At 41.3% G+C, this 143,361-nt stretch overlaps 12 protein-coding genes and 2 long non-coding RNA genes across 31 annotated transcripts in view; 6 read left to right on the top strand and 8 right to left on the bottom strand.

Moving 5' to 3' along the window:
• The window catches only part of LOC125771634 (uncharacterized), an 11,811-nt gene extending 8,484 nt beyond the window's left edge, over positions 1-3,327 (bottom strand). The window contains exons 1-2 of the long non-coding RNA XR_007419346.1: positions 3,115-3,327; positions 1-266 (exon numbers count right to left, since the gene is read on the bottom strand). The exon at positions 1-266 is cut by the window's left edge and continues 444 nt beyond it. This is a non-coding gene — a long non-coding RNA (uncharacterized LOC125771634). The remainder of the gene's footprint in view (positions 267-3,114) is intronic.
• A 10,957-nt stretch (positions 3,328-14,284) lies between these two features.
• Positions 14,285-19,869, top strand: LOC125768538 (uncharacterized). Its single transcript, XM_049436335.1, has 2 exons — positions 14,285-16,570; positions 18,523-19,869. The coding sequence occupies exons 1-2, from the start codon at positions 16,568-16,570 to the stop codon at positions 19,390-19,392; spliced, it is 873 nt and encodes a 290-aa protein (XP_049292292.1). The 5' UTR covers positions 14,285-16,567; the 3' UTR covers positions 19,393-19,869.
• Positions 19,870-21,799: 1,930 nt separating this feature from the next.
• LOC125766867 (uncharacterized) lies at positions 21,800-22,693 on the top strand. Its single transcript, XM_049432926.1, has one exon. The coding sequence runs from the start codon at positions 21,800-21,802 to the stop codon at positions 22,691-22,693; it is 894 nt and encodes a 297-aa protein (XP_049288883.1).
• A 652-nt stretch (positions 22,694-23,345) lies between these two features.
• LOC125768527 (uncharacterized) lies at positions 23,346-50,633 on the bottom strand. 2 transcript variants are annotated; one of them, XM_049436305.1, is made up of 5 exons: positions 50,409-50,633; positions 48,591-48,793; positions 29,892-30,303; positions 26,711-29,819; positions 23,346-26,643 (listed from the first exon to the last, which is right to left on the bottom strand). In XM_049436305.1, the coding sequence occupies exons 2-5, from the start codon at positions 48,606-48,608 to the stop codon at positions 26,304-26,306; spliced, it is 3,879 nt and encodes a 1,292-aa protein (XP_049292262.1). In that variant the 5' UTR covers positions 48,609-48,793; positions 50,409-50,633; the 3' UTR covers positions 23,346-26,303. The 2 variants fall into 2 exon arrangements, with proteins under 2 accessions (XP_049292262.1, XP_049292264.1); XM_049436307.1 differs by lacking the exon at positions 50,409-50,633 and having other exon boundaries at positions 48,591-49,039.
• A 41,582-nt stretch (positions 50,634-92,215) lies between these two features.
• Positions 92,216-93,256, top strand: LOC125768541 (uncharacterized). Its single transcript, XM_049436339.1, has one exon. It carries the CDS (start codon positions 92,344-92,346, stop codon positions 93,001-93,003), a length of 660 nt encoding a protein of 219 aa, XP_049292296.1. The 5' UTR covers positions 92,216-92,343; the 3' UTR covers positions 93,004-93,256.
• A 2,102-nt stretch (positions 93,257-95,358) lies between these two features.
• LOC125768537 (cell growth-regulating nucleolar protein) lies at positions 95,359-98,157 on the top strand. Its single transcript, XM_049436334.1, has one exon. It carries the CDS (start codon positions 95,481-95,483, stop codon positions 96,576-96,578), a length of 1,098 nt encoding a protein of 365 aa, XP_049292291.1. The 5' UTR covers positions 95,359-95,480; the 3' UTR covers positions 96,579-98,157.
• LOC125768542 (FAD-linked sulfhydryl oxidase ALR) lies at positions 98,120-99,002 on the bottom strand. The gene is made up of 2 exons (XM_049436340.1): positions 98,456-99,002; positions 98,120-98,394 (listed from the first exon to the last, which is right to left on the bottom strand). The coding sequence occupies exons 1-2, from the start codon at positions 98,848-98,850 to the stop codon at positions 98,232-98,234; spliced, it is 558 nt and encodes a 185-aa protein (XP_049292297.1). The 5' UTR covers positions 98,851-99,002; the 3' UTR covers positions 98,120-98,231.
• A 1,794-nt stretch (positions 99,003-100,796) lies between these two features.
• On the bottom strand, positions 100,797-105,031 carry LOC125768543 (cytochrome c oxidase subunit 6B1). Its single transcript, XM_049436341.1, has 2 exons — positions 104,885-105,031; positions 100,797-101,305 (listed from the first exon to the last, which is right to left on the bottom strand). Exon 2 carries the CDS (start codon positions 101,261-101,263, stop codon positions 101,033-101,035), a length of 231 nt encoding a protein of 76 aa, XP_049292298.1. The 5' UTR covers positions 101,264-101,305; positions 104,885-105,031; the 3' UTR covers positions 100,797-101,032.
• LOC125768536 (uncharacterized protein DDB_G0284459) lies at positions 101,312-104,878 on the bottom strand. Its single transcript, XM_049436333.1, has 3 exons — positions 103,807-104,878; positions 103,512-103,740; positions 101,312-103,133 (listed from the first exon to the last, which is right to left on the bottom strand). The coding sequence occupies exon 3, from the start codon at positions 103,113-103,115 to the stop codon at positions 101,805-101,807; it is 1,311 nt and encodes a 436-aa protein (XP_049292290.1). The 5' UTR covers positions 103,116-103,133; positions 103,512-103,740; positions 103,807-104,878; the 3' UTR covers positions 101,312-101,804.
• Positions 105,032-106,082: 1,051 nt separating the features above from the next.
• LOC125768531 (coronin-1C-A) lies at positions 106,083-120,817 on the top strand. Of its 16 annotated transcripts, none has more exons than XM_049436317.1 (7): positions 106,083-106,221; positions 106,403-106,427; positions 112,794-113,149; positions 117,573-117,695; positions 117,970-118,821; positions 119,442-119,705; positions 119,765-120,817. In XM_049436317.1, exons 3-7 carry the CDS (start codon positions 112,952-112,954, stop codon positions 120,071-120,073), a joined length of 1,746 nt encoding a protein of 581 aa, XP_049292274.1. In that variant the 5' UTR covers positions 106,083-106,221; positions 106,403-106,427; positions 112,794-112,951; the 3' UTR covers positions 120,074-120,817. The 16 variants fall into 16 exon arrangements, with proteins under 16 accessions (XP_049292274.1, XP_049292282.1, XP_049292280.1 ...); XM_049436325.1 differs by having other exon boundaries at positions 106,403-106,435; positions 112,840-113,149; XM_049436323.1 differs by having other exon boundaries at positions 106,403-106,435; positions 112,823-113,149.
• Positions 108,072-108,568, bottom strand: LOC125768545 (uncharacterized). Its single transcript, XR_007418918.1, has 2 exons — positions 108,257-108,568; positions 108,072-108,188 (listed from the first exon to the last, which is right to left on the bottom strand). It is a non-coding gene; the product is annotated as an uncharacterized LOC125768545 (long non-coding RNA).
• Positions 120,818-121,580: 763 nt separating the features above from the next.
• LOC125768529 (transportin-1) lies at positions 121,581-133,737 on the bottom strand. 2 transcript variants are annotated; one of them, XM_049436309.1, is made up of 7 exons: positions 133,051-133,737; positions 130,986-132,974; positions 130,740-130,911; positions 130,329-130,424; positions 129,661-129,736; positions 129,095-129,269; positions 121,581-129,030 (listed from the first exon to the last, which is right to left on the bottom strand). In XM_049436309.1, the coding sequence occupies exons 1-7, from the start codon at positions 133,147-133,149 to the stop codon at positions 128,923-128,925; spliced, it is 2,715 nt and encodes a 904-aa protein (XP_049292266.1). In that variant the 5' UTR covers positions 133,150-133,737; the 3' UTR covers positions 121,581-128,922. The 2 variants fall into 2 exon arrangements, 1 of the variants encoding a protein (XP_049292266.1); XR_007418916.1 differs by lacking the exon at positions 129,661-129,736.
• Positions 133,738-133,983: 246 nt separating this feature from the next.
• Positions 133,984-135,290, top strand: LOC125768540 (vesicle transport protein USE1). Its single transcript, XM_049436337.1, has 5 exons — positions 133,984-134,266; positions 134,332-134,656; positions 134,737-134,799; positions 134,873-135,014; positions 135,076-135,290. The coding sequence occupies exons 1-5, from the start codon at positions 134,124-134,126 to the stop codon at positions 135,117-135,119; spliced, it is 717 nt and encodes a 238-aa protein (XP_049292294.1). The 5' UTR covers positions 133,984-134,123; the 3' UTR covers positions 135,120-135,290.
• Positions 135,291-135,435: 145 nt separating this feature from the next.
• LOC125768530 (electron transfer flavoprotein-ubiquinone oxidoreductase, mitochondrial) lies at positions 135,436-138,243 on the bottom strand. The gene is made up of 4 exons (XM_049436310.1): positions 137,686-138,243; positions 137,376-137,495; positions 136,174-137,308; positions 135,436-136,113 (listed from the first exon to the last, which is right to left on the bottom strand). Exons 1-4 carry the CDS (start codon positions 137,714-137,716, stop codon positions 135,576-135,578), a joined length of 1,824 nt encoding a protein of 607 aa, XP_049292267.1. The 5' UTR covers positions 137,717-138,243; the 3' UTR covers positions 135,436-135,575.
• Positions 138,244-143,361: the final 5,118 nt, after the last annotated feature.

Raw genomic sequence — 143,361 nt, 5'->3', positions numbered from 1 at the left:
TCAAAAAAATTTTCCACTCGAAAATTTCATAAGGCTTACCCCTTACGATTTTTTTGGGAAATTTTGCAAAAAAATTAAATTGTTTTATTTTAATGCCAATGGGTTGCAATGAGTTTCTTTTCACTCTAATAATGCTTGAAATAAAAAAAAGAGTGAAAAATAATAAAAAAATCAAAAAATTAAAAAAAAAACGAAAATTTTCCTCATTTTTGCACCAAATTTTGCCTATAATTCGGTCGGTATCCAACGGATCGCCAAACTTTAACCTGTGGTCGATAGATGGCACCAATGACTACATTTTCTTCTTGGACAGCAATGCCCTTAGATGTCTGTGCCAGAAGTTATTCGAGGAACCAAGTTCCTTACCCTGTTTGAAAAAATGTAAAATTTTCCTCATTTTTGCACCAAGTTTTGCCTATAACTCGGTCGGTATCCAACCGATCGCCAAACTTTAACCTGTGGTCGATAGATGGCACCAATGGCTACATTTTCTTCTTGCACAGCAATGCCCTTAGATGTCTGTGCCAGAAGTTATTCGAGGAACCAAGTTCCTTACCCTGTTTGAGAAAATGTAAAATTTTCCTCATTTTTGAGCAATGTAGCAAAAATTTTAAATGTGATATATTTTGATGGGAATTTGTTGCAATAAGTTTCTTTTCACGTAAATAGTGCTTTAAATTAAAAAAAGAATAAAAAATCAGAAAAAAATTTCAAAATAATTTTCCACTCGAAAATTTCATAAGGCTTACCCCTTACGATTTTTTTGGGAAATTTTGCAAAAAAAATGAAATTGTTTTATTTTAATGCCAATGGGTTGCAATGAGTTTCTTTTCACTCTAATAATGCTTGAAATAAAAAAAAGAGTGAAAAATAATAAAAAAATTAAAAAATTTAAAAAAAAATGTGAATTTTCCTCATTTTTGCACCAAATTTTGCCTATAACTCGGTCGGTATCCAACGGATCGCCAAACTTTAACCTGTGGTCGATAGATGGCACCAATGGCTACATTTTCTTCTTGGACTGCCATGACCTTAGATGTCTGTGCCAGAAGTTATTCGAGGAACCAAGTTCCATACCCTGTTTGAGAAAACGTAAAATTTTCCTCATTTTTGCACCAAGTTTTGCCTATAACTCGGTTGGTATCCAACGGATCGCCAAACTTTAACCTGTGGTCGATAGATGGCACCAATGACTACATTTTCTTCTTGGACAGCAATGCCCTTAGATGTCTGTGCCAGAAGTTATTCGAGGAACCAAGCTCCATACCCTGTTTGAGAAAATGTAAAATTTTCCTCATTTTTGTACCAAGTTTTGCCTATAACTCGGTCGGTATCCAACCGATCGCCAAACTTTAACCTGTGGTCGATAGATGGCACCAATGGCTACATTTTCTTCTTGGACAGCCATGCCCTTAGATGTCTGTGCCAGAAGTTATTCGAGGAACCAAGTTCCTTACCCTGTTTGAGAAAATGTAAAATTTTCCTCATTTTTGAGCAATGTAGCAAAAATTTTAAATGTGATATATTTTGATGGGAATTTGTTGCAATAAGTTTCTTTTCACTTAAATAGTGCTTTAAATTAAAAAAAGAATAAAAAATCAGAAAAAAATTTCAAAAAAATTTTCCACTCGAAAATTTCATAAGGCTTACCCCTTACGATTTTTTTGGGAAATTTTGCAAAAAAATTAAATTGTTTTATTTTAATGCCAATGGGTTGCAATGAGTTTCTTTTCACTCTAATAATGCTTGAAATAAAAAAAAGAGTGAAAAATAATAAAAAAATCAAAAAATTCAAAAGAAATGAAAATTTTCCTCATTTTTGAAGAAAATTTTGCCTATAACTCGGTCGGTATCCAACGAATCGCCAAACTTTAACCTGTGGTCGATAGATGGCACCAATGGCTACATTTTCTTCTTGGACAGCCATGCCCTTAGATGTCTGTGCCAGAAGTTATTCGAGGAACCAAGTTCCTTACCCTGTTTGAGAAAATGTAAAATTTTCCTCATTTTTGAGCAATGTAGCAAAAATTTTAAATGTGATATATTTTGATGGGAATTTGTTGCAATAAGTTTCTTTTCACTTAAATAGTGCTTTAAATTAAAAAAAGAATAAAAAATTAGAAAAAAATTTCAAAAAAATTTTCCACTCGAAAATTTCATAAGGCTTACCCCTTACGATTTTTTTGGGAAATTTTGCAAAAAAATTAAATTGTTTTATTTTAATGCCAATGGGTTGCAATGAGTTTCTTTTCACTCTAATAATGCTTGAAATAAAAAAAGAGTGAAAAATAATAAAAAAATCAAAAAATTAAAAAAAAAACGAAAATTTTCCTCATTTTTGCACCAAATTTTGCCTATAATTCGGTCGGTATCCAACGGATCGCCAAACTTTAACCTGTGGTCGATAGATGGCACCAATGACTACATTTTCTTCTTGGACAGCAATGCCCTTAGATGTCTGTGCCAGAAGTTATTCGAGGAACCAAGTTCCTTACCCTGTTTGAAAAAATGTAAAATTTTCCTCATTTTTGCACCAAGTTTTGCATATAACTCGGTCGGTATCCAACCGATCGCCAAACTTTAACCTGTGGTCGATAGATGGCACCAATGGCTACATTTTCTTCTTGGACAGCCATGCCCTTAGATGTCTGTGCCAGAAGTTATTCGAGGAACCAAGTTCCTTACCCTGTTTGAGAAAATGTAAAATTTTCCTCATTTTTGAGCAATGTAGCAAAAATTTTAAATGTGATATATTTTGATGGGAATTTGTTGCAATAAGTTTCTTTTCACTTAAATAGTGCTTTAAATTAAAAAAAGAATAAAAAATTAGAAAAAAATTTCAAAAAAATTTTCCACTCGAAAATTTCATAAGGCTTTTCGATTACCCCCTTACGATTTTTTTGGGAAATTTTGCAAAAAAATTAAATTGTTTTATTTTAATGCCAATGGGTTGCAATGAGTTTCTTTTCACTCTAATAATGCTTGAAATAAAAAAAAAGAGTGAAAAATAATAAAAAAATCAAAAAATTTAAAAAAAAATGTGAATTTTCCTCATTTTTGCACCAAATTTTGCCTATAACTCGGTCGGTATCCAACGGATCGCCAAACTTTAACCTGTGGTCGATAGATGGCACCAATGGCTACATTTTCTTCTTGGACAGCCATGCCCTCAGATGTCTGTGCCAGAAGTTATTCGAGGAACCAAGTTCCATACCCTGTTTGAGAAAACGTAAAATTTTCCTCATTTTTGCACCAAGTTTTGCCTATAACTCGGTTGGTATCCAACGGATCGCCAAACTTTAACCTGTGGTCGATAGATGGCACCAATGACTACATTTTCTTCTTGGACAGCAATGCCCTTAGATGTCTGTGCCAGAAGTTATTCGAGGAACCAAGCTCCATACCCTGTTTGAGAAAATGAAAAATTTTCCTCATTTTTGTACCAAGTTTTGCCTATAACTCGGTCGGTATCCAACCGATCGCCAAACTTTAACCTGTGGTCGATAGATGGCACCAATGGCTACATTTTCTTCTTGGACAGCCATGCCCTTAGATGTCTGTGCCAGAAGTTATTCGAGGAACCAAGTTCCTTACCCTGTTTGAGAAAATGTAAAATTTTCCTCATTTTTGAGCAATGTAGCAAAAATTTTAAATGTGATATATTTTGATGGGAATTTGTTGCAATAAGTTTCTTTTCACTTAAATAGTGCTTTAAATTAAAAAAAGAATATAAAATCAGAAAAAAATTTCAAAAAAATTTTCCACTCGAAAATTTCATAAGGCTTACCCCTTACGATTTTTTTGGGAAATTTTGCAAAAAAATTAAATTGTTTTATTTTAATGCCAATGGGTTGCAATGAGTTTCTTTTCACTCTAATAATGCTTGAAATAAAAAAAAGAGTGAAAACTAATAAAAAAATCAAAAAATTCAAAAGAAATGAAAATTTTCCTCATTTTTGCAGAAAATTTTGCCTATAACTCGGTCGGTATCCAACGAATCGCCAAACTTTAACCTGTGGTCGATAGATGGCACCAATGGCTACATTTTCTTCTTGGACAGCCATGCCCTTAGATGTCTGTGCCAGAAGTTATTCGAGGAACCAAGTTCCTTACCCTGTTTGAGAAAATGTAAAATTTTCCTCATTTTTGAGCAATGTAGCAAAAATTTTAAATGTGATATATTTTGATGGGAATTTGTTGCAATAAGTTTCTTTTCACTTAAATAGTGCTTTAAATTAAAAAAAAGAATAAAAAATTAGAAAAAAAATTCAAAAAAATTTTCCACTCGAAAATTTCATAAGGCTTACCCCTTACGATTTTTTGGGAAATTTTGCAAAAAAAATTAAATTGTTTTATTTTAATGCCAATGGGTTGCAATGAGTTTCTTTTCGCTCTAATAATGCTTGAAATAAAAAAAAGAGTGAAAAATAATAAAAAAATCAAAAAATTAAAAAAAAAATGAAAATTTTCCTCATTTTTGCACCAAATTTTGCCTATAATTCGGTCGGTATCCAACGGATCGCCAAACTTTAACCTGTGGTCGATAGATGGCACCAATGACTACATTTTCTTCTTGGACAGCAATGCCCTTAGATGTCTGTGCCAGAAGTTATTCGAGGAACCAAGTTCCTTACCCTGTTTGAGAAAATGTAAAATTTTCCTCATTTTTGCACCAAGTTTTGCCTATAACTCGGTCGGTATCCAACCGATCGCCAAACTTTAACCTGTGGTCGATAGATGGCATTGGAATTGAAATTATCATTTTATTTCAAACCAGAAAAAACGGTTATTACACAAAGATAATGTACTGAGAGCTTTTCGTTTTTATTTAAATTATTACTTTCGAAACATAACATACAAGCTAAGATTTATTTTAAACATTAATACTATTCCTTCGGCCGACTCGTTCGACAAATTTCAACCGTACCGGTTGCATGTCCAACAGCTTGGACAGTGTATTCGCATACACCAACTGTGATGCGATCATTTGTTTGTGGGTTGTATTCGCTGTGCTCAGCTCATTCGTTTCCTGCTGCATCAAAAGCTCCGCCATCTTCATCTTCGATCTGCTGACTCGTGCTGCTTCCGTATTCCGTCGACGCATTTCCATTTGTTCCGGGGTGCGTTCTATGGTTGGGAATTGTCGTGCCATGCTCTTGTGATAAACAAACGGAATTTTGGCATCTGTCATCGATATTAGTGCGTTGTATCGTTTGAGCGGATGAGATCGAAGTGAATTGCTGAAGAACATCATTGATTGGGCGTCGTTGCTCGTTGAGTTGGTGCCGCTCCAAGCGATCTGCAGGCGTCCACTGTCGCAACTGTCGTCACTTTCTAAATAGCTCGAGTTGTCCGACAACGTAGAAGTCTTCCGGTTTGTTGTCATACTGCTTAACCCATCGATGTCTCTATTCTGGCTGGGTTTGGACTGCTTCAGTTGTAAAATGTTTTCGATGCTGAAACTCGGAGTTGTATCCTCTGTTTCATGGAGCTTCGCTGACTTTCTTGATGTACCGTCGTTATGAGAAGCCATGTTGACTTGAGTCTCGATGTTTTGAACAGGATCCAGTAACTGATGAATAGAAGCTAGTTTTATGCACACACGTTACCGTGACGAATATCTTTTAGCGACTGATGTCGTTCCATCCAACTGTGTCCCCTTTTTATATGTTGAAGAAGGTTGACAAATTTACCTCTGCGCAAAATGTGCTTAACTACCCTACAGTTGCCGTTGAAGGATTGTTTACCTTAGACGAAAACATGACCCTCGGGATAAATATTACTGCTGATCGTACCTGAGTTTGTTTGGAAGTATTCGAACATTATGTACCCAGAAAGACTTGGTGTTTTCATGAAGATTTATAATGTAGCATATGTATAACTGTCGTGAGTGTTCCATCTGTTGGACTACCTAGTCTAACTACCTCTTTGAACTCCGTGCAAAGACCACAAACGGTAGTTTTTCAATGTCGGACAGAAGTTCACCTGTATGTATCTTAGAACGATTATATTTATAATGATCGCCACGCTATGTGGCTCTTTTTTAATATGGGAGAACTGGAACTGCCTATAGAGGTTCCATATAATTCCAGCTACGATCGTCGCGATTGGGGTGTTTCGAATGGAGAAGCGCTTATCTCAACATCAATGTTGCTGTCGGCGCTGACCTTTTGCCAAAGATAGATGAAGTTTTGTACGTTATCCCTGCATCACTGCAGGATTATCACCGGGAAATACATTCCCATTTCTATTTCTCCAAAACTAAAAAATGGCGAGTAATAGCAGAAATTAAGTCATGGTTACTTGAAATATAAACATTTCATGTGTTCTTTTCTGAATGGTAGTACACTCATATCCCGAGTTCCTGCCTTTTCCCACCGCTCTGGTAGATCATGCAATCACTGCGGTAGGGGCGCTCCATAACTCCATAACTCCGGAAGTGCTACTATACCGAAGCCGTGGACCCTCACCTCGTCCTAAAGAATGCGGGTACTTCTGGGTGCTGTGAGGGATCTGAAGTTCCATTTCCCGAGTTTCCAATCGTTGTCCTTGTTTCGGTGCGTGGGTCTGTATCTGTTAATCCGATTCGAAGTATTTTGGTTACTTTCCGTTGCTTTGGTATTGGGGGTGGCTTACAAGGCTTTTCCCCCAACCCCCTGTCTCGTCGGAGGGCCTACGCATCATAGCTGTTTAAAGTCCCGTAGGGTGGCAGGACAGAAGGAACATCCAGTCTCCCTTAACATGGAGAACAGATGCTGGCTGTCCCCTCCGCTAAATTTAGCCAAATTATCCATCTTCCCAAGGGGTTGGGTTTCCCCGTATATCGAAGCTCAGGTATTTGGAGAGATATGTTACCATTCTGTACGACGGGGACGTATTGAGGCGGAGTAGGGTATGGAGTGCCTATATAGCCTTCGGAAGGACAGGCTTCGGATCCATACCCATATCAGTGCGGTATTGCTACATACACTGACCACAGAACCATTATTATATTTTGCGAACAGAAAAAGATTCTATTTTGAAATTCAAAAATTCAAAAATTAGCAATATTATTTGCAATGTTTTGCAAGCGCACTGCAGTTTCTTCTTCTTAGCCTGTTCAAGGCCAAGACACGGTGCGAAGACATGGCCAACTCTCCAATTAGCTTCCAGGAAACTCGGTCTAGGGCTACATTCCGCGGCTGCATCCGATCTCCGAAGCGCACAGTCTATTTGAATATTTATAGTTCATATAAAAAACATTTTGCTCCCCTTATGACATCGTTTATCTTTTCTCACTTACCACATCCGTGTCAAATAATTTAAATACCCTTAACATTAATTATATGAATGAAACCATCCATCCTTTTTTTAACCATTAATCGCATTCCGTCGCCGACTAAACCATTTATTATTTGCTAACATTTTATTAATTTATTTCCGTATTTTGTATAGTGTAATGGTTTAATGGCTGCATGGCTCTCTACTTGCTGTGGCTAGCTTTATGGTGCCATACTAAATTATGGGTGCTAAAATTGACGAAATAAAAATAACCATTTATCCGGCCGGATAGATATCAATCTTAACGCTAAAATGTCAACACGGTTTTGGGCAATAGTTTAAAGTGTCTAGAGGGCACACCCTTTGTTGAAATATTGACTTCATCCGCATCTGTAGCACGAAATACGATGGTTCAAGGTCGACACAGATGCAAACGCGCTTCCTTAGAATGATTAGAGCGATTTCTAAATTTAATCCAAACTGCTTAAGTAACTGTTTTAGGCCGTGATTGACAGGAGAGTTGCATTATGTGTTTTTTTTTTTCCTTTTTTTATTTTAAATCAATATCAACAGGTGAGGAAGTCTTGCTATTTTCTAGCCCTTGTTGACCTTTGTTGCCTGGCTCAGCTGAACATGGTGGCATTGTCGATGACACTCCACCCCAAGCAATTGTCGGTGATGTGCACGGCCTTCACAAAAACGATCCAACACCCGGTTCCAGAAAATTAAACCTTCACCCTTGACGGTGTAGGACGGATCGTTACCTTTCGTTCGGTGCATCCCACCCCGATCGGACATTGATTTATGATCACTTTCAACACGCAGATCGCCGAGGTGCTTCTTCCCTCACGGACAACGAGCAGATCCGTTCTACTGGGTACCGGATTCATAATCGGCATAAAAAAGCATACTACATTACATTATAATCGCTTCTGATCGCCATTTGGGGACGAATGCGTATTGTGCGTATTGTGTCATGTGTTTTTTTTTGTTTGGTTGTTTGGGACTAGTGTCGATTCTTCATGGGATTTTATCGAATTTCCGGATCTGATTATTGCAGGGATGTTCAATCGTTCACCGAATTTATAGACGTACGAAAAACAAATGATTTTTTAATTTTTTTTTATACAACTAAATTTTAGTACTTAAGTAAAAACTAGGTTGACAATTCCGTCTTATTCAATTCAACAAATTTGTAATGATTTTGTTATTTTTTCTACAAAAAAATGTTTGATACGCTGAATATGTTACTAAGGAAGTCGGCTCTATAACTTCCAACGATATTGCGCGATCTTTGCGCATATCCCCGATCCGCTTATAATAGTGTAAATACATCGGGCACTATCTGTAATCCTATTTTGTATAAGTTGCCTATATGGCCTAAGTTGCCGGTCTCGAAAAACGTTGAGGCTTTGGAGCGCAATACGGTGGAGTAATAGGGGAATGCCCAGGAAGCTGGATTCCTCTATAGTACCACCCAAGCGCGTTTCAGAGAGAAGAAGAAGGCCCATCACATGGACAGACACCTATGGTAATAAAAACCCATTGGCAATATAAAAAAATACATGGACTAAAAGCTACATACAAACAGCTCCAGATTGAGAAGAAGTTATAGCTTTGAAATGTCCGTGAAGTGATAACTGCAGCAAGTCAAGACCGTGCAGCAACAGCCGAAAAAGTAAGTAAGTTATTTGAAATTGCTTTTTGGCTGAGACTCTTAAACATTCGCACTATTGATAATCTAGCCCATGATCAATCCTCGGTTGAGAAGATGTTATATACGATTCGTCCGGAGGTTCGAACGGAGGTTCGTCCACGCTATCTCCTTCACATTCGGTATAATAAATATTTTTAATATTAAAATCTTTTTTACTTTACTTATCCTCCAAATATACTTACTACATCCCAAAACAGGTAATCCCTAGCGCTTGAAGATTGATGATCCCTGCTTTCCCGGAGTTTGTCCCTTTTTGCAAGCCTGTCCGTTTCGGTTCATTGTTCCTCCCTTCCATCAACTCTCGCTCGCAATTGTATTGTACCATTAATTGTAAAGCCTTAATCGCAGGAACACATTAAAATTGTCTTATCGACCTCTCCCGATGGCCGTGAGTTGTTTGCCACTTTTAAATCACACTTCACATTCGATCACTTCAGCTCGTTGCATCTTCACTGCTTAATTTTCGTTTTTTTTCTGAACAGACCTGTAGCTGTCACGCGGCTAAGGTGGCGTTCGAGACACGTTTTGGTTCCGTGTGCAAAGCCGATTGATATTTCCTGCATTCATAAAGATGGACATTCTACCAGCAGCGTCCGATTTAGGGGACGAGGAAAAAAGAATCCAAACGAAAGGAAAGACAAAATTAATTGTCAGTTGATTGTTCATCGCCGGAGGTTTTGATCGTACCGTACCGAATTCAATGGCAGCTTTATGCACAAAAAAAGGTGCACCAAAGGCCAAAAATGGAACCACGGATTATGGGCACGTCGGGTGAATCGGGTAGCAGGTGGAAGAATAAGAAACAACGTCAAGAATTGTCACCAAGAAGTGAACCCGTTAAAACGGGATGCCAACATTTTTGCGTACGACGTGAGTCATCTCGGTGGTGATATTGCCTTCCGGAGACTGAAACCGATGCTCGTTCATTTGCATCTTTAGTGACATGTTATATCATTTGGGTTTGAAGAAGGCGAGAGTTTCAACAAACCGGAATCGTTTTATCGCCTTTGGGAAGAATTTTGCCGTTCCAAAGCGAACTGAAGGAAACAAAAAAAAAAGATGAAGGAGACGGGATGGGAAGTAGAACGACGAAATTAGTTGAGATCGCTTAATGTTGCGATATTGGCGCAAAAATTATTGAACAAGGATATTCAATTGTGGCAAACTTGTGGCGATTTGTAGAGATAACATTTCGATTGTGGCATTGTTTATTTATTTGACTACATTCGAAATAAAGAGCCAAATATCATACAATTTCAAATGGAACGAATTTTTGGTAGTAGGGTAAAATAAGTAAAATAAATCTTGATACGGCCAGGCCGTTCTAACCGAATAAAAAAAAAAGTAAATATTTTAGCATTTTTGATCAATAGTTTTCAAACATTTCTTCCAAAAATAATATTTAAAATATTAAATATATTTAAACAATGATAGAACAGAACATTCAAATAATCAAGCATTCAAACACATATTGTTCAAGACATAACAAATCTCACGACAAAACAAACATATTCATTCTCCGTTTGATCAATACATAAAAATATGTGTTACTTGGCTATTGCCGAAAAAACAGCAGTGGGTTGCAGAGTACACGTTTAAAAAAAAAATCAATACCACATTTTCTCATGGTTTTTTTAAAGATTGATTTGCAGCAGGTTTTAAACCCTTTTTTGTGATTTTTCTGAAAATTTCCAGATTTGTTTAGTATGTTTTTTTCTTTGATAATTTGTAACGATTTTTCATTAAATTTTGTATATTAAGATGATTAAGATGGCGTTTGATTCGAGTAATCATTAATTTGAAGGGATTTTACACAATACTCTGAAGGTCCTTCTATCATTTTTGTCATTTTGATTCAACTAGACGTGTAATGTGTGATTTAAAAAAAACATCAAAACCGAAAGTCCTTGATCAAATCAGATAGGAAATAAAATAAAAACGAAATAAATTTGCTATGTGAGTTTTTATAAAGAATCAATAAAGGAATAATCGGATTACACTTTTAAGTAACGCATTTTTTTTATTTTTGACCCTCTCTCTAGCTATCGTAACAAAGCGTAACGCTGGTATTTTCGCTAATTTACGTAATTTTACGTAAAAAATTATTTTAACGCATAGGAACAGGTAAAATGGAACTTGTTTAGGTATTCTAATGGACCTACTCATTCCTTTTGATTTGCCTTCATGTGAAACGATCGTATCACAATATTCCTGAACAATTTCGCAGATAATTTTGCTTCATATTTATGTATCTGAAATAATAACTTTTGAAATAGAAATTTATAAAAAAGTTGTTAGAATGGAATATTGACAATATGGTCGTTTCGTGGTTACATCTGGTAGAAAAATACGTTGCTTCAACATTCTTTGCTTTGATAAGCGGCCAGTTTCATCGTTCGAAATAACAAGAGAGCATCCCATAAAGAGCTAATATTCAATATACAATTGTCATAATTAAAGCGCCAGGAAGACTCTAACCTCCTGGTGGAATGCTGAGATCATTCTAACTTTTTGTTGTACTTTACCGGTACCTCGACTGTCGAAAGACCAGAACTAGACTTCATTTAGTCGCTCTAATAAATAAAATATTGTATTGATAGAGAAGCAATAAATGACGGACACAAAGTGCATAATACAATTGTCCTCGCTCTGATGTAGTATTGATTATTCAAACAAACCTTAGAAGAGCATTTTTCATTCAAGCATTATAAATAAAAAATATTTGAAGCATTTTATGTTTTGTAACACAACCCCCTTATCCCTCTCCCTTATCAGGGTTACGTAATAGTTGGATGATCCCTGAAACATAGAATTTAATCAATGTACCTTTCGATGGCTCAGTGAGAAGCTATTCAAATTCATCCATAACAGGTAACGCGTTAAATTAGGTTATTAAAATGACCCTTAACGGTCTTTTACAACGTTACAAACACAACATTTGTTACAACATCTACTATTTACAGCTTAATCAAGTTGATCAAAAAGTTTTTGTTTGCTTGTAAATTACTCGCTTAGTAAAACTTCCATTATTAGGTAGCCAAAAGTGTAGCGAAACACTTTAACACCTTTTGAAATTCGCTGTTTAACATATTTCAGATGCGAATATAAAAAAAACGATGCATCAACTTCAAACAGTCGGGAAATGGACAAGGAAAAGCAAGGTGGCCCAAAAAGTTTCCCTTCGCTGTATCAAAGCAGAAGCAACGGGCTCCGGCGATCAACAAGAATCAACCTGCAAACAAAACCCAACGCCACTAACCATGAACCACTCGAACCAACTCGGTGGAATGGAGATAACGAGTGACTGGGAGTGAAGTTGGTGCAATTGGCAAGAATATTTTAGAAAGGTGATCTCCCACCATCCTACAAAGATGTGTGCCAGTGTCCACACGGTGTCGCCACGGACCGAAATCCGGCATCGGTTTGATGCCGAATGGAGGAGATGCTACTACTGATGGGAGTTTTCCCAGGGAGTTTGCTGCGGGTGGAGTTCTCTCTTTCAAGCGATCGTCCTTCCACCGCACCGCATCCCCCCTTCGGATCATAGGGAAGCCTAATGCAATCTTCAACACTCGATAGGTGCGAAAGAGTGTGTGAAGGTGACTTTGAATATAATTTCCACCAGCACACCCGGGAACTGCATTGCTACTGGATGGATGAATGGTGCAATCCGTGGATGGATTTAAGTTGACGTAAACACACTCGAGCTCGCACACACACACACAAAAACCGAGCGGCTGCGATCATCCGATAGAACTGATTCCAACATGAATAGTCACGCAAAGGCTAAAGCTTCGCTTGAACGAAATAATGTGTTAATTAAATGCGCCGTCCGCTTTTGCATAGCCGTGTACGGTATGGTTTTATGTGCCTTCACCAGTGAGAGAAGGATGTGAACGCACTGGATGATTGAGTTCCGCCTGTTTTATAGTCACCATCGTGGGTGTTTCTTTTTGTTTCCTCCCTAACAGTACTGAGCATTTCATTCTCAGTAATTGCTGCGGATAATCCGCCCGTAAAGATCAACCTCCAAATGATCGTTTACGATCGGGTTACGAATTTTCCTAACTATGAATGAGCACTGCTTTGGGAACCGGGTAGTGAAACACGTTGGGTGAGCGGTAAGATCACCAAACGCCTAAACTTCACAGACCTTAAGTTATGACCACTCGTGATGGCACGGTATTGTTTCACCTTTGCAACTGCAACGGTGGCCCCGTTTATCTGTTTTCGGGTTTTATTTAGCCGACGTAGATAATTGTTACCCGCCCGGTCGCAGTTAAATTAGCTGACGGTCAAATTAAATTTCCACCCCGATTGGACTCCCAGACGGATTGGGTGGGAAAACCAAACAGTAGTAAAGGTGCAAGGGCGTTAGTGAAGAATTGCACCAACGTTTGATTTAACATATTTGATTAACGTCGGCAGGTTGGTAAAGATGCCACCAACAGCGGAAGGGGGTTCGTCGCTTACTTCCATCCCACAGTTGGTTTAAGTCTTTTAAGCAAAACAGTACGCGGGAAAGACAAAAATTAATTCAGTAATCTAACACTCCAACAAACAGTTAGTACTTATTCGATTCTGGTTAATCTTAGCGAACTGAAAATCGCTAAAATTTATACAAAATTTGCAAAAATAAACTATGAAATAGGCTTTGAAAAAAATATCAATATTTATGTGCCTTATCACATTATCATTCTCTTTGCTAAGCTAAAACCCTTCTGCAATAACAATGAATAAAATCTCTCATCTAATTAATAATTAATAACACCTTCGAATAATATTATAAACCGTCTCGATCGACATTATACTTACCGTCTTCCTACTTTTCTGTCGATCGTTATCACGCTCGAACGTCAAGTTTTAATCATTATGCGCTAGCTACTGCCTTCTCTTTCCTTTACTTTGAGCTCGGATGTTGATTGTATCGTCTAGTGGAAGATTTGTGCTTGGAAACGGTTGAGGATTGGCAAAGCACTCCAAAATGGTCCAGCAGTGGTCTAACAACAAGAAACCCAAAAATTAAATACACACAATAAAGAGTGCAAACTGTAGCTCTAGTATATTTCAAGCATAATTTTGTAAAGACGTGGAAAATCTCCATCCCCTGGAAAAAAAGGGGAGGACACACAGGTTTCTAAAGCTGCCATTTTCTCACCTTCTAACGAAACTGAACCAACCCAACCGACATCGACCGTCAGCATATATTTGGCAAACATTTGCGTTGATTTATGGAGTAGGCCGTTTCAGGTCAACGATGGGTACTCGGTGACCGTGTCGAGGAAGAAACCAATTCCATCTCAACAGTGGGACAATTTAAATGTAGAACAAAATATGTGCAGCGCTGCGACTTTTTTTTGGACATTAGAAAGAAGGTTCGTCGCTTATGATTGAGTATAAGTCTTTCTTTATCAGAAAATGCTATTCTTCGTACACACAACTTGTTTTGCAGCACATTTCCAAAAAATCATGAATTGGAGGTGTACAAAAGTGCAAAACCTGGGTACTGGTACTACTATTAACGATACATGTCCTCTTCACCATTTGATTGATGCTTTGTTCAGCAGGAAGTGAAAAATTCACCGGCAAGCAATCAAGCAAGCAAAAAAAAGAAGCTGTTTCGCAGCTTATTATTTCAACATGGACACATGAATATGAATAAGCCTTGTTTGTAGTGCGCAGTTTAAGTGCCATCCCTCTATTGCAACGATAAACAACCAACCCATCCCGGAGATTTGCAACGGAGGCGGTTTTGTAAAATTAGTATTTTTATTGAGCATAAAACTGAAAATGGTGCATCTCTTCCCACCAAAAAAAAACGCCCCACAGGAGGATAAGCTTTCCCGGTGTAATAAAATAATCACTTTAATGTGCGGAAAAGAACACCAACCGACGTTAAAATGTGTGCTCCTCCTTGGTGCCGATGGTCAGCAAAAAAAAAACCAAACCCATGTTGAACTGATGACACCTTGTACCTGCGGCGGTTGAAGATCGGGAAGGAACATTCAATCCATTTTGTTCTTATTGAAATAAAACGTAAAAAACGCCCCATGATTAATGTACCGCATCCGTTCTGGGTGTTTGGATTCGGTTCGACGACGTCCAGTGCACGACATCGTCATCGCAAGGAAGCAACCAAACATCACCCGGCAGACGAGTAAATGCCGGACAGGGCGGTCAAATTGATTCCATTAGCGTCCAAGGTCAGTGGGCCATGCAGGAATTACATCCCACGATAATTATTATCCCACAAATCTGTCCGATGAAGTATATTAATTCCTCTTCGTTTTTACAGATCTTTACTCTTTCGAGTGGTCCTATGTACTTGACCGCACTTTCATGATGGGTGAGACTGTGAAAGGAAATCTTATCGGTGAATTTAAATCACCGTGAGCGGGAAACTCTTTCAAGTTGCAAATGTGTTGACAGAAAACCGAAAGACATTTTCACAACCATTTAACGAGGGTTGGGTGTTGTAGAAATAGTTTTTCCTCAAGCTTGAACTTGCTACATTTAACCTATTTTGACTTTATCGCGACATTTGTTACAACTCCACTTCTATGTTTGAAGCGTTCTAAGAGTGTTTAATAAACGCAAAATTATCCCAAGTCGTTGGCGTTGAATCATCGTATTAAGCTGTCAGACGGCAACACCAACTTCAATCGCAATTATGACCAATAAATCACACGATAATTGAACTAAAAGTACTTCCAAGAGGTGGGCGAATAAAACAACTATTTGGATTTGAGTAAGATGAACTAAGCATGGATGACTTGGTTTTTGTTTTTTGCTTTAAAACAACTTTAAGCGTTTGTGTAGATAACAAATTTAATAATCTATTTGTTCATATTTGAAACCCCTTCCCTTCTTTATCTAATCCAACAAAAAAGTCACCCACAAGACCATAGCCCATGGTAGAAGAGGCACTACTTGTTGGCTTTTGGAAGAAGAAGCAAAAAAACAATAGGTAATAAAATCGAAATATTAGAAGTCTTGTGTAGGGTTGGTGGAAATTTTGCTGCACCACACGATGAACCCACCATACGGTCGGGGGCAAAGCTTTTCCTTCTCCCCCAATTCACCCTAGGGAGTGAACGAGAGTGGTCAGAAGATTTCACGCCCGACTGCCAATGGCCAGCTTGCCCCTTCACCCGGACTGCACACCCGGTACTCGTACCACTGAGGGTACAAAAACAAAACAGAAAAAGACAGACTGAACTGATTCGCACATATTTTGTGGCATTGCACCAAAAGGTACCACTCTATCAAACCAGCGAACTGGCCGACTGGCTGGCTGGTTGTTTGATGGTGGTCAACGCGCAATGATTAAAACCAACCGGGGCACACGTTGGCCAGCTCAGTTGGTAGACAACCGGACAACCCGGTCGATGCTCTCGGTTCTTGATATTCGTGTTCAAGACGTTTAAAAGTTTGCAAGCATCAAACACGTTGTTATTGTGTTACTGGTACCGTGCTGAGATTTCGTCTGTGAAGCTCTGTAATAGTGGCAAACAGAGTAGTGTACAGGACATTTGTTTGCCTTTCGAGTGATAAGTTAAAGGGTGCAGTTTTGCTTCAAACAATACGAAAATGGTAAATAAAATTGTGGCATTAGTTAGTGGAAAATCGTTTAGAAATGTTAGCAATACCGTTTGATAGTAGTATTCTTGTTCTATTTGTAATAAAGTGCTTAAGAACGAAACAAACAATTTAAGGTCTTCCCTAGTTCTAAGTGATGCATATGGAATTGAAAGTGATAAAGAAACATTTGGAAAGAAAAAAGGAAAGCGATGTTAGTCTGTTGGTTGGATAAAGCTGTAGAGGCGAATCCCACAATCTTTGTACTATTCCAGAGATGTCAAACACAATCCGATCATTTTGTGATAGTTTTTCGGTTTTCAGTTTTTTTTTGTGTGACGACTTAGTGCTCGCAATACATTGTCTTACTAGGGGGCATATAACCGTAGCCTACGTGCAGGAGGAGTTCGATCCAGAATCAGAAGGCTAGTGTATACAGCTGTAGTGTATTAAACCGAACACTTTTTATCATCCAACAAAACGTTCCCAGATTGACTTAGATTGATTTTAGTAAATTAATTATTGACCTCATATGTGTGTCTCCAACTCGTTACAAATTCGGGATAAAAATTCTATATAATTGATAAAAAAGAGCAAAGTTTGAAAAGATACCTATGAATTCATTAAAAAATGAAGACCATAAAAAATAACAAATAAATTACTCTTGTGTGTTCAAAATTTCTTACGCTAGGCTATTACTGTATACTTTAAAATGGAAGACATTTTCCTCGAGGTACATTCTAGCATACATTACTAACTTCTGTTCAAATTAAGGAAAATCATCTGTTGAAATCTTTCTCTATCTACAGATGATAGAGACATATTTCATTGGACTAATCACAACTAATGTGATGACAGAGACAAATAAGCTCGAATTGGTAGACGAAGATATAAGGCGATAAATTACATTGAAATTAAGTTTTACGTACAGCTGGTTAAAGTTAGAAATAGAGTTTAAAAAGCGATTAAGAAAGTTGGATCAATGTTTTGTAACTTAAAATTAATTCTTGAGACTTTTGAGATTCTGACATTAAGTATCTAAGAGCAATATTGAACCAGAGTATACACAAAAGTCATACTATTTCATGAAAAAAGCTTCATTTCGTGCCATTCAGTTCACCAAATTAAAACATTCTCAAATCGAACGATTTTAAAGCCCCCCATCTGTTTGACTTCTCTGGCACACATGGTAAACCACTCGCTGAAACGATTGACGGATCGTTCCTCACCGAAACTGACGACACTAACGGTCATCGTGATGGATGATGATCGTTCTACGTTTGCTAACCTTAACGGTGGAAAGATTAATGAGTGATGCGTATGTGTTTGCGTACCTGTACATTTTGCTAAAGAAATGTGGCAAGTGTTTTACGAAATGCAAAAGCCCGTCTTCCGCGATGGTGCGTTGTATTCTTGACGCATTACGTTCCGGTTGGGTTTGTTTCAAAGATGCCGCAAAGTCATAAAATTTCATCAAACCCAAGATGCTTTCATCAATCGAACGCTTTTTTCGGAAAGCTTTCATGGTAATGGTAATGGACAGGTTTCTTAAGCGTTTGGAAAATCTCACAAATTATGCTTTCGCACTTGTGTGTAAAATTCTTCTACAGATACGGTTGCCCTCCGTCTTTACAGACATTTTGAATTGCAAATTACATTCCATCTCCCTAAAACTGGTTGCGATACTCCGGGAGAGTATCGGTTCGCTAAGGGACTGATTGTAGATAGACGGATGATGCTGCTGTTTAGGGATAGCTTAAAAGGTATCTTTTCTTTATGGGATCGTTTTTATTTCCACATTAGCATAGCCTGGTGATACTGTTCCCGTAGATGTAATTTGTTATCGTTTCACTTTTCACTAGCATGAAGGGACAGTTTAAATGTCACGTAGTTTTATCTAGAACTGTTTAAAATTCCAACGATTTCTTTTTCAAGGACACAACTGAAAGCATCTTTATTCCTTCCAGACTATAACACTGCTCATCCTGGTTGCCATTAGCACAGCAGTTTCGGCCGCAGGACAATCGGGAGGGTATAATGGCTATAACTATCCAAAACCGACTACACCAGCTCCATTCACCGGATACGACTACCCAAAACCTTCGAAAACTTTTAATGAAGGCTACACCTACACAACTCCCCAGTGTCCACTGGTGCTTCCGAGTACCAGTACCCTCACCGATTATCAAACGATCGTGTCCACTTCGTTTATTACGCAAACCGAAACACTTCCACCCCTTACAAGCACTCGTTTCGAGACGTCCTACGTGACATTGCCACCGGTAGTGCAGACACAAACGGACACTTCCACCCTGTACGTTACCCTCACCTCGACGGACTTCATTTTGTCGACGACGACCGAAATTCAACCGACAACCGTCACGTCCCTGCTTACTACGACATACTGTCAACCGAACACCTACCTGCCACCACCGACTCCACCACCAAATACGTACCTGCCGGTGGATCCACCTGCCAAGGAGTATCTGCCACAGCGTCCTGTGGCAACACCCCAGACAAACGGGGCGGGCGTATCAACCATAGTGCGACAGTCGGAATCAACTGGCGATCAGGGTGCGTTCATATCCACCTTCGTTCAGCAGCAGTCGGGACCGATCAAGCGTGCCACCGTGGGCAATCCATCGCGTCTGGAAGCACTGTCCAGTGAGAGGATCGAATCGAACGAAGTGATCTCGGGTGAGGAACCATCCAAACCGGCCATCAACATCATCTACATCGATCGAAATGGCGTATCGGAGGGAAAACCACCGGCTGCGTTGATGAACTGGTTGCTCTGCAAGTTTAATCTTTCGAGCGGTTCCTGCTCAAACAACTGACGGAGGAATTGTCCTCCGAGGCGGGAAAGCTATCGAAATAAAGATTGTTGTGATAATGGCATATAAGGGGAAGAAAGGTGGTAAGGTATAATGCTACATAGGAATAAATGATTTTCATCATCTGTTTTCTTTTTGTGTGGGATGGAAACCCCACGAAAACAGTGCATGAAGAATGAGTCCAAACAATGTTACCCTTTTCGTAAATACACTAATACTATTTATATTATACAAAATGTGTTTCTGTTTGGTGGGCAATAAAAATGAGCAACAAAAACCAGTAAGCTAAAAATATGCGCTCCACTAGGCACGTTGTTTGCTTCATCTAAATTCAGATTTAAATGTGGCCAAGCCCAGATTTGTGTCAGAACGAGAACATACAGCACAAGGTGTAAGCTTAAATAACTTATGATGCGATGATGGTAGCTTCAGAAGCGAGAACGCTTTACCTTTTAGTGACGAATCGCGCAGAAAAAGTTCTTTTTTTGCGCCTTATCTTCCTTACAAATGCAATTTAACGTTGCATTTGAGCTACCACTCAATGGGTAACTCTTTTTCCCCGGAATTCGTACCCCTGTTCAAGCTGTGGCTCATTTGAACAATTCGATACCACATTTAATGATCCGTTGCGAAGCCTCTTAATATCCCAATGGCAATTAGGAGTGGATTTGGGAAGTTTTTTTTTGTTTATGTGGAGTGAAGTCCGAAATGCCATCTGGCCATGAAACTGGTCTGGAATCAGCAGACTGCTAACGATACATCCCAAAACGCGCAAGAAGCTCGATAGAAGAATAATTTGTTAAAAAAAAGAGAAAAAATCAAAAGCGCACGAAAATATCCCCCCTTTGGGAAACGTCAATGACCGTTGGGAACGAATCAGAACAGATTTCGCACCACCGTTCTGCCCACAGCACAGTACGATAACATCTTGCGCACACCAACGCCCAACGGAAGAATTTGCATTTGTTTCACTTCCCGGTTTCAGCACGTCCTCACGCTGTTTGAATGATCTGACTCCAACGCCAAGTTTTTGAAGGGAAAAAGCTGCCAAAAATAAAACATCTTCCAAGATCGAGCTTGAAGATGCTGATACGTCCCGGTGTATCTCAGATGTTCCACTGATACAGAAGAGTGATTCTGGTGGTTTGGGGAAAAAAAGCGACACTTTCGTTGGGTCTACCTCTCACACGTTTATTCCGAAGTCTGGATGGAAATTCCAAAAACCGGATCCTGGAACAGGCTGACAGGAGCGTAAGGCTAAAAGAAAACAGCCGAAACAATCAGATTGTAAATTTAGATAATCTGCGAGGGAGGGATATCCCGCTGCTCCCATCCAGATCTTCACCAAATTGCAGATTAGTTTTGATATATTCTTCATCGTTTTAAAACCTTGGGGAAGAAGTTTAGAACGTTCTTAGTCTAGAAACAATGTTGCTCTCCTAGAACTCGCTCCACACCAGAATTAGTATGTAAGTTGACACCGCTTAGCAAAAACAAAACCCACGCTGATCATGCGATCATCTTCTCTGAAGATCATCTGTAACCTATCAAATAGCTGCCTAACATTGTTTCTATGGTGTTCGGTTAAATCACAGCCTGCCGTTCCACTCCATGCCATCAGATTCACTTTCTGAGAGATCAAGTTTTCATCGATATCGTATGCATTTTACGGGGAGTAGGAAGGCGATGCCGAACAAATTGCGAGGTTGCGTTTGTTTGATCGACAGAAGAAGATCATGTTGATCCGTTACGCTTTCCTGCGCCAACCTAACCCCAGGTACGTCCCGCGACTTCAGTGGGTGGGACTAAGCCCAAGATAAAACCTTTCCTTCAACGGCTACAGACAGAATGACGCTCATTAGGACGCTAACGCTAATAATCCATAACGTCAAGGCTTTTCAGATCATGCCTTCGCACTGCTAAACTAGTTCAGCTTCAAAACCCCAAAAACCTCTCCTCTAGGGTGATACGATCTCTCGTGTGCCCGCGCATCCGAGCAGCATCCGAATATCCGATGGCGCGCGGAATCATTCGTCGGAACGCGCATTCGGGTGAGATTCGGTTTTATATAACACACACGCCCCGACGGCACGAATCGTGGACGTAACCACAAAAGGAAAGGATGTTCTCCCATCCGGCAACGGTAGGACAGGTTCTCGTGTCATCCGGCAGCCTCGTATAAAACTGAACGTTCTGATGCGAAACGGTGACAGTACGGTTGCGAGTAGTGACAAAGTGCGATGAGTAGTTCCGCCCAGTGAGCCGGAGTGTTGAGCGAAATTTGAAGCAACAAGAACTTTGGTTGTAGAATACGGATTCGAAGATCTAGTCGATTTCACCTAAAGTACCTTACCAGTTCTGGACTAAACGGGTGTCTTCTATTGTTTAAGTGTGTTTAATTTGTGCAATAATGCGATTGTTAGTGTTGGCAGTGAGTTTGGTGGTGTTGCTTCATGCGGAAGTTGAAGCTAATCCACGTTTTGACGGATATACCTACACTACACCTGCTGATGATGGGTATCGTTATCCGAAACCGTCCTGTGGTTTGCCGGAACCTTGCTTCCCAAAGACGAGTACAGTTACCGTTCCAACCATCATCACCAAGACGGATTTCCGTACGTCTACTGAGTACCGGACGCAGATAGTCCCTACGACGACTGTAGTCACTAGTCGTAGTACCGCTTTCTCCACGAAGGTAGTTACGGACGTTGTCACGGAAACGTTGCCACCGGTCACTTCGACTAGAACGGCTACCCGTACCAACACCGTTACCTCGCGCCTAACGGAAACGGCTTTCTTTACCGAAACGGAGCGAGAAACGGAAACGCGAACCAACACGATCACACAAACCAAAACGGCCACCTCGACGAAGATCGTACCAACAACGACGGTGCGTACGGTGACCACAACACAGCCACCGGTCGTGGTGACAGATACCGTGACCGAAAGGATTACATCGACCCGTACCAACACGCTGACCCGCACGAACACCGTTACCTCGACCGTGGTTGAACCAACGCCCGTTTATGAGTACTTCACCGAAACGCAAACACTCACCGTTACCAAGACGACGGCCACACCGGTGCTGACTACTGTTACCCGTACGCAAACCGTACCCGTGGTTACGACCATTACGGAACCTTGCACACCCGATCGAGCTTATCTGCCGGCACAGGCAACTTGTCCCCCAACGAACGAGTACCTGCCACCGCGACCAGTGACACCACCGATAGATTATCTGCCACCACCGAAGAAGGACGTTTCGTATTTGCTGTCAAGAAAGAATTTGTTCCAGCTAATCTAGAATAATTCTCTCAAATGCAAATACCGGTGGCACAAAACAATAAAGACTACTACAGGATGACCATGGAATTGTTGAATTGTTTTAGTATTAAGTTACTTGGGACGCTAGTATTTGCACGCTTGATGACACACTCACACACAGATTTCGATTCTGACAGCTGGTAGAGATGGCAACCGAAGATGCATCGCAACTTGAGAATGGGGTAACTTGATCGAGTAGTCGAACAAGTGGCAAAAAATAAGCAACCTTACCATTAACCTTTAACCACCACACACACCACAAGGACAGCCGGTGAAATATGAACTTCGGCCAAGGTTTCTTATGAGCAGAAGCTGTCATTTCCAGTGGCCGATGCTGGGAAACTGAGCGATGGAAATGTTATGCAGCACGATAAGGACTTTTTAAAACGTTATGGACCACCTCCACCAAACAGCGTCATGTGTTTATAATGATGTTTTGATGTCTGGTTCGGGCAGCCGTCACTAATCGAAGGATATTGATAACAGGAGACGAATCTTATTATTAGTACATACCAAGCATATTTTAACTGTTCGCTTGTAGCATTAGCATTTATGGCGCATTACGCTTTTTTCTTTCATTTCGCAACTATCAGTGGGAACGGCATTCCAACGTGTGGGCATTCTAATAAAGATAACCAAAAAACAAAAAAAAAAACACGGTAGCAAGGTGACAATCGGATCAAGTTGGTGGAAGCGAAACTACAACCAAACGATCGGAACATGTATCTCGTTATGCAAAATCTATCTCATCGGCTTCTTATTACACATACGATCTAATCCTTCACCATTTTATCGATCAACGGTAACATGAAAGAAAAAAAAAATCGAGAATCCCATAACCAATTAGCGATCGCTTTGTAGTGGTTTTTCGTTTGTAAACTGGAATCGGTTGAATTTTCGACTTTATATTCGTAAAGCACCAATAAAGACGGCCGAAGTGAATGAGTTCACTGATGTTCGGCGCCATGCGATTTGCTGCCAAGATCAAGGTTAAATTTAGACGAAGCAGATTGAAATGTGGCAGTAAAATTCGGAAAACGAACTGATTTGAATTTAAATCCGTACCATTGCTAGCTCTCTTTGAACCGAGGCCTTTTTGATGATGTTTCTAGGATTGATTGATAATGATGTCGATGATCGATCGAAAGTAAAAGAAAGATGGCGAGAAGCGTTGTCTTCTTAGCTTTGTTTATGTTTAGTGCGTGTATAAAGTTTTACAATCCATATTAATATGTTGGTCCAATTCCTACCAAAGTCATTTTTAAACGGCCCACTGCATTGTGCACATACGTAAAGCTTTTTTATTGTTGAAGGTCTACGTAAAGGGCGCTAGTAACTAATGATGGACATAAATTTGATCCTTAGTATGTATTTCAGTAATATACGTTTATATACGTGAACTTTTTTGACCTACAAAAACGCATCAGAAGACATTTTCATATCCTGCACAGGTGGAAATTACAGTTTTTAAAAAATGGTAGGTGATTAAAAGGTTTTTCCTATTTCCAAACATAAATGTGGTTCTTGTGTTCATCCGGCTATAAATCAGAGGTTTAAACCGTGGTAATAATTTAAATGCCATTCCATTTTACCTGCTAATTAATGTCACAAGCTATTAATTCAATTGTTAAAAAATAAATATTAGTTTTTGAGTATTAATTGTTGGGGACTATTTGTTTTTAACGAACCTCTGTTGAACTATAAACTCTTATGTTTCTCTAAATCGCTAACGGATATAGGATTTTTTACTACACCATGAGAGTGTTTTGCAATTCTTTTTTATATTGTCGTAGTTGTGTGCATTTTTAAGTTTGTTTAAATTTGGTGACTAGATTAAATTTTCATTTGGTTGATCGTGGTGCGACAACCCCTGTTTTAAAGCACGTGTAGCACGGACGCATTCAAAATTTCTCTTTAGCAAAGCGCCTAAATGTAGGCAATTCCGTGCACTACCTCCAACAACATATGTGATACTAGCGAACACGTGGATCATTATTTAAACTTGGCACATTCACATTTCAACAGATGTTTGTTGCATAATGTAAGCAATATAACAATCAAACGATTGTCTTTGGGGATGGCCTGGTGGTGTATGTGATCTAATCCGGACTGTCCACCGCGTAGCAAGGTCTGCACGTTCGGCTAAATAATCAAAATAAGTCTAGTAAGCCAGATATGGCCGGCATGGTCTTAGAGGTCATTGAGCCAAGACGCGAGAGAGAGAGAGAGAGAGAGAGAGAGAAAAATCAAACACAATTTAAATTAAATGAAATTAATTGGTCTTCTACTTTTCTTTAGCGTTTAAATAAATCAAATTTCATCCATATCACAAAACTTTTTTAGACAATTACAGACAATCAACCAAACAAACAAACAAACAAACAAAAACATAACATACACCATTAACTAAACAAATCTTTCGGGACGGAACACAAGACATGTACAAACATTCGATACTATTAACATTTATTGAAAAAATAGTTTCCATTGTCGTGGATTACAGAGAGAGAGAGAGAGTATTACAGGTAAAAGTTTTTTAGTTCCATAATTTACAACAAGTAGAATAGAAGGAAGATAGCGCTCCTTCTGCAGTAGCAGGAAAATAGACAACAAGAATAAGAAGTAATGTTAAAATTTAACATTGTGCAACTAGTAAAACGTATCGTGAATCATACCGCAGTACTGCGAAGACTACTAACAGATAGTGGAAATCTAATAATTTACATAACGCCCGCTTGTTTCGATCGACACAGTTAAGACCAGGATTTGTTGCTTTTCGATACCGTTTCGAACACTTCAATCGCAATGCTTTATGAAAAATAAATTTTAAAATTTCGATCTTCTGCTGCGGAGCGTCAATCAAACAGCAACAACATACATAATATTAGTTCTCCCTTCATTTAACCGCTCTATATATATATAGATATAGCTAGGCTAGTACGACATTATTCTCGCAAAAGTTCTTCGATTGCAATCGGATCGATCGGTGTACATGTCCGTCGGAGAAGAAGCTCATTGAGCATGAGTCTTCTTACTACGGTGTTACACGATCGTATCGATCGCGATCGAACGAATTCTGGCAACTTGGAAAATCTGGTTTGTTTCAATTAGGTTTGTTTTTTTTTAAGTACATCAATTGTCCTACCTAAGGTCGTGAAATTACCGGAACGGTACCTCAAGATATGGTACCGACCATCACTCCACGGTGCACACTATTTACAGGGTTGTGAGCGAAAGCGCCTTGTCACATTTCCTAGACGCCCTCGATACTCTCATTTACTAATTTGCAACTGTCAAACGCTACTGCCAAAGAAATCCATCGATTGAGCCGAACGAAACACGTACACAATTCGTACACAAATGGACGCACACTGGCACAGGTCGAGAGACAAAACAGACAACAAACATGCATTGTAAACATCGCTCACCTAGCGTTCCGGGGGGTCCGTGTCCTTCGTGACTCTTGTTACTCTTGTACTGGCAGCAGCAGTTTTTTTTTTGTTCATCTCGGACATCCTCGGTAATGCATCATTTTCTAGCACATTGTTTGAACTTTCTAACTTTCCAGCTAAACAGGAAACTCTTCCACCTTACTTCTTAATGTTACTGTAGCCCGAGTTTACCTCCAACCCTCGGTAGTTTTCCGGGTAGACGTAGATTGCTTTCCGCTCGGACGCTTGCGCCTGATCGTCTAACTCTTCCGAGGACGTCAAAGCATAAGAACCATAGTCTGGGTTGGTTTCGGATGATGACTTCGTTTCCATTTGCTCTACGATGCCACTGTCTACGATCGGCACCTCGTCGAAGTTTTGCGTTTTGGCGTTCTCTTCGGCGACCTGTACGAAGGCTGCCGATAGTTCACCGCTCAGATGCGTCACACCTTTGGTGGCAATGTCGTACATGAAAATTTCCTGCTCATCGTCATCATTTCTGGAACAAAAAAATATGTATATTACATCCTTACACTTCAAACAGATAAAGCTAAAGATGGTCCTACCTCGTTACCAAAAGTACCACGCTCTGCAAATCAACGTCGGTTTTGCCCTCACGATCCAACCACCGGCGGAAGTTTTCTCTCGAAGGTTTCTTAATCAGCTGCTTCAATGCTTCGCCAGCAATGAACTTGATCTTCTTAGAATCCAGCAGCACATCGCGCTCGAATCGTGACTGTTGCCGATCCTGCTGCTCGTCCGTCGCATCATCTTCGGCATTGATTAGAAAATCGCTCGACGTACTCTCTTCACTGGCGCTATCACTCTGCCGCCCTGCCGTTGCTCCAGTATCTACAGGAGCAAGTACAACGACACTCGCAATCTTACGGCCACGCAATTCTACCACATCCGGGATCGGGAACTGAGCCCCGTTGATCTTCAGTGGCAGGTAACGGTTAAACACCTGATCCGTCGCACCAGACTCATCCTCACCGGTCACATCGACCGAGGGCAAAATGGTCGAGTCTTGCTTGATGTAGCGATCGGTCACGTTGCGCTGATTGTTCGAATCGAAGCGTACCACCTTCAAGTCCACATTTTGTCGCTCCGGCATCGTTACGATCGTCGGTTGATCTTCCTCCGCTAGCTGTACCGTTTCACTGCCACCCTGGCTCGGTTGTGCAATCTCGTACCGATCACGCTCATTGCGCTTATCCTTAACGTCGTAGTTCTTGGTAATGAACTTCTCCGCCAGCTTATCTCCGTTCGGTTTCACCACCGACAGCACATTGTTCGAGCCGGCCAGCTGGGAGGCACCACCGGCATTGAAGAAGTTTGCCAAATGCTCTGGCGGCAGGTTCTCCAGTGCCGTCTCACCGAGTTTGTCATAGTCCAACACACTAATGTCGGCATTCTCGAGAATTCCAGACGACAGCAGCTGCTCCCTTAGGTCGTCCGGTACCTCATCGGGCAGATCGAACAGTGCTTTCAGTTTCTTCTCATTTGCTTCTGCTTCTTCGGCGGCCGATCGTGGTGCCGGTGTAGTTGTTGGTGCCGTTGGCGGATTGGTGGTTCGGTACGGTGTCGTCGTCGGCGATGGTGGAGCCGTGTAGCGAGCTACGGTTGTGCGTGGCGTTGTGGAGAATGTGGGTGAGTATGTGGTGCGTGTAGTACCAACAGTGGAAGGTGTACTGCTTGGGGTCTCTGCCGTTGGTGCACTAGCTTCAAAGTTGACATTAAAGCGAGGATCCACGCGATAGTTGATTGGTTCCGAGTTCGGGATGATCTGTGCTGCCTGTTGACTGACGTACTTCTGGGGCGTTGGAAGCGGTCCAATGTTCGACGCAAGCGGACCAATGTTTTTGTTCTGTACCGTTTCAATCGTCGGTTCGATCGAATGGCTAATCAATTCCTGTGATGGTTGAATGTTATAGAACGGTGGTCGGTTCACTACATCGTTTCCTCCCAGCGATAGGCGCTGCCCAGTGGTTGGTGCATTCACTGTTTCCGTGATGTGTTTTTCGTACTTCGACACCGACGGCACCAATTCGCCACCAGCCGGTAACACGTGCTTCAGATTAGCGAGATGGTCATTATCGGACAGGCTCGAATGTGAAAGACCACGTAGGTCTGGTGCACGAGTTGGTCCTAGGTTCGGTGCTGCCTGTTGTACTAAACCACCCTGTACCGGACGTGGCACATCAAAGAATGTCTGAGCAGGTTGGGGCGGTGGCTGAGGACGAGCTGACAGGAACGGGGGTTGCTGAAGGTTCGATGGTTGCGGTGGTGTTGGTTTGCGGAACTGTTGCTGCTGTACCTGCTGCTGGGGTACAGATTGTGGCTGCTGTTTGTAGAAGTTGTTGAACGGTTGATTAAACTGTTGCTGAGGCTTCGGTGGTTGTGGAGATGGCTGCTGTTGTGGCTGTGCCTGCAGTTGCTGAGTAGAATACTGCTGTCTTAGTGGTGGCTGTTGGTTAATATTGTGAAGAGGAATTGGAATCGGTTTCGGTTGCTGGAACTCTTGCCGTTGGAATTGTGGTTGCTGTTGTGGCTGCTGTTGCTGCTGTGGTTGTGGTTGGTAATAATTCTGCTGTTGCTGCTGCTGCTGTTGTTGTGGTGGTTGCTGAGCAGGGAATCGAACCTGCTGCGGACGCGGCTGAGGAACTGGCGCCTGTTGGGTGAAATATTGTGGCTGTGGCTGTTGCTGCGGTGCATTGAACTGTCCACGGAACTGGTATTGCTGTTGGGCATGCTGTTGGGCGTGCTGTTGGGCGTGCTGTGGTTGCGGCTGTGCCTGCTGGTACACTACACGCGGTGGCTGAGGCTGCGGTTGGGGTTGCGGTTGTGGTTGGTAGTGCTGCTGGTAGTGTTGCTGAAGCTGCTGGAACTGTGGCTGGGGCTGTGGTGGTGGCGGCGGAGGTGGTGGAGGTTGAGCACGGTACTGGTGTTGCTGAACAAGTGGCTGAGCTTGTGGCGGTGGTTGATGATGGTACTGATGTTGCTGCACCGGAACACTGTACTGATGATGGTACTGTTGCGGTGGTGGCTGTTGCGGTTGGGGCTGAGGCTGGTGCTGATAGTGCTGTCTCACCGAGCGATCGTGATGCTGCTGTACGAACTGCTGATGCTGCTGGTAGAACACATCGGACTTGGAACGTTGATCAACAACATGCTGCGGTAGAGCGACAACCGGTTGTGCTACCGACTCACTTTCCGTCTCCGAGAGCTGATGGCCAGTTTGATGCTTATCTTCCACACCGAACGAAATCCGAATACCGCTGTTACTGTGATATTTCTCCGAATCTGGATTAATAACAGCACGCAGCGTGGTTGTCTTCAACGGTGGACTAGGCGTCACCACGATCGGTTCCTGTGACAAATCTTCCTCCTCCTCACTCTCGTCCGGAATCGGCTTAATTGCTGGCAGTGGATCATCTAGTACGAGCTGTCCATTCTTTTCATCCTTGTGGTACTTCACGTAGAATACCTGCACCTCTTCCTTCTTCTTTTTCTGTTTCGGCAAGATGGTTTGCGCATCGAGTGGTAGCGAATCGTTGCTTTCCTTAATGATGATCTCAATGATCGGCTCCGGTGGTTCGATGTAGTGTTGGTGGTGCACTACAGGTGGAAGTGATTGGAAGCTACCAATACTGTTGGTGCTATCGCCTTCAAAACCTGCAGCAAAAAATAAGTTGTATCATTAAATAACTCAAGCCACTGTAAAGCTCCAGAGAACTCTCTAATTACCTTGAAAAGAACCTACAGCGCCGGAACCAGCCGAACCACTGTGTTGGTGCTGGAAGGAGTACTGCGGTTGAATGTAGTTGCTCTGGTAGTGATTATACTGTCCAGGATCTTGGTACGCGTGCGACACACGACGTTGGACTGTGTGCGCCGGTACACTCTGGTAGTAGTTGTAGTTGCCAAAGTTATCAAACTCGAGCGTTCGTTTACCGCGCGCCTCCCGATCACTGCCGGGTTGCTTCTTCTCCGTCGACTCCGAGGGCTTCTTCGTGGATACCGTGGTCGATGTTGATGCCAATTTCGTTGTCGTTTCCTTCGCCTTTGTTGTCGTAGTCGTTTTTGACGATGTGTCGGAGGGGCTCGTTACATTCTTTGACTCCACGTACCCATGGAGGACCACCAGGGCGGCGATCGCCTGTAGAGAAACGAAAAGAAAGCGATTAGCACGAGTTTTGCTCAGTAATTGGGGATTTAATTGAAATCGTTTGTCGAATTCTTGTCTTCTTGTGCAAGTGTACTACAATTAAGCGAACAATTAAACTAGCAAAGACATTACAACATAATAAAAAGCCTCTTTTTGAATAGACCTTTAGTTTGATTAACGGGGTAGTTTTCTAAACCTCCGAATAGCCTACAAACTTCGGTATGCAAAGACATTCCTTTAGTACAGAGAATTCTTTTTCAATACAGTATTAAACGTCAAGGTTAAACGTCAATAATAACGCTTCGTAATGCTACCGGCCAGTGATTAGAAGATAAGTAAAATTATTTTCTCACACGTTAATGCACATAACCCTTGCAACACCGCCCTGTTATCGGATGACTTTCACTTTCCCATCTGTTGGTTTTGATCCAGAACGGGTAAAATGCAGAACAGAACATGCCCCGATGGCGGTCGGGGAGTATAATTTTTTACGCGATCCCCACCATCTCGGATCCAATAACCGTTCGTTTAACGATGAAGCATAATGCTGTCTCTCCGTATCAGAACGATCGCTCTTCTGCAAGGCTTCGGTTGAAGATGCGCCAGATGGACGAACACCTGAAATCCCAGGTGTGTTCTTCTGTTCACTTTCCATTTCACGCCCCTTCCGTAACCATTAATCATCCTGGTTGGTTTAAAAAAAAAACCTTCCCATCCCAAAACATGGGCGCCACTCGAAAGTACCACCCGGCCTTGTTTCTTTCGCCCAGTCTTCTCTTCTTCTCCTTCTTTTGTACGCTAAACAACAAATGACGACAATAATGTCCAATTAAAAATGAGTTAAACTTTTTAAACGATCCAATGATGAGTCAAGGAGTTGGCAAGAAACTATGGCATAGGGCCAATATAAGAGCGGCACGTCGACGGTGCTTTACAATGCGACACCTTACACGCCAAAGGGGGAAGCGCTAACAAAAGAACCCCCATTCCACCATTGTCCGATAGGAATCTTTCTCTTGTTTGGTGTTTTATATTTGTAACACAAAAAAGACAACGTGCAACAAAATCACAATTGACGGGGTGCTTGGTGCCCGGGAATGGTACATGTTATGTGGATCTCGGTATCTCGATAAGCACATCTAGCTGGCCAACGTGAGCGGAATCGTGTGCGCAACAACTTAAAGCGATCACTTGCGCACTGCGCCATGCGTGATGGTGGTACACATACCGTGCTAAAGGATAAGAGCTGGTCGGTAATGGATAATTATATACAAACCTTTCGGGGCTTTTATAACCCCTTCAACGCGCAATTGTTTGAAAGTGAGTGTCGGCTGGAGATGTCTACCAATTTGCCCAACGTACATACTTTGTAGAGTTTTGAAGATTTACTGACTCAAAATTGTAGTTTACTCATCAGTTTACTCATCAACTAATGTTGTACACCTTTCATTTCTAGTTCCGGTGTGGTAGTGTTGTTTATCCCAATAACTTTTTTTCACAATTTTCCCACACGCATCTATTGGAATTTAGCATTCCTAACGATGAACACAGATGAACATGATCGTACTGATCGTGAAACCGTGTCCGTAGATACACGCGATCAACCGAAGATGGTACTGATCTTTCACCTTCTCGCGAAAGGAAGTGGTATTCCGGCTACCAACCACAACAAATGGTCACGAAATGAAGTTCATCACTTCACCACCGAACTGGGTGATCTTTCGGCTGGTTATGATTTTTTAAACGAGCTTCACCCACTAGCGCCTCACATGAATATGGAACGTAGCGTGTTGGTTTTAGTCACGCTTTATATAGTCAACATTGTGACGTGCATTAATTGATCACCGGACCCGGCGGGTGTGTTGTGTTGAGTATAAACCATTGACATGGTTTGATCGTTTGATGGTGTTTTCGCTGATGAAGACGAAAGCTGTGCTACAAGCTGAATTAATGGATTAAAATTTAGTTGTAGGGAAATTATATCATATTCTACCGATGACCCTTTTTAACTCACAAAACGAGCATTTGACTTTTAGGAATTCTTTCCATTTTTGTTGCTCGGAGGCGAAGGTGAAATATTGAAGAATTTTGCACAAATCAGTGCCACTAGACGATCAACTGTCAATTAAATTTTCATAAGAATGTTGTGGGAAAGATACACCCGCATAACCACTAATACACTGGAAAGGATTAAACTCGTTATAAGACGGTGGACGCATTTTATAAAAGAGACATCAACAATTTTAACTCTAATCTGCAGAATTCCATTATATCACCTTTACATAACTCACTGTACCGTGTGACTACAAACAAAACGAATCAATGATCGTTAATCAAACATGGCTCTATTTTCTTTCCCCAAAATAGTGAAAGATTAAAGAGAAGACATCCATTGATGAGACAAAGTAATGACACAGCGCTCACCGAAAATAACTTTTTTTACGGGAGTTGTTCAGTCAACCCTTTGGTGGTTGTGTCGCAACAGGGCCCCTTTCCATCACCTTCTTCTACCTTCTGCAACGCAACGCATTTCACAGCTGGAGATCATAAAATGCTGGACAGAATCTTTACTGCTTCGCACGCTCTTGGACCACCATCGACCATCGATTGGACTTGGTCACCTAATCCAGCGAGTTACGATTTCCACCGAGAGGAATCGATTTATTTCTTCGCCGTGCTATAAGCAAACAGTTTAGAAACAACATTCTGGACAACGATTTACATCATATGTACAATAAATCATACAGGGTTTGCATCCTGCAGGTTGCGTACCGTCGAGCAGGCTCAACTTCTGGTAGCTCATAGCTATGGATAATCATTCCACCATCACGTCGAAGGTTTAACAGCATTGGAACACAGGCAGAAGAAGCATTTCGATCGTTCGAACGTTCGAATCTTCAACATCCCAGCAGCGGAACGAACCGGGTGTCGAAAGAGAAAGTCGTCGTCTTCATTTGAAGGTGTTTGTTGATGCTGCTTTATTATTGCTTCTCGTTGTTTGGTTGCCCTTGCCTTGCCCTTTGCCGAAACCTGCAGAAGCCACGATCGAGTTGCTTCATTCCAAGCTCTAGGTGCCACGTGACTCTGGATGACTTGTCCAATCGAATCGAACAAGAAGTAGTCACCGTATCAGCCATGTCCATGGTAACTTTTCTGTTCCTTCCTTCTTCACACGCGGACTGTAATCTGTAAATTTACGCTGTTACAAAATCTCACGGCAAGATGAAAATTTTCCATCCCGCACAACAACGGCCAGATTAGCGGCTTTGATTCCGTGTGATGTTGATTTAATTACAGAACTGCAGGGACTGAGTAGGCTCGTTTACAACCAGAGCCATCTACCGCTAGGATGCAATAGGCACACACAATACAGTTCTTTTGGGCTGTGGATGAAGCATCCCGGAATCGGGTATGATCCCGTTTGGTTTTATGCTTACCATTAAATACCTCCCATCCAGCGTGTTATAAATCCCACGGGAGAACAAAATCATAAAATTGATAGAATTTTAATGAACCGAGAACATCGGCTAAATCTCATCAAATGAAGAAGGATTTTCTCTCAAACACAGACACACCGAGAATGTGTCAATTGTGATGCCACTTTTAGACACGGTAGGATCAGTGTTTCGTGTTGAGTAGATAGTTATTATGTCTTATTTGTTTGTTCCTCCTCAAGGGTGAGTTGTTAAAGGCACGACGGCGCAGTTTAATAAGCTCTCTTCATTTTAACGGAATAGCAATAGAAGGGAAGAATATTAAACACTTCGTACGCGTCACGCTAAAACGCTTTGATCGGTGTAATCGTATAAAAAAAAAGAATAAGTCGTCAACCGTTTAGTCAATAAAATGTTCCACCAATATATTGAACCCATTGGTGTGTTATAAAGTGGGTCATAAATCGAAATGTACCTCAAGGAAGGGCTGTATTGCCAATTAAAATGTTATATTAACAGCACAATTTGTTACCTCTTTATAGAAGCATTGAATGACGCAATCGAACGGCCAATGGCGCTGACTTAAAATTTGCCAAACAAATCTTCATCTTTTTATAGTTTTTAGTAAACTCGTCAGTTGCCTCTTTCGAACAATTTCCCTATTTGATTCTGCTTATCTATTTAACAAAACGAACAAAATCCACATCAAACAGCGCGACCATGCTGCTCGGTTCATCAAACGTAATGGCAGACAAATGAAATAATCATTACGCAAAAAAACGATGCCACTGATGGTTGAATTCACTTGTAGGAAAAGATAAACAAAAACAGCAAATCATCATTCGGCATTAAACGAAGCACAACGGACCGATAAGACCGTACACTGTCAAGATTATCTCTGGCAGAGGATCACTTTGTGCCGTTGGTGATGGGGTGAGGGTTGTAAAACAGAAAAGGAAAAACCACTGTCGGAAGCACGCTTTTGGCACTGTTGCACACAATCCCAACAGGTGTGCGGTGCTTCGGTTAATCGCAATTGCCAAAGTCTTGCGGCTTACGTTTTCCCGCACATGCATCCATCAATATTTGTGTCGGAACGGTCGGCTCGTTCCACCACCGTAAGCCGTGCCGAAGGGGGAAGATCAAACCAAATGGAAAGTGATGTTAAGTAATGCTCCACAGGCTAAAAGTGTATGATCGGTGGGTCCGTACAACCGTACATTACTGACCCACTAGCCTTACTAGCCGGGATAGTGTCCGTAAGGATGGTGATGGGTTTCCATCCATCAATTTAAGCGATTCGCAAATCATTACGTACTGCTCCTATCGTACTAAACTGGAAGGCATTGGGTTAGTTGTTTTTTGTTCTCCCTTGCAACCCTTCACAACGATAAAAGCTCCACACTGTAACAACATAATTAACACCGGGATGGTTTGATAGAGCCCCCTCAGAAGGGGTTAGTTCATCCAGGAAACACGCACGGCAAATGGTTATTTTTTTTCGGTTGGAAGATTATTGTTTTAGATTTCTTCCTTTCTCAACCTAATGTCTGGTTGGTTGTTAGCCCTTGCTTCGTTGCTTGTCCCATTATAAGGTCTCCCCTATTTTACGTGGCGTCCTTTTCCCGCTTCTTTCCGCATCGGTTGTAATGTGTCACTTTATCACCAATCAATCGACACGTGTTTTTTTTATTCCCTCTAGTGACATGGTCTGAACTGTCAATTCGGAAAGGAAAGAAACAAAGATCACGTGGGAACATGGGATGGATTAGTAGCGTCGAATCGAAACGACAGCAACGGCTGTAAAGACGGCGAAACCCAGTCAATCATCGTTCGATTCGAATTCGTAAATCGTAAACTGATCGTTAGCAACCGTTCTCAGGCACTCAGGCTGCAAAGGTGGAAAAGAAATTCCACGTCCCCGGGGACCGTATACTTCAAAATTTCAATGTGACTGTGTCACCCACCGGTGTTCCTTTTTTGGATCTTCCTCGGTAATGGAAGCAAGCAGCAAACAAAGCAAAAGGAAAGAAACAGTCGGTACCTCCAAAAAACTTTCACTTATTTATCCGCTGCCGGATTTTCCTGAAAGGCGCAAGGGAATCACGGTCAGCAGGGGCGTGTGTGTCACCGGCGCAAAAGAAGTAACAAAAAAAAATGGAAGCAAAGAACAGATAAACACAAAAATGTCGTCCCGTCTATTTCCGTGTCCTCGGCAAATAAGTAACCCGAACCAGTAACGGGGGAACGTATGGTTCATAAAGTTAGTTCATCTGATTTGAATTTTACTATCTCCCCTTTTGTGGAGCATGTGTGTATGTGTGACAGAGAGAGAAGAGGGAGAAGGTAAGGAAGCGTGTATCCATATGCGCTAGCAGGGAAGGAAAACCTAATCAGCGCTGGTCGCATTCCGGTGCTGCGTTCCGGATTTTGTTTGCGGTTTTTCCCCCCGCCCGTAGACGCTTGTGCTACCTATACTATGCGTCGTTGTATGTGGCCTTTCGATGGGAAGTGTTATCGTGCTGTCCGCAAAATAAAAGGGAAAGTTCCAAACCGAGTGAAGGAGCGTTAAGAAGCGTTAAGGTTGGGGTAGTCTGAACCGAGCTTAGAGGATCGGATAGGACCTTATCTAAGTATTTCATCAAGCCGCCACTTGCCACCCAGCTAGTGGTTCACGTTTGGGACGGAATTCCTTGGAATTGGGAAGCTGAAAAGTGCATAATAAAATTAGCATCGGAACGTTTGCCTGATGATCATTTCTTTTCTTTTTTTTTGAGTCTTTCCCTATTTGCTTCTAAACAAGGGAATAAACAGGAAAGTGGAATTTATAACTCTTGTTTTTAATTTCTCGATGGTTTGCTTAGGACAACTTCATTAGTATGAAGGTGTCTTTTTTATGTATTCCACTGATTAAAAACACACTTTCAGTTTTCATTCTTCCCAAGGGCATGGAATGTAGTTTTGAAAGAAAAACAAATGAAAGGGATTTTACTTAACAAATCCGGCTTCAAATACGACACTATTAAATCATCCCGAAGCGATTCGATATTACGTACTGCAAACCAGCTAATTGATGATTCACCAACTGTTCCTTTTAGTTGTTTTTTTTTAAATTGTTGCAAAAAAAACCACCTCAATCCACACGTAGCTCTACATTGCCGCTTCTTGAGGACGTTCCCGCTGGGTTGTTACTTGTTACGGTGTGCCTGTTTTTTTTTTATTATTATCAGCCCCATGTCTTTATGATGGGCAAATGTTCATCACCGAACACGAGCACGAAGTGAAAGGCTACCGAGCGCCTGAGAAGGGTTGCACGTGAGCCTTGTACTGATGTGTGCGCGCGCTTGTTCCGTTTAAACGATCGATACTCCCCAATCGCACCTTGTCGGTCGGCCACAGTGCAAACACACCACCGTTACGCAAAATAGTTTTGTGAAGAGTAATTTTCTGTGCGTGTGTGTGTGTGTGTGAATAAATAATCGTATTAACGATCGAAAGGACTCAAACAGTCGGATGTGGTAACATGCCGAAAAACAGTGGAAGTGTTCAATTAAAATGCACATCAGCTGTGTGTCAGCGTACTTTTTTTGTTGTGGATTTTTGCTCGTATTATGCCCGCTAGCTTAGACGAACATCGGACATGCATGCTTTTAACCTTTGATTGCAGCACAAGCAAACAAGCGCGCAATCAGTAAACCGGTATACGCTTGCAGACGCACCAAGTAGCAGAAAAAAAGGAGAAGAAATAAAATGCAAACCAAAGGGTGAATAAAACTAAAGAAAGGCACACACACACACACACATGCATGTACGTACATTATCATGCCTGAGGCAATACTTTCCTTTGGCGTATCATATGACTCCCGTGCGCCTTTGGGCACACAGTCCCGCCAGGAACACGAACCGGACTAGAGTCGGTGAGTCCGGTTTGGTTGAAATCGAAAGACTGCAAGCGACGAACCTTCCTTCGGTGAATGAAGGTTAGGCGAATCATTTGATAGGTGGTTGGGATTGAGTATCGGAGTGTGCTGGAACATGGTCCGGAACTTCTCTTACTAATCCCTCTTCCCCCCCTAACCCTTTCCCCTCTTCACCTTATTGCCTCGCTCCTATCTACACATTTTATCATCCTTCCAAAGAAAGTGCTGATGCTTCCGAACAGCACACGCCTAGGTGCAATCATACCAGAGTTTCATCACAAGTGGGAGAGGTGTAAATAAAAAAAAAAAACAGGAAACATACAGCATAAAGATAGATCGGAAATCGGAATCGGATCAAAAAAACGAGATAAGACCTGCCGGATCGAAGATTCATTCCGATTCTGTACTCTTGGAGGTCGTGAAGGCAGTAGCCGTAAAAACACACAAGAAGACCAGCTAGGCATTGGCCGGGCTTTGATAAAAGTGGGCAAACCCGTCGAACCCGTTTGACGATGGAACGGAACGGTCTACGAGCATGAAAGTCTGAAAGTCTCGTCCGGTGACGGCGCGGTGAAAGACACTTACACTTTCATTCGTAACCGCTCACGCCAACATCTTTCCACCGGAATGTTTGTCCTTTCTGCAGAAAGAAAGATTAAAACCGATCGTGTCTCGCAAAACCCTTGAAGGGTAAAAAAAACGATGAGCCAATAAAGAAGGAAGAGATTCCTTCTAGGTAGGTAGGGCAGGACAGAGATATTGTACATGAATAAAAAAGAACGAGACAAGACAAAAACTACATTCAACAAAACCTGATCTACACGAAAGGGGCAGGAAACCTTTCTCCTTGTGCTCAAGGATGCAACGGACAGGAATGTTGCAGCATGCAGCATGAAAGAAATTGCATTACACGCTTGCGTAACACATCCATCACGCCAGCGTACGGCCCTTCCGAGAAAGTACCGGCCCTGCCTGCAAGGAAGATGACTACGTGAAATATGTCCCAAAGCACGTCTTTCGGACGTCCGCGCCTTTTGTCGTGCGGTAAAGGTTCAACCACAAACGTCGGCCTATTAGCATGCAAATGAAAGGAAATTTCATTCCCTTGTGTTCTGCTCGCTTTCCCTGCGGCAGCTTGACCACACATTCCCGAGATTGTAATCGAGGCCTCTGTTTGGTCCAATACTTAAGAAGAACAGATAAAATGGATGACCTCCTGTAGATCTCATCCAAATTGGCAAAGGGGAAGGAACTGTTCACCGACCGTGGGTAAGAAAAAAAAGGAACCGTGGGTCTAGGAAAGATAAACGATCGGTTTTATTTTTCACCACCATCTTCGTGCTTTCAAAGGTGTGTGTTTAAAGTCAAGAGCATCAGACTAGTTTCGGAAGAAAGTAAAAACAGACGTACGGGACGGTTTTTTTGTTTTTTGCTTCCACATCGCACCGTACATTAGTGGTGCCGTATTTTAATTCGTTACCCCAAATAAAGACACCCACCGGGGGGTTTCATCTGCCTTCGTGTAGATGTATATTCTCCAGTTGGACCGCTTAATTTATTAATATCGTACTTTGTAGTCATTATCGTTTCCATCGCCCATCCGAGAGTGGTCCGATCGTTCCCCTTGCTAGAGGACAGGTGACAATCGACCCGTTGTGTTTAATGTCCGTATGAACGTACGGAACAACGGTCGAAGACCCGAAAGACGCCACATCCTCAACGTTATCTAGTTTTAAATTCATTCTCTTCTTTACTGTTCCCAACATGCGCTGGCACCATCTAATGACTTTAATGCTGCTTTATGAGGGCACTAGCATGAATTGTTTGAGCTGCAAGACACAGGCCAAAGTGTTGTCATGTTAGGTGGTCACTCAACCGCAGGAACTGAGATTTGTCTGATGTGCGATTGTGCGCTTTATTTGAATCTTGGCTTTCATGTTAGCTAATAGAATAACCCACATTAATGATGATTTCGCTTTTAGTGTCGTTTTAAGGAAATGGAAATTTTCATTGATAAAAGCAGTTTAAGCACCATAGAAAACTAAAACTGCACTAGTATCATTTTATGATATTCTATCTGAATTATAAACGCATCTCAAGTGCATTTAAGCAAAGGAAAGATAAACATTCTTAGTTCAAATATGTAATGGAAAGTAGAACAAGCTCAATATACAAAATTTAAACACTTCAAACAGATGCATATTGAGATGTATTGATCGAAACATATTTTTATATATCAATATCAGTAGAAAATTCATACAAATAAAAAAAAGAAATAAAGTTTAATAAAAAAATATACAACAATAAAGCTAAAGTACAATAATTAAACAAGAAACTTCGAAATGTCCAAAGAGTGGCATTGAATACATTACTTCACTTCAGATGGTTTTCAATTACTTCACAACCACAACCTTGTAAGCAAACTTAAAACCCCCTGTATAATCATGGAAACAAATGAAGAAATGCCGAGTTGTACATTTGTAAAGCCGAAAGCTAAATTTGTAGAAGATATTTAAATACACTCATTTCGTTGCTCATATTGTGGATGAAGTAATCGCTCCGACGGAGAAATATCTTCTCTTACCATCTTCCACCACGTGCAACAACTATTACCAACCGGCAGATCTACAAAATGAGAGCATCGACCTTCCGCTAGCTCAAATGCGCCGTATGACCGGCATCTTGTGCTGCGGCTGGTGAGAGTGTTTGTAGCGGCACACATCACGATCGTTCGGTCGGAAGCGGCAAACGTATGGAACCTCCCGTATGTCACGACCTCCAAATGTCACCTCATCAACGAGCCAGCCCCCCTCGAAAACACACCTTCACACGTCGTATCTGTCATCGTGCCCGTCACTTGATCCTGATGGATGAAAGCAATCGACAAAACAATGCGCTTTCCGTCACCGGGCGGTGATCGTGCGGTTGATTATGATGTGTTTGCGTTTTCCCGCGCAAGATGATACGGCTGCTAGATTCGGGAAAGGGCACAGAGCAAGATGCAAAGTGATAAGGTGAAATGATTTTGCAATTGCACTTGCACGGTGACAGCTGGTGCAACGATCCTTAACGGTTCCGGTACGGAAAAGACCGACAGATAACCAACATTGCACGATTCTCACACCGGCAAACGAGACGTTCAAGCACCAGATTACATCTATATGATTATTCTTTTCCTTTCTTGTACCAACACGCGCTGTAATGAACATGAAAGTGAAACTAAAAAGAAGGTGAAAAACGTTTTCACAAAAAAAAAACATCTCCACACCAACGGCGAGAATTGCGTTGAGTAAGATATTACTTGACGTTGAGGAAAAGAGTTTCATTCATTTCATCAAACTGCAACCGTATAATAAGCTGATCGCAGCTTCGCATTATTCCTCCAAAAGGGGTTCGGAAAAGAACGGATTCGTTGCACACTGTGGCACACAGCTTTTAATCTCATTAGGATTTGTGATGGTTTGGTGAAGAAAAAAAAATCAACACACAAAAAAAGTATTATTTCATGTTTCGTACTGTTCATCTTCGTCTACGCTAACCACTTTTCTCTTGTTTTCTCTTATACCCTCACCGAAAACCGATTAGAAGCTAACTCATGTCCACATGTGGTCCGCATGCGTCTATAAAGTAATAAATCTTGCTGCTGCATCCGTCCAGGTTGTGCTTCTTGCGCTTACTGGAACCTCAAATTCCTCGATTTAAGTCGGGAATACGCTGTTTAGAGAGAAGCATGTCAAGCGTTACCATCGCATCGTTCTAGCCGTATCCAACCACACGATGCCAATGACCTGTTTTGTCCGGTTTCGCTACGGCTTTAATGAGAGCAACGATCATTCCATTGACCTCCGTGAGCAACGGTTACTTCCGTCCCGCCGGTAGAAGCGATAAACCAACCCCGGAAAGGTCATTGAAGGAAGTCGAACGAATAAAATGAGATGAAAATGCGATCTTCATCGAGAAAAAAAACAAAAAAAAATTAAAGCAATGGGCGGTCGTGGGTTCGTCACTTGCTCGCCTGTTGTGTTCTTCCGTGCAGCAAGTCACCCGTTCAGCCGTGTTCCGGTGTCCGGGTTGTATGTTCGGTTGAATCAAGGGTTTTAAGTGGTGATTTGCATTTGCTTTCCTATTCACAACCTCGGTCCGTGATTTACTTTACTGCATTGTGTGCTCTTCCTCTACTACTGGTGACAATCTAATTAGCAGCTAGCGTGAAGTGAAAGTGCTGCCACCTTATCGAAGTTTAATGACTCCGTCGTCGATTCCGAGGATCAGAAATTTTACTCAAGCATTTCATTTAAACATTGTTTGATTGAAAAGGCGGGCAGGCGAGAAACACAATTTCTACCCAACCGACAAACAACAGCAGGTTGTTGATTTTGTGAAAAGAAAATTAGCACCATTTTGTGCTAGTTGCTATTGTGCCAAAAATAAACATCATAACAGTCAGTAAAACTAACTCTCGACAGCCAAATTTTCGAACATGAACGCACTTGTGATAGCTACATTTGCCGGCAGCGATCACCGATTAGCGGGCAAAATTGTTCCAATTAAGGTAGCGAAGGTAAAACCGATCGGTCGGTCAATCATCAAACCAATCAACAGCCGAAAATAGCACCCATTTCTATTGGCCCCGATCGACGAATCGGTTGCAAAGCACGGGCACAGCGCGTGCCGAACTACTACCGTCGCAAGCAGCTCTCGATCACTTGTCGCAGACATCCGTTATAATTTCATCATAAATGTGTGGAACAAAAAGGCGAGGAATGGCCGACGTGACGTGCCGCACAATGTTAGCATGGTTCCAGCAGAAGTGTTGTCGAAGATAGGGAAAGAAAATGAAAGTGTTTTCCGCAGCAGGGATGATAAAGGCGGATGGTCAAGTGGTGGCTCTTTGTTTCCCTCTTCGTGATCGATACTTTAGACTGCGATCGATTCCAATCGGATGCGGTAAATTATCCCTTCTCGGAGCGACCAACAGTGGTAAAGGGTTTTTGGCCTGGTAGGGACCGTCGTGTGCAGATTACATGAGCATGGCGCATTAATCACCTGATGGGACGGGAAAATACAGCAAAACAGGCATTTAGCGATAAACTGTTTACCGTACGCAAAGAAACATTAGCGTGTGTAAGAGCATTTGAGGAAAATTCATCAAAGAATTAACTGTAAAGTATTGTACGAAAAATGTCTGCTTAAAATGACGGTAAATGTTTCAAAGATGTCAATAAGTGCGATCAATTATGTCTTTATTGAGGACTTTTTTTCTTGTAAAAAGGAAAAGGGATGCATTATTGAAAACATGAATCAAGAGTTTGAAAGTTTACTGAAAAATCCCTTTCATAATAAAACACTCTAAAAACACATATTTCCCGAGACTCCCTCTAGCTTGAAAAAGTATGCTGCGGTGATCAAGCAAATTGATTGTACATTACACGAACGGTTGATATCCGATCCGGTCATTCCAAAGCCAATCGTTCCCGGTTTTTTCCCCCGCAAAGGTGTGCAAATAATATTCCTTCGCTTGCTGCACCCTTACGGGAACATTCATCTTCGATTCGTTGCACTGTTGGTGCTTCTCCACCCAAACTGTTGGCCACGAATTTGCGATTTTATGCGATTAATTTTCTCTCCACAGGGTGGTTTGGCTCTTGTTTGTTCTGTTGTGAAGCGGTGGTTCAGACCATACCGCCGCAGCTTCCCATCTTCGCTATTGACCGGCCCAATTAGCGGATCCAATCATCAAGTCGTCCACGCTCACTTTGCGCGAGATTCGATTTTCCCCGATTCCGTTCGGTAAACGATCGACCAGAGAATGGCAACACAGTTTGGGCCGTTCCTTACTTTGTATAGGGCTTTTCATCTACTACATTGGTCACGACGGTGAAAACGAAACCTCGGGGGTCTATTCCAACGCCCCAATCGATATGGTCAAAGGTCAGAAACGGGTGTACATGTCCATAGATCTATTTTCGATCGTACCAGGTTCCATTCTCGCACACAACGTTCATAAGCACTTTCATTTGTGAAGTTGCCTGCCCACAGTACTGCCCTTTGCTAGTGATCGAAACAAAGATGCCCAGCTGGCTAGGGAATGACGAAGCCAGGACGGACCATTTACTACTCTAATGCGCTCGTTGTTGCGCTCGGGCTTATCTTGCAGTTTTTTCGCTTCCCCGATGAGATGATTCTTCACGGGCTATTGCGCAACGGTGATTTGGCTAATTGAATTTATTGCGAAGGAGACCGGAGCCTTAGAGTGGCTGAGAGCCGTGGAAACTTTATTTCCGCTACACTTTACGATCAAGCGCGAAGCTAGCCGGTACGAATCGATTTTGGCAAAAAAATGCGATACGGTCGATAACAGTGATCCGGTAAAGAGGATGTGAAACTAAAGAGCAATGCGGAAATTGTTGCTTTAAACACTTTCGAAAGGAATTTTCTTGCCACCCACGTGATCTTATGGCAGTAAAAATTGCATTATGAATTTGAAATTAAATGACTTATGAATAGTTCATACAAAACGTTACATCGGAATGTTCTTAGCCGGGGTTAAACAAAAAAAACCCCCAACATCACTCTTCATTCGTGCAACGTACAACACTACTCCACAAACACTACTACAATCTCACCCTTTCATTATTTTGAGCGCCCACAAACAAACACTCAACCACTCCCAAGCACTATCAATGGCATAACACAGAAAATAACACACTGATAACGGCCATTCGGTACCGGTGCGGTAAAAGAAAAGCGGAAGCAGCTCCCAAACACATCTGCACTTGTTGAATGAATGGCAATCTGCAAATGGTACGAACAGAAACCATCATGGAAGTTTTCCATGGGAAGCAAAACATGAATCATCCCAAAAGCGGGCAAAACGTGCGGAAAATGGAAATTATGTAAATCAACACCAACGCTTTCCATCTTTTTCTTACAGGTTTCAAGCATGGAGCGATGCATTTTTTTACTACTTAGGCTACACACAGTAGCAAAAAAAAATCCCTCTCTGATAGCAAGTTGGGAAAGCAGACAGCTTGCTACAAATAAACGTTTATTTGGTTAGTTTCCTCACAACATTGGTGTCGCCTTCAGCTGGGTATAAGTGTGATGTATATAAAAAAGTATAAGATTTTCTTTTCATTTTGTTAATTAAATTTACTAAAAATCTTTTACGATCAATTTTTTGTACTCAAAATATAAATGTTTTTGTGCTCTTAGTAGTTTTGACAGCTATCATTGGACAAGAATGACAACTGGAAAACTCCATCTGTCATTCTTGTCAAATGAGTATGTCAAATAGAGTAAAGGCACGAAAACATTCGTATTTTGAATACAGAATATGACCGTTACAATACTATCGAAGCAGCAACTCTCTACTAGTGCATTAGTACCGGGTGACGCGTGAATGACTTATACAACCAAAGCTGAAGAAGAGTGGTTTTTGAACACTCACTTGAATACGTGATCTTTGATTTAAGTCTTTAAACACTACTCATTACATTAAGAAGCATAATGGATGCACACAAAACCATGCTCTAATTCCGTTCGACATCTTACCTAAACAATCCCCCGTTTGTTTCCCCCAGCTGTAATAGGTCTTACGTTACCGGCATTTTCCTTCAGTAATTGGCTGCAAAACCGGTACGTACGACGGATGTTTGCCATCTCCTGCTGTTGCTTTATCTAAACGCACACACACGCCGGAGGAAATGCATGCAATCCACTGCAAATGGAATCACGCAGTGCAGATTAGGTTGTACGGTTGTTTTACTCTCGCTACATGAAGCATACATCCTTCATCTCGCTGTCAGTTTCAGCACTTATCGCAGAGAGATTGTTTTTTTTTTTATTTCATTTTCCCGCGCAATCTTTGTTTGGGTATTGTTTTGCTTTTTGTGGAACTCGTTTTGAGAATGCAATCTACCCCGGAAGTTACACTGGCAATGCCAAGGTAAAAGTGGAATGGTGCAAAACACTAATGGAAAGCTAAAGATTCCCTGTGCTTCGTTTCTTGCAACCGCACATGCCAGCATTAATCGACTGGATTTTTGGCGATGACAAATTGGTGAAACGGTGTCTCAGCAAAGCAAACTGAACCATCTTCCCGTGGTTTGGTGTAAGAAAAAGTGAAACTCAACGTCTCAATAGGTTTCGAAAAGAAATCAATACTTCGTCTCATCTTCTCGCGTTTCATATCGATAAGCCGGCGGGTGAAACGGCCAACATTGGCGCGTGGTGTAGGTAAATATTGATCCAACCGCTTTGTCTCCTGCTCCGTTAGTGGCTGAGTATTCCGAACCGTGTGGAAGCGGTGTTAATTTCTCCAGCCCGTATGTATTTCTCCCATTGCCAGACACGCTGGTGCGTGAGACACCTGACCGCACACGATGGCACGCAGTTGACAAACGTTTGCCGATCGAGACTGAGGGAGAAGCGTTCCAAATCCTCCCTGAACACAGCACTGTGGGGTCTGAAATCGAAGATATTCACACCACTGTGGGAGAGGTCCGTCGCTGAGCAATCGCACATGCACAAACACAGGCAAAAAAGCAGCATCGCCACACAATTGACTTCCCATCCAATATCGGGAGGGGATTTTTTGTTGCTGTTGTTTTGTTTCTGTTGTTGGACAAGCAGTGAGGAGGGAAAAAATGTAAATAAATAAATAAATCAGCGTTTTGGGACGGACCACGACCGAGACCGTGGCGGACGGATGCTGAGGTCATGGTAAGATTTCTCTCACGGCTGCCGAACGACGGTGGGTCGGAAGATGAACCAACGCGACAGGTGACTGCAGATTCCGATGGTGAAATACTTTCTAAATTTCGCTCTTCGTCTCCAACGCAACTGTCTTCGCCTTTTCGCTGGGCTTCCTGCCCATCTGTTGAGGTGATGGACCGAGTGCGTAATCCGATTGTGTGACCGAGTGGGCGACAAGATGCGGTACGGTTAGGAAAACTATAAGTGTCGCACAAAATGACGACATGAATTACTTTTCTAATTGTTGTCTGCAAGAAACTGACCCTTGTCTGGTTCACAATAGAAATACAAACTTGCTAACGTTCAGTGCTTTGTTGTGACATTCCAGAAAAAGAAAGTTAAGATTATTTTGGATAATTTTTTATGTGAGTGTAATTTAATTTCTTTACTGCGTAGTACTGTGTAGACGTAGTTTTTATCTATTTAATTGATTAAATTATTGTAAAACGATCAGTAAGAGATAGCGGAATCAAGCTAACATGCAGCTACGAATAAGGTTCGTGTTTTGTTTGCATTGAACTCTTTCATCTCAAGCTTGTTCCACTTTGTATTGCATTCCTCGACTAAACCAATGTAATAAAAATAATTTTTTTGCATATTACATATCGATTAAGGATATTCAACTCTATCCTAGAAAGTGTCAATTACAGCACAACTCGCACAAATCGGCCATATTAGTGGCCATAATACACATCATGCACTTATGCATCGAAAGTGAAAGAAAAGCCCTACATAACGGACGACCGATGTGTGGATGCAAAACTTGTATTTCTCGTTGTGACGTGCTGTAATTACTTTACCAAGAGGCGTGCTGCAGAGCGCAGATTCGTTGTCCACCTCGGGTTCGCCCATGTTCACTGATCGTGGAAAGTGATATTGCTTCCAATTGTGCACACCCTAGTTTACATCCTGCTACCGAAGGTGTTTGTTTGAATCCTCGATTTCCTTGTAACAAAAGGTTCGACAGTAAGTCTGGTAAAAATTTCTTTTCATTTTTTGAATTTTAAAAGGCATTATTACTATAAAAAGTGAATAGTGAATAGTGAATGAAAAATTGATCCTTTTAAATGACCATCAAGATCAAGAGCATAAAGATTGATTTATTTTCTTATTTCACTGTTTGTGAGAGAAATTTCCGACGCCAGTGCGTAGGATTTTTTTTTAAGTTTAACCTATCAATCACACCATAAAAAAATGATCGAACAAGCGAGCCCTGGAGGATCCTCGAAGTTCAAGTGAAATAATTTCACCATGTCCTCACCTCACCTTCACCTCATCTTCACCTGTTTTTAGCTTTTGACACTTCTCAATTAGTACTGTTGGAACTGAAAAACAAGTTCCATTTTGGCAAAAATGATATGTATAAAATAGAAACATGTAACAAAATTTACAAGCTACTTTAATTACATTTAAGTACAAATAGTACATTTTCCTATTTTATTTTGTTAAATATAAACAAATTTTTACGTCCAATAGCATAATCGATATGAAAACATTCATCACGCATATGCTTTTTTATTAATTATTTTTTAAAGATTAATTTGGAGGAACCAATTTTTCAAACGAAAGTGAAAATGGTATCCCTTTCCTTGCTGCCCGAGATCTAAAGTGACCCGTATGCTACAGACAACTTAAGTATTTCTACCGTACTTTACCACTCGCCAAACACCAAACGTCGTTGTTGGGGCAGCGACATCTTATTCACACCGAATGACCACCAAGTGGTGGCGACTCGTTGCAATCATCACTCATCAGTGCGGGTTTGGGTTGTGTAATGAAGCTATAAATTCGAACACTCAGCGCCCGCGACGCGACCTCGGTGCGTCTTCGTTGGGCAATTCCGCACATCCATCTATCCATTACGGAATTACTCTTACATTCGGTTCCTCGCAAGTTCCTCTCCAAGTTGGAAATGAGTGTACGTGCGCGTGTCCGAACATTGGTGTGGGCGTGAAGCAGACGTGCTTAGATTTGGAAACATATTTGCTGATGCTGATTTGTGGGTGAATAGATGATGTTTAGTAAACAAAACGACCCCGAGTACCAGGTGAAGTGCTTTCGATGACTTCGGGAATAGAAGTGATGTTTTTCAAGTGTGCAATTAAAATATACAAATTATTGGGAAAGAATAGATTTCCCCCAGGAAATTAAACAAAATAAAACTTACCAAAATGAACAATCTCATCGTGGTGAGATGTAAAGAATCAGGACTGTCTCAAATAATGATAAGCTGCAAGCCAAATGTCTGGACACTGGAGTGTTAACACTCGTTCAATTGCACTCTGTACAATGCGTTAGTACGGAAACGAAAAACCACTGCACAAAAGAAAGTTACTCCTCCCGACGCCGAATGGCAACCTGTAAACGGAGCTGCAAAAGGGGCAAAAAACAATCACTTTAGCATAAAATCTAGATCACAAGCGAGGACAAAGCAAACAACAAGTTCACTTAACATAACGTGCACATTAAAGTTGTTCCCAATGCATGCGGCGGAGGGTTCGTGTTCTGTATTTTGTGTTGAAATCTTTCGTACTGAAATTGTTCCGATCTTGAAGGCGTGTATTTTGCGGGTTTTTTTCGTTGTTCTTTTAATCTTTTAAGTTTTTTTTTATTTTGAACCCAAACTAACATGTGTTTGTTTTTTTTTCATTTTTTTCCTATACGGAACAGTTTCTACTTTTGCCCGGAATAAATATTCACTTCAGCACACTTGCTAGCTTTCGTTGATCATCCGGTCACGATTTTGAACTGTTTCTTCCTTTTTGTACAGCACCATGTACAGCACACACTGTCGAACAAGGTGCAGGTGAAATTGTTTCATTCGATTATCAACCCCTTGTGGAATGTTTACACGTCACTAACTAATCAGTCATGTCACGAATATTCGATTGCAATTTTTTTGTTTTTTTTTTTTGCTTGCATAAAAACACGCTTTTAGTTGAAATTAGTTTGCTAATTTATCACTGTTCTTGTAAACTAATGCATTTTCTCATAGTCTGAATGTAAAGCTTCTAGAAAGAAAAACACACTTTTCGCTACTTGTCGATCGATCCTGGGTCAGCAAGTTCGTCGCTTACTACGTGAAAGCTTTCTCTCGTTCTCACGGCTCACTAGCGCTTAGCAGATTTCGCACGCTTATCTTCGTTTAACGCAATTTTTGGCTACTTTGGACAAGTCAGCCGAAGGACCGAAAACGCCACCACCAAGAAACAGGATCACTGGGAAGAGGGAGAAACATCACAAGCAGCATGCCGAAAATTCAATCAATCTCTCTTCCTGTTTTTTTCTTCTCTTTTTGCACGTTCCGTATGTGTCAGTAAACTTGTTTCCTTTCGTTTTTCGACGTTTTTCTTCCATCAATCGAAAAGATCGCATTCGAAACTAAGCGTAACGCTTCTGTGGGAGCTTAACGAGACGCACGTTCTTATGGAAGAAATAACTATCACTAGCTACTCTTGCCGCAGTCGAGGAACATATTTTCATAAGTGGAGAAGGTGGAAAAATTCGTCTTAATTTTCGCTTCCTTTTACCAGCTCGGAACTACAAATGCGCACAATCACACATCAGCACACAAACACACACACTCCGTTGAAGCACCTCTTTTAGAGAAGTTTTCGCATATTTTTTTTCTCTCCTTTTGCTTTGCTACTTCTTTTTGGATTTCATTCGATTCGATTTTAAGATGCGAATTTTCGTTCGTTCGCTACTTTCACTCTCACTCGCTAAACTGCCCCTGATGCTGGGAACATCGACATACACACACACACTGTCCTTTCTGTGTGAAGCTCTGCAAAATCGATCATGCTGCGTCACGAATCGCCCAGGGGCAAGCGTTAACTGTGAAATGGTCAATGCATGACCTTACGAATTTGTGTACGAAAAATAAAGTGGCAAATAGCCAGGAATAGCGGCGACAACTGGGTAGCGTACACGGAAACGTATGTGGACACTGTCACTGGCACTACAGCAGGAACCGCGATACTACCTTTCGACGCTGACTGAGGAACGCTGGCGCGCGTCTGTCTCGCTGGACAGTCCGTGATCGTTTGAGCTGCCGGTCGGTTGGGGAAACAAATTTTTATAAAAGCAGCGTCCGACCTTTAGGTGCCAGTTGCCGACTGAATACATTCGAAGCGGAAGGAGAGCAGAGGGATTTTTGGAGAGTCGACTTTGATGGAGCAAAAGCTTCCCCCTGAAAGCTTGATGAAGTGGGGGAGGGGCGCACCAAGCAACAAAGCCACTCTCACTCTCATTTGGTTTTGGAGCGTGAGAGTGAAGCTTTCGCGGCCGGTGTAAAGCTAAACCCGGGAAGATGAACACATGCGTATGCAAAATGTTCATCCTTGTTGACATTAGTAAACTTTCCGGCAGGTGTTTGTGAGGTCAATGGAGGAGGGAAATGTTAATTAATGCACCTATCAACTGTAACGTAAGATGAAAAAATAAAACATTTTGAACATTTAATACTGAAATGCTATTTTCTTACATTAATCGAAACTTACGCAAGGAAAGAATTTCCATGGTTTTAAATAATATTTTTAAATAAAATAGATCACATATAAAATGCATAAAATTATTATAATCATAATAAAATAAAATAAACATTCATCCACATAGTGAACATAGCACCAACGGAAAAATAAAGAACAAAACAGATTTTCATTTGATCTTCCATCTGATCTACGGTCAGCAGATCACTCTCCCTCTCCGTAAAGTGAAAAAATCGCTTCGAGTGATGCTTGTGCTCTTAACTTTTCCGTTCGCTCTTTCCGTTGATACCCGGTGTGAGAGCGTTCACTTTCATTTGCTCTTTGAGTAGCATTGGGAGCTTTCGCTTTCTATGAACATAAAAAAACATGCTCATCTCCATCACCCATGCTAGAGCGTAAAGCAACCAAAGTTATTTTAAATTTCCTTTCTTGTTCTTCGTTGAAAGGAAAAAAAAAGTTAATCAGTATCGTATTCAGAAAAGAGGGGTAAAAAACTTCTCGCCAATGAGTGGAGCAAAAAAGTTTGGCTAAATATGAATCACGGTGACATTAAAACTAGCCGTAAAACCTGCACCCGTGTGCTACCTAAAAATATCAAATTCAAATCAATATGAAGCAACTGGTTAAGATAAATTAGTGGATGGGCGTTGCTTGGCACTGTGGCACCATTTCGCAAACGCTCGATTGCCAAGATTTCCTCGGTCCAGATGTGTTTGATATCGTGTGCAGGTGAGGATGTTCGATATTTGGTGACTTTTAAAGGATGCATCGTCGACCTTCGCCCGTAGCTTTGGGGGGTGTTACACTGTTTTGACAATCTTTCTAAGAAAAAAGGAATGATATTTACATATCCAGCTGCGCGAATGCAATGAAACTAAATTTGGAAACTTTTGGTAGGAGATATTTGAAAAGAAACCAGTGGAAAGTAGGATGACAGTTTTCTGCAGTGAAAAGTGGTCCGTTTGATACTATTTTTCAAACGAAAGGTCAATGCAACGTGAAGAGTGTTCCATTTCACAACCATGTGAAATATGATGGAATCCTGGTCACGGCACCAATTGATGCATACAAGTATTAAAGCAATATAATTTTTATACAATAAGTGGTATGTTCTATTTATAATAAGCCACTATAAGCAATCAGTTACATCGTTGCTAACAGATAAAAAAATATTTCTCACGTGCATCTCTAAACAACCTCAAATAAACCAACTCCTTTCTTGACACGCGATACGCAGTACGATCATTCACGAACTAAACAAGCATTTGCTATCGTGCAACCGGCTTTCGTTCCATTGCCTATTAATTGACGTCCAAACGAACACCCGCTGGATACAACAACGCTCGATAAACCTACAATCAACTTCGATTGTCCGACGCTTCACAATCTATCAAAAACGCCAACATGAACCACGGGGACGACACACTAAAGTGTTCGATGCACAGAAGCTCACTGGTTGAATCTGTACCGCAGACAGCACCTTGTCGTATCCGGACGCCCTAGGTACGCTCTATCATTATAGATTCCTCCCTTCGAAAACCAACCCAATTGCCATCATCCGGAGCATGCCGAAGCGTCAGTGGATGGTTTCCGGGGAAGACAAAAAAAACCCCAGCCACGCTCCATTTGCTCACTGATCTCCATTAATCATTCGCGATTCAGCTCGTCGAATACTCTAGGTACAAATATCGTTAGATTATTCGTTACCGGAGGATACCGAGTGAAGGTTATTGCGTACACAGCGTTCCCGATCAGAGCTGGGAAACCGTTCAATTTATCCTCACCACGGAAAAAGGGCCCACTTCGTTCAAGCGGTTGCCACCGCCAACCGCCTCTTGCACAGCGATCGATTTAATCCCGCAGGCGATCGTACAGAAGGGAACCGATGGTGAAGTGTTGTTGAACAGCTAGACAGCTGGATGGTCATCGTGATCATAATTTCATCACGCACGAGTTTTCTTGTCCCTTGCCTGGGACGATCGGCCCATTCCTAGCACCTAATCGTGTTGGGCGGGTTAGATTCAATCGATCATTATCTAGGCGTGCGGCACGTGCCGCCATTGATCATACCGGAACGATCCGTTCCGGAAGATGAAGGTTTCCGTTGAGTACCTACTATTGCGTAATATCTGTTTGAGATGATAATTCTGTCCAAATCGGTGAATCGTTGGTGATACAATTAACAGGAAAATAATAACTAAATCTGATTGCTTCGTCGTACAACAGAATGACATCAATTTGATGTAAATGTTTGAACAAATAAAACAAAGAAAATGTCCAAGTAATTAACTTCAGAATTATCTGCTATTCAAATGAGTAATGGAAAATGTGTTTAAATTTTTACTTTTGTGGCTCTACCTTAACATAACACATTGCCGGATAGTCAATCTTGAGTACATGTGTACGGTCCGGATGGGATTTGATACTCGGTCCTGTTGTGTAGATACCAGCCCCGCTATCACATACACCACCAACCCACCACCAGAACGTGCTTGCATGGAACCCATTGAAATGTGTTCATCCTTCTTTCATAATACAAAATTTGTCATAACACCTTTCGATAGCTATTAGTCAGTGAAATCTATTAATTAAATCATCCATTTAGTCCACTCAACAAACCAATTTGGGGGGCCCATCTTTTTCATCACACACACTCGTAAAGCTGTTGCAAATTGAGCATCAAGGCAAACCGAAATGTCAAACGCATCAACCGCACAACAAATGGATCATCTTCATCCTACTTGCATACCTTCGAATACGTGTGAAAACAATAAAAAAAGCGATATTTCGTCAATGACAAACTGCTACTGTTTTCGTGTCATAAACGGGAGCAGTCATATAATACGCAAATTAGTAGCGCAATAGGCGTGAGCCGGCCTTGCGCGATCATAGCGCGTTCATCTAAGAGTAAAAGCCGCGCGTACACGCGCTAATGCTGCTCCGAGTGATGAATTCCGTTGATACCATAAGCGAAATGTCACCTTCTATTGTGTGTCTAAAATGATGATTACCTCCATCGTTTTTGGGTTGAACGATGATGGTACCATTTGTTTCATTGCATTTAAGTCTCTTATTTGTTTTGCCTATTAGCGTCGTCACTACATTTTTCCCGTGAGCAATCGATGAATGGTTTAATGCTTACTTTTTGGAATTAAAATTAATAACAAGTAAGAAGCAAAAAGGTGCTATCTTTGTCATTTGCTATCCATTCGTTACGTTACCCTTTTTGGATGTTGGCAAAACTTTCTTCTCAGTGACCCGTTGATGACCCGGTCACTCCCGTCCCGAGAGATCGTTGTCCTTTCGGTAGTACCACCCGTTACTACTGTTACACGCCCTCACCTTTATAGCAGTTAGCAGTTGGCAAAAGATTTTTCATCGCTCAAGTCACTCCGATATTTACTTGCCGCGAACAACAACGTCACCTTGCTCGTCACGATCGGACATTGATGGGCTCTAACCTTTAACCTTACCCGAACCGGAGGTTTCTTCTGACTTTGGGGAACGAAGTATCATAGCTTTCCTTTCGAGAAAGTTCCTACGAAACGTTCCGGGCGTGTTTTGCCATGTTTTACCATCGATTCAAATCGGTTACTAAACCCAAACCCAAGCGGTCCGTGCTGGGTGATCTTTGCAGGATGCTTTTTTAACATCGGTTGCCATAAGTGAATGATCTCATTTAAACAACCTTGATCGCTTTAGGAACACGAAGGAACATCGAAAATAAATTTATGTTTCTATCTTTCTACGTCGTTCGCTTTTTCTTGGCAAACAGATCCTGCAGAAGAATCAAATTCGAAAAGTTCAACGACCATGGTATAACCTGCATGGTTATATATTGGAATAGTTATTTTGCAATCTGTTGAAATGTTTTGTTCAGCGCCATTTTAAGACTTAAGTGAAACAAAAACGGTTGACTCACGAAACGAATAATCTTCCAGGCCAGGTGTTCTCCTAGGCGAATCTAAATTAAACAAAAAAGATAAGGTATTCGGGACGTTCCAGAAGAAGAGCTCGATTTCGATTTCATTTCGACATTCGCTTTCTAGCGTAAAAATCAATACGACATCCACCACGACAACTCGTTTCGGGTATGTGTTTTGATAAGAAAAGAAACCCAAGCTAAGGCCCACCAACCACACGTACGCATCTCAAGAAAAATGTCAAACCTATACATAACTCCCCAAAAAAAAACAACAAAGAAAAAAGAAAGAAACATCGAGACGGTGGATGATCATGCTGTGACCCGCTTTTTATGCTAATAAGTCACACTATCACTCCCATGTCCCGGTTCATCCGTAAACACACCACCACACTACGGTCGGGTTCGATCCAGCCAGGATCAGGTTCTTCTGAGGCGGAAGGTATGAATCGAACTTGTTTGATTTATTTCGAAATCCATAGCCCACATCGCACTCAAGCAGATGAAGCAACGTCAACGCAGGCTGGATAAGGTAAGCCGTGATAAAGCTTTTCTCCTTCATGCACGTTTGAAAACGAGCCGCCTAATTTGCATTTGAAATATACAACCTGTACAAACCACGTTGCAATAGAACAGGTACTGTTTTACAAGTGAATCTTCCCTTCGGGTGGCAGGAGAAATTTATCATTCACTCGTCCACCCTTCACGTAACAATTGATTGGATGATTTACGACGATGCTGCACTAAAGCGTGAGGATAGTGACAGATTGGCCAGTCTTTAGGGTGGCTTTGACATTTAGAGACCACCAAGTTAACGCTTTAATCGCGTTGTATTGCAAAAGAAAATATGCTTTGCTGGTAAACGCATGTCTAACAATCAATTCTATACCGATGGTTATCAAATCATTAGTTAGATGGAGTGAAGAAAAAATAAATAAAACATGATCAACAATGGTGGGACTCCGAGTGATGTGATCACTGATCATGATTGTGATCGATTAATCAACGTTAAAAATTTGATACAATCTTGTCCGTATAACATTCAGAGTGCAAAGTACGATTGTATGCGTTACTTAATGTGAATGAAGTCTGCCGTCATGAACAAAAAACATATAAAAAATTTCACTGATTTTGTGAATTTTTTTTTGTAAAATTGGACATGGTTTGTCGTTCAATTTTCTACTGTTTGTTTGTTATACTCGAAATTCCTTAGTTAATTTTGAATTTATTCTCTCGTTTCTAAATTTTGTTTCTAAACCAATTTTGAGGTTAATATGACTTAAGTTAAAAAGCTAAATGTTCAATAAACGATTGTTTGCATCAATGCTTTTCTACGACATTTTTAGGAAAACTGGTCCAAAACTATTATTTGGACCATAAAGATAATAGCGTTAAAGTCTCCAAACGTCAAAAGGCATAGAAAAAACAACGTATTGAATTAACATTTCAAGCTATCGAACGAACAACAAGCTCTGTCCAGTACCAGCCTCAATTACACGAAATCTTCGAAGTAGAAAATAAGAAAAGAAGAAACTCTACAACATGAAACACAGTAAACAACACGCGTCATCCACTTCCGCAAGCAATTCGCGCGATGTGGTTTTTCTTCTTGTTCCGCATGTTGTGGCCTTCACATACGAGCATATACACACGCCATAACCTTGCACAAAAAAGTAAAAATTATTCCTCAATCCATTGCACTCGATCAATCCAAGAGAAAACCGATACATTTCACAGGTTTTTTTCTTGCAGCATTAGCTTCTAGGCTTGGTGTTGCGTGAGAAACAGCAACATAATTACTCGGTGGTATGAGATAGATTTCTGTTCAACGGCTAGAAGATCTAAGAAGATCACACTCCAACGAGCAGCTTGTGCCACTCGTATTCAATGTGATCTTACAAAATATTTACATTTAGTTTGTGTGAAGCTTTGGCTCATTAATTGCTGCATAATTTTTCAACCACACGAATTCACTCACTTGTCACGCGTAAGACGCACGCTTTGTTTACCAAATTCTTAACCCAAAATGCCATCTTTAAGACAACAAACGACACTCATCTGCATAACAAATACACATTGTCTGCCTCTGTGCGTTTGCGGCCATTCTGTGTTTCCGCTACCACTTTAGAGTGTAATCAATTGTGGGCAGAGCAATTTTGAAGAGAAATGTTAAACAGATACAAAGTAGCGTCGAGCTGCTACCACCTTAGTAATCGGGGTCACATTCATTCGTAAAATTTTATCTCATTTTTCGCGTCTTAATGTGGTCCAACAACAAGAAAGGATAGATGTACCTGAGCAAAGGTGAAGATCGATCGCAACACTCGTTTGCTACACAACGCACGTACGCACTGTCGAAAGTCGATCCAATATCCCGATCATCATCCTCCTAACCCAGTGACATTAAAAGTGTCAAAAAAGCAAACAGCAAACCATGTGCGTGTGTGGTTTAAAAGAAGACACCAGCTTGGCCGGTACCGGCTATCTATCGCGGGATCATTATCGTTCGTGAGAAGGCACACAGGTACCGAAATTGGGGCCACAAAGCACCAAATCTAGTAGTGACGAAGGTCGCGCACAGAAGCGATCGAAGATTGCATGCGGATTTAGATGTTTCGGTGGGGAAATGGGTTCCGATCGGATTTGCTGAAGCGGCCCAGCAATGAAGATATCATTGAAGGTCGCGCGTACGCTGGAAATTGCAACCGAAGACGCAACATCACTTAAATTCGGAAGCTGCTATACATGATGTGGTTCAAGAACTTTTAAAAACAAGTGTTGGTGAGCGAAAAAATGAAATTCATGTTTGAGATGACGTGAGCTCGAAGGCTTGTACGAGGTACAAACTTGGGAAGTAATATGGACGATTAACTAATTTTACTGTGTTGAAAACTTAAAAGGAGGTTCATCATTTTTTGAATATGAAAATATATACAAAAATAGACGTAAAAAAGCAAACAAGTAAAGGATCCACATCTTGATCTAAAATAATATGAAATATAGAACAACGAATTTCAACAAATAAAAAATAAAAACAAGGAATTAAATAAGAAAACAGCTATAAACACATTCAAACACAAACATTCTAACATAAACATAAATATTCAAACATACACAGCTATTGCATAAGGTTACTAAATAGGCAAAAAAAAAAATTTTAAAAATATTTACAAATACATTTCAAATTCAAAAACAAAATTGTTTACTTAAAGGAGGTACATGAATATCTAATCGCATTACATTCCTCCTTCTTGGCTTAGCGATCTCTATGGTCACGCCGACCATTTCTGACTTACTAGACTTGTTTTGCCACATAGCCGGTTACTCAGTCCTTGCTCCAGAAAAGAGAAATAAAAAAATCTTTCTTTTTTTTGTAATTTATAAATAAATCTGTTTATGATTTCCTTTATCAAGTTTTATTGTTTTTAAATTATGAAAATGTTTCATATTAAAATATATTGTAAAAAATAAATTTGATTCTTTGTTTTAATGTTCTGTTACTCAATGTTATGTTTTAGTTTCTAGATTTCCGTGTTGCTTTGTTCAAAGTCTTTAGACTGCAAAGGTTTATATTTGTTTCATTTCATATGTTATCTTTAGCTTAGCTTTACTTCTTTTCCTTAACACAATTTTATTAATTGTTTCTTTAATTTTGTATTTATATTTATCTTATCTGTCACTAACAAAAAATTAGATAAATCTAGCAATAAAAAGATAATTAGCAATCATAATTAGAAACAAACAACAATAGAAAAATGCCGAAGAAAAAGAAGCAATTAAAAATAATAAAACCTCTTAAATAACGATCCCTTTGTGTAATATCAACACAAATCTCAGATGGTGCAATGCACATATGTTAATGGACCCAACATAAAGAAGAGCAACGTCATGTCATAAGTGTATCATTATGTTCAATTACCAGGAAAACTCCAGCTAGATAAAGAACAGATTAGATTTAGCAAATGGACTGCTATTAGCCGCGTCACAGGGCGGCTCTCCATTCAACTGTGCTGTAATTCAATTACAATCACACACTACCCCAGCTAAGATGACATTATCTAACCTTCTTTCATCACGTACGGGTCAGTTAACATTCCCGCCTCGAATCCATTATTCCCAAAGATCTCCAGTTTAAAGTTCTCACGCGCCTTCCTTACCCTGTCACACTGTTTTCCCTACGTTTTCCCATCGTGTTCATCCTACCAGTGCTGTATGTGTGCGTGCGTGTGTGTGTTTGTGTGTGTGTGTGTTTGTTTATGTGCAATAAGTGAGGTTAAGTAACGTCCTTTAACCGAGTGACCTGTCTCTTCCACCTTTCCAATTTTCTTTGTTTGCACGACTAAGGCTAAGGCTTTTCACCTCTTGACCCCAATGGAACCAGAACACGATCTATAAAGTGCATTCCGATTATGGCACTCTCAATTGGATGCTGGGGTAGGGAAGGAGGTCAAAGCACGGAACAAACAACGCGATGGATTAGCATGGCGTGTGGCCTGAAACACATCGTCAACCATCCTCCCCGTCTTGTTTCGGTGTACCATGATGTTTTATTTAAGACCTTCACGTACGCGACCACCGACACTGCGGATCAGCGGAAAACCCGAAGCAACATGGACAAATGTGGCAATTTTGAAAAGCGAAAATTTCACGTTCACGCTCGAATCCAAATGATAAAAAGGAAAAACAATACGCGTATGGGCACAAGACGACCGCAAAAAAAACAAACAAACAAGAGCACATTGCATCAACTTCACTCTCGCGCGATCACCCGGTGGTCGTCGTCGGTGGCGACAACATCCATGTGCACAATTGCATAGCACAACTCGTTGCATCGACGAATGCTTGTGTACCGCGACTGCATTTTACACTCGGTGATGCAATTTTCGGTGCATTCGGGGGATGCATCAATTCACATTCGTGCCCGTGGTTGCAGGCGGCCAGCGGACAAGTAAGAAAAACCTCGAAAAACAGGAAGATGGTACCCGTTGAAGATGTTGGTTTATGGTGATGCACTGTGGTGAGATGATTCGTTTTTCTTACATTCCGCTTACCACCCCACGGTTGGTCTCTAGCATGGTTTTGACCAAAAACGCACTACGATAGGAACGAGAGAGAAAGAAAAAAGCCAAATGTGTGTTAAAAGCGATGCACTCGAATTGCATCGCCGTTTAATAATCGGGCTAGCGATCGTCCGGGTGTCGCAGCGGCACGTGTTGTAATGGTTTTACCTTACTTCCAATATCAACCATCTTTGCACAATTCGATAAGTGAAGGGAAAAAAGACAACCGACGAGCAAACGGTTAGTACACATGTACAGGTGTTGGGATACACAAATGGATTCTGCTCAAAACAGCCCTAGAAACCTGTCAGAAGTAGTAAGAGCAGTTTGAAGGCAGAATTTTACCTTCGAAAGGACCAGGCAAAGGTAATTTTCGCCTGCCGAGTGAATGGCTCTGCCATTCTAGCAAGAAAAAAAGGGAATTCATCATTTTTCACTAGATTGGTTCGTGAGTGTGAACGAATTGGTAACGATTTGTAATTTAATGTTTCATCACCGATTGTTGTTTGCTCCATCAGCGTGTAAAATTTGTCCACCAATCATAATGCTAACGAGCATTCAATTTGTGCTGTGCACTTTGCTTTAAAACACAAACAAACGTGACATGCAAAACATAAATTCATTCTTCCGCGCATAACAGATGAGATGGGTGGGCAAAATATGTGTTTTATGAGTTGTTTGTATTTATGCAAATGGAATGGTTCTAAAAATTTAATATGAGGTTTTGTATTGGTGATATAAATAAATCTTTTATTTTTTTAAAGGTTGGTATTTTTGGGCCCTTAACTGAATTACGACAGCATATGCCATTGTTAAGGACAAGGATTGTCTACTCAGGAGCTTCTCGATGATATGAGGTTCTTTTGGTATTCTGAAAAAAGTACTCAGTATCTTTAACGAGATTACTGAGGATGATTCTTGTTGTCAGAATCACTAGTTTGTTAAAAATTTTGAAGTCAACGAAAAACTCGCGTCAAAAGGATGAGAATATCTGTCTTCTCTAGAAGAATCTAGAAAAAGGGTCTTTTTTTATTTTATAGAGAGTTTGGGCCTATTGGCTGACATTCGCCTCGTAGAAAAATGGGCGAATAATGAAGATAGTATGACTTCGAAGCATAAAAGTTCCAGTAATAGAATACTCATCTAAAACATTGTCAAGGGTTATAGAGATTTTTTCTTAAGAATAAATCCCGTTTACAGTAAAATGAAATACGATAAAGCAACAAAAACTACAACGCTGATTTCACTAGTTTGTCTCCAATATTTATGTAGTACCTGAGCTTTGCCAGATTTAGATGGGTAGATAACGCAATGAGAATTGCACCGAACAACCCAATGCGTCACAGGTGACGCACAAATACAAATGTTAATGACTGCGAACTTATTTGTGCGATAGGCCAAGACTACCAGGGAGGTTCTAGGTAGCCTTATAAGAAATTAAAACCCTTTTCAAGATTTTTTGTATTGAATATAGTTTTAAAAGATGTTAAAGATGGTTCCATCAATGTGAAGAAATGTTTAATTTTTATGAGTATAAGAAATATCCACTCGAAAAGATGATTAAATGAAACAACTTTTTTATACTATGCCTGGATCCTACAATTAATTTCTACATAGGCGTGCCATTGATGTAAGGATTGAGGCGATATTAAACAAAATCAAGTACAAAAACAAGTAAAATATGTAATTGGCAGATGTTTAATAAAACGAACCAATAAAAGCTATTTCGTTTAAGAAAATTAGATTTCATACATTGCTTTCTTACAAAATCCTTCAATTAATTTGCTTCCTTCTCAAATCTAGAAATGCAGACATTAATCTACCCATAAATCAACGTTTCATCTATTACTACCACCCAAAATTAAGAGATAGGATTTTAACCATCCTAAACGATCAATTCAAGCTCTTCCGAATACGGCTAATAAAATTACATAAACAAACATACCGATCGTTCCTATCACCATCGATCCCTTACAACAGAGGATTGTGATTTAATTTTACATAAATCTTTTCGACCTCTTCAAAGTTACCCGGTGTGATCGGTGTTTGTGGCCTTTTCATGCGATGCATTCATTTCCCATGCCCTCGTGTGGAATGCTAGTGCCAATATCTGGACGCACCTGTAGCGCGACATATTTAAAAATGCATCGCACAACCGGTACAACGCATAACAAAACATGCATTTTGGGCATTGGGCGGGTGGGGAGTAGCTAATCTTCATCCCAAATCCTTTCCTTCCGGCTATCGTCATAGCGAAAACAGACATGCCCGACAGGAGGGCACACACGTGAACCGGTGAAATATTCCAACCGCATTCACACCCTTCCGTACGATCGTTGCATCTATTTCGTCGATAAATCGATTGTCCCGCCGACCGACACGACGTTTTGGGTTGGGCCCATCGTCATCGTACCCAGGGCAGAAAGAGTTTCCTTTTCGTACAGTGTTAATGCACTTTCATCGAAAGCATTCGAGGAATGCGTCACAGTGCGCGAATCTTCACTACACGTTGCATCCGACAACGGTGGCTTCCCTTCTTTTTGTCAACGAATTCGTTTCGCATTTATAAATGCAATAATTTTATTTATCCCTTTTTGGCGGAGGGGTGGCTGCTGTCACATTTCTTGAGAAAGAAAAGAAACGGCATTTATTTGGTTATTCGAAACTGCCAACCACATTCAATGGTCGCGTCAATCAACCGTGCGGAAGAGACACCCTTTTTTGGAGGGTGGAGTAGTCCTGTACAGGTTTACGATTTGTAAGTAACGATCAGATGAATGATTTCACGCTGAATACAATGTAATAATACGCACAGTGTCGCTCGATTGCCGGGTTGTCTTACCGATCGATCAATGACGTCCGATGGAACGATGCACTTGCCCCAGGCGGTACCCAACATGCACTTCCAACAATTTTCTTCTGTTGTACGTTGAAGTCCTGAACTTCTGAAGACGTTGAACTTCTGAAGAGAAGTTCCAAAGTTTGTGCCGAAAATAACGCTAATTGCTTTGACCTCTACGGGGGTACATAAGAAACTTTTTCATTTTGCAAGAAGGATTCACTTTGCAGGGAGAAAGGCAGTAAGCGGTGTCTTTTCGAATTACTTATTCGTTGCCGATTCTCTGCACTCTTGTTGTTGCACAGATTCACCAATTCGCCATGACCTACAGAGATTTTGAGGTGAGCAAAAAAAAAATAAAAGGTTGGCAATGAAATATTGCGAAGAAATGCGTTTCTTGAAAATGCAACCGGCAATGTAATTTTATGTTGCGGACAGAGAGTCATTAAGTCAGTGCAGTGGAGTTTCAGACTTTCAATGTATGGATGTATGGAGGGATTGTAACAAAAAGATAAAATGTAATTTAAAATAAATAAATTATCAACTTGAGCTTAAAGCACATTATTTATCTAGATTATTCGTGTTCTTCTGTTTCGAATCTTGAAATTTTATAGACAACCTTTAAAATAAATTTTTACTTAATATCGCAGAACTATAAAAAAAAATATATAACATAAACATAAACATAAACATAAAAACAAACAGCGAAAAAAATTAACATAAGCTTATTATGACGAATTACAATTAAATATTCGTAAATATACAATTTTAATAAACAAATATAAATATGTCAGCCAGTTGAGTCTGTGTATGTGATAAACGCCACCGGTTCCACACGACAGGACTTGGTAGCAAATCCCATTCGGACCGTTACCACGTAGCAAAGACTGACTATCCGGCTTACTAGACTTATAGTACGCCAGAAATGGTAGGCATGACCTCAGAGATCGTTAAGGCAAGAAAAGAGAAAAGAAGAGAGATAGAGAGAGAGATAGAGAGAGAGAGAGACCAACAAGTATTTATGATAAACTAAAAAAAAATCACATCATTTTAAAAATGGCGTGAAATAATCTGCCTTAATCTAATTGCTTTTCGAACACGGTGATTTAGTTAATCAATATTAGAATTAACGAAAGCTTAACGATGCATTCAACGAATGCAAGGACAGTGGAAAACCTTAAACTTTGGCTTAGAACGAATGGAAAATTGAACATTTGTCAGCAAGTAATGAATCCGGCAAGGTAAAGAAATATACACCGACTACCATCCTGTATCATTCATCGACATTCACCTTTCGTTTCTGTTTCCAAAATTTGAAACCAATTAGACATGCCAGAGAGCCCCCATCTTCAGGCAGATAAATATAGCGTCGAGCAAAACTTGCAATAACACCGCAGAAGAAAGAAGAAAAAGAAACACGTTTAGGTGAAGAAATAAAACAATATTCATGACGATTCGATCCACAGCCAACCCTTGGAAGAACTCACATTATTTTAAATGCCTCTACTCGTTCGCTCGATCACCCGAACCGCATGGCTATTTTAGCCGAATTAGCCTACCTAAAGTGGAAAAGGTTTTTTTTTGTTTCGCTCCAAAAACCATTTCCGGCCGTGCAGGGATGGAAGGTATGGAGAGGAATCCGAAGGCCACGTGAGTGCGTGCGAAAGATCGTTGCAAACCTTTCTTATGGTGAGCGAAAAAAAAGGACTTTACACACAACAACAACGTTGCTGGCAGATGTTTTAATTGAATTAAACGTCTTACGCAGCTTGCGCTCTAATTTATAGGTACAAACGAGTGGCAGTGGCCACGAAAGAAAACTCAATTTTCGGTCACTTAGAAAATGGACTTTTCCTTGTGGTAGTGTCATCATACTTTGGTGCTGAAGTGGTGAATGATTTGCATTGTAATTCAGCGTCTTTTCCGCCCCTAGCAGTACTACTAAATTAGTGGCCCTTTTTTTCGGTAATGTTTTTGTTCGAGAAAATCACGTGGGTTCGGATCGGCACTCAGCTTACGCAGCTGATTTATGACGATTGTTGGGGAAGCTTTTCTAAAGTACCATTTCGCCACATTGAAACATTACATGCAGCCGTGATGGGATGTAGCAAATAGAAAGATGACTCTATGCGAACGGTTTAAATCCCACCGTTTGGTAGGTGAATGGTCACCCTGAAGGATTGAAATGACACTGAACAAGTGGATGATTTCAGACATGGACAGATGGTGATATGTATTTGCATGAAGGTTGAAAGTGAAACGTTTAAATGGTTTCAACGCTACTAATCAAGCGTCCGGTTTGGAAAGGATTCGTAACGTTTTTTTATAAATTTACGAAAGTCTTCTTCTACTATTTTTATTTAACAGTAGAAATTCTGAAGATCTAACAAATTAGAACAATCATGTTACAGTTAATGCTTTTTTGAGGTGTATTCGATTAAAATTTTAAATCAATACAAAGACAAATAACGTTGGACAGCCCGAAGATACATGCAAAAACACAAAACAAAGATATACCAATTAGTACCCAGAATTTCTCAAGAAGTCTCGAACCGATTGATTTGAAATTTTCATCGTATATATGCTTTAAAAACGCACCAACAATAAGTACATGTCAAACTTTTTTGTTTCTCTTGGTTTTTTTTCTTACAAGCAAAATAATGAAAAAAATTAAATTACAAAATTGCTCTTTTAGCTTTCAATGTCAAAATAAAAGTTTAAAAATCTTTATTCTCCTGACAAGTACTACATTTCAGTATCTGATTTAAATTTTGATTATTTTTCACCAAAACTTACTGACTTGAGAGGCAAACTGAGTTTTGTACTCATTCAAAAAATTTATTAGCTTGTTGAAATCTAGCATAATAAAACTCTATTTGTCTAAGTTATACAGTACAAATATATGTAGAAAGCTTACTAATAAACACAATCATAACAATCTCCATTATGAACAATAAAACACCATGGTGACCTGTCCGGTTGGTGAATGTTTCAAGAAGCGAACCCACATTCGATCCAATCTCCCATTTATTTTGACATTTTACTAACGCGATGTCTTCACGCATCTGCTATAATGTGAAACAAAAATTTACGGTGAATAAAAAACTATGAATGAATAAAGATGGGTTTTCGGACCGTTATTCCACTGAATTTTGCAAACAGGTACAAAAGAGGTCTAAGATTTCGAAATGGGAACGATGATCCCAAAAAGCAACTAAACCACCTCCTAGCCGAGATTAACGTGTTCCGATACTTTACTCTTTCAAGGTTTTTAGCAACAACGCATTCGAGACGGGCATGACGAGTAAACTCGAAATCCTAACGATTGCAAATTTGTGGGCTTTATTTACAGTTAAAAAAAAAGCACAATCGATGGATACTCCCTAGATACAAAAGCGCAAAAAAACTGCCCATGCGAAGATGCGCGAATTAGGCATGCCTGTTGTATTCAGCAAAAGTAAAAAGACATTCGGATCTGCTAACAACACAAACAATAGTAAGGGGCGATAAAAAACACTATCTGATTGGTGAAATAAAAACAGCTAATGTTTTCTAATTTGCATAATTATCAATCAGTTGCAAGACGTTTGCTCCTATTGCTTCTAAATGTCACGCGTTCGGTTTCACGTAGGTTACATCACTACCACAGACGTGAACTAGAGACATTTTTACCAAGTTTTGATGCTACTCGCCGGCAGGCGTGTTTAAGCGATCGAAGCGCATCCGTCAGTTGTGTGTCCATTACTCATCGCAGGATTAGCTGGGTTTTGTTCACTGCCGCGATGACAGATCCGTGCTGCTACCATGTGGCATTTTGCTAAGGCTAACGAACACTAACGCGGAGAGGACGCAACACCGCTTCCAAACGCCACCTATAAATCTGTCACATGTACGACGAATAATGTATAACGTTTTACTGTATCGCTTCTTACTTATTCACATAACGTAACTGCACTTTACGGCTCTGTGTGTGCAGCGGAAAGTGTAGCAAAAACTAAGTGAAGGAAATAACGATTTGTTTTTGCTTTCAAATCGAGAGATTTGCACACACAAAAAAATGCATTTCTTCGGTTATGACTGAATTTTAAAACAAAAACCCACTTAAAAAGAAAAATGATCAGAAGCAAAAACCGATAAATCACGTTCTTTATGTACTGTGTTTTAATGCAATAAAGCAATTGATTTTAAATTCGCTTGATAGAGTCATTCACTTATCATTTCCTTTCGAAGCGCATTTTCATTAATATTTAATACATTTCGTTGTACGCTTTGCTTATTTTTTTATTTTTAGAAAAAGAGTGTAAAAGTGTACCAAATTTTACTTACACTTGTTTTTATTTTCTTATTGTTTACACTTAGAGGTATAGATATACACTTAGTGTATAGATTACACTAAGAAGATGCTATTCTGATACAGTGCGTATCATAACTATACGATCACTTGTTGGTTTAAGAATAATATAAGAAAATGAATGAGATAGATAACAGTAATATTTTACTAAGCTAAAAAAAATAAGCTATAGCTATAGCTATAGCTATAGTTCTTGATGAATAAAAGAATAAAATTTCAAAAAAAAAACTAAGGAGGTAGTTCCCACAAATGTTAAGGAAAATCACAAAAAAATAGTTTAATATCGACATATTTTAGGATACATTTTCACCTCTGGTTTTCGAAGCTCACGAATTATTTAATGCGACACACAAAAACTTATTTCACACTACTGACTAAATTACTGAACATTTTCTTTTATATTTCATATTAATTTGGGTAGGCTCCATCATGTCAAAATACGTGTAAATTAAAAAACTCCTAATTGCATTGGAACGGTGACAGTATTGGTAGATTTTGGAGTTGATTTTGCGATAAATAATGCTTTTGAATTTTGGAAAGCATTTTTCAATAATGGTTCTTATAAATTAGGATTTGTTGCTAATAGCTTTACATTTAGTATAATTACTTGGAGCAACTCTCTCACAGACCTCACAAAAATGTATTCCAGATGAATAAAATATGCGAAAAGATAATTTTTTTATAGTTTGACCTAATCTTATGACTATCATTTTTATCTTTTTTTTTCGCCCTTTTTCTGACTCTCACAAAACACAGTCACCGCATAGTGTTGTTCTTGTTTTTTATTAATATTTTCATGTTCATAAACATGTTCTTTATTAATATTTTTCCCAATTTTCTGTTTTTATTCCAGAATATCGAGTTAAAATTCATTTATTTCTAACTTATTTTACATTATTTAAAAAGTAGGTTAAATCTAAACCTCATGTTCAATGATTTTTTTCTTTCTGCATGATATTTTAAAAATAGAGAATAAAATATCACTCTCCCTTTCATCGAAGCCGTTAATCAACTGCCCCGAAGCGTGTGGTGCTTTCGGTATTGAACAAAACTCCGCACAATCTCTCCATCGGTCGGTACTAACCTTTACTGCGGGTATTGGGTAACGGATCGGAAATATAAAACCGACCGCACCTTAACAACATACATCACCTTTCTCTATTTTCATCGGATTTACCCCAAAAAATAAACAACAACAAAAAGCACACATGATCACTCTACTTCCTTCAATTTAGTCAGGTTGACTCGCGGTGACTTAGTTTTATGGAGCTTTTAACGAGTGCGCGGACAAAACAGTGCCAAATTATTTTCTTACTTCCTGCGACGCATACGAGGGAGTAGAGTTTTCGAGACGGACAGGTCCCGTAGCGGTACGGGCGACGTGATTACGTCGAAATAGCCTTCCCTTTCAATCTGGAGCTGAACAAAGCGTCTCAATTAAACAGTCATTCAGCCAAAGCTTACCTTTGTCCGGACAGGACTGTCATGCTTGTTATGCTTGCAAAAACGAACCGCTTGAGACGTTATTCTTTCGCGAAAATTTACACGATCGCCACTTAACTTAACATGATCGATCTGGATTTAAATTAGATTTTATCTTCGTCTTTCTTTTTTCCTTTATGGTTGTGGATGGTGGAATGTATGTTAAACTAAATCTCCCCAAAATTGCGCAATTGTGTGGTGCATTCACGTATGTTCAATAAAATTCATTCTCCCTCCTTCACTTACCTAACTGAAATGTGGCCATTTTCCACGGCGCAAGAAAAAAAAGTCAACAAACCAACAATCACTAAAACGAAAACCAGACAAGTCAATCAGTCGCAAAGATCAAAGAAAAGCGATATGAAACGAAGGAACAGCGGCGTAGTGGTGCGATTTTTCGTGTGCGAAAATTAAAACACTACTGTCAATGTGATGGACCTGATTCGGTCCACATGGTACATGATGTGCCTTATCTTGCCACTCTGCCAAAAGCTCTTTTGAATTATTTATAAGGGCACACGGACTCGGAAGGAAAAGCCAAAACAAATCCACAAACGATGACAGGCCCGTCGGAAGGAGTTTTTAAGCTGCTTTTAAATGCGGTACAGCACACCCCATCCAACTATGGAATGCATTAAAAATGCGTATACAATTAAATAATTGAAAGAAAAAACCGCTAAAGTGAGGGCATCCCATTCGAAACAGGATGTAAACGACGCATTTTTAAAACGAGCCTTTTTAACGCAAAATTTAAATGCAAACATAAAATTTCCCGATAGGTATATATTTTTTATGTGTTAAACTAAGCGCAATTTTAAATGCAGTTAATTAATTTTATTTCCCCACATCTCTTGAATGTTTGCACTATTTGCCGTTTTAATTGCTCTATTCGAAAGAGCAGACAGTTTTCACTCTTAAATTTTCCAGCTACCGGGTTTCAAAGGCTTAAACCCAGCAATTATCCACTGTAACACCTATCATAAGCACCGTTCATAGCTCATCATAGCTTTATCTAACATCTTAACGCCTAAAAACGGTCGGACGAAAAGAAAAATGTGTCCAACTTAGTGGCAAACCGATACACCCTCACGATCCTCCCACTTTTCAACGGTGGGTCCACTTTTTTCACCCTGTTTGGGCATGATTATTTTGAAGACCATCAATTTTACACTCCGTGCACGAGGGTGCTATTATTTTGGCAAATGGGTGGCGATGGTATCGACACTTCTAATTCAATATGATTTACCACAAACGGTACCACGGTACGATGGGCACGATCATTCCAGGATGTATCTAAGGTGCTAATGTGTGTGCGGTATTGATCGTTAGTCACCGCGAGCAAATTGATTGTGTTGGTGTTGTAAATGATGTAAGCATGTTTAATACATTTCCACCTACCGGTAGGGTCAAAGGAAATATTATAAGCTTAATGATGGGAAAATTGGAAGATGTTGAATTTCACGCTTCACAAGCGGCATGTTTGTGATTTGGAGATGCATTATGAATGAGTTAAAATTATGATAATTTGCTTATTATTACTGCACATGAATAATTTTTAATAATTTAAAGTAGCTGTTTAAAGATATATTTTACAATATTGTGTATTTTCTAGTACTTACAAACGACTCTGAGACCTGGAGTTTGGCATGACGAGCTTTTTAAGGTGAGGTGAGATGAGGTGGGCTGGCCATCTCATGCACTGGACGACCCAGCTCATAATGTAGGTCGCCCAAAATGGACAGAGGATGCATGGTAGGTACATACTTAATGCCGCCAGAAAGGCTTGGGTAATTGATTGATATACGACGGTGCTCGACCGTGTGCGGTTTAAAAGATTTCTGCAACAGACCAAGAGAAGTCACTAAGTAAAGTTCAAATTAATTTAACATATAATAATTAAATTTTATATGCATTCTCTGGACCCTCTATCTAGACAAGGACTGTAGCAATGAGTCTCTTGAGCCATAGGCCTAGTACAGCGTGCAGCAGGAAAAATGAGAAAATGATAATATTTCATCATTAGGTCGTTCTGTGGCAGGATGGGTGCATCGCACAAACGTTCCTGCATGGAGTACTACGCACATCAAGCGCATCGGCAGGGTTCGGATCAGGTCGAGGAGTGGTTTAGTTAGGGTCCCATCGGCTGCCGGGTCCGCTTCACGGGCCCAGCGTCACGATGAATCCCACATAACCCATCTCTGAGGGATTGGTTTGTAGCCGCAAGCCGCCCTTCGAGGTGGGTACCTTTTGAAGGTTCCCTCCCCGTTAACAAAAAAAAAAAAAAAAAAAAAAAAAGGTCGTTCTATGGCAATATTGGTTAAAAATTGCATCCCCCTGACTTGCCAACCGACCAAATCTTTACTCTACGGCAGATCCTCCAGAAGTGCCGAGAGCATCAGATCCCTACGCACCACCTGTTCATTGACTTTAAGGCGGCCTACGATACCATAGATCGGACCGAACTATGGCACACCATGCAGCAGTACGGATTCCATGGGAAGCTGGCCTCGATAGATGGGGTGCAGTGCAAGGTGAGAGTATCGAACATCACCGGGGTCTGAGGCAAGGGGACGGACTCTCCTGTTTGCTGTTTAACATCGCTCTGGAAGATGTCATGCGAAGCGCGGGCTTCGACATCAGGGGCACGATTTTCACCCGTTCTCTCCAATTTCTCGGGTTCGCGGATGATATCGACATCATCGGACGGACATCTGCGGCGGTGTGCGACGCGTACACCCGACTGAAACGCGAGGCCGACAGAATTGGATTGAGGATCAATGCGACGAAGACAAAGTACCTGCTTGCCGGAGGCTCTGACCGTGATAGAGCCCGGCTCGGAAGCAGAGTATCAGTTGACGGCGACGATCTCGAGGTGGTAGAGGAGTTCTGCTACCTTGGTACGATCGTAACTTCGGACAACAACATGAGCAGCGAAATTCGAAGACGCATTGTTCAGGGAAATCGTGCCTACTACGGACTCCACAAACTCCTGCAATCCAGAAGGCTCCATCAACACACGAAATGTACGATATATCGCACACTGATACGTCCGGTAGTCCTCTACGGGTTCGAGTCCTGGACTCTGCTAACGGAGGATGCCAATGCACTCGCTATTTTCGAACGGCGGGTGCTAAGGACTATCTTTGGCGGTGTGTGCGAGCAGGGCGTGTGGAGAAGGAGAATGAACGCTAGCTGAGCTGTTTGGCGGTGCAGATATCTCGACGGTGGTCAAAGCCGGAAGGATACGATGGCTGGGGCACGTGATGAGGAAGGTGCTCGTCAGCGATCCGTTCGGCACGAGGCGGAGAGGAGCACAGCGAGCTCGTTGGCTGGAGCAGGTGGAGTCAAACCTGTCGGAGATCGGATGCAGCCGTGGATGGAGGACTGCAGCCCTGGACCGAGTTTCCTGGAAACGGATTGGCGACCAGGCCATGTCTTCGCGACGTGCGCGACCGTGGGCAGGCCAGACAAGAAGAAGAAGACTTGCCCAGGACACGTTGAAGGAGATAGTTAAGCGTGTAGAATGTCTTATAGTCACACCAGTTTAATGCAAAAATATCTGTAGGATTGTGCAATTGCAAGAAATTTTATTTGGAAAAAAATAATTCTGATTTCCAAAAAGAAGTTGTTCATTATCGATGTTGTTCTCCGGTAGGCAAAAAATACTTCATATCACTAAACAAACTTGAGAATATACTCAAGAAAGTTAAGCTGAAATGTCAGGTCAAATTTTGGGCTCATGACACTCATGACGTTTGGCTTGATCGCGCAAACATTTCGAAAATGACCCCTGTTTTCAATGTTGCTGGTGTTAAAAAGAACCAAAGGTGAAGACAAACTTCTACGCCAATCTCAATATTGTCCTACAACAGAATGGAGCAACATGCCACGCAACTAATCGAACCCCACGATGACTGATGGAAACCATAAACCTTAGGTCTGGAGATTTGTGGCCCCCTGGTAGGTCAGACCAAAGAATAGGCCAATGAGTTATTCGATTTAGGCGTATATTGAAAGGCATGCAAAACATTTCAGCTGAGTGTAAAGTCCTTCCAAGTTTGTTATCTCAGGCACAGTCGATATCAGAGAACTACAGTCGACAGATGTATTCTTGCTTATGGCGTCATCTTGCGAAAGTTATAAATAATAATCGGGGCAAAATCATACTTATTTAAGATAACCTTATATACATAAATGAATGAGAAAACATTTATATTACTACGATATGCGAGTCCTTAACAATGGGATTTCATCATCATCAAGTTTTGTATTTCTTCTGTTACACACTGTGTGTTTTCACTCGTTGAATTATTTAAGCAAAACTTAATATTTGTAAATAAAATTAAACAATATATAATGTATACTATTTTTTTATAAAACATTTATTTAGTGTGCTTAGATAGATATCAAAAAACTGTTTTTTTACGTTATTGATAAACGTGTTGAATACTAGAGTATTGGTGCTCAATTATTATTTTTTCTTCAAATAAGTAAGAACGTTATTTATTCTGCCCGCTTAGGCCACAAATAGCCTATTGCAAACAATTAAAAAAATACAAAAAAAACATGATCATAAATAAATTCCGCTAGTTATTGTTAATATGTTACATCCACCGGAATACGTTTCATCGCATTACGTAAACCAATGAAATTATGTAAAATCAGACATTACTATCTCATTCATTTAGAAGGCATCAATTGCATTTCAATGCAAGCGTCTCTTATTAGAAGGTAAATTTTGTATACATTTTCACGATCGACCTCACCCGATCGTGCGGTCGGGCGTACCACCATTCCGAATTCCATTCATCGAATTCCTTCCCCCGTCGCTATCTAGTCTAGCTGGCCCCTACTAAAAGGTACCTTTCCAATATCGATTTTCCGCTTTTTTGATTTCGGCTCTTCTCGCACATCATCTAGAGATGGAATTAGAAAAAAAAACATCTCACCACGACAAAACGGTTCGCTTTCATAATCATACCTAATCGAAGCACAACTAAAAAGCCATTTCTTCTCAGCTACCCTACCTCCGGAACCAACCATATCGGTCTCATCATCGTTCGGAGAAAATTTCCCTCTAAATTTTCCCCAGAAATCGATCCATTGAAAAAGACTATCATCAAAAAACCCCCAGACAGGTTGGCCCAATCAAAAGCCCTGCACATCAACCCTGCTGTTTTGCGCCCACTCTTCCGACTACTACTAAGTGGTCCGAGATAGGTAGTTTTCGGATAAGATCTTACATTCATGGCTTGGTAGCTGCGAACCATCCTTAACCCGCTTTTTCATCATTTCGCTTTCCTAATTTTGTCTTATGCACCGGCTTATGCGCTCGGTTCTTTCGCCTAAGCGCATCCACTGAAGATGATATACATACTTGACAAACTTTAACACATCTTAAACAAACGGAAGACATGGAGTACACGGTCTGGGGCAGAGGAACGCTTTGGTTTTTTGGAGGCCGTTAGCGTAACGAGAGGAAACTTTCCAACAAGGTACTTTTGTTCGACGATTTCCCGGCCACTCGCCGGGCAAACTTCAATGGTAAACGAAGCAGACAAGGTGATCTGTTCCCTTGTGATAAAGATGATATGTTATGTTGCAGACGAAGTATCGTTAATTTGAAGTAACGTGACATCCGGTTAAATTGTTTTTAAAATATCTTAAAACCTTTTTTTGTAAATTCTACAATTTAATAAAAAAATTTAAAAAAAACCAAAGAAATTATCTCGAAGAAAAGAACAGATAATGCTGCGCAATATCTGAAAAATAGCTAACTAGAGGAAAACAAATCGTCCGTAGGTCCGCAGCCCGATGGGAGGACCATTTTGTTTTGACCGAAACTCACCGCACCGTCGGCTAGAGAAAGTTGAAATCGATTAAACAACACGCCAGTTTGCGCTCGGAAACCACCACCGAGGAACCTGACCGCGTCCGGCTGTTTAAATATTTGATCATCATCTTCCACAGCACAAATCCAATCCATTAGCCGGATGGAATGCAGCACTGGATGGTTTTCATGCCCGTTTGGTTTGCCAATATTTTATCATCCCGTGCCGACGACGACGATCCGAACCGTTGATTTCATTCATCCACCAGAGGAACAGGTGCACCATCGTTTAGTTGAGCAATTTCTTTTTTAACTTTTCAAACTCCTATGCTACCTATCTGCGGAGAATCTGCGAGAAAAGGCAGCATTGCTTCCAGTCCCATCCTTCCCAGACATCTTCCCGGACATTCGTAAACATTTTTCCCACAATTATGCAATCATCTCCTTTAGCATTCCTTTAGCAGACAGGGAGGAAACGCGCAAGCAAAGACAGAAAAAAAGCCTAGACACACTCACGATACGCGCTCTCTGAAAGTGGAACTGATTGCAAATCAAATCGTTCAAATCAATCATCCGGGATCAGTTGGCGGTACAGTAGGTACAGTATGCGTCGTGTTAAAACACTGCTTTATAACAGGCAAAAGTGAAGGTACTGCAATGGAAAAGGAATCTAATGTATGATTGACATGCTTTTAAATTACATTACAGGTGAATGCGAGAAGAACTAAGCATAAAATTCGGTGGACAATGCGTCATGATCATGCGATCGACATTCACAAATATTCATACGGTTCCATCAAGCGCACGGTCGCACTCGGTACGCTTAAGCAGCCCTTAAGCAGCATACAAGCATCATTACAATTATAAGAGTAACGCACGTTTTCTTTTTCAACAACCGTTTAACAAAACGCTTCAACAACATCTTCAATTTCCTACCCTCAAAAATGGTGCTGTCTAAGGTACAAAAGAAAGAAAAAAGAAAAAATAGGTAGACAAAAACAATTTCCTACCGATCGAAAACAACGGCAAAACCGGAGGAACCTTTCTAACCTGTTTCTTCCTCTTTGGTGCTCATTTTTTTGTATTTCCCTTCAAGTGTTTCCCCCAAAAACTGTCAACAGAGGAGCGGTTCCGAAACAATCCGCCCGTCTCATAATGGGTAATCAATTATGCATTTTTGCTGTGACTTCTGCGTACCGCTTCCTGCCGTACGCTGGCTGGAGAGCCATTTGGTGTTCCTTCCTCCCGTCGATACGATCCGAGTTTGCGTTTCTCGTAACGATACGGCACACCGAGACGTATCGAGACGAAACTTAGAAGAAAAAAATGAAACTACAACTCAAGCACACTGCGGTATTAGCCGGGATTGGATTGTATTCCGCATCAGCGAACGGGCAAACGGAACTGAGTGGGAACGAGATGTCGGATATGGCTGGCTGGACGATGGGTGTAATCATAAATCAATATTAACTCCATAGCATTAATCACTGCTGAGCGCTCAGGGCGGAACCTTTCGATCTTTCTGTCCGCTGGAAATGTCGCATTTCCTAGTTAAATTTATACACATGCGTTACGGGATGGGCAGGTCGGGTTCAGGGCTTGAGAGTTTAGCCATTTATCGAATGTCTTCCGCGGTAGTGACGTCGGTGCGTGGGAAGGATGTTTCCATCTATGATGCCAAGTAGATCGGAATGTTGTACTTACGATTTTACGATTATTGCATAGTTTGCATTCCAAAGGAGGATCTTTAAAAGATGAAGAGATAGTTAGGTTATATTTTATAGCAGCTCCAGGTGTGCCAATGCGGAACTACATCCGTATCCACTGTTAGTATTATTAGGATTTGAATAGCTTGAATACATAAAACTAACATAATGTTAATAATAAGCGATTTACCCAAAACGGCGTAGAGATAATCCGAAGTACCCGGACATAAGTAACAATACATCCTCCAAAGATAAAGGAGCTTAATTGCCGAGTACAATAGCTCGGTACGAACTTATCCTTATTTGTTTTGAAAATTAGTCTTCGATTCGCTCAACTTGTAGAAGCAAAGAGGGTTCGAAAACTCTACTGCATCCAGAGAAATGTATCATTTGTTCATCTGAATTAGAAAGAAATCCATTTTAAAGGAAAAGCTCTCCTCTAATACGAATTGTTCGATTTTGTTTCGAGATAAATTCAGGGTCAAGATCTTTTTCAGGTCTTCGAGAAATATTGGACTGATATGCAAAGCGTTGTTTTGAGAAATAGGACGTTTGAATTTTCGTTTGTTAGGTTGTACATAGTTGTTTTTGATTAAGTTTTTGTTGAGTAGGTTGTATATTGATTTATAATTATTTCTTAGCATTAACCGAGATTTAATTATGTTTCAATTTTCGAACTGAAAGGCCTTTTAGAGCGTTTATATAAATTTTGCATTTTTTTTACTACATGTATCTCCTCGAGTAATATTGTAAAAAAAATAAATATTAAAAATAATATGTTATCAATTCACCTATCATTCAGTTCTATCTTTGTGAATGTTACACCAAACGTCGTGAACCAACCGAACATATCTAGTTAATTAGACAATTATCGCTTGCATATCATCGTAGCCATTATAAGAATTCATTCAAATGCCTCGAACACCCTTAAATGCATCGAAAAAAAAGCTACAAAAGGTCACAAGCTTTCCGGCAAACGAAACACAAATTTCACCTGATCATGCAAACCTTCCGCTCATCACTCAATCAGATATCAGTATCAATTTTAAGGCCATAATTAGCATATCTCAGCAGGTAGTAACATGCGTAAAATTAATCGCAAAATCGCCATACAATGTGAGATGTGCCAAAACAAAAAAATGCCGAAAAAGTGCGTAAACATCCGGCCATAAAGACACCTTCTTTGACACCGATCGAAATTTCTCTTTCACTCTTCCTGCAAGCGTGTTAAGCTAAACGTGCAAGAAAAATGTTAAATGGTCAATGAAATGATGAAAAGATTATTGTGAGCCACACAGCTGAATATGGGGTGGTATGCATGCCAAGGGGGGCGGAAAGAAACATGATCATCACAACTGGCCTAAAGCGCCGACTACGATTCCCCGGGTTGACAACGAAAGTCACCATCATCATTAGAAGAATTCAGCCGGGCAGCTTGGACGGTCCCATCTGCGAAAGTGATGGTAGCGACACCTAATGCTTCCGACTAATCGACACCAGACTAACCATGCCAGGTGCCGGGAGACCACAATCAATCAAGCTAAGTTTTAGCAACCGTTGACCGGTACGAGACCGTGCTGATTGAGTAGCTCCAAAGATGGCAAATGAATGAAAGCGAACAAATGACTTCGTTACCATCGTCGGAAGGGAAGCGACGAACTACCGAGTAGGATTTTTTTTCTTCTATTTGTTGTTGTATATAGTTTTTTTTGTTTTGGAAAGGAAAAGGTGTTTTCGGTGCCTAACCGAAGCGAACGTTGTTGTGTAATCGTGCGCAACTCACCTTCAAAGGTGTCATCAGTCACCGTCGATAGGGCTTAGCAGCGAGCAGAATGGTATATTACAGCATTGGAAAACGATAAGCGCTGCCCTAGGAGCTTGTCAAGGAGCACAGTTAGGGAGAGCACGCCCTTACCAACCGTTTGTCGCTTGACAGCACGTGATGAAAGTGATCGTTTGCGGTTGGTACGATGCGCAGTAAATAGCGCATACGCAACCCATCAGCTGTTGTCAAATCCATTCGATTCGGGAGCGAACCGTGCAGGAAAACCGTCGGGTTTCCTTCCCGCGTGCACAGTATAAAACCTCATCATCAAGTGGACGCCATTGCATCATGTTTTGTCATCTGCTTTAGAAGCTGTTGATCGGGTAGAGACCCGGTGCCTCCATTGTGCGGGGAAATTAAATGGGACCCCAGACGCGTCTGTCGCTTAGTTACGGGTTTTCACACTAGCTGCTAGACTGTGGCTTAGGAAAACGCGCATCTCCGCACTTGGTGAAGATGGGTAGCCATAGTAACACAGTCGTTCACAGCACAAAACGAGCAGACCACTTTGGCAGACTTTGCCACTGTGGTTTTAATTGTACCCATAAAACATTCTCCCGAGGTGCGCGATTCGCACGCGATTCAAACGCGCCGCAGAAGACGAACCACCGGTGGTACCACACGGTGTGACAAATGGGTTATGGGGCACACGCTCCGCGCGAGATTTATTGGTGGTCTAGATGGGACTGGTTCGGTGTTTGGTTGGATTTCCCTAACTGAACCAACGGGTGCCGGTACAATTTTCCTATAGTAATGATGACGTCCACGACGACGACGACGACAACGACCATGATGATGATGAGGGGATGTCTATTGCCCGGTTGGTAAATGTACTTTAGATTTTACGATGCGTCTCGGATTCAATTGCATAATGCAAATGCACCTACTAGCACGTGTTGTTGTCGTTCTTGGGGTGTTAAAATACTCCATAAATGTTACAGATTTAATATTTATTTTTTTAGGTGAAATATAACCGAAATACATAAATAGACCATCTTTATTTCTTCAAAAGCTATTTATTTATCCTAAAGAAAAGTTGTACTTTTTGATTATTTTTCAGAAAATATTTTAAAATGATTGTAGACAAATGGCCACCTCCAGATGCCATCCAATAAACCATCCCTTTTTATGCTTTGGTTGGCCATAAGTTGTTCAAGAGTGGTTATTTTATTACCATAAACCATTTTCTTCTGATATTCCCTAGTGAGATCAAATCTAGTTAACGATTTAGCATGTCCATACCGAAATTTTGAGTATGATATGTAAGGCGGTTTATCAATTAACAATAATTATTTAACCGTATACACTTATTAATTGTTTTACAGAATATTTGCTCAACTGTTGAACGAGTTGACGTACCTAAATTTAAGGATTCTCCGCATCGTCAGACCTCTTATGACTGTTATTACTTCCGTACTGCATCTGGTACGAGGTTTATAGATTTAGGGTCACAAAAATTTTGTGTTTTTAAATATTGCTTGAATAACCGTTAATACAGGTGCAATCTGAAACGATACTTCGCTCTGAGTCGGCATAATTTAGGTGTTTCTTTCATAAATTAAATAAATTTTTAAATAATTTCATAAATTTTCATAAATTGCTACAATTTAGTTACCTCATAAAGGTACGGAATATGTAATACAATTAATAAATTCAATATAAACATAAATAAATAATCGTCTCAATAAACATTTCAAATTCACCTGGCCTGATGCTCCCATTTGAATCAGCAACAAACATGGTGATCCGTCGCTTGGTATTAAAACTATTCGAGAAAGAAAACTATATCGGTTTCACGTCCCCTATATAATTACATCATCAATGTATACACTTCCTGGTTTAGTAGGTTAAATCATTCAACTCCAAAGGAAACAAAGTAATACAAATAAATTCCAAAAACCCGTTACCGGTTCTCAATACCATTCCTCAATGAAACATATTTATGAGCACTTTCGATAGTTTTGTAAAAAAAAACAAAACGGGTTTAAGAAAGAGATAAAAAGCTGAACTAATATTTAATAGGTTATTCGGGTCAGCTGAAGCTTTTAAGCAGCACAGCGGTATACCTAATGCCGTGCAAATATTAATCATTCACACTATGACCGCTACCGCACTGTGGCACCGAAAAATCAATTATGATTTATCGAATCATAGCATAGTGTGCTTTCAACATGATTCATTAAAAGCTCGTGTGCGTTAAAAGGCGAGGCGATCATGAAACAATTGCACCATGGTGGAAAGTGTTTGATCAACGTCGACCAAACTAGGCCAACTAGATTCATAGAGGATCAACAAAGCATCGATCGTTGTGCTTTAGTCGAATAGATCATCTGAATCGAATTTAAAACACTTCCTGCTGGGATAATGATTATTCTAATAGCATTGCAATCACCACTGACATCAATACCATTTGTAATAGTCACAATTTGGTGTATTGCGCATTACACAGTATTTAATAAACGAAATCTTAAATTGATCAATTTTTCCACTTCGTGCATCCTCCGTGAATGATTATGCCCTATTTTCGTCTCAATTTCCATGTGCGATTTTCGGTCGCTATAATTTCTATCCAATTCAAGAAAAAAAACAAATTTGCAACTTTAAAGCAAAATTCGCATGATGCTTGCCCGCAGAAGGCTACTCCTCATATTCTACATATTTAATTTAATTTGTATTGCAAGGTCCGCTTATGACATGCGATTCGGTACGCTCCACATTGTTGAGCAAACGATATCCGATGTGCGATGAATTTCATCTACCTATTTACGGGTAAGTGTGGTTCACCTTTCCCTCCACGAAATTGGCAATAGATCAATTGCTACAAAAAAAAACCTAAGTCGGAACCTCAGTTCTTGGTTACTTGGACACAACAAGCTCAACTTTACCCTGCCATGTGACGAAGGATAATTACCAGGCCGAAACGGTACCGGGCATCGGTTTCGAACGATCTATGATTAATAAGCAGTGATTGGCCGGTACAAAAAGGGTACCACCGTCGCTTCTTTTTTTTTTTGCACTCTTTCTCTCGAGCTGCTGCGAAGGCGACGACGATGGTGTAATGTATCGCGCCTCGAAATTAAACCACCAACAACATTCATCCACCAGTGGCCTGAGTACGGTAGAAGTGTGACCTTGCTCTGATTAATAGATCTCCAAACAAGACGGCGTAATACATTCAGGCGAAACATACAGGCAAACGTCTCCCACGCTGGAGATAGTGTAAGTGTATTGAGTAACTTGGCATCATTACCTAAATGACTGCTTCCGATTGGATCTGGTTGCACGCCTGATGTCAAAGCTGTCCATTCAATCCTTTGTACAGTGCACGCATCTACAATGAAAAGAAGTTCATAAGTCGAAGTTCAACCGAAACTGTAGCGGAAGAAAAGGTTCCCGACATACATATGTATGGTCCGCATGTCCCACTGTACCATCGCTACCGGACAGATCACGGACGGGCAAGGTCAGATCTTTCGATTTGAAGTCATCGTCTTTTGCATTGCAGTCAGAATCGTGAAGACGTTCAATGCCAAATGACTACGGGGTAAAAACAAAAATGAAACAAAATCAGAACACATCACATCCACCGAGAATTGGAAGCACCACATCTTACCACTAATGGGCACACGAAACACGGCTAGACATTGCTTAACTCCACACACATGCTTACTACTAACGTGCGCGCACAAGCCATTCACTCACTGCGGTAGTGCTGGCCGAGAAATAAAAATTAGAATGGTACATGAATGGTTCGCACAGTGGCGCTACTTCGCAATAAACTCACAAACGATGCCTGATCAGCTCTAGTGTGCTCTTCAGTAAACAGTGCTGGTTTGCCCTATGACCGGGAGCGTTACCGTACTGTGTGTGTGTTGAAATTACCTTCAGCTAACCCGGTAATGATCGTAAAAAAGGGATCCCCAGCGAATACTCGGACACTAACTCCAATATAGTTAATCATACGTTACATTGGTCCGTTTGTGCGTACGGTTACATCAATACGCAAGTTACCGCTAGTAGTTTGGTGTCAAAAAGGGTCAACGAGCTGGCACAAAGCTTTTCTGCATGAAGCATTGCGAAATGATCGTACAAGATAACGCATCTTATGTCATGCAATTAGTAACTAAGCGTAACGCTCATTGTAATCACGTATGACATTACTGTCAAATGAAGTTTCAATTTCACTTAAGGTGTACTACAAAGAATGGAAAATTTTATTTATCCATCCAAAAACAACTTTTACTTTTCAGTAACTTCAAATATCACAAAAAAATCGACTAATATAAATAGTAATCGCATTGTCCTATATCCGGACTATATGTTAAGTACATTTAAAACTTCCCAATGGTGAGCCATTACAGACCGGTCTAGCCTATCATTATCCTGATGGAACAAAACAAATCTTCTGTTGACCAATTCTGATCGTTTCTGGTCAATTGCTTCAGCCGGTACAATTTTTGACAGCAAATAAATTACCTTTTTGTATGGCCATATGGCAGCAACTCATAATAAATGATTTTCTGTCAGTCCCACCAAATACAAAGTAGAAGGTTTCTGAATATTGGTCCTGGTTTGACCAAGGTTTAGAACACGTAAATTCGATCCATAATGATTTTTGGTGTTACATCCAAAACACCGAGCGTTTTTTTTGTTGTTTAAAACAGTTTTATAGTCGATCTTTAGCTCCTAGGCGGTGTTACGAATACTAACTTGTAGGTCAACTTTGAATATTTTTTTAAATTTATCGACATTTACAATATTGTTTTTTCTAACCTAACATTACTCGCAAATTAATCGCATATATGTGAGGACATGAATAAAATCAATAAATTTTCCCACTACAAGCAATAATTTATTCAAATGAAAATCGAAAAACCAGTATCTACGTTTTGCACAAAACACAACGTGTTCCTCAACGTGCAAACCATTGCACAAACGCTACCACTAATGCTTGGCCACTCTGGAAGGGAACAATCAAACTATTCAATATGCAGAAGCATATTTCCCTTCTGCCAAAAGCCCCCATAACCGTACATTACACGCATCATCACCAGTGGCAGTGCTGAGGCTAAGTGGCCAACGAGTGTCGATATTCGACATCTGCAAACAGACAGGCGCATACATTTTGCATTTAAAATCCAATGCCAACATGCCGGCACAAACGATACGGTGGGTTAAAGGGAAACCAAAGCCAATACAACTTCCAGCGCTTCTGTCCGGTTTGGAATTGGCTGCAGTTGTGTGATGCAGCTGCAAGAGTCGCACTTTTGCCAATCGTTTTCCCAAGGAAGAAAGGTCGTCATGCTTCTTCACAACTGTATGCAAACGCAAATCACAATAACGATCGGTCATCGATCGGGTAGGGTTGGGGTTACGGTTTGGCCTGCTTCACAATGCAACGGTGATGGTCAACGATGCGCCGTTCCTCGTGTCACGAGTGTGACCGAAACCGTACCGTCCAAAGCACCGCCGAGGCTAATGAACGAGAATGCGTATCGAATTCGTGTTGCCACGATCGCAATCGCTCTAATTAAGCTACCAGCGGTGTAAGATGCTTCAGTCGACTGTGGCCGAAGACGCAGACAATTTTCAAATCCGGCCACAAAATTCCGCTCACACGCGTGCATCTGCTGCTGTTATTGCGTATCGTTACTTTGTTTCGAAGTCATCGGACAGTATTGTCCATTTGATCATGCATCCAAGGAAGGGGAAAAGACCTTGCCAAAGGAAATATACGTACAAAGCAAACGATGACTCTGGAAATGTTTGTTGCGGAAAACTCTTAAGGTACTTCTTGGCAATGGGCTGAAGTTAACCATGCCAGTTGAAACATTAGGTTCATTATATTTTTTGTGGGTTTTGCAAATGGAAAAACATTTTTCACACATTGCACTTATCACGTGGTTAATGGAATATGGGAGTTTTTGCAAAGCAGTACATGTACACAAAAAAACGAAACAAAAATTGCCGCATTATAAATTATTAGTACGTGTGAAACGCAATTCATTAAAGCGTAATTCCTTTACGTTTACGTGTTGCTGTGCATGGCAGATACATCCTACGACACTTCACAGAAGTACCGCGATTTGCCCACCCCATTAACATCCTTCAGTGTCTTGTCACATCCTTGAGAGTTCGATCACTCAATGACATTCGATAAGCATCGAATCGACATCGAATCACTCGATCAAGTAACATAATTGCACGTTTATTGTTGCGCCCTGTTGCTCGCAATTACTTCATGATTTAAGTATGCCAAAACAAATAATACATCTTATTATATGTGGCTGCATGGGGTTAAAAACAGTTCAACAGGAAAATTAGTTTGTTTAAAGAGGCACTCAAGGCACCACATCTGGCCTAATGGTAAATTAGTTTCAACATCATCTTTTCATGTTGCGACGAGGACGGGAATTTCCTAACAACGACTTGCCTAATCTCAATTGCTTTTCACAGCGACGCAAATATTTGAATTGTTTGCCGAAAATGTGAAAACTATTTTACTATTATGTCTTGAAAGATAAATGCGGCTGGGCAAATGGTAGGCAGAAAAAAATATAGCCACTCAGTCACTTAGCACAGTATTAAAAGGATTTCTTCTTATTGGAATGTATTATATTTTGCTGGAAAAAACACTTAATTTGAACCAATAAAAGAATTATTCCAAGCAATTGCAAACATACATAAATGGTAACAGCGACTTATAACAAAACAATTATATTTTACAACAAAAAAATGACAAGATGCTCTCGTTTGCTTTTGTGGCCCTACAACCTCAAAAGATCTTGACCTGCCATTTCTTCATTTTCTTAACTTTAATGAATAGATTATCCTGCGTGTCCGCCATGCGTACGGAGGTACGGTCTGCGTGGGATTTCTTACTGATTTCTTACTGAAGATACTCTCACTGAAACTATTTTTTTCACTTCATAGCAACAATGAACTATTATTATAACAAATTTGAAAGTGTGCCTAGTTCTGTCTTAAGAAACATTCGATGCGAGAAACATTCGACACCTGTGGTAGAATTTTGATGATGGTTTTCCGGAATATGCTAAGAGAATTTTTCCTCCGATGAACTCCTTGCTGGACATAAACATGATGAAAAGGAAAATGATAAGGATTTCCGGCTTATGCCTCAGTACGACATTGTACATTGGCGATTCTCTCAAGGAAACGAAGATCGTAAGGAAGCTCTCAGATCTTCCTAGCTTCAGTTGAATGTTTAATATCATTTTATATGTGCGTTCTGTTTCACTAATTTGGAATTGCTATCCATTAGTTAAAATAAATTAAAATTTCAGCTCGCTACTTCGAATTTTCCACAAAATTCTAGAACTATGTAAAAGTATATTGAGCACTATTCAACGGCGATACAGTCATTGCATTGCACGATGCTAAGAAAGAAAGCTCTCATAATCGAAACTGATGCAGTGCTCGAAAAAAGGGAAGTTATGTAAAACTCACACAAAAACCCATCATCCACCTCGGAGGAGATGGACGGTCCTACGGCTTCAAGTGACAGTCCGCCAGTTCCGCTTTAGTTCCGTGGCCATGTTTTATCACACCTGAACCAGCGAAGGACAGCAAAAGGGGACGATCCCTTCAGTAGGGCGCACCTACTCGTCAGATCATTTCGCTTTCTCTCCCCTTCATATGCGGGGTGTTTCGGGTGGTCGGCATTAATGTGGTATGATTAAGTTAGACAACATAAGGTAGTAAAGCGAAAGAGCAGAAAGACACCTCCCGGATGAGACCAACTTCCGAACGGTCATCGTAAGAAATCAATGCTCCACCACACCGGCGTGCACCGGCGAACGATCGTACGAAACCAAACCTTATCCCGGTCGTCACCAAAAACAACCCCCCGTCCGAGAAAGGCGTATAGGAAATTAGTATAGTGGAAAAAAAGACCACAGACCTCGTTAGCTGTGGTCAACACAGTGTTTGAAACCGGACAGGAACTGATGGCTTCCGAAAGGAACATCAAAACGAAAATAGGAAAGAGGAAGAAAAAACATTCAAAACGGAAACAAATCTGCCCCGCATTATAAGGGGGTACGCGAGAAAAACTTACCCCATGTGAGTTTGAAAATATTCGGCTGTTTTACATAATTTTACACATGTCATTAGTTCGATTTTTGGTCCAAATGCACCAGAGAAAGGTAGCGGACAGGAGGTAAAACACCTCTCCACACACCACAGGCACAACACAACCACTCGAACAAGCACCGCAGCAGCAGCGTTTTGGAGCACATTCGGTGGTGCTGCTCTCCATGCAGCCCAAAAATACGCACTAGAACCGGTTTCATTTCACTTTCACGCCGGACAACAACACTTGGCTAAGCTGGCAAATGAGGATGGAATTTACTAAACAATCATGAAATAAAAAATGCCAAAATCATCCACCAAAATACCGTCAAAGCACCATTTGTACCACAGAACCGAATAGAGATCGCGATCGACATCGGTTAGTTTCGAGAACGGAAGGTAAAAAAAAATGGCCGGGCGCTGAAACACCTGTTCCGGCGATCGGTCAACAAATGTCAAACGGTGTGTGGAAAGAAAGCGAAAGGCAAACAGGCAAACAATTCAACAGCAGCATCGAGGTCAAACAAATCTTCTCTTTTTTCTTTGTCGTTAAGAGAAGAGCCCCGTGTACACCGTTGTCCCGATAATCGTTATTAATTTACACAAAAATGTAAACCTCTTCGGGGACATGACGGACGAATGGATGCGGGGAGAGACCAAAAACACACAAGAAAAACGGAAATATGTAAATGTATGTTAAAAATCAAGCCACAACCAAAGTTTGTGGAGTAGTAACTGAGGTCCGTTCTTCTACATGTAAGGATGGAGTATGGAGAGATTTTGGTGAATCTTATTTGATTTACAAGTTTAATAGTAACGAGACAAAAAAATGCTGACCATCCGGTCATCCATAAACGCATAATATTAGCTTTGACACTCGCAACAAAAAGATGCATGTTTTATTCAATAGTGATCTGTTCCTCTATCTCTAGCTCCTCTTTTCCCTCTCCCTCTCTTTCCAATATCGAACGAATCTAAATAAGATGTCAAACTGTCTTGCTGCAGGGAAAAGAAAGCCTTAAATAAATGCGATTTACATTATTCCGTCCGTATACAACTCCAAAGCAAAATTATATCGACCATTTTGGCAGTGTGCTTTTTTAATTATCACAACTCACGATAAGGTTTCACACACGTGTTGATCACGAGCGCGTAGCACCTTTCCCGCGGGATCGATCGAATTAAGGTGACTCTGTCAAAATGATCGTCCCCGTTGCAACTTGTTCGTTATGAAACGATCACTTTGCGGGTTTTGTTTCATCTTCCAGTAGACTAAACGACACCAGGCTCCGAAAACAAACCGTCTCACACTAGCAATATGGGTCTCTTCCCTACCCAAAACATGTAACAACACTAATGTTCGCAATCTTCGCGGCAGGTATGCGCCGTGATGAAAATGAAAGGAGCCGAAGAAAAGAGAAAAAATAGTGATAAATAAACAGTCCTCTTTGTTGATGCTTTAATCTAGGGAAGTGGATACACTATGTTGCTGGAGAGATGGTAGATAGGTTGGTTTAGTTGGTTCGATACCTTCCAAAAATTTCCAAACTAACCCAAAACTTAATGAGCATATTTTTCGGCAATTTTCTTTTGCAAACCGATAAATGCGGCCATTTCTGAGCCTCGGCAAATGCTGAACACATGGTATCATTTTGCTTGGGATCCATTACCAACCGCCGTGTAAGTGTGCCGTGTGTTGTGTGTTTTTTTTAATGTTATCTTCCGCTTATATCTTTCTTTTTTTCATATTATGTCACCTAATCACCCTGGGGATCGAAAATGTAGTCCACATGGTCCGGAGTTCGGATCGCGAATAAAACGTTTATCCGCCGCAGGGTGGATGGACAACTGATCATCAAGTGATCCTCTTGAAACGTCCAGTCACTGACACCCCAACACTGTGGGATCCTTTAAGAGCACGTTGCACGTTTTCAATAGAGTCATGTGTAGGTTTGACCAGCGAAATGATGTGTTTGATCATCAGTCACGGGAGTGGTTAAAGGTTAATAAAATCATCGGGATGGTACCATTCATCTGCCAACGGAATCGCGGTGTACACGGTCAACAGAGACAGGGACCAAATAGCAAAAGAAAGGTAACAGTGGGCGCTGCCATACATGACTGCCAGTCGAAGAAAGGAAGATGTCATAGCACTTTCGTGCAACGATTCTTCATCTCAACCCGCTCAGTACGTAAATCCATGAAGGCCAACGACAGACATTAAAGCAAACACAACTCTAATTCATTGCATTGCATTTCGTTTGACAACGGAAAACGTATCGAGCTGTGACGAATTCGTTCATTGGACACTTTTTTCATGCTTATCGTGCCGTGACATCGTGACTTTGGCCAGCAATTTGTCTCATAATCCGTACAGTACGAATGAACGTGAGGAATCCAACGTGGGAGACACGCTTCGATCATTATTTACTATGCGAGGGGATGAAAGGACATCACCATTATGCTTTGTTTGATTTTCCCCCAAAATCATATTTATTGTGCGCAAAGGCACTAAATCGCTGACGATCATAGCTTATTACGTTATCGCCTCAGTTAACCGATGTCATTGGCATGAGGCTACTTACAAATCCGATGGCATTTCCTTTAATTGTACCCTATAATCTGTCCCGTATAGTTTCGATAACAATACAGCGGAAGAACACACCATAAGACACACCGGCATTTGCACCTTTGTCGTGTGTGATTGGTTTCGTTTCGGTTCTGCGATTAACGGAAAATTATTTGCATGATCACCAACTATCAAACCACTATTTGTTCGATTCCTACCATGCACTTCCATCACTTCGCTCCAGATTACGATCCTCTCCTTAACTCTTAACTCCTACGCCATCAATCTCTGATTAATTTTAAAATAATTTTACCTTGAAATAAGTTTGAATGCTTAGCCATAAGGCAGACATTGTTTAGTAAATAATAATACAAAATATATATATTTATGCTAAAAAAACAATTCTATTTACCACCAATTTTATCCTTATCGTCCACATTTGATATTCAAAATTGAAATGGTCTGAATTGAACTGATTGTACGGTTTGGGGTTATTGACATTATTGACGACCGGGGGTAAAGGGGAGGATGGGGAGGGGGCGGGTAGTTGGGGGTAGGATCCGGAGTAAAAATCGGGGATTACTACCAATTACCTCCGGAGTTAATTCCGGTTTAATCCGGAGTAGTTGCTTCGAAGTATATGTACCCTGTCTCGCCGAAGGAGAAGAAGAAGAAAATGTACATTTACATATACGACCTAAATTGACTTTACGGGCTGGATCCATTCGCATGACATGACCTATACACCAGAGCCTGACGAGTTTAATTCACTGTACGACAATAAGCGGGTTTCTTCAGTTTTGGACAGGGTCTATTGCCGTTATTAAACATGGCATTTTTGGCAAAGCGATTTTGTCGTCTATCCGTCAAAAAGAGCTCCCCGACCAGCAATGTCAGCACTTTTTACATGCAAACCTTGGGGAAATGCTGCAAAACTCGTGTACAAACACGAATCCTTTGATTGTATGTGTAGGCTGACATCCAGCCATCATTGATAATGACGCAGTTTGTTGTGTGCTAAGTGCGGAGTGGACGTGTTGTGGGAGTTAGAAAATATTATATTCTTTTGTGCGTGAGTAATGCGCCGAAATTTGCAAATATGCGCGTTGTTTTGTGCAGTGCGATGTTAAAGTGAGTGTTGTGCTTGTCTTTCCGTGCCATAAATGTGTGGTGTTAGTTTTTCTCCTTCACTACGTGCTTGCTTCGGCAAGCACATTGAGTTTGTAGTGAGGATAAAAACTTTCGTTACATGTTGTGGAAATTGCTTCGTTTATTACACACCGATAAATATAATTGGTGCTGTGTGAAATAGTGATTAATTTTCTTGTTGATCTTGTGCCGTAAAATCAACAAGTCTCAATTAGTTTGTGAATTGATTTTATGTTCGTATATTTATGCATCTTGGGTGCAGACTGCTGTCTGCTGCATGCTGGATTTTTTGACACTGCTGTCTGCTGCATGCTGAATTTTTTGACGCATCCTACAAGGTGTCTGTGGAACGGGCTGTTGGACGTCACGTATTGGTGTTGGTGTCCATACAAAAAAAACGGCTGTTTGTTACCCGGGTTGGCTCTGCTGTTTCGGATGCAATAAGAAGAAATGTCAAAATGACATTCAAAAAGGTAGAAATGTCAAACAGATTATTATCAAACGTAAACATTCGTTGCACGTGCGTTTGGTACGACGGCTTCATCTGTTTGTGCAGTTTTTGGTGGATATTATTGAAAAAAAAACACCAAACGAAAGACAACAACTAACCCAACATGGTGGTCTACAGCTGTAGTCATATTAAACAATCACTGAAACACCAAGCTGCACAAAATCCTCGCTGGCTTTGCGATCAAGACATTTACATATCGTGCACGAACTGCGTCAAGATCCCAAAGGGTCTACCGTGCGATACTGGCGAAAATAACAACCAAAGAAGCTTGTCGGTCCAAACAAACGACCAGCGAAAGAAGGTAGACATGCCGACGAACAATGGCACAACTGGTGCTGTTAAAAATGGAGGAACGGGCACGGCAATGATACAAGAAGACGCATCGGTAAAGCAAAAACATTTCATGGAGACGAATAATCACTTTCCAGCAAGCGGTAACACGAAGCGGAATAATCACTTTCCAGCTAACGGTAACACGAAGCGGAATAATCACTTTCCAGCTAACGGCAGCACGAAGTGGCAGAATCGCTTTTCAGCAAGCGGTAAAACGAAGCTTCAGAATCATTTTCCAGCTAACGGTAACACGAAGTGGAAGAATCACTTTCCAGCAAACGGTGTCACAAAGAATCTTTCAGCAAGCGCAAAGCTAGCAAAACAAAAACGTCTTATCGAAATGAAAGATAAAATGAAACGGCTTCACTAGCGAAAAAACAAAAGAAGCTAACAGACTGGTACTAACGCTGAAGAACAGTAACAAAACGGAAGTGAGGAAAATTTCAATTTCACCAAATTCTTGTTTCGTGAAACAACAAATGAAGTTGTTCGAGTTTAAGAGAGTTGTGAAACGGTACCACCAAGCGTCCGGCGAAGAAGTTTCAGAAAAAAGCGATAAGTGGCTTTGAAGAGTAACATAGTACGATTGGTTTAAGCTTAAAAGAAATATAATCTTAACACATATTACATATGTACGTGTTATCATTCAAAAAATACAACTCATTTGTGGTTAATTTTTAAATAAATACACAAACCGTCGCAATTAGCAATCCGTTACATTACCGTTACATTAAAGTATAGCACATGATCATGTCCTGTAATTTAAAAAGCCTGGTTACATGAGGTACATAACTAGCTTGACAATTCCAAAAGCATCCAGGTACACTATTGATTTTAAGGCGACGAGCAGGTGCATATTGCTGGTAAATAATAACATGTAAAGTAAACAGGTCCAACTCTAACCAGGTACTATACCTGATAAAAAGCATGAGAATAACAGAAATGCCATCAGGTACCGGTACCTGTTAAAATGCATGAGAGTAGCAAAGAAGTCCTACGTACCTGTTGGATTGCATCGAAAAGAAGCAGAGCTACTGTACGCTAGAGACTGAAACTGTTTCAAGGAAGCAGGAATGGGAATAAAATAGACAGTATAAAAGAGGCAGGATGGATATGGAAAGATGTAAACCAAACTTTAATTCTAAAGTTATGGAACAAGCTATCGAAGGATTACAAGTATTCGATGCCGCAGCAAAAGAAGTATCTGGGGAAGATAAAATACGTGGCTATTTCAAAAATGGGTGATTCTGTCGAATTTTTGCATGAAAATGTGTAGGTAAAAGATCTCATTCAAGCACCGTTGCAAGGTGTCGTAGGAAAGATTAAAACAATTAAGAATATTAATGTAGTATGTGAGGTCATTTTCCCAGATACGCGATTGTGCGAGATTCAAAGGCAAAGACACTGAGCATAGGAATAGCTTGAATTGAAAAAAGCTGGAAGAAATATTTTTTCAAACATAATTCTGAAAAATCTATGAAATAGTTTCATCTTTATTTGAGGGGCGATTCTTCCGGAACAGGTAGCTTTTGAAGCCCTGCTGGATCCAGCACTTGTGCTGAGCGATTGGCTCTGCTGTTTCAAATGCAATAAGAAGAAATGTCAAAATGACAATGAAAAAGGTAGAAATGTCAAACAGAATATAATCAAACGCAAACATTCATTACCACGTGCGTTTGATACGACGGCTTCATCCGTTTGTGCAGTTTTCAGTGGATTTTATTGAAAAAAACACAGTACAAAAGAAATCAACTTCCGCAAAATGGTGGTCTATATCTGTGATCACATTGGATCTTTGATAAAAACGGAATTGACAAACAATTATAAATCTAGAGGCAAATCAGATATTAGCGTATCGTGCGAGGACTGCAGGAAGAACTTCGTTGGTAAAGCGTACGATGCGGTCAAGACTGTCGGCGATGTGGAAAAGAATTGCGAAGAAGAAAACCCACACAAGCAAATATCCTGGCTCAAAACGATACGAGCAATGGACGAACGGGTTAAGGATCAGTCGCCGGGTGTTAAGAAGGTGTTTGAGATCATCAAGCTAATCGATAACATACCACGTAAAAAGCAACAATTTGTGCGCTTCTTTCTAAACTCGAGCAGTGAATGTAGCACACAGGATATAGAAACGGCTTGGTCCCTCACAGAGCAGGAATTTGAAGAACAAAAAAAAATATCGAACGAAACAAACGAACGAAACCAGGAAAAGACGGCAGACATACCGGCGAAGAACGGTACAACTGGTGCTGTTAAAATTGTTGAAACGGAAGCGTCGTTGGAACAAGAAGATGCACCGGTAAAGCAGAAAAAAATTAAAACGAAACAATCTGCCGAAAATGACGCTGCTCCTCTAGCTAAGATGCAGAAGATGTCAAAGAATGTCCAGAAAACAAAGCCGAAGAGGAAGAACCCGTAAAGCAGAATAAAAATAAAACAAAACATCATCTCCCGAGAATGATGCAGCTCTTCTAACGAAGAAGCAAACGACGTAAACGAATGTAGCAGAACACAAGAGGTTGATTAAAAGTTCGAAAAGAAGTTTCAGAAGAAAATAGCGAAAAGTGGCTTTGTGGTGGAAAAAATCATAATACGGTTGATAAAAGCTTAAGAGAAATAAAATCTTAACCCATATTACATTTGTACGTGTTGTCATACGTAAAACAAAAATACGTTTTTGGTTTATTTTCAATTCATTACACAGCCGATTTTTAATCATATGTCCCGTCTATCCAACCATCTTGTCCTTGTTCGGTCCCCTTTTGTGTAGTCAAATTCAAATTTGCCCAGTTTCAAGTTCACTCGATTGAGCATCCGACAGGGTGGGTCTCATTGGGATTTGGTTTCCGGCGGCATCTCTTTCAATATGCAAAAGGGGGGATAATATAGCAGCAATTGATTTGTGTCAAGAGTTACTGGGTGCGTCACGACCTTGCTGAAAATTAGTCGCATGGATACTGCTTTGAGAAGGAAACGTTTTCGGTTGGATATTAAACGGCTCGATGCCAGTCGATTGTGGTATTGTCCGACTTGTGGGGCGATTATTCCGGAACAGGTAGGTTTTGAAGCCCTGCTGGATCCAGCACTTGTGCTGAGCGATTGGCTCTGCTGTTTCCAGTGTGACCAGATTGTTTTCCTCGTTATCGGTAGGAAAGCAAAAAAAATATCGGTAGTTGTCGATATGATCCTAATTCTGTTCAGCTCATGTTCTCTTCAGCTAATACGATGGGAGGGGGGGGGGGGCGGATTTCGCAGGGAATGTTGGAAATGGAAATGTTGAAATGTTGTGACTTTTGTCGTTCTCAGCGGAGACAAAAAGAGCCAAAACTCGGGAGAAATATGCAATCTTTGATTGTCTGTAGACAATTCATTCTTGACATTTACTTGACTTCTTCAGCAATATTAAGAAAAATCTGTGATTTCCTAATGAAAAATCGGCTAATGAAAAATCGGTAGGAATACAGATAAATCGGTAGTTCTGGTCACACTGGCTGTTTCAGATGCAATAAGAAGAAATGTCAAAATGACAATGGAAAAGGTAGAAATGTCAAACAGCTTTCAATCATACGAAAGCATTCATTACCACGTGCGTTTGGTACGACGGCTTCATCTATTTGTGCAGTTTTCGGTGGATATTATTGAAAAAACACCAAACGAACGACAATAACTAACGCAACATGGTGGTCTTCAACTGTAGTCATATTGAACAAACACTGAAATACCAAATTGCAAATCGCGCTTCCTGGCGTTGCGAACAAGACGTTTACGTGTCGTGCATTGACTGCAGGAAAAACTTAGTTAAACTTTCGGATAGCGTACCCATCACAAAATATAAGCAAGCACCCTGGCTCAAAACGATACGAGCAATGGACGAACGGGTTAAGGATCAGTCGCCGGGTGTTAAGAAGGTGTTTGAGATCATGAAGCGAAACGATAACATACCACGTAAAAAGCAACAATTTGTGTGCTTCTTTCTAAACTCGAGCAGTGGATGTAGCAAAGAGGATATAGAAACGGCTTGGTCCCTCACAGAGCAGGAATTTGAAGAACAAAAAAAATTGTCGAACCCAACAAACGACCAGGAAAAGAAGTTGGAAATAGTGGCGAAGAAGAGGAAGAATCGGTAAAGCAGAATAAGATGAAAATGAAACTATCTCCCGAGAATGATGCTGCTCCTCTACTGAAGAAACAAGACGTCGAAGAATGTACCAGAACGCGATGCCGAAGTGAAACAACCGTCATCCACTAAGCAGAAAAAAAACGAAAGACAAAAAACATTTCCGAAATTGGTCACATAGTAGAAAAATCACACCCCCAAAAACAGAAAATGTGCTGTCCGAGTTGAAGAAGAAGGTTGTGAAGCTGTACCAACAAGCGTCCGACAAAGAAGTAAATGAGCAGTTTCAGAATAAAATTGCTAAGAGTGGCTTTGTGGTGGAAAATAATATAATACGGTTGATAAAAGCTTAAGAGAAATAAAATCATAACCCATATTACATTTGTACGTTGTGTCATACGTAAAACAAAAATACGTTTTTGGTTTATTTTTAATTCAATACACAGCCGAACAGTTTCAATCGCATGTCCCGTCCTATCCTATTCGTTCGTTCCCCTTTTGTGCAGTCAAATTCAAATTTGCCCAGTTTTAAGTTCACTCGATTGAGCATCCGACAGAGTGGATGCGTTTTTAAACCCTGCTGGATACAGCATTTGTGCTGAGAATAAGAAGAAATGGCAAAATGACAATGAAAAAGGAAGATATGTCAAACAGCTTATAAAAAAACGTAAACATTCATTACCACGTGCGTTTGGTACGACGGCTTCATCTATTTGTGCAGTTTTCGGTGGATATTATTGAAAAAAAAACACGAACCAGAAGACTTCGACTACTACGAAATGGTGTTTTTCATCTGTAATCACTGTGGAGAGTCACTGAAAAAGCAAGTTGTACTTAATCATTCCTGGCGTTGCAAACGTGATATTAACGTATCGTGTATGGACTGCCAGAAAGACTTTATTGGTCAAGCGTACGATGCGCACACTGTCTGCATAAGCGAAGCGGAAAAATATTCCGCCAAAGGTTATGTACCAAAGTTAGCCAAAGGTGCCCAGAAGCAGGAATCATGGCTCAATAACGTACGATCGATACCAGAACGGAATAAGAATCTGTCGCCGGGTGTTAAGAAGGTGTTTGAGGTCATCATGCGAAACGATAACATACCGCGCAAAAAGCCAGCATTTTTGAATTTCTTTAAAAATTCGAACCGAAGCCTTAACACGAAGGATTTAGAAACGACTTGGTCCCTCATAGAGGAGCAGGCTGCCAATGAAAAGCAAACGTCTGTCCAAACAACTAACCAGAAAAAGGAGGAAGATGTACCGACTAAGAATGGTGAGACTGGGCCCGTGAAAAATGATGAAAAGATACGCGCAATGGAGTACAAAGACACATCGGTAAAGCAGAAGAAAATTAAAACAAAACAATCTCCCGAGAATGATGCAGCCCCTCTACCGAAGAAGCAAAAGATGTCAAAAAATGTCCCAGAGCAGAATACCGAAGAGGAAGAACCGTCACCCACTAAACAGAAAAAACGGAAGACAAAAGACACATCCGAAAATGGTCAAAAAGAGGAAGAACCAAATCCCAGCGAACAGAAAAAGTGCAAAACGTATTCTTCACAAAACGGTACCGAAAATGGGACGGCTACACTAATGATCGAGACGCAGGAGTCTACCAAAACTGACACCAATGCTGAAGAACAGGAACGAACCGGATGCAAGGAAAAATTCAATTTAAGCGAAACTATTCGTCAATATCTTGTTTCGCGAAACAACCAAATGAACCTGTCCAAGTTAAAGAAGAAAGTTATGAAACGGTACCAACAAGCGTCCGGTGAAGAAGTTGATGAAAAGTTCGAAAAGAAGTTTCAGAAGAAAATAGCGAAAAGTGGCTTTGTGGTGGAAAATAACGTAATACGATTGGTAGAAGCTTAAGAGAAATGAAATCATAACCCATATTACATGCATATGTACGTGTTGTCATACGTAAAACAAAAATACTTTTTTGATTTATGTTCAATTCAATACACAGCCGAAAAATTTCAATCGCAACCCGTCTAACCAACCATCTTGTACGATCGCACATTCCGTTCATTCCGTTTCGGTAAAAATCATTGGATAGTAAGCGGATCGATTCATATCGTGCGGGCAGTTCGATGGTGTTCCACTGCTCCGATCGTCAGTATTGTTCGTTTTGAGGGGTGATTCTTCCGAAGCAAGTAGCTGAAGCCCTGCTGGATCCAGCACTTGTGCTGAGCGATTGGCTCTGTTGTTTCGGATGCAATAAGAAGAAATGTCAAAATGACATTCAAATAGGTAGAAATGTCAAACAGGTTATGATCAAACATAAACATTGATTGCACGTGCGTTTGGTACGACGGCTTCATCTGTTTGTGCAGTTTTCGGTGGATATATTACGGTGGAAAAGAAACGAAACGAAAGCCATCAACTACCGCAAAATGGTGGTCTATTTTTGTGATCACATTGGACCTTTGATAAGAGCGGATTTAGCAGAAAATTATCAATCTAGTGACAAACCTGACATTAACGTATCGTGCAAGGACTGCGCAAAAAAGAACTCAGTGGGTGTAACGTATCATGCTGCTGTAAAGATGGAACAAATATCAGACATCGCAAATTTGGACGTAGGAACGGCTTGGAACCTCATAGATCAGGAATATGGTGACCAAAAACAATCGTCGGTCCAAACAAACGGTCGAAGAAAGAATGGCACAACTGGAAAGAATCTCTTTCCAGCAAGCGGTAACACGAAGTGGCGGAAGCACTTTCCAGCTAACGGTAACACGAAGCGGAATAATCACTTTCTAGTAAGCAGTAACACGAAGTGGCAGAATCACTTTTCAGCAAACGGTAACACGAAGTGGCAGAATCACTTTCCAGCTAACGGTAAAACGAAGCTTCAGAATCCTTTTCCAGCAAGCAGTAACACGAAGTGGCAGAATCACTTTCCAGCTAAGAATGGCACAACTGGAAAGAATCATTTTCCACCAAGCGGTAACACGAAGCGGAATAATCACTTTCCAGCAAGCGGTAACACGAAGCGGAATAATCTTTTTCCACCAAGCAGTAACACGAAGTGGCAGAATCACTTTCCAGCTAACGGTAACACGAAGTGGAAGATTCACTTTCCAGCAAACGGTGTCACAAAGAATCTTTCAGCAAGCGCAAAGCAAGCAAAACAAAAACGTCTTATCGAAATGGAAGATAAAATGAAACGGCTTCACTAGCGAACAAAACAAAAGAAGCTAACAGACTGGTACTAACGCTGAAGAACAGTAACAAAACGGAAGTGAGGAAAATTTCAATTTCACCAAATTCTTGTTTCGTGAAACAACAAATGAAGTTGTTCGAGTTTAAGAGAGTTGTGAAACGGTACCAACAAGCGTCCGGCGAAGAAGTTTCAGAAAAAAGCGATGAATGGGTTTTTTGATGAAGAATAATATAATACGGTTGAAAGAAGCTTAAAAGAAATATAATCTTAACACATATTACATATGTACGTGTTATCATTCAAAAAATACGACTCATTTGTGGTTAATTTTTAAATCAATACACAGCCGAACAGTTTCAATCGCAAGATCCGTCCAACCAACCGTCTCGCCATCGTTCGTTCACCTTTGTGCAGTCGAATTCGGGTTTGCCCAGTTTCACGTTCACTCGATTATGTATCCGACAGAGCCACTGCGATAGAACGTGCTGTGACTTGGTTTCCGGCGGCATCTCTTTCAATCTGCAAAGAGGAGAAATATTCATCGATTGATCTCTGCTAAGAGCCACTAGCTGCGTCTTACTCTTGCTGAAAGTCTTTCGCACAGTACTCGCAGGGATACAGCTTCGAGAAGGAAGTGAAAAACGTCCGCACATTCCGCTCATCCTTTTCTGTAGGAACCGTTGGATAGTAAGCGGCAATTGTATGAAGTAAGCCCCAGGTGTACCGCCCAAGCTGTTCCTTATCGAGCGGGCAGTTTGGTGGTGATCCACCGCTCCGGTCGTCGGTATTATCTGTTTTGCGATGCGCTACTTCAGCATCCGAAGTAGCTTTTGTAGCACTGTTTGTACCTGCACTTGTGTTGAGAGATTTGCGCTGCTGTTTTGACCATGATTTGAAATCCATACACGATCGACAGGGTGCTGCAGGTTCTTTTCCATTTTGATGGTGATTTGGTAGTGATTCGGCTGTAGGCATTGTTTTCACAAAGAATTACTAATTTAGGCTGATGAAATATTTGCTGCGTGCACCGTCTGTAAGGGCGGGCACAGTAGCATTTACTTTAACCGGTGGGAACAATGTGATGTAATTTTGTCATCATGAAACGTAAACGAAATTTCCCACTCTGACAGTTGTGACATGTAAACAAATCATTTAGGGTGACCAGAATCAAACCGGAATGAACTATCATGCGCCATATACAGTAATTACCCGAGATACGCGGATGATGCGTTCCAGAGAAATCCGCGTATCTCGAAAATCCGCGTATCTCGAATACTGGATGACATGTAGTTTATACCTCCTATTCAAGGATCCAATGTGTGCGTAAGAAGAAAAGGTATTTTTTTAAAACACAAAATAGACCGTTATTAAATCATATTTAACACGTTCAACGATTTAAGATATACAGGTGCAACTAGATGAGCGCTGCGACATGTCGCAATTGCGACTTAACTGTTAATCGATTGCCAAATCGAAAATTTGAACTGTCAAAAAAGTCGCAAGTGGTTTTGTCGCGCTGTTTTGCTCGAGTGGAGCAAAACAGCGCGACTTTTCATTTGCGACAATTTTGTTTACATTTTGAGTGTTACCACTTTTTTAAGAGGACGCTATCTTCCAATTGTTTTTGCAGAAAGGTGCTGGTAAGTGTATTTTGCAGAAATAAACCGTGTTTTATGAAATATTCTACAATATCATTCCTGCGAAATTTAACGTGAAATTACACGACAATTTCCAAATTTGACAGTTTCGACAATTGGAATTTGCGACAAATCGCAATTGCGACATGTCGCAGCGCTCATCTAGTTGCACCTTACGGCTTGGCCGTTGTTAGGTGAAATAAAAAAAACACGTTCAACGCCGTGTCAAAAAATGCAACAAATCTACGGCGATGAATGTGTTAAACATAATTTTCAATAACATTTTATTCATTATGCATGGAACGAAAAATTATTTTATTGATGTAATAAAAGTTTACAAATAACTAAATTCATAAAGGAACGAATAAAATATAACTATAAAAGATAAAGTATAAAGTATAAGTTATAAACTCCTCTTTCTGTAAAATTTTAAAAACCGCGTATCTCCGAATCCGCGTATGTCGAGGACCGCGTAACTCGGATATTTACTGTACTTTCTCAAAACTAGCATGCGTTGTTTTCAGCCAAACAAATGAAATAGTTTGCATTTAAATTTGAATTGATAACTAGGTATGAAATCTATTTTAAATTACATGCGATATTTTAACGTTTTTAAAATCTTCGTTATGAAACATAATCATATGCTAATATCTATAGAAAAACAGCTTTCGCACATGGTTCACAAACAAGAACGTCTATCCTAAGTACGTGTAGTTTCATTTAATTTAGATAAATTAGACATTGCGATGGATGATTTTAATAACAAAACATTAATCGCAACACCACAATGAAACAAAAGTAGGTAGTAATCTATTGAATCTACCGTATTCCCGCTGCGTGTTAGAATTGTTGTTTTCGTTGCGAGAGAACTAATATCAGCTACGGACAGCATAATCCTGCACAAGATACATGTCGTCAGTTAAATATTGTGCTTGATCTGTATGATTTCAACTTGTCTATGGGTATGTTTAAGAAACGTCTTCGTTTGCGTTCTGTTCAGTTTATAAGTAGTATTAGAAATGTTTTAGTAGCCCAGAAAGGTCCAACAAATAATAACATTGATAGTTCAATTATTAGATAATTATAACGCGACCGGCTTCTGTTCTGCTGTAAGCTCAAAAGCTGCTTTATGGACATTCATTTCATTATGCTGTACTTCCTCATGTTGCAACGAGAAGCGTTACTTAACTTTAAAACATACATTTTCTGCATTTTCAACTAATGAACATATTAGAAATACCATCTATTTTCTTTCATCGCTACCCATACAAATAACAACTACAATTCTTTCTTGTGTTTAACGATACAGTTCTCTGTTTAATAATGGTTGTATTTTAATTTTACCGCGTGCTTTGCTCCACGCAGATGGTGGCGAATGGGATCGTAGCACACACGCTCATTCTTCCGGATTTGTAGTTGAATTTTTACTTCTGATGTTTTACTAGCAATGCTGTATGCAAAGGATCCAAGCCGTCACTCATCGCGCACAGCTAATGGCCAAATTTTCTACGGTCCATTCTTTAGATGCGGCCGGCGAATGTGCCCTCCTCACGCTGGGTGTCCCATTTCTCAACCCACGAGTTCGGGCACATCGACGAGAACACGCCTTTGAAGTATTTGCATACCTGGTCGCCCTGGCCCTTTACCTTCTCGCAGCGATGGAAATCCAGATAGCTCTGGTAGCAGTACTTGGTCTGGTTCTGGTTGGGAAAGCGGGGATCGAACGGGGCTGTCTTCGGTTCGTACGCCATCACGCTGGTTGATGTCGGTCGTCGGATACGAGACGCGAAACACTAGATTCCAGAGAAAATATCGTCAAGTTTTGTTGTTGTATGTGTTTGTATAATCCCCACAGTAAAGCGGGGGGGTAGAGAACGTTCAACAGCCGTGTGCGTTCTATTTCCTATCCCAAATAAAATCCTGCCTAGATACTGCCTGCACTAAGAGCAAACATCATTTGCACATTGCAAAATATAGCATTTTCAGGGTGTTTAATAAAACCCTTGCCAAGAAGTTATTTGAAATTCAATACTTTAGATAACTTATTATGTACATGTCTAAGAGCAGACCTGCCAAATACAAAAAGGAGAATCCTGTTACCTCATGATATCACCTTCTTACGCTCCACTTAAATATAATACCAACTTCATTGCGTTCTTTAAGCAATGGGAGTAGAATAGAAACATTATTTCAATTATGTGTTATACGTAATGTAATACCCCAAACATATAATTTCTTTTCTCCCACGACAAAGAAGCATCCCAAACTAATACTCTGCCCATCAAAAATTCCTTATTTGACCAGAGGACGCGTTTTCGAATCTGCATCGCACGAAGCGCTCTTGTACTTCTTGACCTCCTGCAGATAAAGCGTCCAGGCGTCGTTTGGCGCGTCCGCTGTCGATTCTTCGACTGGTCGGACCTTCTTAACCATGCCAGTTTTAAGAATCTTTCCGCCTCGCCGCCGTCCAAAGACGGGCAACACTGGTGGCGGAGGTTCTTTGTCTATTACCGAAGATTTCACGACCTGAGACACTGCAGCCGTAGATACGGTGGGACCCATTTTAAATGGACCCGGTTTCTGAACGACGACAGACATTCTCGGTAGAGCAGTGGGAACCATCATGGGTTTTACGCCAGCAGGAACGGTGGCTACTGCCGGCAGCAACGTTGGAGCAGTCGCTTGCTGTTGTTGGAGCTTTTTAAACATCTCCAGAAATGACCCATCGTTTGCGAACCCGGTCATGTTCATCGGAGGTGGTGTATCGCGATTTGGTTTCGATGGTGGTGGATATAGTTTCCCTTCTGCTGCGAGATGTTGTTGTAGCTTTTCCTGCATTTTGCGCTGAAATTCGATGCGCTCCTCCTCCGTTTGAATCTCGGGCACATATTCTACTGGTTGCTCTGAATCATTTTTTAGTAAAAAGCTAGATGAGTTCTGTTTTGTAAGCCGTCCGCTGAAATGTGCCCCAGTGTTCGTTCTACCTCCGCTTCCCGTAGGTTTCGAATCGTCCTGGCTATCATCTTCATTATTAGAAGATGTTTCTTTATCACCTCCTTGTTGCTGTTGCTTTTTTAATGCTTCCTTTAAATCATGCTGCCTTCGCAAGTTTGCCAGCTCTTGTTCGATTTCCGCTGATAGACGATCTTGTACAGTACGTTCCGTGCGGGAAGCATCACGTGATGCACGATCATCCCGTTGCGATCGCTGTCGGTCACGATCACGGTCGCGCGACCGTGCTTCTTTCGATCGCGACCGGCTACGTTTGTCACGCCGATCCCGATAATCATCCCGATGGTCACGATAATGATCCCGATACCGGGCACCATCACGATCTCGATCACGGTGGTCACGATCGCGATGCCGATCACGATGATCCCGGTCACGGTGACCTCGTTCCCGATCGCGATCACGATTGGAACGATGGTGATAATCGTCATCGTAACGATTGTCGCGATCCCGATTCGAACTCGTATAATAGCTACGATCGACTGCGCTGCGGCTGCTGCCATGTTTCTCGGCGTGCTGGTATTCGGACTGTTGACCATCATCGTCACCAACTCCCCCTCCAGGGGTCATTTCTTCGTCTTCCTCCGGCATCATCGTGGAAGGGACGGAATCCTGGAAGAGTAGCGTACACTACCGATAAGCGCCCAGTTACTGAATGCATAAGCGATCTTTCGCTTCCTTCCTTCTTGAAAGCTCTAAAATACCCAGGAAAGCGATCCTGTACGTTTCGAAAATCGACCATGGCCAAATGGATGCAGTTCACCCTCTAGATTTGCCACTCAGCTACCCCTTAGCTGTGAAGCTGAGGCAATTTCTAGAGAGCGAATGTGCATGCTTTGTGCCAGTTTGTATCGCACCGCATCTCGCTAGAGTATGTTTTGGCTGGGTTATGATAACTTTACCATCAAATATGAATGTGAATGTGAAAAATGTAATTTTGCAGATACATAGTAGGATAGATAGGATATTAAGGTATAAAAACTACATTACTCTTTTCTTGCTTGTGTGTTGAAGCTTCTGGCTTACGGGAAACTCTTTAGCAGATGTCTCGGGAACGCTCGCTGCTGCCCGGGAATGATGCAGCGGTCGGTCGAGAGGAGATCCCTTTTTTGGATGAAGGAACGCGGGTCTGATATTCTTGGATCCCTCTGTACTTGTGTTCTTAATATCTCGCTCTCTTTGTTTACTGGACGCGTTTATTTTTTATTTGACAGATTTCCTGAAAAATATTTACTGAAACGTGAATTTTTCTTCGAATATGGTTAATTTAACAGCAAATAATTACTCTCAGGATTTTCAGATCTAGAATCGTAGAACATTTGGGAGTCCGAGCGTTGCATTTGCACTGTAAATGCAACTGTGGGGGATGGAAGGACCGTTTTTTTCTATTGGCCTTTTCCTCCCACTGTCTGTACTTCTCTCCAATATCAACATCCATATGCATTCCAGAGCGTTCGTTCGTGATGAAAAAATGCGACCGGATAAGGGAGGATCTTTTGATCCGCAATAGGACATAGTTGAGAACGCACCAGGATAGTCGCACTGTTTCTAGAGACGAGTAGTTTTCGACGACGGTAGTAGATCGATGGGACGCCTGTGTTGGCGCAGTGTTACGCTTCTCCGCCCATGTCATCCTTAATATTTGCTTTCAACCCTTGTAATTGTTTGCCGTTGAATTGGTGGCCCTTTCACTAACCGGAAGCCCCAAGTCTAATTTATCGTACATTTTTAGTAACATTAAGCTCCCCGTTCCAAAGCCTTATCTGTCGTTCTGCCGAACGATGCTTTGGTGCCACAGCTCAAGGTAGCTTACATAATCATAGCAACAAACGCAAGCATTTAGCAGGTAAAGAATTGACTATCATTGTTTCCAATGGCTACAAACTAATGATAGATTTTTTATATTCATATCTTCATTAAGAAACTTGCCATAAGGTCACAGGCTCACGATCCATAAAGTTACCCCAGTGCACAAATTATGTAATTTTTCTTACTTCATTCTACAAGAAACGGCCCGAGACATACGAGGCAGCTGTCAAAATGTTTTGGTAGGCCACACGGAAATAATCTTCCACCTGCACAACCCCGATTTATCGACAACTTCAAACGGCACCAACCATGTTCTGCAGTACTGTGCCACCCATAGAAAACGGTGGCAACACATCAATGATGTACGTGAGAATTTTTTCTCCGTTCTACCATGTTCAGTTCCACCGATCACATCACCAGCCTAGAGTTCAGTTTTGCCCGTCCTAATGTAACCCCTGTGCCTTAATATTGCTGCCCCCAAATGAAGGAAATAGTGCACACACCGGAATCTGTCTGTTTTGCGTTCGATGAGAAGAATTGAGCGGAGCAATTACCTGGAGCTAAAAAAGGGAAACCACCGGTCGCTTTTCTTTCGCTACGACGATGAAGACACAACTTCTTGCTTCGAACGATTTGCTCGGACACGGATGACGGCTGAAAAAAGGCTCATGGATATTTCAATATGGCGGCTGAACAACCAAGGTGGTTAATGACAGGATGGTGTCATGTCACCGTTTTTGCTTTCTTGTCATAACAATTAATTTGTCACAAAACAGCTAGCAGTTCTACGCACATTCTAGCGTTTTACAATTGCTACAAATATCAGGCCCAAGAAAATTCACAACATTTACAGAAATGGCCATGCCAGTTGCTGTCATATATTGTTTTACCATCTCTTTCTCTAGCCACCTTTTCTCTATGCATCTTTCTTGTATGCGTTTTGTTTGCAAATAATAATCGTGGGCAAATATTATCGTATATTACTAAACGAGAAAATTACAAAACATAATGTAAAAAATTACGATTCACTATTTATTACAATAATTGTTAAAATGGTAAAAGATTTTTGTAGTCCCCTCCCCTTTGGGGTTTGCTGCAACCCTGACATATGGCACGGTAAGTTTTGGACCGTGTCGGGGGTGTTGGTCATGCGATGTGAAATATTTTTTGTTAATAAGATTTGTTTTCCTTTTTAAATTTGGTATACACGGGTGGTTTTAACACGGCTAGTCAAAAGCAACGGAACATAAAATGTGGAAATAGATTTAAGGATATGCCCACCTGATACCTATACCCACTTTGGCGCCATGTGTCAGGGTTGCAGCAAACCCTAAAGGGGGGGGTACTACAAAAATCTTTTACCTTGTTTTTTTAATTTTATGTTACAAATTGTATTTTTACAGTTTATCGTATTTAAAATGAGATTTTAGAAACAGAATTCTAAAAACAACGTTCAAACGTTTAAAAATAGACATCCCACCGAACGCGTCAATCCCACTACTATAAACGCTTGTGTGATGCTGTCAAATGCGTGACACCGTTCCAGAGGTAAGCAAATTCGGCCAGCGAAAGAATTTTTACTTTTATAAAAGTTTTGCATATTTTACAAGACTTAACAGTCAATTGCTTCCAAGCACGTTATTAATAATGCATGTTTCTCCCAAAGAAAGTTATTTAACTAGTGAAGCGAGTGATTAACGAACAATATTGCGCTGGTGCTACTAGAAGATCGAAGCATCGGTATGTTGCCAACCACTGCACTTGAAGAATTGCCTTTTTTGGGTTGATCGTGATACATTAAAAATTATATATATCCAGTTTTCGAGTCTCGCTGCGAAAGTTTTGGCCGGTCGTGCATTTGCATTCGCGACGGAGGTGTTTGACGGTTTAGGTAAGCGTACGTTCGTGTACCGGTGGTCAGGGATTGTGTTGCAAACGTGTGTAGTATTTTTGAAACAAAAAAAAAACGCTGTGAAGGAATTGTGATAAACAAGGCGTAAACCCCTCAGTGTGTTCCGGCTGTGCGAGAGACAGCCGTTCGGCTTATCGGTGTGTTTTTTTCTTTCTTTAAGGTGCTGTTCGAACCACAATCTACCCGTACGCCCGTAAGAATATCCGTAGGGTAAAGCATTAAACGGACGGTCCAGTAAATACTGGGCGAGTGTGTTGATGGTGCGCTTTTTTTCTCTTATATGTCGTGTGTTTGCTGTGTCCGACCGCTACCAGTCAAACTTGCGGCCGTGAGAAACTCGTCTTGATCGAGTGTGTGGTTTGCCTACATGTTCCTTGGCTGGCCACCACATTCGAGTTCGGTGCCCTGTGCGTGTGGGAAGTGTCGGTACGGCGAAATCTTGGACGGGGATTGCTGATGGTGGTGCATTACAACCACTCGAACGGGAAGACACAGGCATCGTTACCGAGGCGACAGATAAAACCAGTGCCAATGTGATGGAAAATCTACGCTCGTGTGATGCTAAATATTTTGCGAACCGAAAGGAGGATCACGTAACCACAAGCAAAGTGCAAGATCTCTTTCGAAAGGGATACACGGATTAGGAGATCACTCTTTTTTATGTTAGGTTATGTACGAATGTTCCGGTTCGGCCGTTTGGTGCGTGCTTCTATTTGAGTGGTGGTGCCAAATCTAGATTACGGCCCCGACGATGACGCGGATGTGGAAGATGGAATGATCATCATCACCAGTCGTGTGTATTTTTGGTTGGCCGAAATGAATGCAGAAATGAAACGAAATCGAGTGATACACGTAAAAGTAAAAAAAAAACAGATCACCAAAAGATGTTGACCAACGAAGCCTGGAGTGATTTTAGTGACGATTGGCGACACAGCGCACAAACGGTTGAGTGGGCGGATGTGGTTGGAAGTTTCGGGTTCGTTTTTTTTCTTCTCATCCGTTTCGATCACTTCTCCCAACCCAGTACCCATTAACAGCGCAGACCAGTTGTCGCTGGTCGCGGTCGCAGCGAAGTACGAGAGTGAATTTTTCCGTCCGGGGGTGTACGTGCTGAAAATATTTGACCAAGGTCTGGCTTGCTGCGTCGAAACAAGTGAGAGGGTGCCAGGCGCGAATTTATGTTGGTCGCGCGTATGCTGCGCCGGTTGTGCTGCTTTAGTGCGTCGGGAGAGTTCGTCTCCAACGCGCGGAGATTGTTGGGCATGTCGTAGTTGGCAACCCCGACCCGAACACTTGATCGGCCGGGAGGGCCGGTTTGTCGCACGCACCCAACCCGTGGAAAACTACTTAACTAATGATGGTTTTCGTGTCTCGGAAGGAGAGACACAGGTTTCGCTGTGTGTCTAGTGACTATCGGTTGTTTTTTTTCGTTTTGCCACGAAAACGGCACCAACCGACCATCAGCGGTACGTGTGCAAGATAATGTTTTTATTAAGAGCGATTATTTACACCAGCGAACCTCATATGTTTTGACCAGCAAGTATCCCCAGCACTCCACACTGTTTATTATGTGAGAAAATTGGGTCAGCTCTAGCCACGGTCGTCGCCATCCATCCGTCGTCGTTCTGTCTCTCATTTTGTTTTACCTTCAATTGTTTGATGTTATGGTTGAACGTTTCTTCTTCATTTGTCACTTGCACATAAGGCGATACAAAAATTCTCCAAAAAAGAAAAAAACGATAAATTTTACTGCGTCTGCCTTCAATATGCCTGTAGTTTTTTTGCGGAGAAAGTTTTTTTTGCATAGAATCATCCTCCTGCTTGACGGCGGAGTGTTGTTGTGTGACCTTCGTCGATGAGAGTACGAGTGGCCAACGGTCAATATAGGCCAAACAAAAAAGCAGCAAACGAATGATCATTAGATTTCACTAGCTTTCACGCATATTCTGTGAGCAAAACGAGGTAAACAAAAATCACAAATAAAGAAAAGAATTGTGCGCTTTCTCCTTCTCACCGGCAATCAATTTTATACCGCAAGTGTCACGATAAAACGATAAAAAAACCCGATCAGATCTGTCGCGATCGGCTGTTCCCATACCAAACAGCTCCACTCTGGTGGGTGTGTCCTTGGTGGACGGTGGAAAAAGTGCGTTCATTTTTGTTGTTTATTTTATGCTTGACAAATTGTCACCTGTGTGACATCAATCATTCTCAGTGTAGATGAAAGATTTTGCATTACAATCCTACTCCCCATCATAGTAAGCGGTTGATTGCAAGGGGACTGCGTTTGATAACTAACGTCATAATAAAGTCAAATGCATCAGTTGGAAAAAACACGCACAATCAAGCGGATTAGTTGAGTTTTTTTCTTCCTATCAAATAAAACATTATTGCAACCACACATACTTTCCTCCTCTATAGGAGAGTGTGCCAAATACCGCCTGTGTGTACCTATACGCCCGCCTGCGGAACCTGCCACAAAAGAAGCGCAACTTCATCATGTTACTCCTACCGCAATGGAATGATGAACAAGACCGAATGGAAAAGTACGTTACTGTGTCACACACACACCCTCTCCCTCCCACCCCGGATAAGCTGATGGAGAACCAAGTGCGTGTTACGATTACGAGTCGGGTCCCATCTTCCCGCACCGAACCGTATTCGAATATTAAAAACAAAGCAAACCAATGTTGGCAAACGTTCCTCTTAGGTTTGTTTCAGGGGAGGGGTGCAGGGGTTTTTGTACGACGGGCGCACATTTCGGGCGTCGGTTCCGTTTCGCGTATTGATTGCATTTGTAGGAAATGGGATCAAGTGCTCCGAACGTCGTCGTGTGCGTTTCCGCGGAACGGCAACGAAGCATCACCCGGGCCCTGTGGATGGTTCGGCTGGTCCATCCGATAACGGCACGCCGGCCGGTCCCACCGTGTGTGCAATGCAGATTGAGAAGCTGATGCAAAAGGCCGGGTGCCGGGTGAAACTTTTGTTACGGATCCGGTTGGTCTGTGTCCGGTCTGTGTCTATCCGACCGACATCCGACCACTTTCGCTTTGATCGATTTTCCAAAGCTACTGCAACGCGTCTAGGCCGCATTTATACCGCAGTGCCCCGTGATAGCCGTACTAGAAAACAACAACATGGCAAACGAATTGTCCCCAATGTGTGGTGCTAGGCGAGATGTGCTGCTGTACGGTCCCGGTACAGCGATATTTGCTATGATCTTGCCACAACACCGCACTGTTGCACTGCTCCCGTCGATGATGATATCATCAAGCATCCGGTTTTGTGAATAATTCGTCGATATTTCTTTTACCAGCATCTGGGCAAGAGCGATTGGCACAGCGCACTGCTGGCATACAAGTGAAGTAGAATCTGGATTTGTTATTCTTATGTTATCGCATCTTTCTTGTGGTCATTGTTACTGATTCGTTTCTACATTTGCAGGAGAACGATCGTGTGAGATGATCGCAGCACACTCATGATGTGTCATACTAAAGAAATGCTGGAAAAAAAACGCAAAAAAGGGCGAACGAATATTTAAAAATTTCTGGCTTCATTCACTCTCACCACCAGCATGTGAATGTGCGAAACAAAAACATGACGGATAGCGCACGGGATGATGTTGATGATGGTTCGGGTGCGCTGTGCAAAATGCCAACGTGAAGGTCACAGGTTTTGTGCTGCTGCTGGTGCTACTGCCGACGTCAGCCAGTCTGTGGAGGTAAAAATGCTTTAAATAGTATTCGCACCTTTGAAGCAAATGTGTGGCCCATGCAGCATGGAACGTGGTGCCCATTTCGTTGGCTGCTGGCGTTGGCGTTTTGCTATGGTTGCATTTTTTTTGTGCAAAACACAGCAACACTTTAGTTCATGTGGGGATATTACTGTTCGTGGGAAATTAATTGAGCGATTAGAACTTTTTCTTTAGCTGTTTTGCAAAGCTTAGCTTAGGGGACGGTTATCATTATGGTGATCATTTTAGTTTTAAGTTAAGAAAATTGGAGAAATATCATTTTATTAGACTTTTTGTTTTCGTCAGGATGTTTTACAGCGATTAAAATTTAATACTTTTACATGGTACTGCATTAAGATATTATAAATTTGTTCATCAGTAGAATTTTTCAGATTTATTTTCAAGTAGATTTTAATTTTTTTTCTCTAGTATTTTTTAATAGTAAAAAAAATTAATTCACCCTTGAAAAAATCATGTTTACAATGGAATTTTACTTCAAATTCCTTCAAAATTGAACAAATCTGTTTGATGCATCATTGACAGTAAACAATCCAGTCATTTATTAAATCAATGTATATACTTTCAAACTAAACGAAACAGTTTCGATGGAATTACATTACCTTTATCAATCGGGTAACGAACATGACCTGAATTGTTATCGTTTTATGGTGTTCAAAAACCGATTATCGTTTACAGTGACGTAATCGCTAAGCTCTAACTAAATCTTCACTTCTCGCGATAATAAAAGCAAAAAAAACTAGCTCAAATTAGTAAATCACATCAATCGTCCCCCGGCACAGTGTTCGTTTGCTTGACAAACCCCCCTACCCCCTTCCACTGCCCAAAAACAGCTGATCGCGTTTTAGGGGTAATGAAAGTGAAAAATGAAAAATGGCACCAATGCGTGTCACGTAAGTTGGGGTGTGAGGCGCTTCATGATACTGCTGTATTAAACATTATTTACTTTTGTTGAGCTTGCCGTTGTTTGAGCTCTCTTTCCGGATCGGTAGAGAAGAACCGGGTGGTTATTTCTTTCGCCAAAAACCCCCTCCGCGTTTGCGAATTAATATGACAAGCGTTTGTGTGGCCGCACGCATGTCACCGTTTGGTCCATCTTTCTATATAATGCTGCCGCTCCCTTACGCCTAGTTACGGATGGGTTGTAATGGCGTGAAAAATTAAAGAAACACTGACACGATAAGCCCCACCGCTCGGGCGAGTGACTTATCCGTGGTCTAGACACTCCAACGGAGGGGGGGTTTCGATTATGGAATAGTTTGTTGATTAAAAATACATAAAATCGTCTCGCACGATAAAGACATTACTGTGAATGCTTTTTTGTTACTCTTCTTACAATGGATTCTTATATCATTATTTGCTGGATTTTGTACGCTTGGTTTGAGAAGCACGCGCGCGGTGTAAGAGAGTTTTTTGTTGTTGCTGATAAATGAAGGCGGATTCTTTTCCGATAGCATCTTCCCTCCCTTATCACGGGACGATGAAAATAAATGATACGTTAATTGTATGACGCCAAAGCAACGGCCAACACGGCTATTGTCACTTTCGATCTGTAACAGTGGGAGAGGAAAGAGATTAAGACAAAACAAACAAACAAAACTTCTCTTTTCGGAAGCGATCACACGATCATCATGATCATGCGTTCATTGTATTCTGGTGGGCAGCAATTAACAACAGTAGCAGTAGGAATTGAATATAAGTTCTCGCTTTTGTCTGCCTCCGTTCGAATGGTAGGAATTATAATTTAATACGTGCCATTCATGCAAATCCATATGAAATGATATCATTTTTGCTTATGTATCCGCTACGCTTTTACGGTTGATCGAAATGAGGACGAGCACGTTGTTTATATGCGACGTAAAGCGTGGTTGCTTTGATGGAATAAAATATTTACATATTATTAGATTGTTCAAAACATCGATCGGGGAGGATCGCATTTTTAAAATGCAAATGCTTTTGTTAAGGAAAGATATAAACTCAGAAGCTAGAGAAAAAAATATTTAAAAACGATAATTTTGTTACTTATTGGAGTATATTCACGGTTTTTTTATTTAATACTTATTTTTATTTAAAACACTTTTCCAAGGCATTCGGGGTGTCTTAAAAAACGCGAAATAAAAAAAACTTACTTAAACCGATAAAGAACAAAAAAAAAATCGAAATAAGGGAATTCCTTCTTTCTTTTTGTCAATTAACTCATATGTAATCATGTCAGTTTGTTGAGTCATTTGCGATAAAAAAAAATCCAATAAACTGTAATAAAATAAAGAATAGCAAAACAATGAAACAAATGCATTGGCGGATATGTCGCCAGGCTTGGGTCTTATCGGTGGTGATAATATAAAATACACAGTCCGTAAGATAAGCTATCCCCCCGCTAACCCTGGAAAGCTAACGTAACCAGGAAGGGACCACCACATCATCGATTTTGATTACTGTTGCAAACATCGATCCGTAGTGGCAGGGGAAACGAAAGAGAAGCGAACGTTGCACGCGGCTGTGAATGTTTGAAAAGTTTTCTTGACCAAAAAAGGAGTGCGCTACATTGCGATTTGGATGATTTTTCCAACCACCCCGATATTCGTTACAAAGCTCGTTCTCGTGTGTGTGCGTGTTTGTTCTGTTATCGTTTTCGACAGGCGGCGATCTCAAAGTTCCTGCAGGGTGTGACATTTTACATGCGTGCCCTTAGTATATGCTTAACTTTAAGTTAAATTGCTCGTGTGTGAGCGCCTTAAGTGAGTCAATGATAGTGATTTTATAATTATAAAACCTTCATTTCCCTTTTCAACTTTTTTAGAGCAGCTGCGTTAAAGCCAAGGATATTAGTAATTTCTTCCTTCCAGAGGTTGATAGTAGTTGGTGAAAAAGTTGGAGGAAATAGTGATTAAAAGCAAAGGACCAAGTTAGTTACACGGTGGATTTACACAAAACAGCAGCAGCAGCAGTGTTGTGAAGATGTCGTTTCGTGTGGTGAGAAGTTCCAAGTTCCGGCACGTGTTTGGGCAGGCGCTAAAGCGCGAACAGTGCTACGATAATATACGCGTATCGAAGAGCAGCTGGGACTCGACGTTCTGTGCGGTTAATCCGAAATTTTTGGCCATCATTGTTGAGTCAGCTGGTGGTGGTGCCTTTATCGTATTACCACACAACAAGGTAAGTCCGTGTACTGGTGTAGTAGAATAATATTGGGATGATTTTTTTCAGGCTTAGTACAAAATACACATATCAGTCAGCGAAGGATGGTGGTTGCCATGGAAATACAACATGTTAACGATTAACACAACTTCGATGTTCTGCAGTGAAGAGTTTGCAAAAATAGCAAAATGCGTAAAGAATAACGCATCCGATGCACGCACGCAAGTACACGTCCCGTCCGTCCGTCCGGTTTGAGGTTTGATGCCGGCCAAAATCGGGTTTCGCTTCGTACGTATGGCCAACCCACCGCAACGTGCGGTCGGTTAAAATTTGTACCGAAAAGTGTGCACCGAAAATAGCTACCAACGGCGGTGCTAATTTTAGAGCATTCTTCTGAATTTAACTTCAATTCGCCACACACCACCCGCAGAAGGAGGAGGAGGAGAAGGCAACAAAAACAAGGGACGGTTGCAAGGAACGGAACAAGCGGAACGTGTGTTCGGGGTCGTCTCTTTAAGGGTGGGCGAACGTGTCGGATGTTGAGGAAGGGCACGGCAAATCCTACATTGAGTCATCTCAGTTCTCCGCTCCGCTGTCGTCATGGGTGCACACAGCGGTATCTTTTTTTTTTCTTCCGTTCACTCATATGACGAGCGAGCCGAGGTTTTTGTGCGAGCAAAGAAAATCCCTTTTCGAACTGTTATATCGGCTCTTGCCGCGATCGTGTGTGCGTGCCCGTATATGCTCTGTTGTAAGTGCGCAACGCTGGGTGAGGTGTATGGCATGATTGCGAAGATTTTTCCTGTAAAATCATGCTTATGTTTTAAGTAGCTTTTCCTGTTAAAGCGATGACGGTGTGTGCTGGAGGGTGTTGGTGATTTTGCTTGTTCTGGAAAAGTGAGCAAATTTCGTCCAGATGCATGCGTTCTTGAACGCTATCGTCATCACTTTTCTCCATTGGTTCAGGCTGTGAAGGTTAGACAAACAAGAAAGCCAATGGTGTGTGGATTGGAATTTGTTGCATATGTTTAAGGAGGGATTATTTATTTATTTTGTTTTCGATTTTAAACGTGTATTAGGTGATAAAATCCATGTCGGAATTTCTCATTTGGTTGTAGATGAATAACGAAACAATTGTGGAGATAATTAGATCGTAGCGATTAGTTACAGCGATATTACGGTGTTGATTATTGCCTACAATACATTCTCCCTGATGCTACCAGATCGACTTGTCCCAATCGAAAAAAAATAGATGTACACTAGAAGAGAAACAGAATACAAAGATCAAAGATCTTGCAGGAGATGATCATATCAGCAACTACTCATAAACATTCCTACTATTATTTTTACGACGCAATAAGATCTTTTGGAATCCTGGAGAAGTTTAACAGACTGAAGCGCGACAAAGATCAATGTCATCCTCAGGCTTTTTTGTCGTATTCTCAGAGTCTTAAGGGCCCAATCCGAGAATTGGGAGTGGAATCTTCTGGGACCAGCTTCTATATCGTCGATTCAGATGCTGTCCTAGACTAATGACAAAGATATGACTGATTTACTCCTACGTATCAAATGCTGAGTAGATGACATGCCAAGAGGCAGAAAATCTCCAATTGGTTCTACTAACAAGTCCTGATATAAATTACCATGGATGTATACATTCAGGGTATACATCCTGATATACATATCCATTCTACGATTCTCAGTTCGAAATATTCCCATATCACAAGACAAGGAACTGTCTTAAATCCGCTTAACCGCATTGGAGATTCTGAAACAAGAATTATGAGATCTCCATATACGATCTCAAGTTCTACAATGCACTATCAACAGTGCAACGAATTAGACTTGCTAGACTTCGGTGGCCTGGTCATGTCATTCGAATGACACCGGACGACTCAAACCGCAAAGACTTTCATGCCGTTCACATGGACATAGGAGTCGTGCTAGGCCTAAACTGAGATAGAGCGAATGCATTGATATGTCCACCAGAATTGCCCATATATTGAATTGACTTTCGATAACACTCGGCAGTGAGAGGTTCAGAGGACTCCTGCTGCAGCAGGCCAAAACCCAAGGCAAGAACTAGCTCAGATCAGAACATATTTGTCTCAGCACAGGCTCGATTCTCAGTCTTCGGGTGTGCTAGACTAAGTGCAAGAGACCACGGGACTGTCCGAACGGCACCGATACTTGTAGCCATTACTATTTACGACGGAATTTGTGTATCAATTTCACTGTCACAAACAAAATTGCCTAAGAAATGCCTCAAAAGGTGAGCTAATTGAGTTGTTGACCGTAAGCAGCCCCATATCTGTCACCACACAGTTCCATATGCGCCGAATAATTTAAATTTCGCCGTAGGGCGAATTCGCGTATATTTGCGTTGTTTACCTTCTGCCGGTTTAAAACAACTCACCGGTATATTATTTATTCATACTCAAACGGTCACACGCCCACCGAACGATTCTGGGCCGAGAAATACGAATGCGTAGTTAAATCAATGATTATTTACGTTTTTTTAATGCACAACACATGGTTAACCACGCTCACGTAAAAGAGGTTTTGGCTGTAGTTCAAATGTTTCAAATATTTGATCGTCTTCATTCCCACTTTGCCGTTTACTGCGTACCTTGCCATGATCTTTACCGTAACTTGGGTACGCGTGGTTTAATTATGGAAACACGCGACAACCGGACGGGTGCGCGCACTATCCACACGTCGGGATATTTTCCAACTTGTGAAGGCAAAAATAAGGATTTACGTAGGTACGGCGGAAAATGACCACACAGAACGGCACAGGTGTGTATGTGTGACGCTTGCCACGTGAACGAGAGTGATCGAATTGAAATGGACGAGATATGTGGAAGACGCTAGATATGACCGTATAAGGCTACCGTGGGAGACATTACCGTTCAGAACCGGGGGGATGCATTTGGAATTAAGAATTAATTATGCGGTTGGCCTCATTAGTACCGGGCGGCGTATTTACGACTTTTTCCCCTTCGCGCCAGACACTTGAACGAGATTTTGCAAATAAAGGCGTGTGGGCGCCGTTTGGCTTTATGTAGGGCGTTATTTTGGTACTTGCACACGGTGGCCATTACCTTCGAATTTTCTACCGCAGCTCCACTGCTGAAGGTCTTCAGTCCTGGTGCTGGAGAACGCCGGTTGGGAGAAATTTTCCTTTTCTGTTATTACTTTGGAAAAGTAAACATCCCTTTCCATGCGCGTTTTGCGCAAAAAAAAGGTGTAACGATCGTTCATGCGCTAGGGCGTTTTTTTTTTGTTGTTTGCTATATACATCGTAAGTGTCAGAGGTTTAAATTTCGAAGCAGAACAGCAGGATGTGATGTGTGTTTGGCCAAGCACCTTCACGTGCCGTAAGAACGTCCGACTGCTGACGGACAGGTTAGGATTTTGGGACGTGTGCGAAGGCGTATTGGTTGGGTGCTTCGAAATGATCGCCACGATCGTATCATTCGTGTGCAAAACTATTTTTAAGCCGCTTTTTTAAATATATTTTCGCACTTTACTTCTTCCTTTACGCGGTATGCGCTTGTTCGTGGTATGGTGGATCGAATCCCATCACTCGAATTATGACGAACGCTTTCATTGAATGATTGGTTCATAGTAGAAATGATGGAAAATCGAAACGTTCAACTGGAGTAAGAGAACTGATGATGTACGATAGTAAAGTGTATCGAACCGTAAAGGAAGGTTACTACACAAGTATCGATTTTCCAAAGAAAAATAAAGATGGCGTCATATCTCTGTGTTTTATTAGTACTTGTGGAGCAATCACGTCATCATACTGATATAAACATATTTCTTGATAACCTCAGAACCGTTGACCTACATCAGCGACAGAAGAACCTATTTTTTGCTATTAGGTCATCCAGTTACTAAGTACTTACAAGTATTTTCATGAATGAAAAAAAATAAAGGCTCCATACGGCGGCGATAACAAGTGCTAATTTTCCTAAAGACACAAGGAAATAAATAAATGAATAGCTTGAGGTAGTTCAAACTTGCAATGTATTCATTTTGAGTATCATCGGACCCAAAATTGTACGATCGAAATTCTGTATTCTTCTAAATCGGTCTATCCATTCAAAGGCTAGCGGTTCTTCAGATATTTCTGAGTCTCTGACGATTCGTGAAACCTTGTAGAGTTGACTGATGATTCGAATGACTCGTTACTGCAGATTCATATAAATGACTCTATTCGAAAGATTCATTAAGCACAATCTTAGTTTGTTCGAAAAAGTCGTTGGGATTTAACGTCTGAAAAAATGCCTCATCGTTCAGTGGGGAATCGGGGCCATTGCTCAATGTGCGCGTCTTTTCTTCATTTCAAACGAACGAACGAATTTTCACCTACGCCGTCAACAACCATGCTCTGATTTTTCATTTTCTTTCCCTTTTTTTCTGGTGAATGTAGGTCGGACGGATCGCGGCGGATCATGCACTGGTCGGAGGACACAAGGGCCCCGTGCTGGATATTGCCTGGTGTCCGCACAATGACAATGTCATCGCATCTGGGTCGGAAGATTGCGTTGTGAAGGTGAGTCTGTGTGTATATATTATAGGATGAGTTTCTACCGAAGGTTACCGTACCGACTGTTAAAGGGTGAACAAAGATCCCGCACCAGGTCATGGTACAAGGTACACAGGTCTTTTTTAGTGAAATAATTCCAATGTCAACAGTATAAGACAGTTAGATCAAGGATCAAAAAACGGAATTTTTTACATCTTAAATAACTTAAATATTTTATAGTTTTTAAGATATAAATCTTAACATAGACATAATTCTTAAAATGCTCTATTTATCTTCGTAGGTGTGGCAAATTCCGGACGGTGGACTATCACGTACACTCACCGAGCCGGTAGTAGACTTGGTATACCATCAGCGCCGTGTAGGACTCGTCCTTTGGCATCCCTCCGCGCTGAACGTACTGCTGACGGCCGGCTCGGACAATCTGATTGTGGTTTGGAACGTCGGTACCGGTGAGGTGCTAGTGCGAATCGACTGTCATCCGGATACGATCTACAGTGCCTGCTGGAACTGGGACGGTTCGCAGCTGGTAACGACGTGCAAAGACAAGAAGATCCGCATACTGAACCCCCGCAACGGGGAGGTACTGAACGAAGCACTCGCACACGAAGGTTCGAAGGCAACGCGTGCCATCTTCCTGCGACACGGACTGATCTTCACGACCGGTTTCAATCGATCATCCGAGCGACAATACTCGTTGCGGGCACCGGACGCATTGGGCGATCCGATCGTAATGGTCGATCTGGACACATCGAACGGTGTGATGTTCCCGCTGTACGATCCGGACACGAATCTGATCTACCTGTGCGGCAAGGGTGACTCCGTTATTCGCTACTTCGAGGTAACGCCCGAACATCCGTACGTGCATTACATTAGCCAGTTCCAGACGCCGGATTCGCAGCGAGCCATCGGCATGATGCCAAAGCGTGGTTGTGACGTGAGCACTTGTGAGGTGGCCCGTTTCTACCGACTCAACAATAGTGGCCTGTGCCAGGTGATTTCGATGACGGTACCGCGCAAAAGTGAACTATTCCAGGAGGATCTCTATCCGGATACGCTCGCGGACGAGGCTTCGATATCGGCCGAAGACTGGATCAGCGGTGTTGATACCGATCCGCAGCTTATCTCGCTAAAGGTAAGTACGCTTTGGCACGGGCTCGGCACAGCCCAACACGTAAGACCAGCCAGTTTCAAGACGTAACAGCTCATTCACATAACCCCTACATTGGCTGTACGAAAGGGATGGTGTGATGGTGGAAATGAATATCCCACTGGCACACTCGGTACTTGCGTGCAACTACAGGTAGTCCCCGAGATACTTGATTATAGCGAATAGTGAAGAGGTGTACTACCAGACAAACGACATTCGACTGTCCTCGATAGGATAGGATCCACCTCTGAGGTATGAACAGATACACCAAGGGTCATTTTATATAGAAGGATAGACTTCAAGCATGGAAGAAAGAAAAGAAAAAGCTCTTTTTCGTCTTATGTCCTTGGATTTTGTATAACTCACTGAGATGTTAAATTTCTAAAACCAAGTATCTGCGCATTCGCTTATATTTGTTTTGTATCTCGTGGGCTACTCGTACGCTCGGCAATAGCTAAGCGGTTTATGAACAACATTCACCAACATAAACATGATCATGATCATCAGTCCTCTGTTTCCAACGCGCACACAAACATGCTTAGTTTGTAAGCTCCGTGTACCGATCACTAGCGTTAGAACATCTCTCTTAAACGCGCTGAATGTAGGATCGTGTCTTTCTCGTACAGGGTGGCTACGTGTCGCAGGCCCAAAGCACCACACTGACGGTGACGAAGAAGTCGAACGTGCTGGACAAGATGGCACCGAAGAGTGGCGGTCCGAAGTCGTTGTCGGCATCGACCGGTGGATCGGCGGGTGCATCGGCCAACGGTTCGCCGGTAACGGTCAACAATGGGACCGGAGCTGGCGGTGGAGGTAGCACATCACCTGCCAACAACGGAACGCAACAGATCACAATCGGAGGTGTATCGGTAAGTTTTCTTCCGCTCAATGATTGAGTGCCTTAAATAACCACTTGTCATTTTTGTAGGAACAACAGTTTGGTGAGCTGAGGACAAAGTTCGAAGAGGAATTCCGCAAGCTGAAGGCAATCATCGTGAAGCACGAAAACCGAATCCGCTCGCTGGAAGCTACGGTCAAAGCAATGACGGACCGGGGGCTGACGGAACTGGACGGTGGACTCGCACCTGCTGTCGCCGCATCGGCCGGCACCTCGCCTTCACCAGCACCTTCCTCGTTGCCACCCGCGTCCGACGATGGTACGCAACCGCCGGCAGCCGGTGGAGGCGATGGTGGTGGCCACTACCGCAACTCAACCCTCGAGCCGGACGAAGTTTAAAGCCAAAAACTTCGGCAGTGCTGACAGCGTAAATTAGGCGCGAAGCAACATTAGAGAGATGGCACTGAACATCCTCTCTATTTGTTTTTTTTACTTCCTTGTGCGTCGTATGGCATCGTAGCCTAACGATTCTGCCGATTTCCTTTTTTCGGCAATACGGGGAAACATTGCCAATAACCACAGAACAACGCGCAACAAATCGCCTACACGCGCATCCTTAGTCTGCATTCTTGTTGTGGCTTATACAAAACGGATTAACACCATTAAAGCGAATAGGCGCAGTGATTGATGCCAACCGAGCCAATATTGAGAATGAACAAAACAAAAACACACAAATGCCTTCAATATGGATAGAACAAAAAAAACATGCTTAAAGCAGCTGCGATAAAAGAAAAAAGATTTTGTATTTGTGATGTATGTTTTTTTTATACATATACATCATTACGTTACTAACCGTTTTGCTATGGCCCGCGCCTTCCTTTCCTTTTCTCGTGTATCCTTTTACATCTCTTGCTATGTATAGTGAGAGGGCCGTGCAAAAAATTACAAAAAAAAACAAAAGGCTTCCTACGCATACATCGGGGTACAATAATCGCATAATGTCTCCTCGTGTTTAACGCTTCACCATTATGGTGATGCATTGTGCTCGCTTGCAATGGAATCAGCCGGCACCGAACAACACGCAACAAAGAGTAATACAGAATGGCATTACTACTAGCTAAGGCATACGTACTAGAGGAGTCTTTGCAAAACGGAGCAAATAAAAAGGAAATGGTGCTGCATACTTTCTTTATGGCGTAAACATTAACGAAACTACGAGAGCTTTCGAACTGAAATACGAAACAAAACACTCAACATATAAACGTGTAAAAATATCTATAAATATATAAAACGCAGCCCATCGCCAGGTACGATAAAAAGAGATATCTATCGAACAACATCGACCAAGTGCTGGCTGACACAACCGCTGTGCGAATCGGTCCCAAAATACAACGGTCACAACACAATACACACAGAACACACTTACACAAATAGTAAGGGTAGTGCGAATCGATTAATACTTATTATTAAATTAATTCTTATTACTTGTTTTTATGATTAGATAAATCAAAACAAAGAGAAAGGGAACGAAAAAGGAGAGAAAACAATGTACGAGCAAAAAAACACACAGAAACAAAGGTATATTAAGTATTTTAAGATAAGCCTCATTGTGTTCTTTTTTGTTAGTGTTTCTGGAAAAAAACAAATTGTTTTTTTTTCTAGAACAGATTGAGAAAAAATTGTGATGATTGTTTGACTCAAATTTGACTCCTCTCAAGCTCGCGAATCCTCGGCTCGATCGATTTCACCTTTCAATGTGGCGTCCTCTACGGTCAAACACTCGAAGCTGCTCGTAGCACTAAAATAGACTGTAGAATAGTACAACGAAAACACCGGATGAAAGATTGATGTCAACGAGATGGAAGAAAACATGTTTCGGAATCATTGAAATACAACACAGTGCAGGTATGTTTTGTTTTTTGTTTCTTTTTCATAGATTTATAGATGTATAATATGTGTTTCGCAGTCAGCGTATCCTTCTCTTTTTAGTGTTTGGGACATGCACTGCATTTTTATACTATTCTAATGTGCTGGCTCGCTAACGGCTCTGCTATTTTACACACACTACAAACGTTTAACAACCACACGCTGTAGTTGTTCTTTTGTCACTTGTTTGCGGTGAAGAGACGGGTAAACTAAACAAATTCACCAAACTGACTCTAAATTCTACTGGTATCTCAAACACCTACAACCTACCTATTCGCATGCATTCCTTCAAAATTTCCTTTCTTCGCATTGTTTTCATATAAGCACGGGGAGCAGCTTTTGCCTTTTGAAACTAACGCCAGAATGGTTCAAACTTAAGCCCTTCTACTATATATTCGTATTTCCTTCCCAACACCCGATGTTCCAATTGTTAGTCGGGGGTGTGGTGTATGTTCTACTGTTTTGCCAGAACTAGAGATTAATATATATATTGGTTTGTATCTGCTTTAGTACTGTTTGTTTATATTAGGAGGGGTCCTCTTGTTTAAGTATCTCTGCACGCGCGCCTATATATTACAGCACATTTATTGTTCACGGTACGAAACAACACGCAAAACAATACATCTTTACTAAGCGAATGTATCGCGTTAAAGGTTTATGAAAAGGAGTAGTGTGTAGTATGTTTTGTTTGAATGTTGGTAAAGCTTCAGTTGAGTTTTGTTTATGAACGAGTTTCTACTCTCGCTCTCTCTCTTTACTTTTTATTGAAAGATTTATATGCGCTCTTAATTTCTAATGAAGCAAGAGCATTTATGTCCGCATCATTCATTCCTTGCGTTGGATTATGGGATGCTAGTTTGCCATAAAACATCCTCTTTTACTTAATTACGCAGGTTTCCTGCCTCCTTTTCTCCTGCTGTACAATTATTAATGTTGAAGTTTTTTTCATAAAGGTTTAAAGGAGAAAAATATCCTCCACCAATAATGTGTGTCTGTACTGGGTATTTATAGTTAATACATGTTTGTTGTTGCAATGTAAGTTGTCTGCTTTTTAACACAGACAACTCTGAATTGTCCGTGCAGTAGTTCTAACAGTTTGTTTGAAATGAATCCTTTTCAAAATAAATGTCTCACATTTACTTCTTTGATGCTGCCTACACGCAAGTGTTTAAACGATAAAGGACAGCAGAAATAACTACTCTATTGACGTTTTGTTCTTGGGGATTTACTGATTTATTTTCCATTTTTGTTTTAGCTCTAAGCGCATTGGTATACGCAGCGTGAATAATTTAAAAAAAAGCAAAAAATTGTTTACTAACTCTCATACGGCCGTGTTCTTTTTTTGCTCATGTTATCGCAAAAAGATCATAAAAGGGAGAAGACGCGATCATAGATGGGAGGAAGAGGAAGGTAATTTAGCGGAACATGATCAGGGACGAGGAGATGGAGGGATGAGACTTCCGTTGTTATTATGATACCTATATATCTTCGTCAGAGTGATTCTATATTGCTTTCACTCTTGATTTGCCCTAACACTATCACCTTTTGTTTAGCTCCTTATCTTGCGGGACACGATCCCCTTATATACCCTACTGTGTTGGTTTTTCTTTTCACGCACGCACATTCATTCTTATTTACTTATTATTTTTCCTCAATTCACAAACATACACACACACACAAACAACACACTCATACCGGACACTACGCATGCATACGCTAAATCATATGTACTAAAAAAGAACTAAACGCTCACCATCTCCACAGGGAATTTGATTAGCTAGCCAGTGAGTTTATGTGAGTCGAATATTAGGCTTTATCGTTAAAGCGCAAAATGGTATGTGCTGTGACCTGATGATGATTTGTGGCTAATGTGTTCTTAGTTACTCATTACAGCAAAAGTAAAGTAATAAAAGGTAACAACAATTATTGCGGTCGCCCCTTTTTTATAGCACCTTTTCATTTGTTTTCCTTTAAGAATTTTTTTTTTTTTTGTAAACGAAATTTAATTTCATGCTACGATTACATTGAATATAACAGCGAACTGCTTCCGAAATGTGTTTCACTCGGTGTCACGGACTGGACTTAAATAACTTGAAAGTAATTGAAAAAGGGACTAATTAAGGCTTTCATATCCTGTACACATTTTGTTCTAAAGATCATTCATACACTCTACACGCATACATAAACACAGACATGCATTCATACCATTTTTTTGTTGTAGTTTGTAACTAAAACAGTTGAGTACACAGGAGTTGATGCAGCTGTTGCTTTTACACTACACACAGAGGACAGGAAAGACGAATGGAAGGAAAAAAGAGAATCTGTTTACTTTACAAGCTATAATAACTACCAGCAGCTGGTTTTGGTTTTGGCCCTTGATTTGCAAAACAGTTCCCTATTATGGTTCCCTAGCTGTGTGTTCCCTCGAAACTGTATTTCCCTAACGTCTACTAACAATTCACTGTCTCCTGACTGCCCTTTTATGAGTTTGTTTCGATTTACCCTATTATATACTTAAAAAAAAACAAATCCCTACTGTATATATCACCCTATTCTGTAACCCTACTCCTTTCACTGTTTAATACCGGACGAATAACCGCGACACGATCACGAGAGATAATACGATAGTACGAACGCGAGACGATGAGTATACACGATCACGATCACGGCGAGATTTACGCGAGTTTAACCCGAAATACGTTTTGTTTTTGCTTTATTACGACCATTAATATACGCGACGCGAGGACAACGACGAACCGGCGAGAGGATAAGTTGTACGCACATAATTTGCTATAATTTTTCTTGTTGCTTTGAGGAACGACGACCCGATTTAGAATTATGTTTTTAGTGTTTTTCTTTTAGTTTTTCGGCTTTGTTGTTGCACGCTCTGTGTTGCTTCTATGTTTTAAGCGGGTTTTTGTTACATGTTTGGTTTTGTTTTTTACATTACTTCTTTACTTCTTTCATCTTGTTCTAGTAGTTTCTTTTCTCTTTTGTTTGTTAAGCTTTGTTGTGGTGTGATTTGTTTCAGATTCTTAAATAAGTTCCTATGTGTGAACAAAAAAATTGACTATACTCCTCCTGCTCCTATTTTACGGTTGTAAAATGATGCAAAAATGTATAAAAAGCTAAGTTTGGCAATCTTGAAACGAGTATTAAAAAGATGAAGAACGAACCATTTTGTTGATGTGTAGCGGACATGAAATATCACAACAATAACGGCGTGTGGGTGTGCGTTTTTGATTTGTTCGATTTTGATCTATGGTTGTTTGTTTTGTTTTTTTTTGTGTTTTATTTTTTTTTGCCCTTCTTTCTATTTGCATAATTAGAACATTTACAAATTCCCTTCTAAGATCAATCCATAGCACACAGCCTTCTTTTACAATTAAATGAATTTCTTTTGTCACAGAGTTCACAGAGCCCTCGGATCTCGGATACCCACCATTATATATTTTCCTTTCTTTTTGTTTGCATTAATTCTATACGATCTCGCATTAATTTCTACACATTTGTGGGAGCGGTTTGGTTTGGCATTGGTTTTTAATTTACGTTTGAAACAATCAGGTTCGTGTGTGTTGCCTTTGAGAATCTAGTTTTGTATGAATGTATTTATACTTGTAAAATAAAAAGAGGGTGAAAATTTTAACCATGCAACACATCACGATCGTCGTCACAATAATAACAAAAAGCCTTAACTAGCGCTTATGTGCAAAGAAAGAAGTTAAAACAATTTAATCCAAACAGAACTGAAGAATGGTAAGGTACTGCCATCGTTTGGTTGTGATTCTATTAGTAAAACCATTTTTAAACACACCCAATATAAAGGGAAATTTGCTACTGTTGGATGGAATTGAATAAGTGGCGGGGGGAAGATGATAGAACACATATACGATCAAAAACCAATTATCCAGTTTAGGATAAGGATGCTATAAAAAAAAGCACATCACAAAGGGGAGTTGGTGGAATCATTTCTATCAGAGGTCCCTAACCTATGCTAACAATGCTTTCACGTTTAGTTTGCTGTGGTTTTCGTAGGCGTTTTGTGTTAAATCTTGTTATATGTTTTTTTTTTACTTCAGTTCTCTACTGTCTGTAGGTGTATTTTTGCATGGAAATATGTTCTGGATTGCGGTTCAGTCTTTTTAGAGTTTTGTTAACTACACTTGTATCCCACTCACCCACACACACACACACACCACGCCATTGTATGTTTACCGGATTGTAAAGTTTTTTTTAAGCTAACACTGTTCGAGGGGTGTTTTTTTCCTTTTTTTATTTAATTCCCTATAAGGCTTTCCTCACTTGTTTCACATATTCCGTTTTGGTATGACCAGCAATTAATAAATTAGTTTCCTGACCCTATTTTGTTTGCTAAAGTGTGTAAAGTTCCTGTTTTCGCAGAATGGTATCAGTTAGCTTTGTTTTAGAATACTTATTAACGTTTTCTTATTTTTATTCTCGTCCGACAATATGTGTTTGTGCCTCGATTTTGCAGTTTGCAGTTTGCGGTGTGATTTCACTGTTTTCTTTAAATACATTTCTATCCACGCTGGAGCAATAAATAATATCTTTCACTATTCTCTAATGGCACACAACGGAACACAGTTCAGCCCCTTAACTGCAGAGTTATCTACACACTTTGGCGTGCACCATTGATTTGTATTTTGTTATTTGTACCCGGACGAACTTCTAATTACCCGCGGGTTGGCTGCAAGGATTGATTCTTTGTGCAGTGTTAAAACATAAAACCAGTCAGACTCAGTGTTTCCTGTCTTGTTAAGAAGAAGGTAATCAGACTTAGATTCCGCCAATCCGTAAATTGATCTACACTAGCAAGAAGCCGATTGCTTAATGCTTCAGTTCTGGGTCTTAATTTATTTTAGAGTTGTCGTATTTGTTTATTATTTTTTTTCCTCTAAAAATTTATTCGAATCATTATAACACAATATGAAGCATACTTGTTTAACGCTTTGCCGAACAAACGTAAACGTCCATAATGGAGATGAATTTAACGGCGATTTCGAAACTACACTGACACATTATTGAATAGTTTCAACAGATCAAATTAAAAACAAAACAAAAAAAAAACCCGTTTGCAACGATTCATACAACGTTTCCTCACCTTTCCCCTAACACGATTAAAGTTCACGACCGATACACGATATTTAATAACGCGACGCGCGACACGGACAACGACTGTGTTTCATACGGTTAAACGCGACCCGAACCCGATATATTAACGCGATATTTTAACGACCCGGATATACTTTTGCGAACGCGAACGCGACGATTATGCTTTTGTTTCCTTAACCTACGCTGCCTTAAAGTCCCTACTACCCTTACGTATTTTGTCTCCTGTCTAATAATAATATCACTTCTTCTTGTTTTGCCCTGTTTCTGTACCGGCTTAGTACCGGTTCAAAATAAGGAGAAAAAAAAAGATTGTTACACTTATCGTTATTGATTCGTACTACAAACACAAAGCGAATGGTTTTGTTTGCTCATGTATGAAGATGCGAAATTTGCTACATCTGTTTGTTTGCTCACGTTGTTGTTCATGAAGAATTGGACCATTTTTGCTACATTAATTATTCAGTTGTTTTGTTTGTTTGTTAGAAATAAAACACTACGAAGAGCCATCAGGACTATCATTGCTTCGGTACTACGGAAAATAAGCGCTCGTGGCTTTCTCGCATACATACACACACACAAAACAGAAAGACACATTCATTCATTCACATTACTCAATCACACACTGATTTCCCTATTTGCTTGTTTCCCTAGTTTCCCTAGTTGAATTTTTCTTAAAATTGTCCCTAACTTTTAACTCTTCCCTTCCCTTTTCTTGGCAATGTTGGATCTGTTCATTTTGGTATGTTTCCGTTTCTCCTATCCGTTGTTTCAATAATGTTTACTGAGTACATGCACAGCCCTATCAACTTCGCTAGATTTATGTATCCTTCCGTTATCCCTCTCTATGCTTCTCTTGATAAACGATTCCTAAATTGGTTACTTTGCCCTAACCGCTAGTATTATCCTAAACACCTATATTTCAAACGTCAGAAGTCTCCAATAGGAGAGTTTAATTACCCTGGTGTGCTACTTATTCGAATTTGTTTTTTAAATTACTTTCATTTGAGTTTTGTCAGTTGCTGCTGTTGCTCAGTTTGTGTGTTGGTTCCGCGTTGTTGTTTTCTTCTTCTTTCTTTCTTTCGTGGAGGGGGGGATATACACGGGGGGAATTAGAGTAAGGAATTTTGACGAGCTGGGAAGATATATGGATGTAACTAAAATGCCGCACACATGCATATATGTATCCTATATATACGTGTTTGCAAACATGGAGTTGCAACATAAATCTTCAAACGTTTACAATGCTCAACAAGCTGCAAAGCATCAGCAGCTTATACACGTAAAAAAACAACAACAACAAATCAATTAAAAAAAACTATCATGATTAATGAGTACTGCTGCTGCTGATGAGATATCGTAGAAAAAGGAGTTTCGAAACTAGAAAACATGGCGTTACATTTACATGCAATAGTGTGGGGATTCTTAATACAATTTTCAATTACGGTTTTTGTTTTCCTTTTAAACTAGCCCAATCCTATTCGATCTTTACCATCGAAAATGAAATTGGGTCGTGATCTTTCGACGCACTACGTATGCATGTACCAGAGATCACAACCTTTACAAAATACGTAATGGGGGAGGGCGGGGGGATTTGTTTCTCCCCCCGTTGGTAAAGCCAATTTTGATAAACGGATTCTAGAGCTTGACAAAATAAAAGCCTCACTATTTCCTCACTTCCATTTGTGTAGAGAGGACGCAAATACAACTACTTAGATTTAGTTTACTATTTAACAATGCGAATGCCTCAACCTACCAATTTACTGTAAGTTGTTTTGGTTCATCATTTCAAACAGTTACCAAATATCTGGTTCAATACAAATTGTAAAGAAATTTAAAAAAAAAACTTGCTCCTATTCAACATCACTTTCAATTCGTTTATAGCGCAACGATATAAGGATAGATTCGTATAATAACGCGTAAGGGCGTGGCAAGTTTAAAAAAAAAGACTACACCAGCTATTTTTCAAATTCGTTGATAAAATTAAACAAGCACAACTGATCATTGCAGTGTTTGTCAAACCCCGACGCCCAACACTTAAGAACAATTTGACCATTTGATATTTCCACTTCCATCACGGCCGATTCAAAAGCCGATGTGGAGCAAAAGGAATATTAATTTTATGTTACTTGCCATTCACCACCAACAACCAGTGGCCGTTTTCTCGTGCGTCGTTGCCAAAAACACATGCCTTAGATGCTGTACATTACGGCCAAACGTTCGCTCAGCTGGGGTGGAAATTGTTCGACGAAACGGCTCCAATTTTCTTCACCCACCTGCATCTTAAAACCGTGAAGAATCTACAAGAAAAAATGAAGAGATAATAATTTATTTTCGTTTCGACACCCACCTCGAATAGCTTACCTTTTGCAGCATCTCATGCAAATCTTTCTGCGGTGTCATCCACGATGCAGCCGCATCGCAGAAGAATATAAAATCGGGCACCACACCAACCGGATTGACCGTGATCATTTGACACATCCCACGGAAAGCGGAATCCTTTTCTTCGTTATCTCGGATGTTGCGCAACGATGAGCACCTGCGTTTTTGTTTTGGTTCAGATGAAAAGTCCAATTGGAAACAATTGCATTAACAAAACATGTATGATGAGAAAGTGTATTATCGCTAAACTTCTTGGAAAGTAGGTAATATGTGATAACAAAAGATGATCTTATACGACACATCTCCAATCTACTACCCCGTATACCAAAATAAATCCGAAGGACAAAGGTAACAACGGATAACGGAAAATTTGTGCATTAATAGAAAAAGAAAAACATAAAAATGCTAAATAAAACATAAAGAAACAACAATTGACGGCAAAACATAACTTTGTGTCGTACGATAGATACGAATGTTACAGCCTATTAGGAGTAATTAATAAATATGACAAAACGATGACGATGTTGCGAAATAATTTAGTTACACACCACTGTCGCACAAACTGTTGCAATGAAGGAGCCACTTCTACGGGGCACACGAGACCTAGACGCCCAATTGTTATCGCTGTACAGGAAAAAAAAAGGAAAAGAGAAAGAAAACAAAACAAATAGTAAAGAATATGGAAATGACATGGCATTAACGCATCTATGATTCGCGGCCAGGACGAATGATATATCAACAGAAATAGTTGCCCATTGCTGTTATCAATATCCAAACTGTACTTTTCAAATATCATCCACATTGAGGGTAAAAAATTGTAAATTATTATACCACAACATAACCAAAGTTTGCTAATGCTGCTCGCTAACATGGAACACGCGCAGATACATATACACACACACACATGGACAAAGGAAATGTCGCAAACAAATTAATTAACGTGATTCGAGGTTTCGAGATGGTTCGCTATATGGCTGCAAATTTATAAGCAAATACATTACACAACATGGAGTGCACATATAAAATGGGTCACGATAATAGCATACGCAAACAGATACGGAAAAGTGAACCATACGCGCAACGTTCCTCATTTTTGTGAACGATTTTATCAAGAATATAATTTAAAACATGTTTTTTTTTGTTGGTTTATGAAATTAAAATAAAATTTTTAAACTGAACTATTTGCTAAACTGTGGCGCGAAGTGGAGTTACTTACCAGTATTTTCCAACAAAGTCTTGGGTGTGTTGGTATTGTTGATTATTTCAATTAGCGGCCCCAACACCATCGGAATGTACGGCTTAGTGTCTTCCACTGCGGGGTAAAGAAAAGGTTACATACAATCGTTTGCCATAAGTTTCAATAAAAAAAATAATACAGTCAACCATCCTATAACGAGTTTAATCCGTTACAATGTGTTACAAAAACTCCTCTATGCGAGAAGCTGAGCAAATAATGCTCATTTAAAGTGCTTATAATTTGTTTTTCAAGCTGATAAAATGAAAAAGTTCCAAGGAAACATAAAACGCTTTTTACGCAAGATTTTGCTCGTTAAATTTTTTTTGATCATTATGCGATCAATCTCGTTATAAGGTTGTTGACTGTAATTCGAATGAAAACTCCACTTACTCAGCTTGATACTGATCTCTCCAATAGCCCAAGTCGCATTGTTACAGACGGAAATATACTCCGGGTTCAGATTGTGACCCAAAATGGGCAAAAAGTCGGCAATGTGTGGATGAACGTGCTGAAAGCATGCTTTCGTCAAATCACCTAACAGCGCGAAAGACGATTGGCGCACCTGTGGAACGGATACAAACGATTAGTTTTGTTGTATGTTTCAGTTCACATTTCACTACTCTTTTCCCCCATTACCTCTGGCATCGAATCTTGCATGCACTGGAACAGCAGCTGCATAATGTTGCTGCTCGAAACGAGCGATTCGATGTAACAATCCAAACCTTCCGCCAGCCCGGAAAGCAAATCCAGCGCGACGATCATAAAATCTTTGTCCGGTTGCTCGAACTGTGTCGGATTCGTGGTACTGGCCACATCCTGGATCAATGTTTGCTGTATCAACGATATGCAGCGACGATAGACCGGCTCAGAGTAGGGCAGGAAGCCAGAGTGCAGTGCCGTAGCAACGCTGGACAGACACTCCAGCAGCGGAAACAGATCCTTGTCTTCGTCCTTGAGATTGTTCCATTTTTCGATCAACGGTGGCATTAGCATGCTGATGTATTCCGGTTTGTTCAGATGATGTCCGACCGAATCTGCCAGCGTACCGATTGCATCGTACAGAATAAGCAGATTCTTGTGCTGATACTTTCGGAACGCAAACACAAGCGTATCCAGTATGAAGCCCAAGTACGGTACCAGCTCAGTGCAGGCCTCCTCCTCGAGGGTGGCAAAAGCCGAACAGGCCGCTTCCTGTACGCGCTTGTTCGCATCCAGAATGCGCTTCAGCAGCTCCTTCATCAGCGGCTTCAGATACTGATCGTGCGGCTGACTGACGACCCAATGGGCGTAGCGCGACAGCGTCCAGCAGGTAATGGATCGTACGAGTGCTTTCTTGTCCGAAAGGCACACGATCAGATACGGGATCAGCTCGGGCAGATGTGGCACCATGCCGGTCATGCAACCTTCCGCGATCGCACCCAACGCCAGAATGCCACTTTCCTTCACCAACCACTCCTCGTGAAAGAGTGTCTCCTTCAGAATGGGCAACAGGATCGGCAGAAACTCGTCCTTGTAGACGTTCGCCAGCACGTCCAGCGTTGCCGCACTGCACTTGCGCAAGTTCCAATCGGATGGATTACTGTCGTCATTCATATCGACGTAAGGATCATCAATGTCGTCATCATCATCGTTGCCTTCCATGGATCGTACCGCACTATCGCTACCGCTTGCTCCCGCACCGATCGAGGGTTTCTGTGTGACCGTTCGGGACTTGTGGAACCGTGGCTTAATGTCCTCCTCGCGATCCGGAATCATTTCATCCTCTTCCACGTCGCCCTTCAGTACCATGATGTCTATATCGCTGTACTTCATTCCGCGCACCAGCACCGGCACCAAGCGTGGCAGATGGGGCGTCAGTACCTCCTTGCAGATGTTCTGCTCGGCAAGCGAGAGCCAGAATTCGCAAGCATTTAGCGACGTTTCGTCCGAATCCTGCGTCTGCACCAGCATGTACTCGATGATATTGTTCATGTGCGGCATTAGCCGATCGATGCGCACTTCCAGCAACATTACCAAACCACGGCACACGTTCTTCCGTACCTCGCGATCATCGTCCGACGAAATGTGAAACAGGTTCTCGATGAACGTGTCGATGTGCACCATCAGGGCCTGGGTGCGATTGACGATAAACTGGTTGATGCAAGCGATCGCGTACGATCGAATGCTAGGACTCGAGTGGCGGAAAAATTGCAGGAACTTTGGAATCATGATGTTTAGTGGACGGTTTAGGGCACTGCTATCGAGCGTGTCGGCCGAATCTTCGCAAATTTTCTGCAACGCACCAAACGCACCCTCGCACACAATGTAATCCTGCGAATCGAGCATGTCACATAACGTCGGCAACAGTTCCGGCCAGTTCTGTAGCCCGCCCGTATTGGCGATGGTCGTGATGAGGATACCGGCCGTCGCTCGGATCAGCGGTGACGGATCGCTGAGCGCCATCAGACATTCCTGCTTGATGTACTCGAGAATAGCCGGTTGTAGCTGTGCTCCGTGGATGCGAATGTTGTTTTTCAGAATCAATCCAGATAGTGATCGAGTCGGTTCATTTTCCGAAGTCAGCTTCGTCAGCACATAGATTAGATAGTTGTTGAAGTCCGGATACTGGTTGAGTTCTTCCAATTTCTGAAACGCAAGCAATAAATTTCCGATGAGTAATTTTCGCTATATCACTTGCTGTCTGGGAGCGCCATCTACATACCAGTTGCACCGCACGTTGTACCATATTATCCTTTGATTGTGACTGCTTCAACAGTGTGATGATCTGGCTCAGACCATCCGGTTGCGGTTCCCACGACATGTTGTTCAATGTTGGTAAAATCAATCGATCTGTTTATGGTGCCCACCGTTGCCTTCCGCCAAGGACGATTGTCCTTTGTTCTTTATCACAAAAATGTTACTGCTAATGCTGACCCCACCAAGTTTCGGGGGCCCGTAAACCGTAAGCCCAGCAGTAGTCGCTATGATAAAACTTGTAACTAATCTGCCACTTAAAATCTGCTTCTCGCTTATCAACGCAATTTACTAATCGTTTAATCTACCGCACGTTCCGCGAAGTGTCTCGAAACAATCGAATAAAAGATGTCGCCCAAAGAAAAGCGAGCCTCGGTGTGGTGCTTGCGTGAGGCAGTTGCTTTCCGCGTGTGTACCTGTGTTCGGTGTATGCGAATGTGTGCACTTTCCAAACTCTTTGCAAAACTACTGGTACAGTGTTTTTCCGCTTTTCGTTTGGTAGCTGCGAAATGGTGAACGGATTCGTTGGTGGAAATTTGCTTCCCTTGAAGCGCAAAAATGTGCCAATTCCTGAAAAATGCAAACTTTTTCCGCCGCAAAAATTTCACCTTTTTCCTTTCAACGCGGGCGACTGTCAGTTCTCTGTGAAGAAAGATTTGGCTTTTTGACAGCTTATGAGAGTGTGCTGCTGTGCGAGAGGTGATATCATTACCTTTTATCGTAGCCATGTTGATTTGTTTCGAAGCAGAAATGGAAGCTAAAAACCGCTTCACACGCGATTTGTATTAGGAAAACTGATGCTAAAAAATAATTTAATTAGTTTTCTACCCACTTGTGACAAAATAATGAGGAAAACAGCAATACAGCTACGTATAAAGAAAAATTTCAATTCTTGATATTTTGAATGAACGGGACTGACGGTTTTGACAGTTGTGGCAACGGAAAAGTTTGTTTACGTGTCGGCCGGTCGATATTTTGCATGAATTAACCAATTTTTCTGCAGCGAGAAACAAGCGAACACAGTTTGCTGCACAGCTCACAATGGCATCTAAATTGGAAATAAATATCCGTAGCTTAATAGCACAGTGCGAAGAGATAGTAGCCGTAGACAAACAGGACTGGCGTTTGAAAAAGTACATTCGATCGTTGGACATCATGATTGAGGAGCTGGGCGAACAGTTGGAGTAAGTTATAGGGCGCGGCATATTTGGGTGATATAAATTAATACATTTTGCTTCATTTTTTGTAGCGTCACTGAAGATAAATTGGTGGAAATATACCGCAATCAATGTACCGATTTGAAACAGGCGTCCGGTTATGCTGAACCTTCGGCAGAAGAGAAGCAACGGCTCCGGTTGAAACCAAGAGCAACGGAACCGTTTGGGGACGATGTGATGCGCGAGGTGCGACAGGTTCAAAATCAAACGTACGAAAAGGAACTGCGTAGTGAGCTATTCAATGGCAACTTTTCGACGATACGAAGGCGCGCCGGCCAAAAGGTAGCGGAAAACCTGGAACAGACGGTCAAGCAATACTCCACCGAACAGGAAAAGCTTGCGGAAGATATGCTACGGGTAAGTTATGGTTGCTACATTATCTTTGATAGGATTGAATGATCAAACCACATTTTTCTCCATTGAAATCGTTTCCACAGTTAACGAGAAATTTAAAGGAACAAACACAAACCGCCAACAAGATTCTAAAGAAGGACACCGAGGTATTTGCGAGGAATGCGTGTGTCTTCTACAGCTGGCTACTAATATACTTTTGTTCTATTGTCCCTATTGTAGATTGTGTCCAAATCAGCGAAGCTAACTGACCAAAATACATCCTCGCTTACGACGGAATCATCCAAGCTACAGGAGAACTCAAAAAAGGCTTGCAAATGTTGGATGTGGCTGATGATAGTGTTCGTTATAGTGACCTTCATATGTAAGTATGGAACGTTATGGAACCATACACCGTTTAAACATGATGCGTTTGCTTCTTTCAGTTATGGTAATGTTTATGAAAATAATGAAAAAGCGAGTGTACTAGTATGGACCAGTCGGCGATGGTGGAAACATTATTGGTTGTGGGGACACAAACGGGCAACGAAAGACAACGCATCAAATAAGGCCGCTATTTCGATTTTGCTGTTCTACAGCTGCTTTGATCGATTGCATTGGACAAAGCACGAGATTGTAAATGAAAATGCTGTGTTTTTGTTGATCAGTATCTGCATTTTTTTGTTGTAAATTTTGGCTTTATTGTGAGTATGAATAATATACAAAACTAAACCACTTTTTGTAAAAAAATTGCCGTTTTTGTTTTCTTCACTCAGTGTGATATTTGAGGTACTTGTTGTGGAATGTTTCTACTGTGCGCGTTGTTCGCTGTGAAAACTTTATTACTTAACAGAATAAATTCGACCATGTCGCTCGGCTGTGAGGCGCTGGAGAAACAATATGCTACGATTAGGGAAGAATGAACAGTAGCAGCCCAACACGTGCTTCACATTCCGTTGTATGCCGGACCACCACCACCTTCCGGTACCACCCAGTTGATGTTCTGCGTTACGTCCTTAATGTCGCATGTCTTGCAATGGATGCAGTTTTGAGCGTTAATCTGCAGCTTCATATTGCCGCCCTCGTCGTTCGCCACGTACTCATACACACCAGCCGGACAGAACCGAGCTTCCGGACCATCGTAGATGTTAAGATTGTTCTTTACCGGCACAGTGTCGTCCTTCAGCGTAAGATGTGCCGGTTGGTCACCCTCGTGATTTGTACCGGTCAGCGCAACCGATGAAAGTAAATCGAACGTTAGCTTGCCGTCTGGTTTCGGGTACTCGATCGGTTTGCATTCCTTGGCAGGTTTGAGACGGGTGTGATCTGGCGATCCATGATGCAACGTCCACGGTTCACGGCCACCGACAAGGATGCTGAAGCCACTGTACGCAACACCTCCATACAGGCCCAGTCCAGTGTGGAAACTTGGACGCGAGTTTCGCACCTTGTAAAGATCCTTCCATACGTACGATTCTTTTATACTGGAAAAATTTAGAATAGAATTAACGAAAATCACCAACTAATAGAATAGAAACGCATACCGCTCTTGATAGTCTTTAGGTTCCAGTCCAGCCTTATCTTGTGCAGCACCGGAAAAGACAACGTCGCAAGCACTTTCGGCAGCCAGCATACCACTCTTCATCGCATAATGGCTTCCCTTCACGCGTGGCACATTCATGAAACCGGCACCACATCCCACCAGACATCCGCCCGGGAAGGTCAGCTTGGGAATGCTCTGAAAGCCACCCTCATTCAAGGCACGTGCACCGTACGCAATGCGACTGCCACCTTCGAACGTGTCCCGTACTTTCGGGTGCGTTTTGAAGCGCTGAAACTCCTGGAAAGGACTCAGGTATGGATTGACATAATCCAACCCAACCACAAACCCTACCGCCACGATGGGTGTCGATTCGTTTAGATGGTACAGAAACGAGCCACCGTAGGTGTTTTTGTCCAGCGGCCAACCGATCGTGTGCTCCACAAGGCCGGGTTTATGATTTTCTGGCTTAATTTCCCACACTTCCTTCAACCCGATGCCGTACGTTTGGGGATCGTTTGCCGCGTTCAGTCCAAAGCGCGACATTAGCTGTTTGGACAGATGGCCACGGCAACCTTCCGCAAAGATGGTTGTTTTCGCGTGCAGTTCCATACCGCGCGCGAACGTATCCTTCGGTGCACCATCCTTACCGATGCCCACGTCACCCGTCGCAACACCCTTGACGGAACCATCCTCGTGGAATAGCACTTCGGCAGCCGCCGTACCCGGATAGATTTCTACCCCGAGCGCTTCGGCTTGCTGACCGAGCCAGGCTACGACGTGTCCTAACCGAACGACGTAATTCCCCCGATTGTCCATTGGCCATCCGGGAAAGACCGGAATCGGCAGTTTGGCGGATTCGGTGAGGTAGGAAAATTTGTCATGCGTTACCGGTGTGTTAAGCGGAGCGCCCTGTTCCTTCCAGTCCGGGATGAGTTCGTTCAGCGCAACCGGATCAAGGCACGCACCGGACAGAATGTGTCCTCCTACTTCGGCTGCCTTTTCCACCAAACATACACGCAGCTCTTGGCCCTTTTCGGCAGCTAGCTGTTTTGCACGTATAGCTGCCGATAGTCCTGCTGGGCCTCCGCCGACGATAAGGATGTCCGCTTCATCAACAAAGCGTTCCATGTCGACTTCTGCAAAAAAAAATTGGGCATGAAATTATTCTTATGTGAGCTAGTCCGAATCACTTTCATAACTTACCTCCCCATCGTGCATCTTTATCCCGTGGATGGATCGTATAGTGCGTGGTAATTTTCGGGAACTGGGCCGATATCTCCGAATAGTACCGGGCTTGCTGGCGATTAAGTATTGTACGAGCATCTGCAAAACGAAACGTAAGGTTGCCGTCAATCAATTACGCCCGATTGTGAAAATCAACCGCAAGCAAGTAGCAGCATCTCGTAGAAAAAAAACAACATTCGTGCAACGTCGATCAAGGTCAAAGTCCAATGTGCACCACAAAGAGGGAATCGCCCCCGGCACATCTCGGTAACTGATTCACTTTACTTACACTTGGCAATGTTTAGCATGTTTCGAGCCATGCCGATCGAATGTGTAGACCAGCACTATTCGGTTATATAATTTAGCGACCTTTTCACGAGGTTCCAAAAACCTAATCCTGCTGCGTGGATAAGACTCCTGGACCAAAAGACTATCTGCTGATGTTGATTGACACGCACCAACACACTAGTTGATCACTACGCGCACGGAACACAAAAATACTGCGTTCGATCGACGATCGTACTCGTTTTGTGGGCGGGCGAATTTCGATGCAGTTCCGTAATCGGCTTCGTAATCGGGCTCGTTCGTATCGCTGACCAGTTGAAGCGGTTCCAAAACAGCTGAGCGATTGTATTTGTTGATTAGCAAGAATGATAACTTCAGCCGCTTCTTCTTCCTTTTCTTCCTGTGGACCAACGTAACTGTGCCACGGGATACCGCTCTTCTGATCTTCGTTCGCTAATCAGTGTTTACATATTTTGCAAATACTGCTCAACTTTTGTTTATGTACAACATTTTGCACCAATTTTAATATCGTCTATTTACATTTAAAAACAATGAAACAAATTTGCTTTGCTCTTCTGCCGCAAAGCTGTCAACCGTAAGACGTCAGACGTTTGAATGTCAAATTTGAATTAGGCTCTTGAGAACCGTTGTGAAAGGCAATAGCACAAATTGTTGTAAATTGAAATTTCCGTGTATAAATATGTAGCTTATCTAACTGTTAAAAGTAGTCAAGTGGTGCGTGAATACACATTTATTTGATATCAGTGTGTTTTTCGATTGTAGACACTGAAAAAGGGATATGAATGGTATACATCCGTTTCGGATAGCTCTACTTGACCAAAAACATCCTTTAGCTTCTAGGCAACGATTAAAAACCTTCGAGTTTTATGTTTTTCTCACGTTCATTCATGTTTTCTGAAGGCTCAATGTAGATCTTCAAAATATTCCCTTTTTTTCTCAGGGATACAAGGTCAGTTTGAATATTTGGGTCAATTACAACAGGACTCCCAACTCATGCACTTGCCGCGTAAAAGACAACCGGCTACAAAATACCGACAAACGACAAACAGTTCAAGCGATAGCTTCTCAATTAGTTTCAAGTGGTGACTTTCGGTGGCCGCATTACACATGTTTACGGCATGTTGTGTGAGAAATAAAACCACCAAAAAATCAAACGCCGCGCCCGACATGCGGCGACATCGCGCGATACCTAACGCGGCAAGTGGATGCTTCCGCTATGTGTGGAACGGTGGCGTCGGTGACATACGCGCAATGTGATGCATCCCGACGAACGTCCTTGGTGTAATTAGTAGCACTTAAAATTCAATTACCCGTCCCGACGCGACGTTCCAACAAGTTCAAAGGAAGCGCTCGGTGGGGATTTTTAGGTGACTAAAAACGTATGTTCCTCTGTCGGCCATTTTCCAGCACAAGGCCTGTATCTTTTCCCACCCCGGCATTCTGAAAGGAGAAATTCCTCCATTTTCAATATGATTCGATCGATGCATGATCGTGCGAGATCTGTACCTTGCGTCGATGGTAGGGTACCGCCTACTACGTTCTCGGTGATGATGCAGCTCACTTCCGATGGTAGGGTTTCTGTTTGTTTTATTGACTACCCTTATTGATCGGGGCCGGAACAGGACTGGCGGGGCAACTGGAACTATCGTTAGGTCCCATTAATCACCTTCGACCGGTAGGTACGGGATGTGTCCTGGGTGCAGGGTTTTGTAAATGTGTTGTTAGTTTTTCGATTCACCACAACCGTTATTAGCTTCGGTCATCTTCTCTCTGGCCGGTTCTTCGGATGGATGGGTCGACTATTTTTTGAATTCTTTCTAGTTTCCCCTCCGATGCAGGTTTTCTCGGTGTGGGCTCATCGTGTACCTTGTCTTTGGTGTTTCATTTCGTGCCGTTTCTGGCAAGTCATAATTATAATATTTCACCGCCCGTTCCTAACTTGATCCTGCCCAAAATGTTTGAGGAGCTTTCGATGACCTGCTGCATTGGCCGGAACCGTAAACACCAGTTTGGCAAAACGTGGGCACGATTAAGCTGACGGAAGAATGATCCTCATTATCGGGACGGAGACTGACAGAATGACTTCCTGTTTCTGTGTCTGTCCTGTTGATCGCTGCAAACCGTCTGGCTCTTTAGTAGGTCACCAGGATTGTAATGGCGTTGGAAGATGTTTGTTTAAGCCGTTGTAGTAATGAGAAGGAGAAAACAAATAAAATAAAACAGAAAATAACGCACACACGCACAACAATTATGAAACGACATGTTATAATCTTATATTTTTCATCCTTTTACAAACAAACTAGGACTTGATCGCATATAAAGGTAGTGATCTTAAATTTGTTACAAATACTTATACAAAATAAAATTGTTCTGAACAATTCTGGCCATCAAGCAAAGCAAAGGAGAGAAGGAAAAAAACCGGCAGAAGGTATTTTTACCGTCTTCTCACAACTGGCCCAACGTTTTTTTGTTGGGACGCGACGGACTTCATTTTTCACGGCTTCATCCCTTTTTGGTGCCTCCATTTTGACCCATCCCAGGACCCGCGAGCAGAAGAGAGAAATTTAACAATTATTCCATCACTGTGGTAATTTTCAGTTGTGAACGATAACTTCCCAAATTGTGAGACCCCCCAACGATTGACCGTTGGCGAAATGAAATATTCTCGGTCTGTTCGCTTTGGCCCGCTGTTCCAACGTGCATGCCTGTTGTCGAGCGCGTTGTCTTTCCGTGCCGATCTTTCGGTGGGCTCGTCTCGTCCGAAGCTTGTTAGCGCGCGTACAGTGCGCTCAGGAGCTTACGGGCTGGTTGGTGAAGGAAGATTGGCTTATCCTGCTGATGTCCTGCTGCGAATAAGAAGGGGGATCTTTATCTTTTGTTCCCCCCCCTCCCGCTCTCCTTACTCGTTCGTATCGGCCTCTTACTGATCGATTTTGCGATTTGTAATAGAGTTGCTTTTCTTATGACATTTGGCGTAGCGTTTAAGGAGCATTTAGCGGGTGGTTGACGTGGTAGACGAGTGGACGATTTGGTCTAAGGTGAATGATAATAAGTGGTTATTAATTTGCGCTTATCTGCATTGATGTTGATATGCGGAAAAGTTCCACATGGATGGAAGATAACTGATCAAATCGATAGTAAAATTTATAGCACTAATTTCAAATCAAGCAAGTCTGATCTCATAACATTGAGAAATTGGAAGAGCTTGCAAAGCAATTTAACATGCCTGCAACAAGAATCACGCTGATAAATGTTTATCATTAAAAGTAGGATATTATCTGAAGTTTTATTGCAGGAAATCCTTTTAAAAATGGTGACGAAACTAAACCTTGAAAGCACTTGGCAGTAAACTTTTCCATCAAATCTTTACCGGAAATGGTTTGTTATGGTATTTCCTAGGATAATTTTGCTCATTTAATCTAGGGTTCGTTTTGGGTGTCTTCCGGCAGTTTATTTGTTTGTTTTGAGCATCTTTTTTTTTATTCTCCAGCATTGTTTTATTATCAGTAAATTTCCCAAGTGCTTCCGGTTTTCGCGATGGCACAAGTGCCACGGGCATGCGGGGTACATCATCAGGTTCCAGGTTCGTATCCTCATTATCACTGCACTGGTATGGAATTTCCAGCACAAAAACTGCCAAAAAGAACAGACCATAAAGTCGCTGCAGACCACTTCTGCTTCCGAAGATATGAACGACCGGAAGAGCAAATAGCGACAACGAAATTGCCACAGACCGGACAGTGCCAGGATCATGGGCAGGCATGTGGCATGACAAGTCAACGATGGTGGTGATTCGAAAAACAAACAGCCGGCCGGACCGAAATGACCCGGTCCCGGTTGGCGCCATGAAGTGCAATTTTCAAATTTGAGAAAACTAATACCTCTCAAGTGGATTTGTTCACATATTTTCTGCCTGACTTTTAACACTCGACCGTCCCGGTTCGGCCCCGGTTTGGGAGTGTTTTAGATTTGGCAATTTTTGTTTTATTTTCCTATCTTCCTATCTTCCGTTTGGTCGATGGTTTGTTCTGGTACCGTTTTTGGGGATTTTTGACTTTTTTGCTTTTGGTTTGAAAGACTATTCCTCATCAGTATTGCGACAGAGCGAAACCCTGGGTATGGGTTTTTTTTTCGTACGGACCAAAGATCTCGTGAAGCGCCTGCTTGGAGGAATTATAGGTTAGGAATTTCCCATCGGGTACACCCGCCCCGTCGCCGATGGACACGCTTGCCGAATGAGGGTGTTTGTTGAAAGGTTTGTTATTTATTTCCGTGCCGGTCCGAATCCTGCCCTCGACAGCCATGGCCAGGGTCCTAATTTTAGCAAAACCAACAATCTATCCATTTTTGAGACGGAAACGTCGCTACTTGGCCGAACAGTGAAAGAAGGTGGTGCCTGAAAGCGAAGGAAAGTAATGCGTTTTGTGAAGTCGCACAATAGAATGTTATTTTTATGATTTGCATAAGGCCAAAGTCACCAGTGGAAGCGTCAGCTAACGGTCAATGAAGTCACTTCCGACGCTGATTTTCGTACAGGAAGCAGCGAGCAAATACTCGTGTTTGTCGTCTGTCCTTAAAGTGTGGGATAACAGCCTTTGAACACGGAAAGGCGTACGGAAAATCCGAATTGAAACTTTTACCTTTTGGTTAATTGACCGAAAGCATAATTATGGTCACAACAGGATGGAGTGTAGTAAATCATAATTTTTGAAGAATTTTCTTTTAAATGTATTTTATTTGATTAAAATATCCAAATTGTAAAGGACGTTTTGCTATACAAAGCTTTCATTTACTTTCTATATTAAAAGAAAACTTTTTAATCCGATCGCGCCTCCGTCGATTTTTTTTACGTTCTCAACGTCACTTACCGCATTAAACTAAATACAAATATCTACCTAGCAGTCAACTTTGGAGACAATCGCCAGACCGCCTTTAGATGCCCGGCGTCATCAATTGTCCGCGCAACACATGTACGACACGATCCTTATCTTAAATGCTCTTGGCTCTTTTCAGATTTGTCCGCCGCCTCACATTCAGTTGGTTAGGCAGCGAAGATGGTAAAATATAAGCAAAAAAAAAACACACACACTCCTGACCATGTATGTTCCCACCAAAACGCAAGCGCCAAGCGCCACTTGGAAAAAGCCGCACCGAAAAGCAAGCAGAAGCAAAAACGGCTAGCTAAAAACCAAATAAACGGGACCAGCGGAAGAATACCATAGTCCAAACGATGTCGCCGACCGAGAACTGGCGACAGTCTTCCTGACATCATGATGTGCGTGCCTCAATTTTTCCGGTTCTCCCGTTGTTGTCGTGATTTTGCTCAGAAGTTGCATATTTGCTTAAGATGATCGGTTTTTTTTAAGATCAAAAAATGTTCGTTGACCATTGGTAGAGTTGGTAGCATAAGGGGTTTATGAATGATTCCGTCTGGTGTGGGTGCCAGTTACAAGAGGGTTTGTGTCGTCTCGCCAGCAATACGTCACACTTTGCCAGGACAACACATCGGGTGGTCGAAAGGAAGCATGGCGAGAAGAGGAGTCAGATCTGATCAGGCTCAGATCCTTTGCCGATCCGATGACACATGAGATGACCGTCAGCAAAAGGGTCGTCAGACAAGCCCAGCAGCACTGTTGGAAGCTGGCGGCAATATACTGGC

The sequence above is a fragment of the Anopheles funestus genome, chromosome 3RL (assembly GCF_943734845.2).
Source record: "Anopheles funestus chromosome 3RL, idAnoFuneDA-416_04, whole genome shotgun sequence".
Lineage (NCBI taxonomy): Eukaryota > Metazoa > Arthropoda > Insecta > Diptera > Culicidae > Anopheles > Anopheles funestus.
This window is presented reverse-complemented; position numbering and strand designations above follow the sequence as displayed.

Bases quoted from the DNA above. Each gene is read 5' to 3' on its own strand.
- LOC125766867 (XM_049432926.1), top strand. From the start codon at position 21,800: ATGCGATTGTTAGTGTTGGCAGTGAGTTTGGTGGTGTTGCTTCATGCG.
- LOC125768527 (XM_049436305.1), bottom strand. The intron at 29,820-29,891 runs GTAATTAGAGAG...TTTTTGCTGCAG, and splicing joins CGCTGTAGGTTCTTTTCAAG to GTTTTGAAGGCGATAGCACC. The intron at 26,644-26,710 runs GTAGGACCATCT...TTTTTGTTCCAG, and splicing joins GTGGTACTTTTGGTAACGAG to AAATGATGACGATGAGCAGG.
- LOC125768541 (XM_049436339.1), top strand. From the start codon at position 92,344: ATGGTGGTCTATATCTGTGATCACATTGGATCTTTGATAAAAACGGAA.
- LOC125768537 (XM_049436334.1), top strand. From the start codon at position 95,481: ATGGTGTTTTTCATCTGTAATCACTGTGGAGAGTCACTGAAAAAGCAA.
- LOC125768542 (XM_049436340.1), bottom strand. From the start codon at position 98,850: ATGCCTACAGCCGAATCACTACCAAATCACCATCAAAATGGAAAAGAA. The intron at 98,395-98,455 runs GTAAGACGCAGC...TCCTCTTTGCAG, and splicing joins GCGAAAGACTTTCAGCAAGA to ATTGAAAGAGATGCCGCCGG.
- LOC125768543 (XM_049436341.1), bottom strand. From the start codon at position 101,263: ATGGCGTACGAACCGAAGACAGCCCCGTTCGATCCCCGCTTTCCCAAC.
- LOC125768536 (XM_049436333.1), bottom strand. From the start codon at position 103,115: ATGATGCCGGAGGAAGACGAAGAAATGACCCCTGGAGGGGGAGTTGGT.
- LOC125768531 (XM_049436324.1), top strand. From the start codon at position 112,952: ATGTCGTTTCGTGTGGTGAGAAGTTCCAAGTTCCGGCACGTGTTTGGG. The intron at 117,696-117,969 runs GTGAGTCTGTGT...TTATCTTCGTAG, and splicing joins CGGAAGATTGCGTTGTGAAG to GTGTGGCAAATTCCGGACGG. The intron at 118,822-119,441 runs GTAAGTACGCTT...CGCTGAATGTAG, and splicing joins CGCAGCTTATCTCGCTAAAG to GATCGTGTCTTTCTCGTACA.
- LOC125768529 (XM_049436309.1), bottom strand. From the start codon at position 133,149: ATGTCGTGGGAACCGCAACCGGATGGTCTGAGCCAGATCATCACACTG. The intron at 130,425-130,739 runs GTAAGTGGAGTT...TTTACCCCGCAG, and splicing joins AGAGATCAGTATCAAGCTGA to TGGAAGACACTAAGCCGTAC. The intron at 129,031-129,094 runs GTAAGCTATTCG...TTTTTCTTGTAG, and splicing joins TGCATGAGATGCTGCAAAAG to ATTCTTCACGGTTTTAAGAT.
- LOC125768540 (XM_049436337.1), top strand. From the start codon at position 134,124: ATGGCATCTAAATTGGAAATAAATATCCGTAGCTTAATAGCACAGTGC. The intron at 134,800-134,872 runs GTATTTGCGAGG...TCCCTATTGTAG, and splicing joins TTCTAAAGAAGGACACCGAG to ATTGTGTCCAAATCAGCGAA. The intron at 135,015-135,075 runs GTAAGTATGGAA...TGCTTCTTTCAG, and splicing joins CGTTATAGTGACCTTCATAT to TTATGGTAATGTTTATGAAA.
- LOC125768530 (XM_049436310.1), bottom strand. From the start codon at position 137,716: ATGGCTCGAAACATGCTAAACATTGCCAAGT. The intron at 137,496-137,685 runs GTAAGTAAAGTG...TTCGTTTTGCAG, and splicing joins CATGCTAAACATTGCCAAGT to ATGCTCGTACAATACTTAAT. The intron at 136,114-136,173 runs GTATGCGTTTCT...AAATTTTTCCAG, and splicing joins CCTAAAGACTATCAAGAGCG to TATAAAAGAATCGTACGTAT.